Raw genomic sequence first — 128,910 nt, forward strand, 5'->3', positions numbered from 1 at the left:
CATCATGGTTAATTGTTCTTTTGTTTTAAATATTTTATAATAATAATTATTATTTTTAATAATATTTTTAATGCAAATTTAATTGATCACTAAATTGTAATGCTTTGCGTTAGGCTTAAGTTGTTCGATATAATTTTAATGCGATGATAATTCAAATTTTTTATTGTATGTAGGTTAACATTAACATTTTTTTTTTGTATAATTTTGAAACAAATATAACTTAGAAGTTTTTGGCCAAACATTGTATATTTATATTTTGCTCTTTTATGATAATAATATATTTTGTCAATAATTACGAACGATAAGAAATATTAAAGTGGCGCAGTCGGTAGAATGCGTCTTTTTCATATCGTTCCACTTCGCATCTTATTAAAATATAACTTTATGCCAACATTATCATCCGATCTCACAAATCTTTTAATTGTAGAGATCAAAAATGTTCGTAATTATCGACAAAATCAAAAATCATCATTAAAGAGCAAAAAAATAAATTTTGTAAAAATAAAATTTTAAACATCCAACTTGTAACAAAAGTAATAGAAATTTTTCGAGCATTATTAATTCATTCGTTCAAAAAAAAATTGATAGATTCATTAAATTGAGTATTTTAAGTTGTTTTAGAACAAGAGTCTGTTACATGTAAAATTAAATAAATTTCGAGTAAATAATTGTTCGATGTTTGTTCCTACTTTTCTTATTTTGTTCAAGTTCATTCAGCTTTGAATTGACAAGGTCCCTTACATTGATAATAATAATTAATAATAATAGTTAATAATTAAATTTAATATTTTTTTTTTGTAAAATACTAAGTTATTAATATTACTTCTTTTTAAAATGTATTGTAAATAGTTTCTCGTGTGTGTCAATTTTTAACTTGTTTTTTTTTAATAATAATAATTACAATTAATTGCGAATACCTTTTTTTCTCCTTACATTTCTAAAAATTCTTAAAACTTTTAATTGTTATTTTTTGTCCATTATTAATAAAATTTAATAATGTTGGTGTAATTTTAATTGTTTGTAAGTTTTTTGTTAGGATTTGTTTGAATATTAATTGTAATTATTTTTTTGTTTTAATATTAATAATATTTATAATTAAAAAAAGCTATTTAAAGTTAAATATTTATATACTGGTAAATGGTTTATTTGCAATGGTTTAAAATTTTCAAGCAATCTTTTTTGTTATTTTTTATTTGTTTTTTTTCGATACTGTACTTAATAATTTCTAACAAGATTTTTAATTTTATTATATTTAATAGCCTTTTAAAATCACAATTCAATTTGACAGAAAATAGTTTTTCTGTTTGTTTTCTATTTATTTTTAAAAGATTATATTTGTATTTTTTATTTTTATCTAGACTATCAAGAGTTGCCTCATGAAATTTTTTTGATAAAAGTTTTAAGTCAAATTTAAGTTTTTTTTATGGACTGGAAAGACTTGTGTGTGAAATATATTAAGTAAGATTTTTTTTTGTATTTAAGTTTTAATTTTTGAATCAAATGCATAAGTATTCGAATAATTTGTGGTAATTTTTGTAAGGCAAGATTTTTTTTTCATATTAAAAAATTAAGGAAAAGCGACTGAAAAAAATATTTAAGTGAAAATTTATTCCAGTGAATAAAAATAAATATTGCTTGGATGAAATTCAGTCGCGTTGCGTGTAGTAATAATGATGATAAAAGATAACAAAATTGCTTTTTTTGTTCCGTTTTGCGACATCTCGTGTGTCAATCAATTCAAATTGCTTCAAGTTTTCTTCTTTTTAAGTATTTTTTTCGTTAAATCAAGTTTCTGGCCTATTTATGTGTGTGTGTGTTGCAAACTAAGTAACTAATGAAAAAAAAAGTTAACGTTGTGGCGATTCAGCACCCAATTGAGTAGCAACCAAGTTTAGGGGTAAATTGCATGAATCAATGTCATTTTCTGCTCCGCTATCGTCGTCGGCGGCATCTGCACTGCCTGTCTCGTCGAGATCTTTGTCGCTTCCGGCGCTACCTGCTTTGTGGTTTGTCTCAATTTGTGTGCCCATTTGGAAGTTTTGGGACCGAATGAAGTCGGAGTATTGCTAAAAATTCAAGAAATTATTAAATTTTTTATATTTTTTGGGAGAAATAAAAATTTACCTGCATCGAAAAAGCTGGAGGCGCTCCGCCACGAGCCCCGAGAGCAATTAAGAGATTGTGATTCGCAAGTGTTTGAAAGTTGTCGTTAGCACCACGTTCCGTCGAGTCAGCTGATTCTTGTTCTTGGATGTCTTGATTCTTGGATTCTGTGAAAAAAAAATAATTTTTTAATATTTTTCTTTAAATTTTCAAATTTTTCACTTACTTCTTCTTCCAGATTTGTCGCCCTTTGGTCGCCGTCTGCGTGTGTGGATCGTATCTCGTCGCATCGTGTGAGGCCGATTGACGCCATGCAATTTAAAGTACAATCCGCATGCATTGCAAACCATCTCGCCCTTGACATTTCGACGCCAAATCGTCGTCGTGGTAGTTCCGCAATTCGTGCACGACATATCCTTCGAGGACTGAGTATTATTTTGGTTTTTGTTGTTATTCGTTGCCACAACGGGCGATTGTTGCTTTCCTCCAGCTGCTGCTGCTGCCGCAATTTCATCGTAATTAATCCAAGGTTGCGCCGCGGCATTCGAATCTTGCTCCGTCGACGTATCGAGTTCACTCCGTTCTGCGAGTTCAGCTCCAGCTGCTGCCAATTTGTCCAAAGCGGAGGCACGTGAGGGACACGATTGTTTCCGACGGCCCGAAGACGTCTTTTGATGGTGCGAACGATGATCGTCGCCCTTCAGCAACGGCAATGGTTGGTCTGGCGACAAGGCACCAGTAATACTGAGCGCCGCCGAGAACGGAAGTCCCAATGAACGGCAATTAATCATTTTGCGCAAAAGTTGCGTTGCTTCGTTGCCACCTCCTGAAACAAAAAAAAATCATAAAAAATCAAATTTTAACAAAAAAAAAAATAATAAATACATACCATTAGGATACTGAGCAAGTGCTTGCCACAATTGAGTCGTTGCGGGATCAGTTCCTTCGGCATTGTGTTCGTCGGATGCCAAACTGTCGGGAGTTTCGCGTCCCACGAAAATTTGCTTGTTTCGATGATTGTGACGACCTTTGATTTGCGTGACTTGCAATTCGCCCACATTTTCGTCGGAAATGTCCATTTGCAAGCGATCCGAGTCACTGCTGTCATTCGAGTCGGAATTGTGATTTTCGATCTTGATGTGACTCGTTTTCGTTGCGGGATCGATGCCAGCGTTTTTGATGATCAAGTGATTCGAGGGCTTGGAAATTTTGAGATTCGAGTTCAACGAGGGATGTTCCAACTTGATGCGCTTGACACTGAGGTCCATTTCTTCCGTGCTCGGTGAACGTTTGATGGAGGCGTTGTTGGTAAAATCCTGATTCTGCAAAAAAAAAATTAATTTATTTTTATTTGTTTAATTTTTTTTCTTTAAATTTTTAATTTTAATTTAATTTAGACTAAATTATTTATTTTTTTTTTTTTTTTATCATAAAATTATTTGAAATAATTTTTCATTTAAAAATTTCTTTTGAGATTTTTTAAACTAAAATTTAATTCATAAATATAAAAAATTATTAAAAATAATTATAAAAAATATTTAATTAAATTCAGTCTTTATGTAAAAAATATTTTTATTTAGGAGTCGATTTTTTTTTTATTTTTTTTTTTTTTTGTTAAAATTTAAATTTTTTTTTTTTTTAATAATTTTTAATTTTTTTATTATTTGGTTTTTTTTTATTAAAAAAAAAAAAAAAAATTAGAAAAAAAATTATAATAAATTTTAGCAACCATAAGTATAATTTTCTTTTATTATTTTTTTTAGATTAAAAAATTTTTTTTTTTAATTAAAGTTTGAATTTTTTAGTTAATTTTAGGATATTTTAACACTCACCTTTATCACATTCGTGGTAATACTTTGCGGATTCTTGTTTTGCGTGCTCGCATCTCCCACACTCGGCGATTGCGGATTCGAGCTGGGCGGCGAAATAATGACCTTCTTGCTAATATCCATGAGAACTGCCGCAGTTTCCAATTGTTGCTGCAAATGAGACAATTTCTGTTGGTGCAATGCCGCTGCATTTACTGGCAAAAGTTGCGGAGGAGGCGGTGGTGAAGTTTTTTGGTGAAATGTTGCATTTATCACGGATGAATTGTTAGTTTGCTGCTGCTGTTGCTGTTGTTGCTTCGATAACGTATCAATTGGGATCACAGATACTGAATTGGCTTCCAAATTTTGGAGATGTGTTTTACTAAGTACTGAGGTAACTGTTTTTGTTGTATGATTATTATTATTGTTATTACGTAATGCTGTGAGTGCGGCAACGGCCGTTTGTTCGGCAGCCGACTTTGAGTCGAACGACTGGAGCATGTCGTCGAGCGCTTCGGTTGCCTGTGACAATTGTTCCTGGAACGATACGAGAGAAATTATTAGTAAATCACGTTTCACGAGAAGCAAATTTGTTGATTTTTTATTTTATCGAGAAATTGTCTCAAATTTCACAAGTACGCTTCTCATGTGAGCAGCGTATCAACTTGAGTCACGATGACCCACAAGAAGACGGTCAAATGACAACACATGCTAGGCGTAAATTTGGATCGAGCAATTTTTTTTTATCCGAAATTTTATCATTTCGTGTGTGTGTGATGAAGTTTAACATTTGACCCAAGTCACGATTAATCACGAGAAACACCTTGTGCAATTATTCTTTTATCAACCATATGGTGTCTGCATGTCTTTTTTGCACTTCGTACAACAATTTTTTACTTTTTCATGCAAAAATGGATAAAAATGAACTTTTACATATAAAAAAGTTAAAAATTGGTGGTTTTTTTTGTCAATTTTAATCAATTCAAGTGTCTTAAATGGCAAATTTATTTAACAAAATTTAATTTTTATTATTCTTTAAGAATTTTAGAGTCAAAAATTAATTATTAATTAATTCAAATTAGGTATATTTATTGTATTCATTTTTTTAAAAATTAAAGTAATATGTTATTATTTGAAAATAAATAAAATTTCTTTTAATTTTTATTTATTTTAAATAATTTTATATTTTTTATATATTAAAAAAATATTATATTACCTAAAATATAATTTAAATTATTTTAAAAAAATTTTTGAAAATTTAAAATAATTTTTAGTTTTTTGAATTAATTTTTAAAATTCAAATTAATTATTTTTTTAAATTAAATTTAACATTTGTAACATTTCTATTAATTTTTTAACTTAAATTTAAAAAAAATTATTTTAAAATATTTTTTTATTAATTATTTTTTCATTATAATTTTATTTATATGTATTTTTTTTAAAAAAAGAAATTTTATTAAGAAAACCTTCATGTAAAAAAATTTGTCATTTGCCAGACGAACAAATTATGAAAAATTATGACGGTTCTTATCAAATTTTAATACACTGTCTGCCTAATTTGCCGGCATATACTCGAGAAATTGCAGCTGCCTCTCTTTTTATTATTTCATTTTTTCCTTTCTCATACTTTTTATAAATAAATTTTTTAAATACGAGCACGACCCATATAAATTTCTTCAAAGACGTATCTTGTTACATGTGTTTGTGCAAAGGAAATGGTCTTTGTTTTATTATTTTTATTTATTCTCTTTCTTATTTTTTTTTCGCCTTTTATCATCTGTTGCTTAAAACTTGCTCATTTTGCAAAAAATAAAAAAAATGCTTGTGTCAGTCAAAAATCTAGCGAAAAATTTGTTTACATTAGTTTTAATTGTTATGCATCTCGCTTATTAATGGAATCACTTTATGCATGCCTATCATTTTCTATCAAAACAGAATTATTCGTCTCTCTCCCCCACTCACAATTCACTCGGTCTTTTGTTACAATTTTATTTTTATTTAGTTTTTTTCGTTATATTAAACAAATGCAGATTGAATTGTGTTTTATGCTAATGTAAACAACGTTTGTGTGTGTCTCGGCAAATCAATTAAGGATAAATTAAATATAATAATGTTGCTCTCTTTCTATTTTTATTCGGAATTAATAATAAAAATAATAGAAATAATAAAGAAACATTTACTTCTTGTGTGTACAATAAAAAATAATAATAATAATAGCAATAATATAATGGAAAATGTGATTTGATTTGAAATTTTGCAATGTTTCAATATTAATGATCGTCGGCAAAGGCAATTTTTATACTTATATTACTTTTGCCATTAACATGAGACATGATCTGATTTGCTTGATTTTCCTTTTGTTGTCGCTCGCTATTCAATCAACTACCGTTGAAAGGCTCTGTGGCAACAATTAATGCATCATGCAACATTAACAAGTTAGTCGTCGCGCTCATGTCATGATCGTCGATGTTTCGGGCTGACTTCAAAATTAATTCATTTTGTCTCATGTCTCACATGTTTTGTGCAAAAAGAACTTACTGGGAGGGATTTTCAGCATAAAATTTTATATATATTTACATGATACAAAAAAGTTAATGGATCAACATATTTCTAATAAATGAAGTTTTAATAAATAAATTGATTTTATGATTTTTTTTTTCAAACAAACAATTACCAAGTTTTTTTTTTTATTTTTTTTTCAATATTAACTTGTTTATTTGTTGTAATTGATTTGGTCGAACACAATTGATTTTTTTCTATTTACATGATTTTTAATGTTTTTTTGTTGCTCCAGTATAGTGAAAGTTTTGCTCGCGAATAGACAAACAAAACAGACATGAGAGACATAAAGAATGTTGGCAAAAATATTACATAATTTTTCGAAATCTGTGGCTGCTGTTATTTTTGCAGCACGATCGTCTAGTCTTGTCTAAGGGGATAACGGCTAATATTTATATTATTTTATTTTATTATATTTATTTTTTTTTTCAGTAAAAAATAAAATAAAAAACGGAGCACAATACACATCAAAAGCACACACAACAAATTTATATTATTATTTTTATTTTTTTATGTTTATTATTATTATTAACTCGACCATGTTTAGTCACACTATCACAATATAATAATAAAGGCAATAATAATAAAAGAGTAACAGCAGCCATAATGGGGGATCATAGTAAATTTTAGTAGTTTTGTGTTTACATTTATTTAACTAACAACAACAAAACAGCAATCGTCGTACGGAGAAAAAACCAGAGTTGAGTTAAAATGTTCTCACGATGGATGTAGCGTAAGGTAAACACTAAACTCGTCAGATATCGGATTATGTGTGGAAAAAAGTAGACAACTTGCAGTGATATTTATCGTGAGCTTTATTTGTTTGTTCGGTTTGTCATTCGATGGAAAATGCATTAGTTACGTTTGAATATTGGCGGAATTTGAATGCAGAAAGTGAGATTGACAACTGTCAAAGTGATGTTTGTTGGAGCAGTTTTTCATTGTTTTTGAGTGTATTTAAGGCTCTTTACTTTGTTTCAAAAAAAATATTAATAAATAAATAATTTTATTTAATTTTGAAATTATTTTAACTTATGTAGACAAAATATTATTTTATTTGTTAATTTTATTCCTTTGTCAAAATAAGGTATTTTATTAAATTTTAAATAATTTTTCTTATTTTATTTTAATTATTTAAATTATTAAATAATTATTTTTTTCAACTAAAAAAATAAAAAAATTAAGTAATTTGATTACTTGAAAAAAATAAAAAAATTTAAAATTAAAAATTCATTTGTTTTATATTTTTTTTAAAATTTGTATAATGAGGATTTATTTTTTATTTCTTTAAATTATTTATTTTTCCAAACTTAAAAATGTTATTTGAATTCAAAAAAAATATATTTATTAATCTATATTTTTTTAGAATTAAGAAAATGAAATTGAATTGAACCCTACAAATTTAAAATAATATATAAAAAAAAATATTTTTGATTTTAAATAATTCTGAATGTTATATTCCATGATTTAATTTAGAAGTAAAAAAATCAAAATAAAAAAATATTTAAAATATTTTTTTAATGTAAATTAATATGAAATGTAAAAATTGATTAATTTAAATATTTTTTTATTTTTATTTTAATTAATTAAAGTTTTTAAAAATAATTTAACTGATTTTTTTTTATTTTTTTTTAAATTATTTTTTTAGATTAAAAAATTTTTATTAATTTAAATTTTATTTTTTTTTTTTTTTTTTTTTTTTTTGAAAAATTATTTTCTAACACTTCTCAATTTCAAAAACTTATCAACATCTCATCAATACAAAAATAATCATTTTGTCACTGCGCTGTATCAAGTTTCTATCTTTTCTCTCAATCTCTCATTCAAACATGTTCAATTCATGTCCAACTAGCTACTTTGTTGCAATCTTAACACAAAATGGTGTAATTTTATCCATTAAGCCGTTGCGTCACTTGCGACATTGTTCAACATAAAATAAAATTTCCACGATAATTCCCGACATTTTCGATTTCACAAAAATTTTTTTGGTCATCTTATTTTTTTTTTTGTGTGTGGCTCTAATTCGACCTAATTTTTTTTCTCGTTTTCTTCAAAGCTCTTATTGTTTATCATTATTACGCCTTAACTTCCATTGTCTTTCTTCATTCGGTCTATTTTTCAGTCAAAAGGTGAAATATAAAAAAAAATAATAGTCGATAAGTAGATCCGCGGCGTGTTGTGTGAGTGTTCATGTTTTGTTTTGTGTAATCAAGAAAAATAAACAAAACATGGTCAATTTAATTGTGTGTTCATTGCTTTTGTTTTCGAGTACCTCGCGTCGGTCGGTAAAAAGACAGATATAAAAAATGCGTCCATGATCACTTTTTTATACGATTCGTTAAAAAAAATGTATATCGTGAACTCTTCCGTCGTCATCGTTCGTCGTTGAATACATAAACAATAAAAAAAAATAGTTATTGCTCTCTCGCTTGTTAGTTATCGAGTCAGTACGACTTTTGTTATTACAAAAACTAATCACGTACTATTTTTCTTTATCATCGTCTTACAAAAGTGCGCATGGAGACCCACGTTGTGTACAGTAATGACTCCAATGTCCGTTAATTGTTACAAAATGCCTCGCTCGGAATCGAATCACGGCACATAAGTGCCTCAAATCTTAAACAAATTGAACATTCACTCCACTCCAGTCCAGTTTGTAATAATAATTAAGGGGATTGTAATATCGTGCGGACAATTAGTGCACTCATTATATATCAAATCAAACGTATTATTATTACTATTTATCATTAACCTTCGGATTTTTACATTTTTTTCCGCGACATGACAAAATTTTACTGAATTACGATGACCTGAATGCGACAACACTTAACATTTGACACCTTCTCAATAGACTTTCGGTCATAAAATGCGGCGGCGCGCGGAGAAACTCTTATATCATAAATGATTATTATCTTAGTAATCACGTTAGTTATTTACTATTTTTTGCATCACACTCTATCTCTCTTTTGATATTTTTTTTTATCGTAAAAAATACATTTTTTATTTAGTTTTATATATGGACATATACAGACCATTATTATTAATAATAACCATTTTTAACAATAATGAGTGTATTAAAATGTAATATTTATGTTCGATATATTTGTTGTTTAGATCGTGTATTTGATGCAACAAAGTAATAAATGTATATCGTATATCGGCACGGTTCGTATTATAATAATGTAAATGTTGGGCAATATTCAGGTGAAAAACATTTTGTTATTATACTACTGCAGCGAAAGATTGTTAATGCGTGTCGAATGGTTGCTAACTTATCAACAGGAGTCCTCGTGGGAAGGTAATTATTTTGCAGCTCTTTAATTTATCGTAAATTAATATGTTTGAAAATGTTAAAAATGGCAAGCTGGTTATTGAAAAATTTATACATTTAAAAAAAATATTTTTAAAAAAATTAAAAATATATATTTTAATTAAATTATATTTTTTTGTATCAAAATTTGATAATAATAATAAATAAATTATAATAATTTATCATATTTTTTTTTTTTTTTTGATAATTATGATTATGTCAAATTTTTAATGGCAAAAAATTTATTTATTAAAATAAATACTTTTTTAAATTGGAATTCATTTTTTAATATTTTTTTTTGTTTTCATTAATTATTATTATTTATAATAATTAGTTAAAACGTATAATTAACAAAAATTATTAATATTAATTGAATTTAATTAATTAATTTTCAATATTGAACTACATAATTTTTATTAATTATAATAAATATCAAAATAAAAAAGGTAATGATTAAAATAAATAAAAAGTTTTTAACAAAAACCTACAATTTTTTTATATTATCAACTTATTTATTATTTTTTATTTAAATTATTATATAAATTTAAAAAAATACTTAACATTTTTTTAAAAATACTAAAGTTATGCCAAATATTGTTAATAATAATTTTTAATTGATTAAAAATAGTATACCGAAAATAATATTTCTAGAATTTTAAAAACAATTTTATATTTTTTAAAATAAAATATTAAAATTATTAGTCATTAATGTTTTAATATAAAAGTTGAAAAAAAATAAATAAATTCTAAAAATATTGAACATACATAAAATTTATTTAAATTAAATTTTTTAACTAATTTATATTTTATTTTTTTATTTATATTTTAAATATTTAATCTTTAAAATTAAATTTGCAAAAAAAATATATTTTATATGAATAATTGTAAATTTCAACGTTAATGCAATAAATATTAAATAAGCCAAAATAATAATTTAACTCATTAACCATTTATTAACACATAAATTAAAAATTACCAATATTTCTGCATTAACAGTTCATTTACAAGTTCCGTGACCCTTTGCACACAATATATGCATACAATGAAAAAAATCAAGTCTTTCAACATTCCTTAACTAAAAAAAAAACTCAAAATATAATTCCATATAGTATTTCTATTGATTCCGTTTTCATTTATTTATATTTTTTATGAGTGTGTGGCAACATTGATTCTCTGAATCCGATTACTTATAATGATAATTTGATTAATATACATGTACGCAATTCACGTCATACAGCCGCAAAATCAATCAAAAAAGTTGGAATGTTGTTTGATTGGTTCATTTTTGATTTGATTTCGGCCAAAGCTAAGCAAATTATTATTTTTATTTATTTATCATTATTGACAGACAAAAGTGACTAAAATATTTATTAACGTTTGTCGGGTGAACCAAAAAAGGCTGCACGAACCCAACAAACATGATAAAGATACAATTTACAAATTACCGGGTAATTCAACATCGCAAAAAAAAAATAACAAAACAAAACAAAGTGTAAGTGCGACAAACGAAAAAAAAAATAAAATAAAACGATTTGCATTAAAAAATTGCGTGTTGCATGCATTTTGCATCTATCGACGACGAGTTAAGCATGCTCAACACTTTTGTCTAATACCGTAATGTAGATAATGCTCAGAGAAAAAAACCGAAAATTCAAATGAAACAAAAAAAATGTAGATAAATTAAGAGGGAGCTAATTTTGAAGTTGAGAAAATTTTTCTTAATTTTTTAATAATTTTTTTAACAAATTTTAGTTGTATTTTTTATTTATTTTTGACAAATGATATTTTTGAATTATTTTTTAATTAATTTTAAACTTTTTTAATTAATTAATAATTTTTAAATTAAATGATATTTGAAAGCGATGGGGGATTTAAAGATGGATGTAATTGTAGAATAATTTTAGATTTTTAGTTTTAAGTCAAAAAATTCGTCAATTCCTCACCTAATTTCAGAGAAAGAAACAGAAATACGTCTTTTAACATCTAATATCTCTCTCAAAGTGAGGAGCAAATATCGAATTTGTGACTTTTACATTTAAAAAATTTCTTAAATTGTTACTCGGGTTAAATTTCTGAACGTTTTTTTCTTGTTCAATATTTAAAAAAAAAAAAATATATAAAAATACAAAATTTGTAAAAATTTCTAAATTTTTGGTCAAAAAAGACTTTGAAACAAAAATTACAAAAAAAATCAAATTTTTATTTTTGACTAGAAATTTTAACTAATTTTGTATTTTAATTTTATTTCGTTAAAAAAATCAATTCTTTCTCAAAATTATGTACTTTACGGTAATGTAGGTTTAAATGTGTATAAAGTGCAACACGAGATGAACAAAGCAAAGCTCTTTATCTCGCCAGGCAAAAATATGTTGCATTCATGTAAACAATTAATGTTAATCGTGTCGTTAATGGAATTTCGTGCCTAAGAAAATTTGAATAAAATAAAATATTCTAACAGGAGAGCGCTTGATCTATTTTCGGGCTGCATCGAGTGTAACATAAACAACTGCTGATTAATTGCGGTCCAGATGTTTTTAATCCATTAAGATCACACCGAACAAACATAACGCGCGCGGGGTGCAATTGCTTTTGGCATACACATGACACAAATTTTTGCATACAGATTTAAATTTAAGAGACACGATGCAAAAAAAAAATTTTTAACGTGTGTGTGAGTTTGTGTGATAAAATTTTAATAACATCCGTGATTCTACGACACGATTCAATTTATTTATTTTTAGGTGTCTCTCATATGAGTTTTTTTTTGTATGAAAAATTAATAATAATAATAATATTTTTCTTTTCAGCACAAAAAAAAATTCATTATTGACTGGCTGACTGACGGATATTAATGATAGACAAAATTGGCCGAGATTAGGAGATCAATTCACTTTCAAGGACACCAGAAGCGGCATGCGTTACAAAAACATGATTTTGAAAGTGAAAAATCAACGATGCCTTCCTTAATGCTTTTTGCAAAAAAAAAAAAATATTGCGTGACTCATGCGAAATGCATTTCAATACAACATATATAAAAAAGTTACTTATTGCATACATTTTTATACATCATACATGGCAAAAAAAAAAAAAGTAACAGCAGTCTCGCCTCTCTTTTCTAGTGTGTTTATCGGTCATATATTCACCTACTTCTGCATTACATACGTTTATAGCATATGTATGGCGCAGCGATGCAGTCATCATATATAACTAAGTAGTAAGTAATGTAGGAACGTTACATTAATTACTAACAACTTCACACTCGATTTACCCAAGTTTACGTAATAAATATATCATATCGTATCATATCACATGGAAAAACTGGGTAAGTGCATGTCTCTATGTGTCGAGTGTCGACGGAGTATAACATAATAATAATAATCATAATAGCAAAATATACAAACATGACGGAATGGCAGAAATTCATTAATTTTTTTTTACTTTTACTCTCGATTTGAGTCGACCGGAGTCGACGAAATCGGTTTAAGATGTTGTTCGTTCATTTAAAAAAAAATATACATTAAGAAATGTAAGTTAATGGACTGTTTATGAGTTGATTTTTTGCATGTTTCTTTAAAAACAAATAAAATCGGATTATTTTTAGTTATTTTTTTTAGTATAAGTAATAAAATATATATTTTACTAATAACTAAAACAAACATATGAATAAATTTAAATATCATATAGATAATGATATAATAATAATTATTATGTATCAACATTAATTTAGCATGTGTACGTTTAACATAATAATTATCATTAGTTATCATTATCAATATTATTAGCATAAAATTATACTAGCATCGATTTGTAAAGTAAGTGTAACTTATTATTATTTTTAATTATTTATTTAAAAAAAATCTTTAAACGCCAACAAAATAATAATAAATTTCAATTGAAAACGACGCACCTTAAGAACGTTATTTTATTATACATTATTAATAATTGTTAAAACTCCTACAGTAGCCCACAAGTTTTGTTTGATAAAATATCAATCGCGGTTTATATGATCGACTAATTGTGGGAAAATTTATTGGAGATGCAATTTTTATGTGTGTGTAATGTATCTGTGTCGTCTGTCCAGTATTGTATAATGTAATATAATTTATGATTATTATTCATATTATATTTACTTATTATCGATACGCATTATATTTATCATATATATGTATATGATATACAATAAATGTGTATGGTATATGAAGGAGATAAAAGAAAAACTGGTAAATGTGTGATGGAATGCAATTGAATTGAATGGAATTAAATTGATTAAATATTTTATTACACATTTTTTTTTCTTAATGATTTTTTTTTTTATTTTTTTTTTGCTTTGGAATATTATGATGAATGTGTAATGTTTCATTATTATTAATATTATTGTTGTAAATGAATGAAAGATAATTTGAATGCAAAGCATTTGTTATTATTTTTTTATATTTTTTCTTATCATCAAATATCATGCGAAGTTATCAATTTTTTATATTTTATTATTCTTTGCGTAAATAAAAAAGATATCAGAGAATAATTTATCATTGACAACGATCATAATGTTACCTTGAGTGTCTAAAACTCTTTTTTTCCTATAAAATAATAGCAAAATTACGCATTCAAATGTTGTCTTGATCTGCTAGAATTCTACATATATTATTTATTATTTTTATTATCGGGTCGTCGACGTTGTCAGAGCAAGACATATCATTGTCTCACCCATAAAATATGAAAATATATATAATAATAAATGAACATATACATTTTTTTATTATTATTATTTAAAAGAAGGCATCCATGCGAAATACAAAAAAAAAATGTTAGATAAGACATCAATTTTGTGCAATAAAACTGCACACACATATTTTAATGTGAAACACAAAGCAATCCATTTTTCAGCAATAAAAGTGCATTTTATGGGTTATGTGTGCGCGATTTGTTTGTAAGTTAGTAAGTGCAGCAGAAATTGCATCAAAGCAAGTGCATTTTTTTTTTGTTTGATACGAATCGTTTATTTTATTATCATCGTGAGTGCATCAGAAATGTATAAATAAAATAACAATAAAAAATTTCAATTAAATTTTGTTGTGCAAATCATAAAGTTACATTTTTACAAAAAAAAAAAAAAATATCTAAAATAATTTTTAAAGCCTTTCTTGTTAGTAGGTCAATTGGGCGCCACGTTAACTTCATCACCTTTTTTCTTTTCTTTTTTTTTTTTTTTGAACATCTGGCCAGGTCAAGTTAATAACAATAATTTTCCATTTCGGAATCATAATCACTCGCATAGCAATGCCCATTTATGATACAATTAACTTTCAATTTTATTCGTATGATTTTGACACAACCGTGAAATAAAAGCACCGCATATATACGGTAAAATTGCGATAATGATGATGTTCATGCGTTTTTTTATTATTTTATGTAATTTATTTTTATGTGTTATAATAACCCGTGATTTTGATTCATTCATTCAGTGGCTTCTGTATGTTGCGTTAAACTTAATAAATAATTTCTTTTTGTAATTCAGTGAAAATAAAAAAATGGACTTTTTTGTAATTTTTTATTACTTTACTAATTTATATTTTTTCTTTTTATTTTTCAGAAGAAATCCGAACATTTAAAAAACATTAGTTTTACATAATTTTTCCGTAGTTTATTAGTGTAAAAATAAAGTAAAGTCTGTCTGCTACATGGGGCATGTAACACGCATATTATTTACGGAACACACTAAAAAAAGATCAGATATCGCTTTTTATCTGGCTTTGGTTTTATTGTTATTGTTGTGTTGTTTGTGGCCTCTTGCATTGCGTTGCTTCGCATACAGACGAGACGAACAACAAACGAACGTTTGTCGTAATTAAAACTTTCTAATTTTTATCATGGATTAAAATCATTTATTCAGATCTATTACAACAAAAAGCTTCGCACTATCGCCGTGGATCTACGCGAGTGTCTATGAAGCAATTGAAATTTGAATTGAATTGATGTTTGTTTGTGTTTGTTGTTAGTACATTTTTTTTTATTATTTTATTATTGGATTTAAGTTGTTTTCCTTGTTTGTTTCGACGATGCATTGATTCGAGTCGGATGGAGAAGATGCGTAATGGTTGTTGTGGTATTGTGAGAAAAGTCGTTTAGCGGAGGTAATGAGGAATTAATTGATGATCAATGGTGAGATTTTTATCATTAAATGTTGATTTTGTACGCAATTTTATATTAAAATTGGAACAAAGAGTTATTTAGAAAAAAAATCAAAACTGTTCATTTAATTAGGTATCTTTAAAAATTTTCTTAAAAGTATCTGGTCTTAAAAATAAAAATTATTTAAATTAAATCATATATATTTTTTAGTTAATTGATAAATATTGAAAAAATTGAATTTTTTCAAAAATTTTAATTTTTAGTTTTAAAAAATAATAAGTTTTATAATTATATTTTTTATGATTATTTATTAATAATAATTTAATAATATGGTTTTTTAAAAAATTATTCTCTAAATGATTTTTAGTATTTTTTTTAAATAAAATTTTAATTTTAAGTTTATAATAATAATTATAATAAATTTGTTTTAATTTTATTACATCAATAATTAAAATAATTATTATGTTATATTTAATTATTAATTTTTTTAAATAATTTTTTATTTTTTTTATTAATAATTTTAAAACAATTATTTATATCGTAATTTTCTATATTAAGCAATTTATTTATATTATTTTTAAATTATTTTTAGTTATTTTTTTATATTTAATATATTTTGAGCTATTTATATCGAAGTTAAAAAATAATAAATATTTTATTTCAAAAATAAAAATAAATTTTTACCATTTTTTTTTATTTTTATACATTTTTTAAAGTAACTTTTTAAATTAATTTATTTTTAGATAATTTCTTATAACGATGAAATTTCTGACCTCTTCCCCCAACAAAAAAGGTTAAGAATTATAACTTATTGACTTTTTAATATCCAATAGGTTCATAACTCAATAACATGTCAACTCGTCAACCTTCTTTTTTCTGCACATTCAGCACAAATATATCAAATTACTTAATTTTTCTTTTTTTTTCATTAATACAAGTCTCATAAACGAGTAGTAACAGAGAGCAACAGTCAAGTAATCAACAGTCGTATATAAATTACACTATTTTCATTTATACATTTTATATATCATTATAGATATTATCAGTTAAAAATGTATTTCTTCATCATTTTTTGTTGTTGTAACTCTATAATGACACGATTATTTTTTATTTTCAGCTGAATGAAAGGCACAGCTCTCTCGTAGCCCACAACTCTTTATGCAATTTGAATAATGCTGTATAAAAGTAAATTTGATAACATCACTCTTTTACATATTTTTTTTCGAAATTTTATTTTATGGAAAGATAACACACGTTCGTTGGTATTTTTTTTTGTATGAAATCATTCCTGATATAGTATAGTGAGCAAAAACAATGCGAGGTATTAATTGATGCATTAAGGCTGTTGTATCACCACTGCTATTATTTTATTATTACCTACATAGACACTCGGCGATGATAAAAAATAGTCATATCATGCGGTTGTAATTAATATCTCTTGTTTGTTCCATTTCGCAGTAAAACGTTGCCCCGATGATGATGATGATGATACAGATGTTGATTGAATTAAAAACAGTTACAAAGAATCGTTTTGATAAGAACAACTCACGACCGGACTGTCGATACATTTCAGTTGAATGCCTTCCATTTTATTATCTTCAATCATTGAACTAACTTTTGCCATACAAATTTCAGCTTAGACAAAGGCATCGTTTGTGACGCTTTGAATGATGTGATTTAAAACGCTAGTCGTAGAGACATTGTCGACCTAATTATTTTCTCCAAAGATTTATATTCGCTCCTTTTTTGCGCGCGATTTCAAATGCAGTAATTGAAATTGTAGGCAATTACGACGCGATCGATGACAACGACACAATTTGAATTGAATCACCTTTGTCTTTAATTTATTGGGAAAAAAAGGAGATTTTTTTTATGGGCATCGATAACACAATTTTATTGATCTCTATTTAATGCTTATTCATCCAATATCCATGCCAAGCCAATTGCTGGCGATCACAATTATTATTATTTTATTGAAATTTACAACTCTTTAGTGCTTTTGTGAGTGAGTGTGCGAGATGTACAATGATCGATGGAGATGCCACAATGAGAAGAATTGTCCTATGAGGTTCAAGTGAAATTTAATAAATATTTTCATATTGAAAAATTTTTTAAAACATAATTTTAATTTTAAAAAAATCATTTTTTAAGACATTTTTTAAAATAAAATTTAAAATTTTTACTATTTTTAGCTCGAAAACTTTATATTTCGATTAAAAATTTATTTGATTTTTTTTTATTTTAATATTTTGATTTTGGTGAGAATTATTAATTAATTGATAAATAAATAATTTAATATAAATACATATATTTTATATAATTAGTATTTTATAAAAAATAAAATAATTAAAAATTATTACAAAAAAATATTAATTTTTAGTAACTAACTAATTTTGAATCAATTATTTATTTTCATAAATTCTTTATTAAATTATTATTATTTTATTTTTATTTTATTATTTAAATATTTTTAAAAATTAATTATTTAAATTGTTATTTTTGTACTCCAAAATTAAGAAAAAAAATATTTTTAATTTAAATAAAGAAAATTCAATGTAATTTTTTATATTTTTGATAAAAATTTTTATTTTTTATGTTTATGAAAATACTTTTTATATTATTTTTTTTTAAATTTTCATGCAAAAATACCTCTAGCCTCCCGTTTTCTTAAATTTTCTACTAATTGTGTCGTACAATCCGAATCACAATTATCCAAAGAGAGAAAATTGCTTTGCTAATCAATGCATTTGACGTCGTACCCATACGCCGTATACATAAATTATTGCAATCTCGCATCTGAATAGATGAGTGACTAATACGCTTCGCGCAGTGTAAACACTGCAAAAGAGGTCAACGATTCGCCATACACACAACCGCATGAATTTTGATTCCTGATTGATGATAAAAAAAAACGGCAGAAAATTGACAGCTTGCCGTGTCAAACTTTTGGTCAAAGTCCTTCAGTCACACGAAAGTTCAAGTATTTCTTTAAAAAGACATTTGACGACGTTCGTTCGGCGCGCTGTGTAGGAAGTATCAATAAAATAATATCTCATGCAGGCAAAGCAATCCATAAAGTAAACAATATAAGACCTCAATTTAATTTCTCGCGCAGATTTTGCAATAATAAGTCGCCCTGCTAACAAACACACACAGACACACTCTTTTTCCTCTGTGGCATGACAGAGACAGACGACGACGTGTACATTCGTTGGAGGATATCAAAAGAGTCAAAATAAATAAATTTATCTTATTTTTGTGTACTTCACTGTTTTTTGTACAGACTAACATAATATATTAACGTTAAATGAGTGAACGATATGTTATTATTATTATTAAATTTATTAATAAAAAAAAATGACGCAATAATTTATTTTTACAATAAATAATAAACAAATGCCAACAACATTGTGATATGTTGCGATATGCGAATTTTTTTCGCACTCTCTTTTCGAATTGCTCAAAAATAATCAAATGTACCCAATTTCCAAGCGAAAATTAATCATGATAATTGTCTGTAACATGCATAAAAACGATTTTGTTTGCCTTTCAGTCGTCGTCGTCGTATATTGTGAATGTATTTTAAAAATAAACAAATTTCCGAGTGGAGATATTGATTGCAACCACACATTCGGACCATATCTGGATATCTTTACCTTTTTATAAATATTTTTCACTTTGGCACTGAATCGCACTAATTGACGTGCCAAAGTGCAATTTCGTCATTTTGTAGCGATTTTTATGCTCGTTGCTGGAGGTCTCGTTATCAAAAGGCAAGAATATCGATTGACGACCGGTTTAATCATTCACTTATCCTGTCTTTATTAAACTCAAGATCACGTCATCATCAGATCGAACATAAATCATTTTTGTTGTTTTTTCTGTTCTCCTTTACTCGGCTTGTTATGAGAACAAAAATAAATATTGCAAAAAGAACGGGATCGACAATGTAATTTCAATAAAAATGAGTCATTAATGGACGTCCCACTCTTTTTTTTATTTGCAGAATTGAATTGAATTACAAAGGAATTATCGCTCGTTCTGAAAAAGGAGTTTCAAGTCCTTTTAATTTTATGAAAAATTATTTAAAATAAAATTTAATAATTTTAAATTTAAAAACAAAAATATTTTTTTATAGGAAATGTAAATTTTAAAAAATAAATTCATAAAAAAAATATTATAATTTTTTTTACATTAAATTTAAAAAATTATCATTTGAAAAATGTTATAAATTATTTGTTTTTAATTTTTATTGCATTAATTTCAAAAAATTATTTAATTAAAAAATATTTCAAAATGCATTAAATTTAATTATTGTATAATTTATAAATTGAATAATTCAAATCAAAAAATGAAAATAATTAAATTAATTAAAAAATAATTATTAAATAATTTAAAAAATATTTTTTTTTGAATTAAAATAAAAATATTTTTAAAATTATTCAAAATATTCAATAAAAATTTTAGAAAAAATAAATCGAAAATGTCAATTCAAAAAAGTGACCGTTAAAAATTTGAAAATCGCATTTTTGCTAATTCAAACTAAAAATACCAAAAACTGAAGTAATTTGAAATAATTTTTCTTATTGCTTCACCCTTAAAATTTGCTTAAAGAAACTAACTTCGCAATTAAGCCATTTCTCACGCCACATGTTGTGATAAGAGACACGTAACTCGAGAAAAAATCACGCAATTGATAAGGAAAAAAAACGTAAATAAATAAACACTTACCTGTGGACTTCCATTCAACTTTTCCGTGTACTCGACAAAATTCCGCAGTGATTTCTGTGATTTTCGTGCCATTCTCCGAAATCGATAACACGAGTCTAATTGGTCCCTACATTCCTCACAAACAACATTTGGCAATTTATCATTTGGTAACACCTGTAACGAAAGAAAAAAACAAAAAAAAAATCAGAATTTATTGATTAATTTTAAATATTATGTGCATTTATTTTATTTAGCGTTATTGTTATTATTATTACTACCGCGTCAATTTTATCATCATCATCATTATTGCAGCTCAATCACAAAAATCCGATCAAAAGGGAGCGTTTCGAATGTAATTACTACCATGATCGCCGAGTCTCTTCTTTTTTTTCTTGTTCATCATTATTTTATCGACATCATCGTCTTTCTTCCAGAAATTGAGGCAAAAATATACGCGGCGGAATAATGATTATGACTCAATCACTCAATAAATTGATGTAAGTATCGAGTAATTACATTCATTTTCAATTTTTTACTTCTCTTTCTTGTTTGTTTTTTTTTTGCGGTTGTTTTACGCGCAGACGAGTGCGTTTGACAAAGTCGCGCAACTTTAATGAGAAACAAGACAAAAATACATGAAGAGTTTTTTAATGAACAAAAACGACGGCAATAACTTTACAAGAATTTAAAATTATTTGGAGGAAAGATAAGATGATGAGATGGTGTGATGAGAAGTGTGCCGCGACGAAAATGAAGTGATGAAGTGAGAATTTAATTTTAATAAAATAAAAATAAACTTTAGGCTTTTTGAGCCCACCAACGATTTTTATTTTTATTTTTTTTTATTTTTTATTTTAATTTATTTAATTTTTAAATTTAATATTTAATTTAAATTAAATTTTTAAAATTAATAATTAAATTATTTTTTTTTAACTTTTGGTTAAATATAAATTTTAGAATTTTTATAGAATTATTTTAAAATTATTTAAATTATAAATTTTATAATTCATTAAAAAATTAATGATTTTTTTTTATTTTTGAATTTAAAATATTTATTCGATTTTTTTTTTCTGTAAAAATTCGTAAAAAATAATTAATATCATTTAAAAAATACAAAAATCAATTTTTAACGAAATTAATTTTTAAAAGCAAAATACGAAATAATTTTCAATAAAAAATTGTTCAAAAAAAAAAAACCAAAAAATTAAATTCATTAAAAAAGTAAAATTTTCAAGCAATTTAAAAAAATAATCAAAAAAAAAAATGTTGGGAAACAAAAAAAACCTAATTTGAATAGAAAATTGTGTTAATTGTATGTAAAAATGCGTCTCAGCTAAAAAAAAAATTGAAACATTGAAAAACATTGTTTCCAACAATGAAATGACGTGCGTTCACAATCGCAAAAAAACGATACATCTTCGTTGATAATAATGACTTCGCTCGTTCAAATTTTCAAAAGACAAAAAAAAATCCCATCATCAAAAAAAAACTTATAATAATTACGATAAGTGTCTGCAGCAAAGTTGTACATGGTCGACTAGCTTTTCGCCGAAATTATTCATTATTTCATTTTATTGTTAAAAGAAGTTTTTTTACACACACATTTTTTTAATGATAGCATTTTTCCTTCACTTTATTTGATTATGACGACGACGACGACTGTCTTTCGGTCTCAAATTATTTTTATAACAATTTTTTGTTGTATTTCGTGCCAGCAGCGGTTATCAGCTTGAAACGATGTTTTTATCATTAAAAATCTCATCATACTTTGTCTTTTTTATTTGTTCGTTTTTAAATAGAAATTTATATAAAACAAAGAAAAATACGAATGAATTGAAAAGAGTGACAAAAAATTTTTTAAATGTCTTTTTGTTGCCCTATTTCCGGTAGCTGTCTGTCATGTTAGTCCGTGTCTGATACAAGAAAAAAAATTTTTTTCTTTAATTTTTCGTGATTTGACATCAATTTTTGTCACGATAATCTGTTATTATTATTTATTTCGACGTCAACGACGAAAATTACAATCAGATGTAAGTAAAGTCGAAACAATTTTCGGTAGGTGTCTAAAAAAACCCAAAAATTTCTTGGCACTAATCGCGACTTTTTTTCGCTATCAACGTCGTGTCACACTTTTTGCTTTAACGTAAATATTTGTCAACTCGCGAGATAAGCTGCTGAGCTTAATTTATTTATAAATAAAACGATCCAGCATTACTTTGGCCCGACAAAAAAAGAGCAATAAATGTGTCGTATTGATTATCGTATCAACTTTGATCCATAAATAAATATTATGAGCTCTCGCTCTCATTTTCGTGGCGCACAGCATCGTTTAATATTTATGAAGAGATCATGAATCACGGAGCGACAGACATTTATTTTGGCAAAATCGGCTGACAACACACATGTTCTTGTGAAATCTCGTTTTTTTTTATATATTTATATATATTCCACTTTTCTTCGACCGTATTGTACTACTAAATATTTTGTACAGAAAAAAATAAGAGCATTTTACTTTAACTTTGTGTTGTGGTGCCATCATGAAAAACTGTATCACATTTATTATCATGATCAACGATTTTTTCGGTATGTGTGTCGCTTGATGCTGCTGCTGCTGTTCGGTGTAAAGATTATATGCATTGATGCAAATCAAGAATTTTTTGTCGTTTTCTGTGTGGTTTTTTCCCTCACTTACTTGAAATGTGCAGAAGCGACCTTAGAAGTGAATTAGATTTATAAAAGTGACGTGGATATTTTTACTTAAGATGCACTGTGAGGTGATTTTTGACACAAAATTAAAAATTCTTCTAAAAAAATAATCTTAGATTAAAATTTTCTCAAAATTAAAAAAAAGAAAATTAAAAACTTCTTATCGGAATTTTAATTTTTAATTAATTTTAAAATTTTATTTAAAAAAAATATAATAATTTAAATTTTATTTAATTTTAATTATTTTTTTTTAATTTTATTTTGATTAATTTTTTTCGTTAAAAAATATTTTCTTTATTATTCGTCAATAAATTTTCTTGAAAAAATATAAAATTTTTTATAATAATTTTGTTGAAATTTATTTAATTGATAATTTTTATATTTTTAATTGATATTTTTAAATTGATAATTTTTTTAGTTTCAATATATTTTTTTTTCATGTAAAAATTAATTTTTAAATTTAAAATTAATTAAAAAATCATTTTTTTCGAAGATAAAATAAGAAATTAATTTTTTAATTTAAGATTAATTTAAAATTCTTTTTTTTTTTTTGAATATTTAGAATTTTTTCTTTTTATTAATCTTCAATAAATTTTATTTAAAAAAATATTAAAATTTTAAATTTTCTCAAATTTTTAATATTTCTTAAATAATTTTGATGAAATTTAATTTTAATTTTTTTTAAATTTAAAATTATTAAATTTAATTTATTTTTTTAAAAAAATTATCAAAATTAAAAAAAAACATTTTTGACAAAAATTCTAAATAAAATATTTTTTCATGGAAATTTCGTTCAAAAATCATCCCACAGTGCCCCTAAAACTCAAAGAAAAACAAGTGATTTTTCACATGAAAAGTACATGTATTTAAAAGCTGTTTTCGTTTCAGAGCGCGTTCATGAGATCCACATGACAACATCATCCGCACACACACAGAGACTCGTTGTCATGTTCGAAAGTCGTACAAATGGCAAAAATTACACAAGAGACATCCGATACGATGTGCTGCGTCTACGAGAAAAATGATAAAATATTTTGGCACGATTCCACGCGCACATTCAAAGATCACTTTTTTGTGTGCTGTGAGTGTTCTATATTTCCTAGAATACGGCGAAAAGACGATGAAAACGAAGATGAAGTAAAAAAACGTTCAAATTTTCCTCAGATTTAACGATGTTTTCTAAGTTTAGTGCATCTCTACTATCACGAAAGATTATAATCACTGACGACATTCTGTTCTCTGTTTTAAGTGTGTGTGTGTGAGAGTGTTTTTCGTCGTCGCTTGCCAAAGTGCCTTTTTATATTCGGGGAAAAAAATCTGTAAACCTTGAACAAGTAAATTTGACACATAAAATATTCGTCATGAACGATGTTTTGACGAAAAAAAAAATATTTTAATTTTTTTTTCGCAAGATTTTTATGAATGAACGTCAAGAACTGTCCAAACACGAAGGAATATGCAGTTGATTCATTCATAAAAAAAAATTAAATTAAAATAAAAAATTGAATTCCATCGTGTGTTCCTAACAAGATGTAAATTGCGTACAAAATGATGACAGGCGAGATAAAAAAAAATGTTGATGTCTCCTTTTTTGCTTGCCTGCCCAAGTGCATCGCGTTCACTCGAAAGGGGGTACAAAGTAACAAACATATTTATTTATTTAATTTTTTTTTGCGTTTTTACATGATCTGCTTGAAGACTTTGATGTTTCTATATAAATTTCGTCCTACACGATTCGTGTGTGGTGCGTGGAAGAGCAATTGAATGCAATTCCGTGAAAAAAAATAAAATTGAATGCAAAATGCACCCACCTCTTTTAATCCTTTTTATTATTTTTTTAATGCGACGCATGCTGGACGACAATTATTATGACGCCGCTCAGCGTGTTTCTTGAATTTATTGAAAAAGAGCCATGAATGAATGATTAAGTGAAATAAATGCTTTTAAAAGACGAGATAATTGATTTCTTTGTAAAAAAAGATAAAATTTTTATCTCGTCAATTAAATTTCTCCTTGAACTTTAATTATTTTTTTTAAATTCTTATCTAAAATATTACGCAACATGCGATAAGAATTCGTTATCAGTGCACTTTCCGCGAAAATTGACACCAACAGACAATGTAAACAATTCGTTATCTTCTTTTGCGGTAAGTTCTTATCAAATTTCATCCGGAAGTCGGTTATTGATTTAAATAAAGTGTTTGTAAATATTTTAAATTTATTTATTTATCATTAGCAGATAAGGAAATTCCACTTAAATTTTTTTTTCGTGAATTGTTTTTTTTTATTTTGATGAAAAAGACATGTCTCTATATCTCATCATCATTAAATATTTTTTTAAAAAATGAAATCTCTATTGTTTCAAGCAAAAAAAAAACTTAAAAGTTGTTTCACGAAATTAACCAAAAAAATAAAATAAAAAAAAATGTTGTTATCATTATTATTAAAAATACATTAATTACCATATGCTCCACTTTTTCACCTCTCATCGCCCGATCTCATCATGCAATGACCTCGTACAAGAATACAATACATACGAAGTGTATGCGGAACAAAAGAACAATGGAAATCGTAGCCTAATTTAAATTTTTGTGGCTTTTTCGGTTATCGTGAGTATCTTTCCATATACGAAATTATTTTAAATTGTGTACATAAGCTAGATGGATGACTTTTAACCATTTTTTTTCGTTGGCCAAAAAATACTTCTTTTTACATAATTTTATGATTATAATTAAGTCTAGTATCTGTCCAGCAACTACAACAAGCCAGCCAGGAAAAACACAATTCAAGCAAGTAATAACGTTTCTCTCTCCTTTGTCTTTGTTTTCATTCATGCGTCGGATGCGCTTCTTCTTCTTCTTTTGTCTGTCGTACAGCACTTGATGATCAATGTGCGTGGCGAAGAGTTTCTTTTATCAAATAAAGAAATTACCATATAATTATATACTTAATTTTTGTGTATTTCTTAAGTAGTGGTCGATGTTACTTCTTCTTTTTTTTCTCTCTGCTGTTCGTGTTTTTGTGAATTTTATATAACCCGTTTCCCCCCGTATTTTTTTTTGTCGTTGTTGAAGTTGCCATGGTGCGATGGATGAGGATTACATTTGAATAAGTGAGCATATGAAATTGCGTTTTGTAATTAGTTAAAATTGACGGGAAATGAATTTAATTTTTGAATTATTATTCATTTTTTTGTTGTGTGATGTTGCGATGTTGTGTTGATGGTGCTTGATGCGTGTGGTGATAACTAAATTATAGCGTTATGACATCAGATACGGTTTGGTGTGAGACACGCAAAGATGATTTTTGGCGTGGAGACGGGCTAATGAAGAAAGTTTGCCCTTAATGAGACTTTAAATTTGCCAAAAAATTAGCAAAAAGTCTTAATTTTTTGTTTTTATTCCCATATTGTCTAGTGGATAGGATATCCAGTTATTTTTTTTTTTTTTTTAAATAAATATTCAGGGCTGCAAAAAATTTTAAATTTAAATAAATTAATTTTTCACTTTTGAGCTTTTAAGTAAAAGTCAATTATAGTTAAAATTTAATAATTAAATTATTAGAAAAATTTAAAAAATAAAAAAAAATAAATTAAATTAATTAAAATTAATTCAAATAATATAAATTAAACTTTTAATTAAAATTTAATAAATTAATTTAAAAAAAATTAAATTAAAATAATTTAAACAAATTTATAAAAAAAAATCCGTTATACGCTTTTAATACAAAAAATAATATTTTAGCTGAAGTAAAAGTAATTTAAGCCAAATTACAAATTTAAGTTTTTTTTTAAATAAAAATAAAATAAAAAAATCTCGAAATTTGGTTAAAATGCAAAAAAAATATTTTAAAGAAAAGTTAAATAATAAAATTTAGGTAGTTTATATTTTTTTTAATAATTTAAAAAAAAAAAAAAAAAATTAATAAAAAATTTAATACTAAATTAAATTTTGTAAATAATCAAATATAAAAAAATTTTTTTTTAAACGAAATAATATTTTTTAATATTTTAAAAGTTTAAATCATAATTTTTGGCAGCCCTGAAAAATTAAAATAAAAATTTCACACATTTCTCTCACATATTAATTCATAAAAATTCTAATAAAAATTATTTACATCACGCCGCGAGTCTCCGACGACGAATCAACTTTTATAATCACGCTAAAAAAACGAAAAATACATGCTTTAATACCGATTCATTAGTCACTGTATATAACAATTTTCTTGTCTTGTCTTGTTTGTTATTTTATGATTACACGATATTTTTAACTTTATAACCATATTTGCGTAAAGCGGGACGTTCCATGTGAGTGTGAGTAAAATTCTCGTAAATTCAACTTAACATTTGACTTGCTCGTGTTTCGTCACATTGTTAAATTCTCTCGGTTCTCTCTCTACGTTCCGTGTGATTGTTATTATCCGTGCTTTGAATGAGCAAATAAATGAGTGATTCGCGAGTTTCTACGATTTTTTTTTATTTACATGATGGACAAGGTGTGAAAGCTTTCCTCACAGGATATCACTTTTTAGTGTTAACACACGAAAAATTTTTACAGGATCATCGTTGTTTAGTTTGACGGTGTTTGTTGAAATGGATAGTCGTGAAAGTTATAATTATTTCCATAAAATAAATTTTGGCTAAATTTACCTCAAAAATCCTATTTTTTCCCTTAAAATCAAGGAAAATCCATAAAATGATCGCTACTATTATCAAAGCAGTGATCACAAGAATCATTTTTGCAGCCCACAGTGCAACAGCAATTTGGCAAGTTGTTCATTCACGCGACTCGAACTATTGGCTCCTTGCGATTCCACTGGGATTTTTATTTTTTGAAGGAATTTTTACACTCACAATCAAGCAAAATCAAGAATGGCGCTGGTAAGTTACGTTCGAGGAGAATTAAATATATTTAACCACAACACACAGGAAATTGTTGTAAAATTTGTTTTTGTGCCTGGTTTTTGTGCAACGTCATGTCCTGTAAGCACTATATGGAACATGACGAAAAGCAAACGGGAAAAATATTTTTTGAATTGAATAGATAAAAATCGATGTTGGAGTGTTGAATGTTGTTGGTCTTTCCCAAAAAAAATCGTTCTATTAACCCATTTTTTTTAATTTTTTTTTTCAGGTTCTGTCCATCAGTATTTTTTTACTTGCTTGGAGTGGTTCCCGCAATATGGCTTCTCGAACTGGACAAGATGCGCAAGCGAGAAAATATGACAATCGCCTCCGTTGGAAAAGATTTCAAAAATTTAGATAAATTTTTGGGGGTCAATATTAAGTTGCCGAACATTGAAGTCGATGCCGAGACGTGGGTGACGTTAATTGAACAATTTTTGATGTTGATATTAATTGTGGGTCGTTGGCTGTTACCGAAGGGCGATTTAACGAGAGACCAGTTGAGTCAATTGTTGTTGGTTTATATCGGTAAGAAATTAAATTTGATAATTTTTTTTTAATTTTTGAAAAAAAAAACTTTTTTTTTTGTAGGAACCGCTGCCGATATAATTGAATTTTTCGACTCATTCAAAGACGAAAAGATCGCAGGAGATTATTTACTCGCATTTTTAACACTTGGCATCTGGTCTTGGTCTCTCATGCAATTCACGATCGTTTTATCAGCTACTCGAAGTCGAAAGCCGCGCGGAACAGGCCCCGCTCATGAAGAAGAGGACGACGAATGTTGCGGAAAATACTGTTGCGGGATCGATGCATGGGGTATCGTGTTGAATATTTTACTGCAAGATGCACCTTTTTTGACATTTCGACTTTTGATCATCATTCATTACAAAATTATCTCTTACATGAATGTTTTTTTCACTTGTAAGTCTAAAAATTTTTATTTTTTTTTATAAAATATAATTTTTTATCAAAATTTCAGGCAAAAATACTCTCGTGATATTACTGCAACTTTACCGCTTGTACGTCGTTTACTCGGAAAATCACAAACATAAAAGAAGATCACAGAAATTTGTCCGAAATCGTCATCCACCTTACGGATGGGACGTTCGCAGCTTCGATTCTGGCGAAGTTTTCATGATTAGCAACGGAAAATATGAACGCCCTCGACGAATTCGCAGGATGAACGATGATTTCACGGAAATATCTGAACGTCGTTCGAATCGTTCTCGTAAAGACACGGGATATTCAACAGGATCCTCGAACGAAAATCGTCACAGAATTAAAAGTCGTAAAAGTGAATCTGAAAGCAATTATCGGCATCACAATCGAAGTCGAAAGAAACATTCATCACCGCCAAGTGATACCGTCGAAAGAGAAAGAAAATCCAAAAATCGTGACAAAAAACGGAAAGTTCATCCGGAATCTGATGATGAGAGGTAAAAAACCGCAATTTTTAACCAAAAAAATTTTTTAATATTTTTTTTTTGTTCAAAAGATACGAGAAAAAATCATCGCGACAACAAAAACGTCTTGTGGAAGTGACTGAAGAATCAGATCGCAGTCCCGAAAGTGATCGCAAGACAAAACGACATCCGAAGAAAAAGAAACATTTATCAACCGAAAGTGACACAACTGAATCAGATTAAATTTTAGAAGCTGCTATTTTACAAAAATTTTTGCTGTTTAGTGCTTAGATCGTGTAATAAACTGTTCCACAGAGCAACATTTCGTCATATTTCTCTAGCATCGCGCGCCGCGCGTAGGTAATAAAGATATGAGTTGATGAATGATTCATAACCGAGTTACAAATACAACGACACACACATCGAGACACGTCCGTTGTTTATAAATAGATAATGTAATCATATACGTTGCTCCGGACATGCCTAGCAGAACTGACACATGGGATTTTTTTATCAATGTGTAATTTTTGTGTGTCAATTATTTTTACTGCGAAGCCGGTTTTATCATATCAGATGTTAAAAATAAAAAAAAAATATTGTGATTTCCTGTGTACCAAATCCCTCTTCTCGAATCGTTGTTGTGATACGTTCACTTTACGGAACACGCAACAAGACAAAAAAATGATCAGAGTAGTGGTGAGTTAAACAATACAGATTTTTATCTGCTGAATGACCGAAAATTGCGCAAAAAACCCTTTTTGTGGCGTGTCTTTTAAAGAGATGATGAAGGTTAGTTTTGGTTTTCTCGTCTAAAAAAATATTTAAAACTTAATTTATTTATTTATAAAATTTAATTTGATTAAAATTAAATTAAAAATAAATCAATCTGAATATGACAAATAAAAAAAATAATAATTAATGATAAAAAATAATTAATTAAATTAATTAATTTTTTTTTATTTTTATTTAATTAATTTAATTTATTTTCTAAATTTAATTTAAATAAATTTAAAAAAAAAATAAATTAAATTAAAATATTTATAAAATAAATAAAAAAAAATAATAATTTAAAAAATGAAAATTAAATAATAAAAATTATTAGGTAATTAAATAGTCATTAAATTATAATTTTTAATTATTTATTTAATATAATTTTATTTTTTTGAAATATATTTTTTTTCCAATAATTAAGTCGAAAAGCCCAAACTCTTGGAATTTTAATCTATCCTTAAACTTGAACATTTTTAAGTATTTTTTTTTTCATCAATAGAGCTCAAATTTTAATCAAATATTATTTTACTTTAAGTTTAAATCTTTAAATTAAAATTTAATTCCTTTAAGCTTAACTTTAAGTCAAAATTTACATCCTTGAAGAGCAACTTTTTTTAAAATCAGAACTTTGATTCAACTCCCAATTCCAGACACCAAAAAAGATAAAGGAAATGATGATAATCAACGAAGACATTTGCGTTGCACGGGTCTATATTTATCTCTCTTGTAGTTTTTTTTCGCTGTATATGCAAAAAAAAAATATTTAAATGGCAACTTTTTTTTGTGTTTATATCTTGACTTGTCCCTGACTGCTCGCTGCTGCTTGTTCAAGTATGGATTGTTGGACTGATAAATCAAAAACGATTTAAAAGTGACTGAGAAACGCAAATTTATCGTGGGATGCGATGGAATGTCTGTCTCTCGCTTTCTTGCTCAAGCATGTTTGTAAAAAAAAAATTGAAAGGTGAAAATTTTGTCAATCGCGATAATGAATGTTGACTTTTTATGTAAAAAAGAAAAAAAAAGAAAGAAAAGGGTCAAAATATGGACTTCCTGACAGTTTTGCAGTCAATCAATGTGTCGTAAATTTTCGAAAAAAATAATATTCGACGTGATAAGACACGCAAACCAAAGATGACGTGTCCCGTAATCCAGTCTTCAATGATAAAAAAACGTGTATCGCACTAACGTGACAAATAAGGAGCGAATGAGTGGGAGATGCAAGCAAAAAAAAAACAATTTTATTTGCATTTGTTGATGTTTATTCGTCGGTCGTCGTGTAAAGTTACAACAACGCGACGCGACTGCATGCGAGTTAAGCACATAAAGCAATAAATAATAATATTGTTCTTTTTTATGTGACTCTTGGACCGAGAGTGTGTGCGCGCGAACATTTACACAACCTAGATAAGTTATGTTAAACTGCACTTTTAATGGCGCCTATTTTGCAGCGACGACGTACGAAAAAGGTACGACGGAACAATTTTACGAGTTATAAGGTACTTGTTGAATATTAGCGAGCGTGTTAATAATAAATTTTTGATTCCAGCAACTTGTAAACACCAACGACCAACAACTTATGAGATAATTTTGGCAGGAGTGTAATGTTGAGAGGGCGAAAATTTGGTAAGAAAACAGCTGTTCTAAAGCAATTTTATTTAATAGAGCTCAAGAAAATTCGGTTTTGAAAGAAAATATTTAAATTTAAACATTTGGCTTCAATTTTCTGAAGAAATTTAAATTTTTAAAAGAAATTCGAACAATTTCAAGTTTTAAAAAATCGATTTTAAATGAAAATTTTAAGGAGTTTGAGCTCAATAAAACAACTTCTTCTTAAAATTTTTATTTTTTCTTAAAAAGTTCAAAATTTTTAATAATTAATTTTATTAAATTAGGTAGGTAGGTATAAAACTAAATAATTTTTTTAACTTTTAAACTTAAGGTTTTTATTTTTTTTAATTAATTTTTAACTTTTATTATTATTATTCAATAATTTATTATTTTTTCAGATTTAATGAATTTTTAAAAAAATATTAAAATTTAATCAAATTAATTAATTTTATTGAAATTTTAAGCTAAATAAAAAAATTTTAAAAATGTGAGTCTCAAAAATTATATTTTTCAGAAAAAATATTTTTTATTTTAAATTCTAAGTTTTTTGAGATTTTGAAGATTTTCAACAATTTTTTTTTATTAAATTCCGATTTTGAACTTAAATTATCTCAATTTCAAATTAAAAATATTTTTTCCTAATCTAATATCCAACAAATTTCGATTTTCACAGAAAATTTTTCAAAGTTATCAAAAAACAAGATTTTTGCACACTTCTTTTTATTGCTGCCATGCCGAACACTGCTTAGAAGTGTCAATGAGCAACATTGACGTCATTATCACTTACGTGTTGCGCTCGGAATCTGAGTGCTGATAATAAATATTGGTTTAAAAAAAGGCGTCACATGCCGGATGTTGCTCAAATTCTCTCAAATACTTAATTACAAGACGTCTCCATGGAACACTTATCACCGCAACGCGCGTAATACCAAGAACCACCATGACCAATGACGATAAACAATAATAAATATAATAATGATGACCGTAATTTTTATATACGAATGCGAACCAAATTGATTACAGTAACTCTAATTTTTTTTCCGTACAACATTCGGTTTGAGGCATATAATTATATATCAAAATGAATGTCTTGTCTTGTTTTGTCTTGCGTTCGAAGGCCATGCAACGCACCTAAACTCAATTATCTGAAGCGATTCGGTTTCGGCTCATATGTGCGCGCGCAAGAGAGGCAAATAAACAAACAAACAACAACTAATCACCGATAAACACAAAAATTTTACCTTCACATGGTAATGGACTCGTAATATGGCGGCAGCAGCAGCAACAGTCGATTGGGTTCGTTAATGACGAAGGCAAAAAAAAAAATAAATTAATTCGATAATTTTTGTATGATAAGAGGCGGTTTACGTCGTGTGTGCTTCGAACAAAATATTGAACAATAATTTCCATTCATGATCTTTGAACGCTTTTTATCTAGTAATTTTGTTGTTGTCTAAAACAAGAAAAAAAAAACTGCTTGAGAAAAACTTATAACTTGAGCACGACCGACTTAACTTAATTGTATCTCTTGCATTATTTTAATCATCATTCATACCATATGGTTTTTTCTTGTGGTTTTCATTCGTGATAACCTTTATCGTTTTTTGAAAAATTCCGTATTTTGAGCGATGACTGATAGACACAACAAAAGTGCACGTTCATTTTCATCTTTTTCGAAAAATGAAAAAAAAAATTGTATCTCGACACTCGTTTCGTAACACTTGATAGAGTTCAAGCGAGTTTATTTGAATATAATGAATAAAGTACACACGGGTTGCTGCTCTGGCTATAAAAGTACATGATGATGATTAACAATAAATGATGTCTGTCTTTGTATAGAGCTGAAAATGAAGAGGCACGGTGATGCATGAATTGAAAAAAGTACAGAAAATTTTTGAGATAACACGTTTTCTTACGTTAAATTTGGAGTTGCTTGATGGTTTCATATTGTTGTTAAGAGCATTAGAGTGGAATAAGTCCGGATTGGGGGTTTTGGTTGATTAAAAATTTTATTTAATGAAGAACATTTACTTAATTTACATAAAAATTAATAAATAAATATTAAACAACAAAAAATTATAAAAATTTTTAAAATTATTTTTTTTATCAAAATTAAAAATAAATAAAAATTAAGTTATTTTTAATTGTTCAAGCTTACATTTTTTAAATTAATATTTTTTCCACAAAAAATATGAGATAATTTTTTTTTATTTTATTTGATAATATTTTAATCGATATTTAATAAAAAAAAAATAAATTTCAATTTAAAAATTTTAATTTTAATAAAAAAAATGTTTAAATTTGTAAAGTTTTTGTAAAATAATTTTAATAAAATAATGATAATTTTAATAAAAAAAAATTAAAATAAATTAATATTTTGAATAATTTAAGTATTAATTTTTTATATTAAAAAAAAGTATTATTTTTTTTTAATTTATAAAATGTTAAAATCTAAAAGTAATTTTAATTTTTGGTTAAACTTTATTATAATTAATAATAATTCATAATTTTATAAAAAAAAATAATTTTCTATGGATTAAAAAATTTCAATTATTTTTTTAAAATATTTTTTTTTTTTAAATAATAAAAAATTAAAATAAATAATTGTTAATTTTAATAAACTAAAAATTTAATAAATTATTTTTTTTATATTTTAAATAAATTAAAGTAAACATTTTATTATTATTTAAAATTTAAATAAATTAAACAAAAATAAATAATTAATTATTTAAATTTTAAACCAATTTAATTAAGAAAAATTATTATCAATGCTTATTCAAATTTTTTTTAGAAGCCTAAAAAAATTCCTACCTACACTTCACCTCAAAACAACAAAAACCTCATCAATCCTCAAGAAACGTAACTCAAACAACAATCACCATTATCAAAAAACGAGCGCAAGAAAAAAATCTTAATGGTCGGAATGTGAATCACTTCATGCACACACACACACACACAGTCATCATTTAAACAAAACAAAAAATTTACCTCCATATGTGTCTAAATTAAAGCACTAACAAAATAATAACAACACATCAAGAACGAAGATGAAGAAGAAATAAGCGAGTCGAGTTGAAAATATTATAATTTATGATATCATGGACGGATTTGAATACAATTCGTCTTTATTTCTGTAGATACGTTGTGTGAATGTACTCGTAAAATGAAGTACGTGAACGCACATATTTATCATCATATCAAAGAAGAATTCGTTTTTGATTTGGAATAAATAACATTTTTTTGTTGAGATGTTGTTTGATGATGATGAATAACTTTTGACCAAATCCGAGTGTGAGATAAAACGAAGCAAACGAACGAAGGATAAACATGATTATTATAAATCGATTAAACCATTCGGCGGTGTACCGTACATGGCATCATGGCATGGCAAGGCATGAACAAGCCTAAATAAGTCATTGCACGAAATTCTCACATATTTTTAATAAAAAAAAAAAAATAAAAGTCTCTCTATGAACAAGATTATTATTACAATTATTATATTACATGCAGTAATAGCATAATGGACCGAAAAGTAAGCAAAAACGTTCATATTATGCAACCAGAAAATAATATTGCAGAGAAAAAAATAAACGAAGTGATATTGTTTGTATTTATAGTAAAATTGTTATAATAAAATCATGATCTCCGTTGCCCGTTGCTTGCTTGCTCGCTTTCGACATTGCCATGACACTATGTTTATCACCTCGTTTTTTATTACGACGAACGATATTTTTTTTTTTTTGAAACGCTTTACCGACATACAATAGAGACGTATTTATGCAAAAACGTTCAAAAAGTACTTAATCGTGATTTAATTTAAAACTTTATACTTCACACAGTCATGAAATAAACGAAATGTCGAAATCACAATTTTTTCCTTTTCAAAAATTCATGATAAAGGAAACGAATTCGTCACTTTCTAGCTGCTCTACGGACCAAAAACGGATGAAATTGATCCTTTTGGAAACAAATTGATCCCTTAAAAGGAATTTTCTGATGTCTTAATGGATCAATTTGAACCCTCAACGAATCAATCTGACCCCTTAAGTCTTGAGAGTTGGTTATCCACAGACCCCTAAGAGAAAAGAGATGAATTTGATCCCTTAAAGAGGTTAATTTGACTTCTTGTTAAGTAATTAAATTAACCTCTTTTAAGGGATCAAATTGACCTTGAAATGACCTTTCAAGAGTAGCATTAGTTTTTGGGGTCTGTGGATGCTCAATTCCAAAAGGAGATAAGTTACCCTTTTAATAGGTTAGATTGATTGGTTGAGGGTTAAATTGATCCCTTAGGAGTTCAGATAATTCATTTCAGGGGTCAATTTGTCTCCAAAGAGATCAATCTCACCCATTTTTCGACCATTAGGTATGCAGTTCAGTTCATGGCTGAAATTTATCCTTCTCCTCTATCTAATCAACTGAATAGATGACCTTCCTCTTGTTTTCGTCTATTATATTATTCATTATTTTTTTGTCAGTTCCTTTCCAACCACTCACTCACAATTTAAAAAAAAATAAATTTTTGTTGTCCGGGTTTCATGAGGTGATATTTTGATAAATGGAGTAAAATAGTGACCAAACACTCACACACAACTCTTGAACAAAATAAAGTTGAATTGTTATTATTTTTTGGACGTCATTCATGATTTCTTTTGATAAATTTAATTGTTAAAGCTGAAATTACATTCGATGAAGGTTGTTACGTTTACCACCTTTACCAGCAACAATAATAGCAGCATAACACCTCGAACACTACAAATTACTTTAGATTCTTTAGTAATAAATAATACTTTTAAATAAAAAATGTGTATCAACAAAAATACTTTCAATAAAATTTAAATTACTCGAAAATTTAAAAAATGTGGGAATCAAATCTATTTTTTTTATTTTTCGTTTTCTGCAAATTCATTGTTCCAAATTATCATATCACACACAAAACGAAAACGAAAAACGAGAAAACATAAAAAAAAAGTGTTACTGTGTGTTGTGTGGGTGATGCTTGACTAACGTTGATGGCTTTTTGTATTTCTTTTTTTTTTTTTTTTGTTGTTTAAATAAATACGAGAACAAAGGTTGTCCTCCTTTTGAGAGCAAAGAGACACGAGAAACATTTTCGGTTACGAACCTTTTTCTTTTTTATTTTTAATTTGATCAATCACTGGAAATCTCGTAATTTACGTAAAAGTAAAGTTTCAACGGTAGTCCGCTGGCCAGAGACAATACCGCTGATAAATGCATGAAAAAAGACGAAATATATACAACAACAAAAAAAAAATTAATCACTTCCTGAAATATACATGACACACACTCGAAAATCTCTTTCTTTTTTGGTTTTTTGTGTGTATGGCTTGGGATGTCTTATGATTATTACTTCACGCTACTTTGGGTTGAATTGAAAAGAAATTCAATTGTTCTGTGTTTGTGCGTGTGTTTCTTGCGCGGCTGTGTTAAATATCAAAAAAATATAATCTTATTCACAGCTTTTAGAGAAGTAATGAGAGTACAGGGGGGTCAATTTTACTGAACATTTAAAAGAAAAATCTGACATTTGTCAAAATTTTAAGAAAATCTGTTTTCAATCAATTAATTTTTGAATATTATGATAGGTTTCGATTCATTTTTTCTTTAATTTATCTCGAACTATGGGAAAATCAAAAAATTTTGAGTTTTAGTACAGTTTGAAATTTGACAGTTGACAGATGTCAAAGTGACAGATTTAATTTTTTAAAGAATTTTTAGATATTTTTTTGAAAGAAAATATTTTGAGAAATAATTTGTCTTAAAATCTTTGAGACAATCCAAAAATTTTTATTTTTAGTGCAGTTTGAAATTTGACAGTTGACAGATGTCAAAGTGACAGAACTCATTTTTTTGAAAATTTAAAGATTTTTTTTTGATAATTTGACGAGATAATGCTTTAAGAAATAATTTGGGGTAAAATTTTTAAGATAACCTCAAATTTTTATTTTGTAAGTCAAGTTGAAGGTTGACACTTGACATCTGTCAAAATGACAGAAAATATTTTTAAAGCATTTTTTGACAGTTTTAAGGTCTTAAATTATTCAAATAGGAAAAAAATAACAAAAAATTAGAAATTCTTTGAAATTTTTCAAAAATTAAAAAAAAATGTCAAATAAAAAATAATCTGCCCTGTACTTGATAAACTCTCTACACGCTTCATTACCGTGATTACGATAATTGTGTGATGCCGTTACATTATAACTCATTGAGCCTCATCCATTCCATTTCATTCCCATATTCCAGTACATTATTTTTATTTGTACATTAAAAAAAATATGTTACCTTGCCTTTTATCACATCATTTATTCAAAAAAGTAAAAAGTTTCACATAATTTACAATTACATTAACCATTCAAATTATTTTTTCCAAAAATAGTAAAATGTACCTTAATCTTGATTTTGTCACTCGTACGTTTTTTCGTTAATTTCATTAAAAATTAAGAATTGGACACAACAACGGCATTCAATTAAAAAGCTCACACAAAGAATTGAATTGAAAAAATATGTCAATTTAGACAAAATGACACAAAAAAAATGGTCGTCGTCGTCGTGTGAAACGTGCATGAAATTGTGTGTGAGGTCGCTCGACTCGATTAAATCACTTATTTCACAGTTTTGTATGTTTCTATCCCCCATTATATTTAAATAAATTATTTATTCGTAACGTGAAAAAAAAATCAATTGAATGATTGGTTTTCGGGTGAAAATAATCAAATCGCTAAATGCGTTTCTAACTGCCAGCTATTATTAGGTAAGGTTATGTAAAGTAAGTAACTTTGTGTGAGAAATGACAATTTTTATTTTTTTTCTTAATGGCCATGCTTCTCACTTATTTACTCACTCGTGTAGTTACTTTGTCAGGATCTGTTTGTTCGCTACTGACTGACCGCCAGCCAGCTATCGAAATATCGCCAATAATAAATTGCATAGATTGCCATTCATTCATTTTATTGCATTTCAGGCTCGTTTTGTTGAAAAAGTGTCTTGAATGACTAAAAAGCATTGAATTTGGTTCACATAAAATTGCCTTCGCGCACAAAATATATATTATTATCAGAGAAATCAATCAGAATGACTAAGGGAATTGCATTGAATTCATCTTATGTGTTGTTACTCGGTTTTCTAGTTGTTAGTTTTATTACATAAATTTTTATTTTTTTATAATGTACATACAATGGCATTTAACTCTTTTTTTTTCATTTCATTTCAACTTCGTTGCTGCTGCTGCGCCGCGCTGCTGCCTGGATGCGACGACAACGACGACGACGACGAGGCAACCGAAGGAAAAACGTGAACAGAGTTTTATGTTTCTCGTGTAGGAAAGATATTTATTTATGTACGCAAAATAGCTTATCTCTCGTTAATTTATGTATGTAGTTTGCTTGTTTATTTTGTTTGATTTTATTTTTGGTCATGGATTATAGCACAAAAAGGGTTTTTAATGGCGTCGACTTTTTCGTTTTGTGCCACGACGTGTTTGGAGCGAAGGTACCTAATGGGGAAAGTTGGTGAGAAAATTATTGTTTGGGAAAAAATTATTAAATTTTCTCTAAAAGGATCGAGAAGATTTTTTTATTTTTTTTTCGGCTTAAATTTTAATGAGGAAAAACTATTTTTAAATTAATTTATAAAAAATATTAAAATTTTAAATAAATATTATTTGTTAAATATTTTTTTTAAAATAATTTTTTAAAAATTGTTTTAAATTTTTTTAATTAAGACAATTTTGAAAATTTTTAAGTAAATATTTAAATCTTATTGTTATAATTGATATTTTAATGAATAATAAAAAAATATTTAATTTATAATTCAATTTATTGCATAATTAAAATAAATAAATTGAATTATAAATATTTAATTAGAGTATATTTAGAAATTTTATTATTTGTTTGAAAATATTTTTAGTATTTTATTTAATATTTTTTAGTAACTTAAATAATCGATTTCAATCATCTCAACCAAACAATTTTCATTTAATTTAATTTTTTTTTATTTTAAAAATTAAATTATTAAAAATTAAAAAAAAAATATTCAAATAAATTTAAATTTATTTAATTTAAGAATAAAATTAATATTTTTAAATTATATTTTAAATTTTTTTTTTCATTTAAAAATATTAAAAAAAATAAATTAATGTACAATAATTTTTTCTTTTAATATTTTTAATTAAAAAAAATTATTTTGCTAAAAATATTAATAATAATTTTAATGTTAAATTTATATAAAAAATATTTATTAATATTTTTAATAATTGATAAATTGAATTAAATTTTTATTATAAATATTAATATGATATAAATGTTTTAAAAAATGGTCCAAATACATTAAAATAAAATCAATTTCAGTCAAGGTTTCAATAAAAAATTCCCAATTATATCGCAAGTCATTGCATTAGTAATCTACTAAACTAAACTCATTCATGACGTCACATATTGCGGTTTTATCCGCCGAAAAATTCACCTTATTTAGCATATCGAACCGTGTTTATCATCAACTCTAATTTATATTCTGCGACGACGCTGATCAATGTCGTTAAATCCATCAAAAAGTTTTATCGAGCGTGTGTGAGTCACCGCACGTAATCTCCAAGCACAATAATTTCTCCTCTACGGATAAATATTTACCATCTCTCTCTCGCTAGCTGAATGGCGATTAGGAATTTACGTTTACACAACAAATAATTTAATAATATAATTATCAAACATTTCCAGTTTAAATTGGTCAAGAGATCGGGTAATGAGGGACTGAGAAAAACCAGTTTTTTCTCTCTTTCTCGCTGTTATCGCACGAAACAATCGTGACTTTATCGCATCAAACAACCGGTCGATAAACAAGACAGCAAAAAATTGATTACAATTGAGTGTCTAATATGAAAGCCACGGACAATGCGATGCATCGAAACAACGAAAAAATCCATGATTTGTTTATTATTATTATCTATTAAATATTACACGAACTCAAATATTTATCATTCCACGAAAAAAAAAACCCGAACAAAGCACGAGAGCACGTCATAAACGCCATGCCACTGCAAAAAAAAATGTCGCCCCGTTGTGTGTAGGCGGCGATTATTATCACTTTTATTGATTATTTCGAATATAATATGACAGTTTTGTTATTTGTCATACTCCACTCTCCAACTAGCTTCGTTATTTATAATAATAAAAAAGATTATTTTATTAATAACTGGCCTTGCGAAAGCTTACTGATTACAATTTCAACTTTTCTCGACGGTGTGTGTTGTGTCATGAATAAAAGTGAGATAAAATTTATAATATTATATTGTGAATAAAATACATATTTGTGTGTAAAAAAAAAGGTTGTCTATCATGTTATCGGCAAAGTGTCACTTTTTGAGTGACTCAGTCGCATTTTTTTTTTATTTTTGTACGTGAACGAGTTGAGTTGTTTATCGAAAATTGCTCGACAAATTTTTATTTATTTTTTTCTGTGGGAAGGTGATTAAAATTGAAATTATTTACTCACAAAATATTAATTTTCACATCTAGGGAAGTAAAAAAAAAGATGATTGATGATTTTTGGCTTACCTAAAAAGAGAAAAAAATAAAATTTATTATTAATATTTTTTTGTTAAAAAAAATTATCAGTTTTATCGAAAAATTGACCCATTTTCAAAAAAAAAATTTTTTTCTAGTCGCAACAAATAAATAAAATTAATAACAAAACTAAAAAATAATCTTTTAAGGCTTCAATTAAGCTTTCCATTAACGGCAGTCTTTATCTTCCTACAACACATATATTTTTCACTTTAATACTTTGAACATTATCGATTTGTAATACCGAAATAATCTCACTTATATCATCGCATCGGCCTGCAATAACATATTTTATGTCCATTATAATTGTGAAAGTATCAAGAAAAAAAAAATAATAAAGAGTGTAAGTAACAAAATCCGAAGTTGCTCTCTAATATCATGGTCACGCATCTTTTCACGACAACAACGCACGACGACTAGTACGAAAAAAATTAGTTAAAAATTACGACACAATATTATTACATTTTTTTTTGCGTTTATGGCGCTTATCTCTGTGAGAACTGTCAATATTATTTCACACATTTGTGAATTTTTTTCGCCTGTATTTTTGTGAGATATCACAGAAAATGATAAAAAATAAATTTGAAACGTCTAAAATTTAAATTATTTTTATCTATCTAATAAGTCACACGAAATGCAAGCAAAAATACAACAAAAAAAAAGTTACATGAAAAAATGTACAAGGCAAAAAATATCTATTTTCGTTCGGATTTTTTTTTTCATGTGTGTCTATGGCAGCAAAAGACACGAGCAGATTATATATCAGAGTGCGCAAAGTTATTTGCCAACAACAACGAGCTATATACACACAAAAAATTATTTCGAAATAATCATTTCTAAGTTAATTATCAAATTTTATAGTTTATCGTTGGTGATGTTGTTGTCGCGTCGCTCGTTCACACACACGTTATATCGTAAATAAATAAAATAAAATTTAGGGCGATAATACCTTCGTACGTAAAGTCGACGACGACGACGATGCGCGCGCTAAAAAAGACATAAGAAATTATCTTACAGATGAAAATTATTTTTAGGTTTTTTGTGCAATAATATTTATTTATCTTTCACCATTATTTTAGATATACGGCCCCAAAAAATTTTTCTCGATGACGAGAAACAAAAAAAAAACAGATTACAGAAAAATAATGATGATAAAAAAAATGCATTGTTGGGACATGGTGCCAAGAGTATGCCAAGGAAATGCATGTTTTATCGCGACCGCAGTGAATTTATGTTTTTTCGTATTTTTTTTTTTATAATTATTTTTTTTTAAAGAAAAGTTTCCTGCGAAAAAGTGAACGAGTGTGACTTTATCGCTGCTTAGACAATAAATTACGAATGCATCCACCTACTCTTTTTTTTCGCATATTTATTTATAAATAAAATGATTTTATAATAATATTGTACATTTTATTGCATAAATATTCAGGATTTGTTTTAACCTATGACGCGCGCCTATGACTCAATCTAGTTTATTTTGTGCTTTAATTGCATGTCTTTGAGGCATTTTTCATCATTTTGGGAGTCAATTTTGCTTGAAATGTATTTTTTTTTTAAATTTAATGATTTTTGCCTTTAAAAAATTATTTCTATGTGCAAAAAAGCCATAAAAAAATAAGAAAGAGAAAAAACAGGAAAATGCACTAATATTACATTATTTATCTATACTTTACATTTATATATTTAATAAACACTCACAGTTTATGTAAATCGTTTTTGATAATTCATTTAAATATTTTTTGTTATTATTGCAATGCATTTAGTAAACGTACCTGTGTACGAGACAAATGTCGGTCGATCGTCATGTAAGTCTTTAAGTGCCTCGCCACAGAGATATTCAACGGCATACACACAATTTATTAAGTAAAAGTAAATAAATGTGCACATTATTGCTCTCTGACAACAACAAACATTTTAATAAATCGCGTAGGTAGTTGATCCAGTCAGTCGCAGATAAATCCAGGCAAGGCATGGCAAGGCGAAAAGGCAACAACCAACACAATCAAACACAGAAAAAAGTTTGCTTTTGTTTAGTTTTGCATTGCAGTGAGGTACATAAGTATGGAATTGTAGAGAGAAGTTGAGATTTCTTTATTTATTTGTTCGTCTTGCTTTGTTTTGAGATTTTTACGTCGCGGTGTTATCGGTAAATCGACTTGCGAATTTATTTTAGAAAAAGTTTTAGTCTGTCCGTTATTGGAAAAAATTTCATATTTAAAAAAAAAATTAAATAAATATTAAAATATTTATAAAAAATAATAATAAAATTTAAAAAAATATCAAAATTTTTATAAAAAAAAAATTTTTTAAATATATTGACAACTTGAATTTTTATTTATTAAAATATTAATTTTTAAATTATAAAATTTCCCTATTTTTATATACATTTTCCTACAACTCACTACCGTATTTTATTTTTTATTATATTAAAATGTATTATCATTATTTTTTAAAATTTAATTATTATTTAAGTTTCAATTTTATTTTATTTAAAAAAAAATATTTAATTATTCATTTTGTCAAAGTCTTATTTTCTATTTTTATTTTTTTTTATTTATTTTATACGTTGGCAATTTTGATATTTTTTTTTGTTAAAAATCTTGAAATAAAATAAAATTAATTCTTAAATTTGATTTAATTTATAATTTTTTAAATAATTAATTTATACATTTGATTTATTTATTTTATTTATTCATAAAATATTTTAAAAAATTATTTCAATTTAAATTAAAAAAATAATATTATTTAAATATTTTTTATTTCGAAATTTAATTTATTAAATAAAAAAAATTAAATAATACCTAAACATTTAAATTTATATTTTTTAGAAAATTTTATTTAATTTTTAAATTAATATTTTAATAATAATTTTTAATTAATTTTATTTAATTTTTTTCAATCCAGAAATACGCTCAAGACAATTATCCACAAATATTATAATCACCACTAAAGCGTTTCATGTTAATAACTTGCGACACAATGATATGCATAAGAAGATAAAGCAACAAAAACTTGTAAGAGACGCAGAAAAAAGAACAGCGAAGAACAACAAAAACAACGTCGTCAACGACTCCAATTGTGATAGAGGTGAATGATAAGATTGCTGAACTTAACACAACAAAAGCCAGCAAGTCATTCAAGTAAATCATTTTTCTTTTTGCAGCTCATCAACGACAACATTGTCCACGTTCGTTGCAAAAAAAAAATCGCACAAAACGTGCAAAAAATGAAGATTTTCGACCCCTTTTGCGAATAAAAATCCAATTTACGGCTCATTTCCTTCACTTCCCAAACTATCGATACACAGGACTCCATTGTCTTGTCGCTTTTTGCGTCTCAAGCCGTGCAATGTACAACGCAAAACAGTAACAAATCCCCATCAACTTTGTACGTAAATCCACGAGAAAAGACTCGCAAAGACTGATTGATTGTGAAATAAATATCTGCATCAAAAAGTGACGTGAACGTTGTTCGTTGCTGTTGTTGTCGAAGATGATGATGATGAAATTTTATAGTCAAGTCAAGTCAAACCAATTACTGCATTAGAAAGACAAATACAAGAAAAATCCACGACGACGACGGCGAAACTCGTAAAGTCATGATTTTCAGTCCAAACAGAGTGCATTAAACAGACAATAATCATAATAAAAAAAAAGAAAATTAGCTAATACATTCTAACTAATAAGTTCCCGCGAGGAATGTTTATTTATTATTATTAGCTCGATACCAATTTCTGCTGAGGCATAAAGGAACGACGACGAAAAAACGATGAAAAGTTGCAACAATATGTCGACATTTGATTTGATAAAGCAAGAAAAAAACTATTACATCGACTTTACATTGTAAGAAATCTTTTGTTCGGTCCATCAATTGTGTGTCTTCATCTGATGTGATGATGAGTGACGACACACAGATTGCAGTTCAAGAAGAAAAAATCGTAAAAAACACGTAAAAACGAGAGAGAACGGTTAAATTAATTGGATTCTCATCCGGAAATGAATTAATTTTGTCAGAATTTTGTTAATTTTCTCGTCTCTTCGTCTTTTTTTATTTTTGTAAAAAAAATGTAAAAAAAGGTGAGTATCATCCCGTTGTTGGATGGCTCATCAAACACATGACTAATGTAGGTGCATGTTTTCTTCTTGATATATGTTTGGTATGGAATTGTGAAAAATTTGTGTCTCGCAATATTTTAATTTTTTTTTTCTTAAAAACAAATATAAAGTTTTTATCAAATTTTATCAAGAAAAAAAAATTAAATTAATTCAAAACTTTATTTTAATTAAAAATTAATGTAAAATTAATTATTAAAGTTTATTTTTCTAACATTTTTAGCAAAAAATTTATTTAATTTTAAATTTTATTATTTATTAAAATTATTTAAATTATTTTAAATTTTAAAATAACTAATATTTATAATAATCTTATTTAAATTTTAATTAAATAATTTAAACTAAAGGAATACGTTTTTTTTATAAAAATTTTTAAAAATAGTTTTTAATATTTAAATGGCAATTTTTAATAAATATGATACCAATAATTTCTAAAGCAGATAAAAAATTAAAATAATTCTTTCGTAAAAAAAATATTGTGAATTTTAAATTCATGACTTAAATTAATATTTTTTTATCAAATAATTTTTTTAGCTTTAAATTTAAAAAAATATATTTATTTTATTTTTTTAATAAATTTATTCTAAACAAATACATTTATTTATTAATAAAAAATATTTTTTTTTTGAATTAAAACTATTTTATTTAAAGAACATTTATTTACTTTTGTTAGTATTAAGTTAAGTTAGTATTATTATAAAAATTAATTTAATTTTAATTTTTTTATTTTAAATTTTAAATTAAGAAAAAATTAGTTTTTTTTATTTTTAAATAAAAATATTAATAAGAAATTTTTTTTAAATTTAAATAAATTCTCGCAATAACCTTATATTCTAATAAATAAATTCGAAAGACACATTTTTCACAGCGTAGCTCGGTAGAAAATGATATACGATTTACATACGACGCCAACGAGATAAAAACAGGCAAAAAAAAACGACCGGAAATTTCGTTAATAAATAAATGGAGAGTGAAAATTAAATTTAGTTCCTTTTTCGAATAATTTTATCAGACCAACCGGACCTTCCCTCATCACTCATCACATAAATAATTTGATATTTGAATAAATAACCGACCTCCAATCGATATTTTATTCATTTTTTATTATTTTTATTTTATTAATATTTCTCATAACGCACGAATGCACTTCTTTTTTTTTTGCAGAGAACGATACCGATCATTGTCGCAAAATCATTAAGAGAAGAAAAGAGACGCGTAGTGCAATGGCTTCTGTTTATCGTTTTGGTATCTTGTCGGGATGTTATTCACACATCATGTCATACATTTACACACACACCCAATGTGCGAGCAGTGCAGTTTGCGTTATCTTTTTATATATTTATATTTATTTTTTTTTTTAGTTTTATTTTATATTTTCATATCCACACCACGAAGAAGAGGAGCCGACAACAAACACACACTCGTAAACTTTTTAACACGTATTAGAGGAGGTAGATGTACCATAAAAAAGGTTGTAAAAAGTATGCATCCGCTCTTTGGAGGTTTTTTCTTCATCTACTTCAAATACACACAGACACACACAAAAAGGCACGAAAATCTGATTAAATGTAAACTTAAACTTATAAAGCGAACGAAAATGGATAACAAACAGATTCTACGACGGAGGAAGCGATGCAACACAGCAAGAAATGATAATATTTGATTTCACGTCGTCAGTCCCGAAAAAGTCTACCTGCAATATTAATGTGGATTTAAATGGGATGCCGTATGAAAATTTCATTTCATCATAACTCGGTCCGCAGAGACTCGTCGTTTCGAATATTTTTAGATGCAGATTCCATAATTTCACGTTGGTGTGTGTGAATTTTCCATGAAATGTGTGTAGAAAATCTAAGGCAAGCAGCAAATGTGTGTACAATAATCATAAAATAAAGTAAATTTTTAAGTATATATGTTCAAAATGGAGCAGCAGCGGCACAGAGACGATGACGACGACGAAAGACATGACTGTTTACTTAGAAAAGCTATTTTTAAACGACTTATTTGGAAGATATCTTCTCTGCACGTCTTTATCGTTGCTGTTTTGATCTCATCTGTGCTTCAATGTGTTTGTGAGTAGTTAAAATTTTTGAAAAAAAATAAGAAATTTTACTCTCATTATCTATTTTACACAAAGAATTCACAAAATTCGGTCGTTTCAATCATCAGTCGTGACACAGTTCAATAGGTCCCTTATTTATTTTTAATAGAGACGTCATCTGGTTAACACTCGTCTCGTTCTTAGTTATTTTTTGTTTCCATCCAGAGCCGTTTACAGACAGTTAAGCAGCGAGAAAATGGGAGATGTGATAAAAATTGAAAGAGACGGTAATCGAATACTTTTTCGTAAATACATAAAAGAAGAAGCACAAGAGGAGAAAAAAAAACTTTTTTTTTTTTAAATAAACACACATTTTACACATATAGAAATTTGATAATTTGATAGGAGATGTTGAACAGTTTTTTTTTTATTATTATTTGTTATTTTTACGAGAAATGTTTTAATTTTTGTGGAAGAGACATGAAGAGAGCACTTCCTTTCCTTTATTGATGTTTGTTTGTGTTGCAGTACAAACAAAGTAAAATATGAGTTCGGTTCATAATTGATAAAAATTGTGATGAAAGCGCCAGTTTTTTGTGTTTAGAACTACTGGAGAAGCTTTGTGCGTGTTTGAAATTTGATCATTTTATGAAAAGTAATTTCAAAATGGTTCATTTTTGTTCTTATGAGATCTTTAAATGTGTATTGTAAATAATTTTCTTTATTAGTTTAATGAAGTGAAGTATATCAAAGGGGATTACAATACAATTTGTTTGCATTAAAAGCTTAAAAATACATTTAAATTTATTTTTTATTTATTTATTTTTTTTTAATAAATGATAAAATTATTTTAAAAAAATATTTAAATAAATTCTAATAATTTTAATAATAATTTCATAATTAATTTTAATAATAATAATAATTAATTTAATATTTTTTAAAATATATTTTTATTCATGCTTTTATAAACAAATAAATTTTATTTTTAATTAAATAATAATAATTAATAATAAATATTTAATTTTTAAAATATTATTTAATTTAAAACAAATTTCATTCATTTTATTTTATTTCTTGTTCGTTTTTATTTAATTTTTGTATTATTTTTTTATTTATTTATTTTTAATATTTTTTTTTTGTATTCCCAAATTTATTTTTTTTTTTAATTTAATTTTTTTAATTCATATCTAATATTAATTTAGCATTTTTATTTAATTTAAATAAAATATTAATTAAATTAAATTTAATTAATTTTAATTATAATCAATTAATTAATTATTTTTTATTTATTAAAAAAAATGAAAAAATAAAAATTTCATGATTTTTGAGATAAAAACCAAAAATTAATAATTTTCCAACGGAAACTCATCAAAAAGTGCAATCCATCATCGCTCCATTGAAAATAGATCGACCCATTAACGTGTATAAAACGAACGGTTTTCAACCTTTTTTTATCGTCGATCATCCAAAAATAGACTAATCTCTAACCTTTTATCATTAACGACTCGCGCATACATCGTCGAGCTGCTTGGTAATAAAAACTTGGGCACAAAAAATCACTCTTCAAAAGATATTTAATCGAGCGCTCGTTTAATGTATTTATGGAGGAAGGTGATAAATTAGTGTTATTAATTACGAATCCACTTACTTACTGCTCTTTTATTGTGTTCTAATATTAAAGACGCGCATTATAAAATGTGTGTATGAAATGTAAGCAGATTAATCACCACGCACTTTGTTCGTATTTTAATACTTTTTTTTCGGGGGGATAATTAAATTTTAGTAGCGTGCGATCATTAAAAAACTTTTTTTTTTTTTTGAAATTAATAATTTTATTTTTTTTATCTCAGCTCAGAAGCAGTAAATTTTCGATACAAAGAGTTCCATTCAAGCGGACATAATCGGTCATTGAACATCAACACACCGTTGAAGACAATTCTAATCTGCTATCAGCAATACGCGATGCGGATAACATTGAATGGCGTTGTTGTTACCACTGAATGCTAAATGCTCGATGCATCGGATGGTCTCAACTGACATTAATGTGCTAATTGAATAAATTAACAACAGCCGTGTCTGTCGATACAAATTGCTGCGGTTATTGCATTCATTCGTGTTTATTTTATCAGTTTCTTGAACTCGCGATGCGATGATGACGATTGCGATGATGGGAGAAAAATCTCACGACCCAACAAAGTTTTTTTTTTTTTTTTTTTTGAAAGAAAAAAAGAACGAAATCGACTTAAAAATGATGAATCATCAACACGACAACGAATCGTCATGAGAGCAGCGTCATTTATCGCGAACGACTTGCAGAGATATTGCATAAAAAATAAATATTTAACGCTCCCATTTTTTATTCACCTTTGTTGTGTGTTTGCTGCTCGCGTACTTAGAGAGCAGAAACATTGATTAAATTGAGATTGTTCACAATGACAATAAGAAATGAATGGAGGAATGGAATATCGAAGTGATTGTGAAATCACTGAAAATGTGTAAAAAAGATATTAAAGTTAGATACACACACACAGTTGAACAGGGCAAACGTGAACATCTGCGAAATAATTTTTAAAATGTGACCTGGGCAATTTTTTTTTAATTTCTTAATATTTTAAAATTAATTAAATAATTAATTTTATTTAAAATACTTAATAATTATTTTACTAAAAATTACATGTTAATTAATTAAATATTATTTTTTTTACATAATTAAATTAATTAATTTTATTTTTAAAATACATGAAATTCGGACTGGGTTAAATTTTCAAACAATTTTTTATACAAAGAATATTTATTTTTATTTAATTAAAAAATTGTTAAATTAATATAATAATATTAGGTATAATTAATAAATTATAATAAATTATAATTTATTATTAATTTTTTAAAAATAAAAATTAATTAAAAAAAATAATAATAATTAAATTATTTTATTAATTTAATTTAGAAATCATTTAATTAAATTTTTAAAAAATTATAAAAAAAATTACTTTTTAAAATTTGACCCAGTGCAAATTTTATATATTTTTATAAAAAATCACACGTTCACCCTGTACCATTCACGGGAATATCACATGGAAATTTTATAGATTATCGCATTGTTATTTCCTAGTTGCTTGCTCGTTTACTTGCCTGCCTGTGTGCTAGAAACATGATTATAATATTAATAATATTACAATTACAATTTGGTTATGTTCAAAATATTAAGTACGCTTCTTTCTGCGACGAGTCGGCTTTGTAGTTTTTTTTTTATTATTATTATTGTTATAATAATATAGTGCAATGTTTATTTTTCTAAATATTTTATAAGGGACGTATAATGAGAATTGCATTTCCAGCATTTCTCTGTGTTGCTACCCGAGCGTCGTGTGCAAATCACACAAGATACAAAATAAATTGCTAATGCTTGCACAAATTGTGTTTTTGTTCACAGCATCAAAATACATTGATTACAGGCAATAATATGCCTGTTGTGTCTCTTCTGCTGAACATGAGTGAGATTCGCAAAAACAAACGAACGAACGAGCGAAAGAAAAAAAATATAATATCGTTTTTCCAAATAAATAGACATCACATTTGTATTGTTTTCCCATATAAGACGATTTGGCGAGCAAAAACAAATATACAGCATTAGCATACGACGACGACGAGAGATTCATAAGACACGGATAAAACATTAGTCTTAGTACATATTTAGACATCATTTATATTGTTTTGATTACAGTCAATTTGTTTATCTCACACATTTCATTTCGTTTCGTTTCATATATATAAAAGTTTTAAAACAATAATAATAATTTTTTTCATCCACCTCCTTAAAAACTTTTAAAGTAACGTTTCTTGGGCCTTTGTTAAAACTCGATCGTTGTCGTGATATTGTTTTATTATTATTATTTTCATTCAAAACAAAACTTTTTTTTAATAAACAGTGGTTGTTGTCATGTTGAGTCTCTCGCTGCTTGCTTGTTTTGGTCTTTTTCCTTTGATTGGAACATGTACTTTCACGTGAGATGACTTATTATTGTAACAAAAGGCTTGGCAAATACATTTGTTAGAGAGTAAATAGGAAGTTATATAATATTAGAATTTCGTAAGAAAAGTTATGTTTAAAATTGTATAATACTTAACTAATGATAAGAAATTAATTTTTGCATAAAAATAATAATTATTGATTTATTACAAAAATTAATATTTATTAATAATAAAATTTTTATGTCCTTATAATTAAAAATATTAATTTATACATAAAATATATATCATATATGTTATAGAAAAAAAGTAGTAGTAGTAAAAAATTTACATAAAACAATAAAACTTAAAACTCATAAAAATCCTTAAGACATTCAGTATAATAATAATTTATTATTAAATAACAATAATTATCCAAGAAAAAAAATAAACATGCACAAATCATTATGAATGTTACTTTTTTATATAAATAAATTATATATAATATAATATGTACACACCATGTAATTTAATTATCTCGTTTATTATATGGAATTTTTATTGAATTTGGACACACAAAGCACTTGACTACTTTACGTTGCTCGAAAAATACTTGGCTTGTGCAATAATAACCACCATTAAACATTAACAGAAGTCATTTCAATATAGTACCTACAACATATATACATATAATAATTGTAATTATTGTTAAAAATATATATATCTAACTTTTGTAGGCAACATGACGAAGTAAAAAACCGCGTAACATATATAATATATATAAAATATTGTACAAAATACATGGTTGGATTACTTTTTTTTGCATATAGACATTATCGTGCCTGGCGTATCATATCAAGGCTTCTAATGAATTTTTATGTTGAATATCTCTTTTTTACTCAAATATTTCGTTATACTTTAATTTTGTTTAATTTCAAATTATAATAATGAAACTTTTTGTATAACATTGTTATGTTATATATGTTGCGGAATGTTTGTAAAAAAAAATGTATTAAAATTGCATTTCGTGTCCTTTTTGTTGCATTGTTCACGTTCTTATCAGATTTTAGATCTTTCATTAAATTAATGTTATTATTAAGTTGTTGTCAATATTTAAATATATATGTTGCGCTTATTATTATTATTAAATAAAATGTAATGTTTTGTATAACATATATTGTTAATAATGATGTTTTTGTGTATGTTTAATTGTTTTATTAAACAAAAAATGTGGCAAGTATGTTAAATTAATATACAGAACAAACAATTAATGATTTTTGACAGATTACTCGTTTTAATTATTATTAATAAAGTAAAATAAAATGTTGTGTAGCAATTAAAAAATATTTTGTACGAATACAAAAGGGCAACTATTAAATTAAATTGAGTAAAAAATGCCCCCATTTCTTAAAAAAAATTGTCTCCTGTATTAGATTACGTAAAATCCGATCTTTATCTGTTCAATAGACAGTTTTCGAACAATCGACCGCCATGTCAACATCATTGAACAAGAGAGGTACAAAAACTCACTTATCAAGTTATAGTTACCCATGACGAAACGATCGGTCGAATAACCACAAGAAACATATTTTTTGATGCTTTTCCCCTTTTTTTATTATCATTCGCGCGGCTTTTGTGCGCGACATCCATCAAATCCTTCCAAGAAGTCGACTCATTTTATTTTCATACGAATTTCAAGCGGGTTTTATGACTAAATTTCTTCCTTGTGTGCGTTTATTTCGTCTTGTCTGCGCTGCGATGACCGTTTTGAATGTTAATGGCCCGTACAAGTGGTATTATCATGATGATGACGATGATTATGAAAGAATTTTTCAGAATGCTTTGTAGTTATAATCAAAAATTCATCCCACAATCCACACATCAAAAAAAAAAAGTTGTTAATAGAGACGAAGAAAAAAATACTTTTATCACTTAGTTGAGCTCATACGACGAAGAAAAAAAAAGTAAATACAATGTATGGGTACAAATCAAACGAAAGACGAAAAGAAAGACAAGCATAACATCATTTTATCATTTCTCAAAAGTCATTGCCTGAATTTGTTTTAATAAATGATTGACGAGCACTCCCATAATAAATTATTATTATTTTGTATTGAATTTTATACATTTGTGAGTGTTTCGTGTGTGTTTGTGTGAGTTGGAGTTGTTAAAAAAATGTTAAGAAATCATTTGGATTGTACGCGCCGGCTAGTACTACAAAAAAATAAAAGTATAATAATAATCATGGAAGAGATGGAAAAAAATGTAATCATTTATATTTATTCATCCGCCATCCATCCATCCATGCACAGACGATTTTTACACAATAAAAGATAAAAACAAGGTTTGTATATCTCTCTCGTTTTCTTCGCATCTCGTTTGTTGCGATATTGTCGTAATCGTAACTTAACTTGACTCGATGATGGATGAAAAAAGCGTCAAGAACGAGTGGGCATCATTGTTCAGCAAGCCTTGTAGGCAGAGATGGATTTAACCAAAGGCTAAAAAGGCAAAGTTCTTAGATCTCTAAAAATTTTCAAAAAAAGGCTCTATTTAAACAGAGCAAATTATTTACTAATTTCAAATAAAATAATTGTTTTTCAAAAAAAAAAAAAAAATAAATAAATAAATTAAAAAAAATTTTAAATTATTTTTTTATGATTATTAAAATTATTTTTAAAAAATTATAAAAAAAAATAATTATTATATTATTATTATAAATAATTATAAAATAATAAATAATTTATAATAAAATTATTTTTTATTATTTTAAATAATAATTATTATTATAATAATATAAAATATAAATATATTAAAACATATATATTTAAAAATATGAGGTATGCAAAAAACCTTATATGCCATATTTGGGATGTTCTTTAATTTTTCATGCATTTTTCCAACACATATCTTAATTTTTCTGTTTCAAATTTTTTTTTAGATAAACCTCTATAAAGTAACCCGATAAAATTTGTTAAGTAGAATTTGAGTTATTGCACTACAAAATCCATATATTTTTATTTTAAGGTTTTAAGTTATATATTAATTATATTATGTTATATTACTTTATATAATATCATATAATAATAATATAAACTAAAAAACCAATTAAATAATTAAATATTGTATACATTATAATATATTATATTAAACTTATGATTTAAACTAAAAAAGTAAATAAAAAAAAGTTCATAAGAATCAAAACCCTAAAAACTTAAACTCTTTATAAACTTTTAAAATAAACAAAAAATAAATTAGTTTGTCATTTTCTAACCTTATTTTGAGAATTAAGTTTTTTAAATTAAATTACCTAACTTTTAAATTAAGCTTAAGTCGTAAAGTTAATAATTTTAACTTAAAAAATTTTCCATCCTTGAAGCTAACTACTTTTTACAAACTTCAATGAGTCACTATTTACCCTCTAAAAGATCTTCGTTCATTTCCCCCCTTATCTCGATCCTCGTTTTCATATATTTTTGGAGTTCAAAAATGCTTTCCTGGAACTGTGATGATACATTTTTTATAACACAATTTTTTTTATTTAAGACTTGAGACATTTAACACGAACAAATACACAATATCACGTTCGTTTATCGTGTCTGTATCAGTGATACGTGTTTGTATGGCTCTCTATAGGCCAGCTAGAAGATATTATATTTTTGTTTAAGAAGACCATGAAAAGGAATTTTATTTTATTATTTTGAAGTTGAACTAAAAAAGGCATTCAGCTTACTACACAATACATACAAATTCTGTACGAGGTTCGTTTTGTGTATGAAAGATTTTCAAAGCAAGCAGAAAATTGTACGTACGCTTTTGTAATCAGTCATGATGATAATGTATCTTTAAAAAAAATGTGTTTTTTTTCATATTCTTCTTTCTTTGTTCGTGTTTTTCTCTCTCTCGAGTCGACTTGAATTGGATTGGATTGGATTTTTTTTTGTTGTTTTGCTCGTTCTAACCTTCGTACGTAGGTTACGTGATTATCAGATTATAATGAATTTCCTTTAGTTTTTACATGAATTCAGGTTTTTTATTATCCAAAGCGTTTTTTTCTTTTAAATTTTATCTCAGATGACTTGACGAGTTGTAAGTGCCAGGAGGAGGAGGAAGGAGGAACATATGGCAACTGAAGTTATATTTTTTTTTGCACAAATTTTTATTTATTTTACGAAAATGATAAGAAATCACCTTTTTTTTCGTTCATCATCAACTTGATACTTTATCCATGGTGCAAAAGGATACCCTACTGAACTACCTGGCTTCCTTTTATGTTTGAATTATTATTGTTTATCTTGCACCTTTTGCCGTCTTTTTATGTACTTTGTGCAATAAAATGAAATAAGTTGACTATAACAACAAAAGGCTTATCTCCGTACGTAAGTTCTTCTGTATGACGAAAGAAAACGAAGAAAAAAATGAAAAAAAAACGAGGCATATGCATGAAACATGCAAGAAGGTATTTATATACAACAAAAAAATAATACCTTGATCCATATCACTTTAGATCTATTTAATGTTTGTTTGTTATATTCCTGCTTGGACAACATTTAAAATATTTTTTTTTTATTTTTTGCCTGATTGCCATATGTAGATTTTTTTATCCACACATTTTTCGGGCATGCAAGGCGTGAACTTTGCAAAATTTTAAGAATTTGATTGTCTCTCATTCCTACATATGACCCGAATTCAATTTGCACAAACGAAAAATCTGAGATTACTTTCATTATAATATTCATGAGCACTCGAGAGACGCGTTTTGATGCAAGAACGGAAAAAATGAAACAAAATAACCCATAAAACTTATAATTTTATGAGTTTGAAATGTAATAAAAAAAAATTGTGTTGTGTTTGTATGGAAAATGAGTTCACGTGTGTGAAGTGATGAGTGAAAGAAGCGAAGGAAGGGCAGGAATCGCGGTTTTTATTAATTTATGAACAAATTCATTGGTCCCTTTAAGATTTGCAAAGAAAAAATTAAAAAAATTTAAACAAAAAAAGTCGTAAAATAAGATTTTTGTTAAAAAAAAACTATAAAATGTTCAAAATACTAAAAAAATGATAAATTTGCAAAGGTCGTGTCTGATAATGCAGTAAAAAAACCTTTACAAGAGGCCATTTATAATTTTAAACAAAGAAGAACGAAAATTTGCAACCCAATCGTGCGAAATAAAGGGGAAATATTTTGCATATACGAAGAGTCTCGTAATCATTCGATGTTATAAGACAAAATGATATGGTTGAGAGCTGCTTTTGAATTGAATTGATATCGTTTTATATTATATTTAAAACACCGTTTCATACACACGAACGAAACACATTAAATATTTCCCTTTATTTCCTTTCCCATATCCATTCGTTTTAACACAGAGACCTGTACAACTTTTTTTTTTGGACTGTACTAACAACATTCATACACAGAACAGCCCATAGTTCATATTGATCACTAAAAGATTTATATTTAAAATACTTTGCGTATACACGAGAGATTCATTCTTAGAACGAAGCAAAAGAAAAGAAAAAAAAAACAGATTTACTCCATTTCATATTACGAGTCTTGGTACACGTACGAGATATTAAACAAGAAGAGACGATGAGATGATGAAAAAAAGAAGAAGATTTAGGTTGATATTGAATGGAGATGAGATGAGATGCGATGCGAGAGAATTTGTGTTCCAAAAATACACAATACGCGTTCAATGTTTGATAATACAGCTACGGCTTGTTTATACACACAAATAAATAGTAATCCATCATTTTGTTAAAAAATGCATAGCATATGGCTCAGGCAGTATCAGCAGTGTACGAGATTCGTTTTTTTATTATTATTATTATTGTCTATGTATTTCTACGAGCAAGACGAGAAGATATTTACTGAGAAAAAAGTCGTGTTTCATTTATTTAACAAACGCTTGTGGAATGATTTTTAAAAATGTTTATCTTTTATCTCTTCAAGACATGACGTTAAAGTGAATTTCTCGAAAACCATCCTTTGAGCGATCAGCGTCGAGTGATGATGATGACTTTTTTCTTAATAACATTCCTGGGTGTTTAAATTAATTTATGTACACTATTTTTTATTTTATAATTGAATGAAGTTTTGTTCATGAAATATTTTAAAAAATAATTTTAAACAAAAAAAAAATAATAAAGTTTATTTAAATATTAAAATGTATTAAAATATAATTAAATTAATTAAATTTATTAATTAAAGAAAAAATAAAAAAACTATTTTATTTTATTTTGTTTTTTTTTTTTAATTTTATTAATACTGAAATATATTTTTTTTAATTTTATAGTTTTAATAAATTTTTTAAATAACATTTTGATTTTTAAATTCTATTTTTTATTAATTTTAATTTTTATTAATAACAAATGATTTTTATTTATTTTTTTTTTTAATTCATTATTTTTTAAAAAATTTTCAATAATTTTTAATTCTAAAAAAATAATTTAATTTTGATTTATTTTATTTTTAGTTTTAATTTTTTTTTAAATTAATTAAAAAATAAATTTTAATTTTTAAATTTACTTAATTTTTTTTAAATCACATTCTAAATATTTTTATTAATTCTAAAAATATTAAATTTTTATTTATTATTTTTTTATGTTTTTATAATAATTCGTATCATTTAATTTGAAAAAAAAAAATTAATTTTTAAATAATTTCAGCAAAGCAAAAAAAAAATACAATAAATTAAAAACGAAACAGTTAATTTAATAAATAAAACAAAAATCACTTTCTATCTTTTTTTTCACGCGTCTATAACACCGAAAATAAAATTTAAAAAAAACTATAACAAACCTCTTTATTTCAATTTAATTTAATTTATTTCAGCATTATGCAATAAAAATAATAATAATTACAAATATTTACCACTACACAAAAATTTATCTCTCTCCTTTTGTTATTTATTTTACTTTTCTATCAATTTTTACAATATTGTCGAATAATTAAACCAACCAGCCAAAAAGCAAACCAGCAACAAAAGCTCTTTTTTATGATAAAAAAAAATGTATAATTATTTATTTTTTTATTTTTATTACACAACTAAGATAAATTTTCGGTGAAATGAAAAGTTTTTAACAAGACGTGAAAATTGAATTTGATACATAATGAAAGATATAAAAAAATGAATTAAATATAATAAATAAACGATTAACTGAGAAGTTGAAAGCCACAGACGCAAGAGAGCAAAAGAGACAGAAAACATCAAATTAATCATTTTTTTGTTACTTTACTTTTGATTTCGAAACTTCTCTGTGTCATTTTTGTTTTTTTTTTGTGTTACAACAACGACGATAACTTGATGAAATTTTTGCTATTTTATTTCTTTATTTATTATTCGTGAAATAAAATTGAGTGATGAATCATGATCCGAATCGTATCATAACATTGGTTAACGAGGCTTGTCTCGACACAGCGAGTTAACAGTGTTAACACGACGAAGAAAAATCAAAGTTAGCATAATCTACGCGTTCCGATGATTCATTTTATTAGTATAACATAATTTCGATGCGCATTTGTTTGGGTGACACAAAGAAAGTTCGACGAAACACGTGTGGCCAATAGAGTCACACACACACACATATCGAAAGACGCACATTCCCTCAGTACAACACTATTCATTATGGGGACATAAAAGAATCGTAAAGGATAAAAGACGCATATCCTGTTCTAATATTCTTTCATTTGTATTGCGTCGTAAGTTTTTTTTTATTTACCAACACAAACGCATGAAACGCACATCAAGTGTCGTTTTCGTTCACGTGCTTGATGTTCCGAGTGCTTCGGTAGCAGCAAAGTGAATGATTTACTGTTTAGAATGAGATAATTTCTTTTGGACGACGAGTTCCCCCCAAAAATTCAATGATGTCGTTGCGTCGTGCGTTTTAACCGATATTAACCCCATAAAAGTCGTCAATGATGATGTTATGGTGTAATAGTTTAGAAAACGCATGACTCTTTAATGTTCAATCATCATCATCAACATTCAGACATGATGCGATATTGCGTCAAGTTTTGAAATTACCACGCTCTTGTGTGTATTTGTGTGGCGTTGATGGTTGATTAAAAGAAATATAATTATTATTAAATTGTAAAATTTCGTATTATTTTATAGTGTTTTATATGGATTATCGCACGAAAGTCATAAAGTTGCGTACAAATGCGGAGAGGTAGAGGAAAAAAAGGTAAATCTAGACATCATCAACATCGCATTGAGAGTATATCACAAAAGTTTTGCGTACAGAAATTGCCTTTAATATATGAGCTAGAGGAAAAAACAACAACCTACGCAACTAAATTTAGAGTGTAGGTTAAACAAGGTACGTTAACGCGTGCCCTGGAAAAAAAATTTTGTGGATTTTAAGGGATTTTAAATTTTTTAGTACTAAAAAATTGAAATTTGTACTAAAAAGATTTTTTTATCTTTAAAGATTACTGTCGTTTTTTTACAAAATTTATTTATTTCTTTAACTTGTGTTTCAAAAACCAATTTTTGTACATTTTTTACACTAATTATTATTTTAAAAAAAATTAGTACTAAAATTTGTACTAAAAAAATTTGGAAAAATTTAAAACCCAAGTTTATTAACTGTAGATATAAAAATTTTCAATTTTAAACATTTTCAGTAGTAATAATTTTAAAAAAACGACTAAATTAATTTAGAACTTATCAGTTTTAATTATTTTAACTTAAATAAAAAATTTTTAGTACAAAAATTCTAATTATATTTTTTGTAAATTTTTAGTACTAAATTAACAACCAAAAAAATATTAAAGTAAAAATTTTTAAGATAAAAATTTATTTTTTTTCTTGAAACGTTGAAACTAAAAAGAGCAATTTTTCGTCAAAAAATTTCCCCTACCAAAACTTTTCTACCAGGGCATTAATTGGAAACTTATTGCAATATCATTGTGTACGATTACAGCGAGAAACTCAAAAAAGGTAATTAGGGTGACTAATTGAGGCGTACGAGATTAATCATTCCCTTTAGCTCACCGCGCAAACCAACGATAATTTTCATACAAAATTTAACTAAACAAAACAAAGCAAAAAAAAAAACTTGTAAATTTATTCACTTACCTCAATGGAAAGACATGATAATATCCGATTGGTAATATCTAAATCTGAGTCATCGTCATAGCAGCAATTATCGATATTGCTCGGAGATGCTTGTCGCTGGTCTTTCGACGAGTCAAAATCATCGGCAGCTTGCTGTTGCTTTTGCTTGTTCGTTAACTTGATGATGGACGATTGCAGGGAACGCAAGTTACTATTTTTGCTGCCATGCGAGCCCAACACATAGTTGCCAGTGGATGTGCTGCTCGAGTCGCTAAACAAGCGATTTGATTCACTATCACTGCACAAGGCGAGACATAGGCGACAAATTTGATAGAATTTTGGCGGTATAATTGGATTTTTCGCCGTGTTTGTTGTTGTTGTTGTATTATTATTATTTGTCATGGTGGTACTCATTTTTTTTGAATTTTTCGCGTTATTCTTACTTGTATATCATTAACAAAGCATTAATTTACTTTAATTAAAACTGAAATTCACACACATAAATTTTTGTTGCTGATGCTGCTGCTGCTTCTTCTTAATTCAATTTTATTTTTTGAATCAATCAAAAAAATATAGATTTTTATATATAATTATTTTTTTCATGTATATCTTTATATTTATAAGAATCACTTAATGGTGTTGTACCTTATCAATTATATGTATTACTTTTTTTTAAGTATCATTTATTTACACTGCAATGTGCAAAAATCATAGAGTTGCTTATCCAAGTGGTAGAGGAGCATTGATCGCAGAGAAATAAAGAAGAGATTATAATCCAATAAATCCACTTATTGACAGTCAATGCCAAGTAAATGTACACTGGAAACAAAAATAAATTGATTTTTCTTAACTACACACAACTATAATATAATAATTATAATGATTAAGTGATCTAACGACGAAACGAAGAAATGAAACAATTCTTGATGAGTAAGTTGATAAATTGTTCACTTTAAAAGTTTTTTAATTTTACACATTATTTTGTGTAACTTTTTTAATTTTTGTTCATTTATGAGAGTTTATTTTATTTTTCTTATATTTTTTGCGCTTACAACACACGAGAATTATAACAAAAATATAGAAGCACGACTATGTTCAATGGAAGCCAAACTATATACTACGTCAATGAATATGATAAAAGCACAATAATGCTGTGCTCTGCTGCTGTTATTATCCAATTTTACAATACAGACGCAATTTGAAGTGCGGTGAGTATGTGTGTGGCACCAATACTAAAACAACGGAAAGTACGAACGGGGGAAATGTGTGCATGTATGAGACTCTCTTTCTATCTGTTGATGCTCTCTCTCGCGGATTTTGATACACACGAGAAGAAGTAGGGTGACACAGAAATTGATCTTAAGAATTTTGGTCAAAATTTTTAATTTAAGAAATTTTTAATTTCTAATTTCAGGGAAAGTTTAAATCAATCAACTTATGGTCAAAATGGCTCATACCAAAAATTACACAACAAGAAGGAGAAATCATTGAAGAAGTACCAACTTTATATAATTACAAATAATTCAAGAAGGTTCAAAGTATTCGACTATCGACCTGATGACTTATGTAAACTACATACAATCAACATTTCATAAAATTGAAAATACAAACAGCTAAGTTAAAGGTCTTGAACACAGTTCTTTTCACAAATGATTTATTCTATAAGAATGAATGATACACTGCTACACTGCTTGATCCGATTTTCCAAAAATGTAACTTTGTTGGCAAACTTTGTGAGGACTTGCCTTTGTAAACTTATACCAATCATCAACCTGCCTCAAACCCGCCATAATTCATCATGATTCTTCTCGGAAGATTCGTTCATATGAGCAACTTTTAATATTTCAATTTTTAACATGACATATATTAAGATATCGACCGATTGAAATATATTTTTTTCTAAGAAAGTCAATTGATTTGGATAAGAAATAACATGAACTAAGTAGAAAAATTTTAAAAAAATTTACAAAGGTTCAATAGAAAATTTCAAAGCACTTTAAAATATTTTAAAGTTTAGAATTTACGCTTTTTATCAAAATCATTTATATTTAAAATGTTTGCTCAATTAAAATTTTTATTAAGATTTTTTTTTTAATTTAAATTAATTATTTTTGACTTTTTTTTAATCTTAAATTCTACCTGAAATAATATTTTGAACTTAAAATTGCTAAATTCCTGTTCACCCTAATCCATCGTCATATTCTCTCTTTCTTTCTTAACACCGACAACATTGTATAGGAATTGCATAGAATAATTTCTTTTGTATTTGTGCACTCACAAATACCGTCAAACATTCGTCTTATATACCTAGCAATAGTTTACTTATCCGCACCACACAACCCGTGTAGGTACAGTTAATTTTTTGTTTGTCGAAATAAAAAGAGCTTAACACTAACCATCCACACGGCATAGAGTATATCTGAGACATCTGCTTGAATAAATTTCTTTGTTCAGTCACATACCTCCATATACCTACTTACACTTTGAGCTCCGACTTGCATACACGATTATACGACCAACACGTGAAACGTACAAATACCATTAAACACATATTAGATGAAGCAATCGCTTCTCTGTTCCGTATCATTTCAATTATTATTTTATTTTATACTATTGTCTATATCTCCTCTTTTGTTTTTTTCTTTTTCTTCTTCTGTCTTGATGTATTTCTTACATAGCCGAAAAATCATTAAATACATAAATATCGTAATCGCGCGCGCTAAGCGTTTTTTGATACACGACACTCATTCGCATAAATGTACATTTATCACATAATCATTAATAGTTTAAGAGTCGCATTCGTTGTCTGTCTCGATTCGCTCTGTGTGTAGAATTTTTATCATTTTCACGCAACATACACATTACATGAGAGACGCACATGTTCTATATATAATGAGTAATATTCCATTTCATTTCACATTTTTTTTTTTTTAGTTACTCAAATTAATACATAGACAATTTTTTTTTGAGGTTCGGACAAAAACTTCTTAGGTAGATAACAGACTTTTTTGTTCGTCTTCTTAATTTTTGTAATTTTTTTTTTGTGGTATCTGCTATTATTATCGTCTGTATATACCGCAAAGTCTGTATCGTTACACAACGAAAAAATTGTTAAAGACATTCGGTTCATGCTTTATCTACACAATACGCAATTTTGTTTGTCCTCCACGAAAAAGGTTTAATAAAATATAATAATCTACCTACTACGGCGACTCATGCTTTTTTCGTGTGTGAGTGTTGCGCGTATACGAAACCAATTAAATGGGAGAGTCTTAACACTTTGATTATTATTGTTACATTAGATTAGGTATCTTGAATAGTTAGTTGTGCGTTGTCGTATACCGCAATTTATGATGAAATTAAATAAAAAGGCATTTGCTGCTGTTGTAATGCGTGTACTGCTTTTCCAATGAGGCACAATTGTGCGTTTACAATGATTTTGATAGAGGAGTTCTTTCTGTTTGATAGAAGCCAGCACGGTAAAGTCGAGTCGACGTAGAAAGGAAAGGAGGAAGTGATGTTCAATTGTGTGGTTTGTCAGTTAACTGGGTTTCTGTAGCAACGCACAATGATGCAGGCACAGTCATGTCATGTGTAGCCTTGGAATAAAGTGATTTGTGATTGATCTCGCGCGATAGGTTAAGAGTTGAGGCATTTTTACGAGGCGCGTTTAATGTGATATTGTGAGAGAAAGAGAGACAACTTTCAAAGTAAATGAACATTTTTATGATTAAAAGTTTAAAAAGTTAATGAAAGTTGCTAGATTTTAATTTATTTTTTTCCTTTTTTAATTAAATCAGGGCTAAAAAATATTACTTAAAATTTACAAAAGTCAAAAAAATCAATTTACGATTTTGAATAATTTTCAATATATATATATATATTTCACTATTTTTGAAATATAAAAAAAAAAGTTACAACTTTTGACTTTTAACTTTTTCACTTTTTTCAGGTTTTGACTTTCAAGTTTTTCGGTGATGATAAAAATACTTTCCAATGTTTTTTATAAAAATATTAACTTTTTAATTGTAAAAGTGTAAAATGTATTTTCGGTCAAAATTTTAATGTTTGTTTAAAAATTTTTTTTCAAAATTTTCATATAAATATCATAATTTCAAAATTCAGTTTAATTTTAAAATACTTGAATTTCTTTGAAAATTTCAAATGTAATTGTATAAGAGACATTCAAATTTTTTTAAAAATATGAAAGAAAAATTATTAAAATTTTAATTTAATTTCAACTCAAGTAAATAATTTTTATATGAATATTTTAATTTTTAATTAAAATCGCTCACAAATTTACTTTGTATATGAAAATTTTAATTTATTTAAAAAAAGTTATTCAATTTAAAAATTAAATATTTTTAAAAATAACAAAAAAATAAATTAAAATAAAAATTTAATAGTTTTACAACTCAAGCTCAAATCTTGCAAATGATTTTTTTTATTTTTATTTAAAATATTCATAAATTTACTTCTAATTTTAATATATAAAAAACATTAAATTTCTTTCAAAAATCTTTAAAAAAAACTTTCATTAAAATTAAAAATTTGAAAGTTTTTTACAACTCAAGTTCAATATCCCTGTCTCCCACTCCAATTTCCAACACTCAAATCCATCACATTTACGCCGAAAAAGAAAATTGCTTGATTTTTTTGTTATATTGCGTCATTTTATTACGATTTATAATAACTCTCCAACATCAACCATGTACACAACTGCTACACTAATCTACGTTGATATGAGCCACACAGCGCATTAATTTTAATTCGTAGTTTTTTGTTTCTTCGTACAATATTCGCATAAGGCACACATATTTCTTTCATTCATGATTATTATAACGAAAAAATTACACACAAAATGTTGACGGACTGATGAAATCTCATTTTTTTTGCCATTGCTTTTCAAAATCAGATTAACACGCTCGTTGTTGACGAAATCTTCACCGCGCTCCATGATAATGTGTGTGTGTGTGTAGAAAACGTAACAGTTGATCATTTCAATTTTAATCATGATAAATTTATTATTTTTGTGAGTACTTGAGGCAACACAACGACGATTTCTCATTCATTTCATATATTGGAATAACTTACTTCTTCTTTGATACGAAATGGCAGCTGTTACACGATTTATGGATATCAGTCCCGTTCCATGTCGAATGAATATTTAAGGAAGCAAGGTGGTAGATATGTAATGTCTTTTATTTGTTGAAGACAGGTTTTTTCGGGTAAATACTGCGTTGCGGAAGACATTGAACTCCCTCGGTCCCCGAGTAAATCGAAAAAAGGTTCCGCGTAAATGTTCCCCAGACCATTGGCGTGATGTGCGTTAAACCGCAATTTCGTCGGGTTGTTAATAGTTGACCTGTTTAAGACCATGAGAAATCCCAAACAATCACCGAAAGAGCGAAAATTGATAAAAAAAAAAGGCACAAAGCAATGACATCATATATTTTTCTTTCCCATCCACTTTTGGCATAACAGCAACAAAAGCAGTCTGTGAAAAAGAGAACTGCGCTCAAACAACTAGCAAACAGAATGATTATTTATTTTATTATATTTAATATTATTACCTGAGCTCTCTTACTGCTGCCTTTCATTCACATATATGCATGCGATAATACCGATAAGGTTGCCTCTTTTTTTATTTTCCTGCCTTCGTGTCGTATTTGCTCAAAAAATATACCTTTATTTTTTAACAACAACAAATATTTCGGTTTAAATTGCTTATCGTTCGTTCATCTACTTATTATTTATTTTTTTTTCTTCATTCCAAAAGCGATTCCGAACACTCGTTGTCGTCTTCGTTGTCGTTGCGATGTTTTGTTATTATTACCTTCCTCGCTTCGCACATATGGTTGATTTGTGTCTTCGAAGACGACGATCAGTTTTGCATTTGTTCGCACATTCAAGCGGGACGTGAGTTGTATTATTGTTGAGATAACACAAAAAATAACACAACGACGCTGATATCATTCATACTTTGGTTGCTTGCCTTGTCATGAATTTTTTGAATTTTAGAAATGGTTGACCAACCTGACTCTGTTTTAGGGGTTTCGGAAAATATTGAGATGGGATTTTTAACCTAAATAAACAATCATCAAGAGAGGCATCTATTCGGGATCGATCGATTTCCTTCCTATTACTGTGTTTCTTTTTGAGGCAAGTGCAATAAGGGAAGTTGTTTCATATTTTCTTCAGTTCAGATAAAAATTTATGACATTTTTATAAATAATATAAAAAAAAAATTAAAATTGTTTTAGAAAATTGATAAATCTGAGATTTTAAATATTTTTTTATAATGAATAAATTTTAAAATTAATTTCTAACTTAAAAAAATGAGAATATTTTGGAACAATAAATGACAATAAATTAAAAAAATTACTTAAATTAATTTAAAATTGTATCGAATTAATTATTTTAATTGAATTATTTTTTTTTGTCAATTTTTTTTTTTGAAAATTATTTTTTTTTTTTAATTTAATCTTCTAATTTTTATTTTATTTTATTTAATAATAATAAATTCTTAAATAATTTATTATTATGTAGTTATTTTAACTATTAAAAATTATATAAAAAAAAATTGAAAAAATGTTAAAATTTAGAAATTTTTTTGCAAATTTTTATTATTTTTAATAATTTTCCTATTGTTTAATTCTTAATTTTTATTTAATTCTTAAATAAACTAAAAAATTAGAAAATTATTTCTACTATTAATTTTTTCTGATTATCAAGAAATTCTAAAAATAATTTTTATTTTTTAATAATTTTATTATATTTAATTTAATTTTTTAATTTAATTAATTTTAAACAAATTTTATTTTTTTTTTATTTATTTTTTTAATATTTTTTATTATTATTATTTTATTTATTTTTTAAATATTCAATCATAAAATCTATTTAAATAAAAATATTTTTTATTTTTCAGATCTTTTTTGTGAAGTGAAAAATTTTTCCTTATTACATTAGCCTAAAAATATCTAGTTATTGGATGCAGAAAAGATATCACGAAAAATCGACTCACATAAAATAAAATCTATATTTGTAATAAAATAATACGGATTTTCTGCATGTTTCATATTCGAGTATGAGAGATTGCTCAGTCACACAGTAGATTGGAGCATGTTACACAGAATTTGGTAATTAATTTATCGCTTTGCCCTTGTTTCTACGAGCAACGAGAGTCGGATGTGTGTTGGTCCACCTCGTTATTTTCTCGGGTTTTACAGGCGAATATATTGCATATTTTACAGAAAATGGATTAAATATAGATTATATACGACGACGACGATGACATACGAAGACAGCATATCAAGCTGGCAGTAACGATGCGCAATATTTCTCGTAGATGTAAAGTATTTCGGTTGAAAATGCCAAAAATATTCGCACGCCATTCGCATTCGCTGTTCACTGTTCACCAGAAAGTCTAAAAAGTATCGCAGACGAGCGCGGACAACAACAGAGCAGTGAGAGATGACGATGATAGCAGCAGCAGCAGCAGCGACATGTAAAAGGGAAACAAATACGACGAATCATCCAGACAGAACATGGAGACGTTGTTATATGTTATATTTTATTATCATTTACTTTTATCCTCCTAGTTTGAACAACGCACAACGCATGTAACATTGTACTTCCAAACAAAAATACGTCACAGTCACATACATGCATTCCTCGCTTGTTTCGGTGTTCTTTTATTGCTACTACACGTCGTGCTACAGACAAAACGGACACGGACGACGGAGATATTTTTGTGCCTCTTTTACTACGAAAATACTCAGAGTTCTTAGCATTTTCTGTGGGTACGACGACGACGTCTGTACATTTCCTCTTTTTATTTCATTATATTTTATGTCTTTCCCCTGTTTGCTGCAGTTTTTGTGTGTGCCTACCTACCTACAAGTGAAGTGAAGAAAGATAAACGACAAGAAGTATATAACGAACGAATAATAAAATAGATATCAGACTCGAATTCTGCTGCCTTTTGTTTAAAAATACATAATATATGGATTGCGCTCCGAAACGATGATAAATGATAAAAAAGAATTTGGAGAGGAAGAGCGTGAGAGGTGATAATCGTGAGATAGACCAAAGACGATCGTTGTGTGGTCCGAGTCATAAAATATCTTGATTTCGTTGAAAGTCTTAATTAAAAAGGTAACTTTAATGATCTGCTCCAGAAATTGAAACGGAACAAAAAGATTAAGAAATCATAATTTGGGAATTTAAAACAAAAATATTTAAATTTCTTTGAAAAGCCAATTCAGCAGATATTCAGCAAATTTTGAATAAAAGTCAATTGAAAATCGACTCAAATAACTCGACTTGAAATAAAAAAAAATTTATGAAATGTCTTTTGAGTTTGCTGAATACATGCTGAATATCTTTGTGGTGTAACAGTTAGCTTAAAAAAAGTTGCTGAATATAATTTGAATTTAACTTTTAAATATTTTGCATTAAAATTTACTTTAAAACAATTGTTCAATAACGTAAAACAAATTTGCTGAGTATGTGCTGAATTGAAAATTTTAAGAGTATTTTTTCAATCAAATTTTTTAAAACAAAAATTTGCTGAAGTTAATTTATTATATAAATTAAAAAATTTGCTGAATATCTGCTGAATTTAAAATTTTAAGAATTTTAATTGATTTTTCAATTATTTTCAGCAAAATAAAAAAAATTCTGAATTAATTTCTTTACAAATCAAAAAAATGCTGAATTAAAAATTTTAAGAATTCTAAGTTATTTTCCAATTATTTTCAGCAAAATAAAAGACATAAATACAAACTTTTAAAAATAATTTATTTTGCAAATTAAAAAAATTAGCTGAATATCCGCTGAATATAGTTTTTTTAAATTTAAAAATTTCGTTGAATTTTATAATTCTATTTAAATTGAATAATTTTTAAATCCCAAATTTTGCTGAAAAAAATTATGAAGTTATCTAAATTTAAAATCTTGCTAAAAATCATTTCAAAGTTGCTGAATTCTCATAAATTTAAAAATATTTTAATAAAAATCAAGTTAGACAATTTTTTATGCTGATAATTTAATATTGCTGAATATCATAATTTTTTGGCCCAAAATTCGATTTGTAATTAAAACAAAAACACTCAATAATAAGTAACGTCTAATCTCTTTACTCAACAAAAAAAAATATTCTTCTGATTAAATCACTGTAATAAATCAATTCAGCACAAAAAATGCTAAATCAACCATTTCCTCGAACGTACAGCAGCTATCTATCCATTTATCGCAAGACTCATCAATAACTTTTTTTTTTCCTCCGTGTTCGTACATTGATTGCCCCACGTACTCTCTCACCCAGTTCATATGACATCACAACAGCACTCCCTCATATGCATCGGCAGCGTACAATGGAGAGAGAGCTTCGAACAATATTCAGTTGTAATGATAATGCAACAAAAGTCAGGCATTGCGTCTGTGCACTATTATGCAGTAGTAGGCTTTTGTTTTCTTTATCATTTTATCATTAATGTTATATACCGAGGCACACTACCACACCTACACACGGAAGAAGGCACGCTACGCGGAAAAGCTTGTACGGAGCTATGCAGGTATTGTTGTTTGCACGACGACACATGAAAAAAATTATTATTGTATTCTTATCAGCATTTCGATATTATAATCATTATTATTTTTTTTTCTGTGCCTTTTTTCTATTTATAGTTGTAGCAGCTATCAGATAATCAAATAATAATACGAAATGAGCTCGGCGCGGTGTGAAGTGCTCGTTGTTTGGCTTCAATTTCAATCGATATTATTTTATTTTTTCGATATAATCAATTTTTTTGTTGTTTGTTTCATTTCGTTCGTTTCTGGTGACATTATAACCCTTTAACTCAGCGAGCCTCAACGAGGAAGTTTATCACTGAGGGCAATCTCGCGAAAATAATTGACTTACCTTTAAATATTTTTTTTGCTTTGCTTTTGCTTTCAGGTTTCAAGGTTCGTTGTACGTCACGATAACAAAAAAAGGTTTTTTTGGTGTGTTTTATTTATTCAAGACGAAAATTGATGCAACACATGCAGAGTGCTTGGATCTCTCCTCGCTGTGTGTCTGTGTCAGTGTGTGTGTGTTATTATTAATTTATGATATTTATTTTGTTTCTTTATTATTCACACTTTCGCAATTCCTATTTTCGGATGATAAAGACTGTGGGGCATCTCGGCAAACACATAAATGATTCATCGGAAATCAAAACGAGAAGAAAAGTGGAGGTGAACAAAACACTTTGGAATTTCGTGTCGCTACAAAATTCTTTTATCACTATTTTGCCATTCGATGATTTTTTTTTCTGAGTCATCTGGCGGAGTGGGAAGTATTTTTCTTTTTTTTTTTTGTTTTTTTTTTGCTACAAGTGGTACAGTTGAGAGAGACACGTACAACACAAACACCACATTTATTACATTTAATTACAATTATTTAATTATTTATAATTTTTTATATCATAATTTTATTTTATTTTATATTAAATATTTATTAATACAAGGGGGAGATAACACAAGACAGCATTTTTATCGAGAGGTTGTGTTGAAACTGACTTTTGTCTGTCTCTCTTCCGTACACTGCTGTACGTGGTATACATGTGTCTGATATGCGCACGATAAAACACACGGGTTTTATATAAAATTTATTCACATATCAGTGTTTGATTGCAAAGTTGTCGTTGGCACACCAAAAAATCGTCTTTTTTGTTAATTCAGCTCAGAAAATACTCAAATACCAAATATTTTATCACTTTCGAACGTCTCAATTTATTAAAAACAAACAAAAAATGTCTTATTTACAGAAATCCAAGGAAATAATGGAAAAATTAAAGAAAGAAAAAGAAGAAAAGATGAGGAGGAAAAATGATCCAAAAGTTTATCACGAAAGAAAAAAGTTGGAAGAGATGAAAGACGAGAAAATTACTGAAAGAGTGGCAAAAAATGACTTGAACGAAGTTGATAGATTCAAAATCATGAGGAATCTGAGGGAGGCTTATCAAGACAAGAAATTCGTAAAGAAAGAAATTAAATTGAAACGACAGAAAAGGAAGGAAAAGCAGGAAAATCTTCAAGAAACAAAGGATGGAGGAGTTACTAAAAAGAAAAACAAGAAAAAGAAGAAGAAAAATTCTGAACAAAAAGACGTTTCGAGTAATTCATGAGTTTTTGGATCATTTTTGTATTGTAAATAAATGTTAAATTTATAAAAAAATTTAAAAAATGGCTTTTTACTAAAAATTTCATTAAATTTTTTTCAAGAAATGAAATTTTTCCGTATTTTCAATTAAATTATTTACTTCAATAAAAAAAAAAAATATAAAACTTTATGTTCAAATTCATGAAAATTTTCAATAATTCTACCTTCTGGTGCATTGGAATAAAAAAAAAATATTAAATATTATCAAAATTTTCTTTAAATAAATATTTAATTTGTTTTTTAATTTTTATCTTTAGTTTTCTGTATTTTTATTTTAATAAAGTCTATTGTAACAAAGTCAAGGAAAAAAATTATTTCGAAATTCAAACATTTTCTGACGTAATTTAAGTTGGCCATGAAATCATAAAAATGGCGCCAAAATAAACTTTTTACGAATTTTCAGCAAAATAATAAAAAAAAACATTTTTTTTGTTTGTTTGTTATTTCAATCAAGTTTATTCAATTTATTCTCTCTTCAGGTAAAATTTATTTTTCTTATCAAAAATCCATTTCTTCTTCAGTTTCCTTCCCAATTTGTAAAACATTTCCTACTTAACTCTACTTTGTCAGTAATTTTCTTGCGTTATCAAAATCAGAACTTTTTTAACATCTTCTATTCAGTCGCTTGTCTTTCAGAATTGAAATGAAAATGTCTTAGCATTTTTTTTTATTTGTTACACGAATATTATTTAAATATGAGTTTAAGATCAATTTGTTTATTTTTTTGTACATTTTGATACTTTATTAATATAATTATTTTTTTTATTATTAAATATTTACTACTATTAATACATTTATTAATAATAAGACTTTTTGACGGGTTTTGCTTTGTTTTTAATTAAAAAATAAATAATTTATTTAGCGATCTTATTGGTTGGAAAATATGGAACTGAGGCATAATTGTCTCTTTTTTATGATTATTATTTTTCTTTTGTGGTTGTGTTAAATAAATATATTAAAAAATACAATCAAATCGATCACAATTTTTATTATTTGGAGACTTTTGATGTTTTTTGTCTCTGACATTTTTTGAATTTGAGTCATTTTTGGCGTTTGGCTCCTGCCCTTCTATTAATTTAGTCTTTGTAAATTGTTTATCTCTGGTATGCTATAAAAATTTCTTATACTTTTCCTAATTTTTGTCTGTTCCTTACGTCGTTAGTTCCCTCGTTAGACCTTTGAAGCGATTTTCTTAGCGATAATTCCCATGCGCCATTTGCACTTTAGCACAACAACGGCTCCAACGACGACAAAAACAGCTGCGCTCGTCGTTGCATGTCACTAGATTCGGATCTTTTGCGTTTGTGCCTGCAGTTCATCCATGCTTTTGCGCGCCGAATCTGTCGTGTCGTCGATAAGTCGACGTGTCTGTGTGAAAAGTTCGCCTGTGCTCTTCGCTGCCGACGTCGCCAAGTCATTCACTTCGGTATTTATCCTGTTAATCACCCATTCGAGGCCCTGTCGTCCCTTGCTGGCGTTGAAACTGATACTTTTTGTGAGCATATCTTCCATGTAGTGATTGAGGGGCACGCCGTCAACCTTCACGGTCGCTTCTTGACGCAACAACGTCTTCGATGGGTCCGTGGGATGCGGACTGTACGACAGCACTTCGTCCACTGACACGAATTTTCCGAAGGTAATGTTGTTCGTTTGCAGTGTCATGGTCTTCTCTTTCGGACAAACTGTCGATCTTTCACTCGCATAACACACTTTTGCCGTTCCAATTATCTGAAAGCAAAAAAAAATAATCAAAGTTTTAGATAACAAAGTTCATTGACCGGAAGTAACGAAGAGACAAAAATCGCATTGAAACACATTCCTTGACCTACAATTTTGTTAAATTTTATCATCATCGAGAGATATCCCGAGAATTTAACAATGTGACAACGCGAGCAGAGATATTTGGCAGCGACAGTAATGACGCTAATTATTTTATAATTATCATATCATGCAGCAAGTGACTGATAATCCGAGACAATGCGATGAGACAAGATAGAAGGTGAGCACGTGCAATGATAAAAAGCCAACTTTACATAAGAAATGTCGCTTGCTCGCATGAATGAATGACTTAAAATAGAAAAATTAGTCGCAAATCCAATAAATTGTATTATTATCCGTAAGTGTGCTTCATGTCATTAGATAAAAAGTTGCCAGAACATGCTTTGAGAGCACATTTTAGTTGCCGGATACTGAATTTTTATTTTTATTGAATTTTAGTTAAAAACTTATTTTATATGGTTTTAGAAAGTTTTTCACCTTTTTAGATTTCTTTGTGTAAAAATTTATGTTTTGATTGAATAATTTGATAAGAAAATTAAAACAAATTTATCGAAAACTATTAAAATTTTGATTTGCTTGATCTTTAGTTGACATTGGTAAGCCAAAAAGGTTGGAATTTTTATCACATGCATCTAATTTTATCCGTTTTTGGTCATTTGAAGGTAATTTAATTTTTTTTTCATTAAATTTAAAGCATTTTTATTTAATTATCGTTTAAAATCGTTTAAAAAATTAATTTTTGAGCATTTTAATTTAATTTTTCATTAAATTTTGAAATTTTTGATAATTTTTAGAGCAGAAACAGTTTTTTAATTTTATTTTTTTTTTATAAAAATTTTGAATTTTTTTCTGTTTTTAAAATATTTAACAATTTTTAAAGTAAAAAAAGCTAAAAGTTTATTTTTTTTATGAAAAAGTTTCTAAAAATCTTAATTTTTTTTTATTTTTGATAATTTTAAAAGCATTTAATACTAATAGCTTAAAATTATATTTTTTAATCAAAGTTTAATTAAAATTTTATTTTTTTTTAAATTTTAAAAGCATAATTAGCTTAAATTTTAATTATTTTTAATTAAAAATTTTATAAAAATGATATTTTCTATTTTTTAAATTTTTAACAATTTTTAAAGCTTAAATTTAATTTTTTTAATGAAAATTGAATTTTTTTTTTCTATTTTTAGCGAAACTTCTATCTGTTATCTACAAAATTTGAACTCCCGACTCGTGTCTGACATTTTCTACGTTAAATTTCAGTGATAAGAGGAATCTCCCGTAAAGCATTTGATTGTTTCCTTACGTAATTACACAATTCTTGTCTCTCATTCACAAAAATCGCACAATATTTCACTTAAAAAGCACTTAGTAACAGCTGTTTCGTTAATTTCACACCCGAGACGAGTTCATTCATTCGTTTCAATGTCATGGCAAAAGAAAAACTTACCGCTTGTGCCCATTTTGGAAAGTACCACTGTGAACTGACGACTCTGTGTGTATGCAAAACTCCATTATCATCGACTCGTCGCTCCACAACGTCTGTTCCTATCACAGCTGTATTCATGGGATTTGGGTATTTGCGCCATGCAGCTTGTGCCACTGTCTCCCATGGATGACTAAAATGCGAAAAAAAATTAAAATTTTTGATCGAAAATGACAGGAAAATTTTAAAAATGCATGACGTCATGCCAATCAAAGAAATTTTCAAGGCCAAAAATGCATTTTCCCGTCTTTCCTGTCTCACCGCCGTCATTTAACGCGCACATGAATACATAGTTATCGCTACATGACACACGTTTTTCTTCGACGATGAGTTTCTTATCTACACTTATGTCGAAATTTTGGAGTTTGCCCTTTTTACATCGCTCGAAATAACTTGTTTCACAGTTTTGCCTATGCGATTCATTCAAAATACGAGTTTTAGTGCACTTTACGGTGTTTCTATGCCCTATCTATGCATAAATGGCCCACATATGAATCTTCTGGATGGATTTTTTCCACATTTTACGCAGCATTTCGCGACGTTTTGGCCTTTTCGGAGCGATTGCGACACCGATACTCACTTAAATACGTGTTCAGACGTCCAAATTTTCATCTTTTGTTGTGGGTTGTGTGAAAAATTCAACCGAAAGAAGGGAATTTATTTTTAAAACACACAATTGTAGCTGAAAATTATGTAATTGAATGACTTGTTTGCTGAGAATTTTCCTATATGCTTGGCTAAAGCACAGCAAACCACACCGTTCAATCGTCTGCGAATGACTGACGACGAGTGGTGATACTGTTTACAGCGTTTGTTCTCGGACGAAAGCATTACGCCCCCGCGCTTAAATTCGTTTGAAAACAGTACTGTCATACAGTGAGGCGAATGCAAATGATAACACAATTCCAGTCACTATCCTGCAATACACACTAATTTTTCGAAAAATCCAAGTTACTCGCCTCCTCGAACACACTAATTTTTTTTCAAAATCCAAGTTACTCGCCTCCTCGAACACACTAATTTTTTTAAAAATCCAGTTACTCGCCTGCAGTGCACACTAATTTTTTTTCAAATTCCAGCCACGAGCCTCAATTATAACGCATATAACAGTTTCAATTTCAGCCGACTCACTCAGAACATGTGCTGAAAAAAAATAAACAAAAGAATTTTTTGGGATTTAATATTGAAATTTAACATTTTAGAAGCAATTTATAAAAATTAAAAGTAGCAAAATATGGTAAGAAGCCTTTAAATTTTAAAATTTCATCAAAGTTTATTAATTTTTTGTTGAAACATTCACAGGACGTTCTAAAAAGACCGGCTGAAGAGTTCGAGAACGATGAAATGGTTGAAGAGCTATGGGCCATAAAGGCATTTGATCATGCTGAAGTCTTCTTTAATGTGAGTTTTTTTTTCAATTTTTAATAATTTTTTTCAAAATTTTTATTTTTAGTTAATTTCATCATGCAATCCACGCGAAATTCATCTTAGCCCGTTCGATGATCAAATTTATACGACTTTCAGACAAGACTTTCCCACAATGAATATTGAACACTTGAACGAATCCGAGATGAAAAGTCCTTCGGGCAAAGAACAATGGCGTAAATTTATCGAAAAATTCAACAAATTAGAAGATTTTGGTTACGGATCGCTGATACGAGTGAATGCCAATGAGGATTTTGGTCCCGATAACTCGATGCTTGTGGTGCGGATACAATTTTTAGCCATTGAAATTGCGAGAAATAGAGAAGGGTATAACGATAAAATTTATAAAAAATACGCCAAAGCTCGAGCGGAAGAGAAACAAGGTTAAAAAAAAGCAAAAAATGTGAAATAAAAGAAACTTTTTTAATTTTTATTGATAATTTTTTAAAAAAATGAGAACCCTTCCGCACTGTATCTTGGTTAAATGCTCAGTCGATAAAAAAAATATAGAAAATTATTCTGTAAGAAGTTTGAATTGAACTCCGGTGCCTCCGATCATCGTTTTCTTCCACGAAAAGTGATTTTTGGTCAAGTCGTCGCACAAGTTTGCGTAATTATTTAGCTCCAAATAGTCATTTGGTAGCAAGATAATTGCGCATCCGCCGCCTCCAGCACCCGTCAACTTTGCCTTGAACCCGTGATTATCGGAAATGGCGAAAATTTTCTCCAATGCTGGATGGGAGACTTCAATCGCACGCAACAAATTGTTGTTGATCGAGAACAAATTGGCCAGTTTTTCGTATTCGTCGTCTTCCTCGGCTGCCAAAACTTTGACGGCATCCTCGACACAATTTCCCATCGCATCGAAAATCGAGTTGAGGGTAGCGGGAAAAGTTTCTTGCAATTGTGCGACGTGAGCGACCAAACGCGAAGTGCTGCGACTAATTGCCGTATCGACGATCATTATGTGAACAGGACGCTTCAAATGGATTTTCTCGGGTTCCTGTCCTTTGCAGAATTTGATGATGTCGCCGTAAGTAGCGATGGTGTTATCGATACCTGAGGGCTTTTCGTGCATGATTACTTCGGAATCGAATGCCCATTTGCTGATTTTGGTCAAGAGAGCGTCGTTGAAGGCGAATTCGTTCATTGAGGCGGCATCGAGTTGACCTTTCAAGAGTCTGTGAAGAAAAAAAAAATATTGAAAATAAATAAATTCAATAAAATTAAAAATTAATTAAATTTTGAATTTAATATTTTAGAAAATTATTTGTATAAAAACTAAAATTTTGGCTTAAATATTTCATCACTCATTAATTATTTAATTTTTTAATCAAAAGATTTTTTAAAAAAATAAAAAAAATAATAATAAATAAAAGTAAATATTTTGATTAAAATAAATTTTAAATAATTATAACTATTAATACCTAATTTTAAAAAAATTATTATTCTATTCAAAAAAATACTAAAAATATTTTTTATTTTGATTTAAAAAATTATTTTATGAAAATAATAAAATATTTAATTTTTTTTTAAATATTCAATTAGTATTTTAACCAAAATAATTAAATATTTATTAAAAAAAAGTTCTGCTTTCATTTACGTTTTTTTAAAATTTTAATAATGTATTTTTTTAAATTTTAAAATATTCTTATTACTTATTTTTTCTATTTAATTATTTTATTTGAATATTTAATTTATTTTTTATAAAAAATTAGAAAAATTAAAAAAAAAATCAACTTACTGCGTGATAACGTAACATCCTCCGGAGATACAAACCCCATAACTGGCTGAACTGCCCAATCCTGCTCCAATGGAAATCTCAGAATTGATGTCAATCTTACATCCCTTCGTTACTTCCTCGATTCCCTCACTTTTGAGAATCCGATTCAACAAGTACATCGTGACACCGACTGCCATTTCGATGCTCGAAGAAATTTTCTCGTCCTTTTGCGTGACATACTTGTAGATAAAATCCCGTTTTTCCCTGAGTTTGTACAAAAACATTGGCGGCTCTAAGTCATTGAAGCAATTTACTTCCTTCAAAAACAAATTTAAATTATCCAACGTAATGACACACGAGTACTCCAAGTTTTCATAGCGAATTTCGAAACGAGGCTCATCGATTGCTTGACAGTAAAAATAAGTGCGAAGATTTATGGGACCAGCTAATGCAGGTTTACCATAAACTACGGAATGCTCGCCGTGCAAAATGACTTTGCCGGGAGCGGAAACACGGAATTTGAGAGCGCGATCTAACATTTTATTGATTTTTTTGGGCTTCCCACTGTTCGGGCGTGAAAGTTTTCTGCGAAAAGGCGTGAATTGTCTTCAGTTCTTCAGCAAGAGCGGCGTTCACGAGACGATGTCTTTGTAACAATGCTTTTCCTTGAAATTCGGGAGACACAATTACAGCTGAAAATTTTCCTCCGCAACCGTCACTTTCGTCAACTACTTCCTAAAGTTGCAAAAAAAAAAATTTTTTTTTAAGAAAAACAACAAAATTTCAAGTCTTTCACTCTATTTTTTTAATTTTTAATGCAAAAAAGTTGTTTGTACGAAAAGTATGCAAAAAATGCCAAAAAGTGCACGCAACTGAAGGCGGAAATCATGAGAGGAAACAAAAATGGCAAATTCTTTGGTGGTTCGGCAAACAGTTGTAACGCGACAAGCACGATGGCAAAATAGACAGAAAGATAGAAGAAAACGCGTTTCATGTTGCTGTTGCTGGATTTTGTCGCACTCAAGTCGATTATTTGACTGACGTTGAAGAGATCGACTTTTAAAAAGTCCTTTCCATCCGATGAAAGTCCTACAACGAGTTTCATTCCGAGGAAATAGATCAATTGTGATGCGAGATAAGCCACTAAAAGTCCATCTTTCAACAAAAGCGGAAACATGCTGAACGTCGCAATCTGCAAAAACCAAAAAACAGCAAATGGCTCCAAGGGAAAAACGATCATCGCAGGTAACGTTGCCAATAAAATTGATTTTTCATGCACCTAAAATGATTTTTTTACAGAAATTAATTGAAAAATTGTTAAAAATCAATTTCTTACTTGAAATGAGAACAAAAAGAAGGCAAGTGATGAGTTTAGCAAGGCATACAAGAAAACTTTCTTCTTGGGATTCATCAAAAGATGCAAGCAAATTGGAATTACGGCAGCTACAGTGCACGTCAAACAGACCATTGCCATTTGTTCGTTAGTGAAGTGCTCTCTAAAATGAAAAAAATTAACATTTTGAGACATTATAAGCAATTTCAGGACTTACTTTATCTTGTAAAGTACATTGACGATGCACCAAACGTTCGAAACTTTGTCTTCAAAGACCCCTCTGTATATCGGGAATAGACGAGAAAGCACTTGAACTGTGTCGTTGTATCCCAAAATGAGCCATGGAGACCAAATTAGAGCAAAACTGGTAATTACTGTCGCTCCAATTTTGATTAAATTCACAAAACCGGTCGAAAAATTGAATCTAAAATAATTTTTTAATTAATTTTTTATATTTTTTAGAAAAATTTAAGACACTTACTTATCATTTGTGTCTCGAAAACTCTTCCCAAGCAAGTAAAAGAAGAACGGAAGTGCGTGATAAAGTTCCATTTGTTTGTAATTCAAAGCCAGAACGAACATAAGTGATCCCAGAACATTTTTATCTCGCAACAAACAAGCAACAGCCAATGCTGCGAACCCTAAGGACACATTATTGTACTGAAAATGCCCGTTATCGATCAAAATTTGTCCTGGATATGCGATACAAAGGATCATTTGAACGTAAGAAACCACCCGTCTTTGTCGCATTTCATTCCGGAAATTCTCATAAACTGCCACGCAAACAATTATCAAAGCTGGAATGTAAATCAGGAGATCCGCAACCAACACAGTCGTCCTCATGAAAAGTTTGTGGTTCTCCGTTGCGATTCCGCGTGACTTGTAGAGCTGCACAAATGACGAATCCATGGCTTTAGCTGCGAGTCCCATTGCATAACTGTGATATGCGGTAAGCGGCGGATAATCCAATCCCCAATAATTCAAGTCGTTTTTCGTGGTATTTTTGTACCAATTTTTCAGTTTTAGATTCACGGTGATTTCCTGCCAGTGACGCTGCGCCTCGTAATCGCCAAACATTGGGGGTGAATTTTGGCCGGAATGTGGATAAAGCGATATCGAGGCACGTAGAAAGATGCCGATGCATACGAGAAAAGCGTAAATTACGAGTTTTTCCATTGTTCCGTGTGACACAGCTTCACCTTTTTGTGCTATTTTTAAAGATTTTACGATTTAAAATGCATTCAAAACAATGGCCATTCACGAAATTTCGGAAGAAGCGAAGCGCTACGTGCCGGCTGTCGATTGTGCGCAGCACTTTTGACATTTATTTGCATACTTTTCATCTCGTGGGCTACCGACGACCCGTTTTCTGAATGATTTTTGATTGGAAGTAAAGGAAAACGAGCGAAAGGATACTTACCACATGTACTGCTTTGAGTTTTTCAGTCAACTTCTCTTTGAGGTATTGCTCGGTATAAGAAGTCATTAGAATGTTCAGGATCAAAATAAAAGATGGGCACGAATTTTTGTGTTTTTAACTGCTTTCATGGTAAGCAATAAGAAAGCGCTTACAAAAAATTCACCGTTGTGAGGCGCTATCGGTGCCGGAAATGAAAAAATCGGTGCCGGAAATGAAAAAATCGGTGCCGGAAATGGAAAAAATCGGTGCCGGAAATGGAGTTTTTGGACACCCTATTTTCGATTTTAATTTTGATTTTGATTTTGATTTTGATTTTGATTTTTACAGCAGACCTCTACTACCACACACACACAAGCACCCCAAAATCATCTGTACTCTCATGAACCATGTGATTTTTCTCGGCAATTTCCGCCGAATGGAAAATGAAACCGAACTTTCCGAGCAGTGCAGACAAATAGGACAATGTATTCCGTGTTTTCCTACAAATATTGCTTCTTTTCCCCCGTACACAGCTACACAACAACACATACAACAAGGACGATGATTCTGCGTTTCTCCCGTTCAAAACATTTTCTGAATGAAACATACACAAACGTTGCTCGGAAAAGCACCTCAAAATAAAATGTTAAGGACGAAACTACCCGAAGTGCGAAAATTACGGCTGATGCTGATGTTCTGCAGCAAGATTGTGTTGTGAAAAATTTCTTAGTTTCAGTGAGTTTTGTGATGCGGATTGCACTGAATTACCACAACCAATACACACATTTAATATCGCGCGCGCACAAAAATTATCCTTTTTTTATAGCACTTTAATAGTATAAAAAAAATTAAAAATAATAAAAAAGAAACGAAAATCACACAAAAATTCATACATCAAAAAAATAATAAAAAAAATATTTTCTCCTCTTAAGTGTTCATAGAATAAATATTTTTAGTGAGCAATTTTTTTAGCACAGAATTTTTTTTTTTAATAACAAAAATATTGATTGGTGTCGAAATCCGTAAAAGCAGAAAATCCGAGCAAAAGTGCAGTTTATTATTATGATTATTATAAATATATTGCAGAAAAAAGTAGTCTAGCTGCGAGTAGACTGTAATGTTTTGTGATATTATCTGTTTTATTACATCGTAACCAGCAACGATCGAGCTATTCAAGGCACTACTTGTACGGACCGCGCACATACACACACACACAAAAGGATAAAATCAATTTTCTGGGATTATGGTTATAAATTATATTATCAAACTCTTTGCCACCTACTTTTATGCCATTTGATACTGAACTCCTTCTGCCTACTTCTCCATCAACTTACTCGTTGTTACGCCCGACATTTCGTCTCTGCTCCTGTCTGCTGAGAAATAAAAAAAAAAATAAAAATATAAGAAAAAAAAACGAAACAGAGTGAAATCTATCAACCAGCATCAATTTTGCGTGTCTAGCTATTTTTGAAGAAGAACGAACTTAACAACGACGAAAAGGAAGAAAGAGAAGAAGAAGTAGGAGGTATGTCATAAAAAAATCCTTGTGCATTTAAAAAAAAATTTTTTTTTTCAATTTTGGTATAAAACGTACAAAAGTGAAAGCTCTATTCGTGTATTTGTGGAAAAAGTGGCATAACAGAAAAGTTTGTGTTTGTTTATCTTTTTCTTATTATTAAAAATATGTTCTACTATCGTACTCTTGAAAAAACATGAGTTTGCCTAGAGAAAGAAGGAAAACACACACAAACACATAAAAAAAACCCGAGAAAAAGAAGGATAAGTGTAAATAAATACGTTTAAAGAAGAAAACAAACCCACATTAGACCTTAGACACTACTTTCGTCCGTAGGCTCGTAAAGAGAAGGGATTTAACGACATTAGTTGCCTTGGACTCTTTCGTGTTTACTAAACTTTTTTCTCTCTCTCTCTTATTTAATAAAGCTTAAATGAGATTTAAATCCCCCGCATTCTTACTCGTGTTAGTTTTCCTGCAACAACAAAAAAAAATCTAAAAAGCAATATATTTTTGTTAAATTTAAATGAAAAAGTTCGCTTTGAACATATTTGTTATTTTTGTATACCTCGCACTAAACTGAGACTGAGAAGCAATTTTACACACTTTCAATTTTAATCTGTTTTTATGTGTGGCATGTGGCACGTGTGTGCTTAAAAGGTTTGTGTATCTTACCTTCCTCTCTCTGTGTATTGACTTGAGTGACTTTCCTTTGATAGATGGTTTGTTAAGTTTGTTTTGCACTTCTTTTTATATATTTTGCTGTTTTCGCAGAAGAAGTAATGAAAATCTTTTAATTAAAAAAATATACTTTTAAGAAAAGTTCTTCGTTAAAATAGGAAATTTTTCAATCTTCACGTCGTTCGCTTTGAAGATGGATCATGTGAGAAATTAGTAATCGTTTTTGAGGATGAAAAGAAAAGAAATTTGATCCTTTTGAAGGTTTTGTAGTTTAAGTTTCATTGACAAGAAAATTGAAGCAAAGTAAACAAAAATTTTGAGTTCTTGGGTAAAATTGATGACCTACTGTGAACTTTAGGAATTTTTCTTTTATTAATCGATTGTTGACCTTAAATTAATGAAAATAAGGAAACAATATGAGATTTCTTATTAAAGCCTTAAAACTGAAAGAAAATTTTGAACTGAGATACATTCAAAATGATAGAGAAAATATTTAATATTTAAAATTTTGAAAAAGAAAATTTTATAATTTTATGAAAAATATTTTTAAAAAAAAAAAATTTAAAAAAAATATTAAAAAAATATTTAAAAAAAATATTAAAAAAAAATATATATAAAAAAAATTAAAAAAAAAATATTAAAAAAATATATATTTAAAAAAAAATATTATAAAAAATATATTAAAAAAATAGATAAAAAAAAGTGTTAAAAAACACTAAAAATAAAACATTTTAAAAAACGATTAGGGATTTTGATTTGAATTCAAATTAAAAAATTTCATAGAAAATTATTGTTAATTTAATTTTAAGTAATTTTTCATTTAAAAGCGTTTTACGTTGAAAAAAAAATATTTTCAAAAAATTAATAAAATTTCAGAATAACAAAATATTTGTTAGAAGTTTAATTTTTTATAAAGAATCAGTTTTTTGAAAAAAAATCTTTTGAAATAAAATTGATTTTTTGAATTTGAGAACAAATTTTTCACACTAAAAGTTTTTTTTTGTTTTCAAAAATTTTAGACCTTTTAATTTAAAGTTTTTTGAGAAAAAATTATCCTCAAATTCATGAAATTTGATTTTTTTTAAAATAAAGCCGCTCCAAATGAAAATCAAAAATAAAGTCCAAAATTTTTTAAAATAAAATAGGGGGAGCAAAATAAAAAAAAGTTCTGAAATACTTTTTTCATACCAAATTACAAAATTTTATCAATTTTTAAGCGTTAAATAATATTTTTGATGTTTTTTTACTATTCACTTTAAAATTTGCTTATTCAAAATAAATTTCAGAATATTTAATATTTAAAATTTTGAAAAAGAAAATTTTATAATTTTATGAAAAATATTTTTAAAAAAGAAAATTTATGATAAAATATGATTTCCAAAACTAAAAATTAGAATAAATTGAAAATTTTATGGAAATTTTCTTGAAAAATTATGAAAATATACTCATAAACGGTCATTTTTGGTTAAATTTTTAACTTTTTTTTTCTTTTGTCCCATTGGATTTTCGACTTTTAAAATGGGGCATCGGACTTTATTTTTGGTTTTCACTTGAAACGGCCTAATATAAATTTTGTCTTTTTAATCAATTTTCTGTTACAAGATTTTTTTAATTCTCTAAAAATTGATTCTTTATAAAAAAAATTTTCCTTTAAACCAATTCCCTCATGTTTTGTTATTCGCAATCAGGACTCACAAAATTTGTCTCAATATGCGGGCGTATTTATTTTTTTTTTTTGCTTTTTTTCGTATCCAGAGAGACAACTAATGAACCTAAACTTTTCCATAACCTCTCGCATGTGATTTATTCAAAACAACGCAAAATAATTAGCAAAGTACCAAAAATCCACTCAAAACAAAAAAAAATCTTTAAAAAGGTACATCAAACTCTGCGGGCGGCACGGATTAACGAAAAGTCCCTTTTTCTCTTTCTTTACCAAAAATTTATCGTGGCAACGTCGTCGTCGTCGATACGAAACAACAAAAGACGAGACAATCTCAATCTCAATTTAGTCCTAATTTTTAATATGAAATGATAACCGCAACCGCTCAAAAGCACGTCTCCCGCCGGATATGATAACATTTTCCATTTCTTTCCCTTCGCTCTCTCTACGACGAGCAACGACGGCGGCGGCAAGAGCGATGAAAGAAAAGCACATATTCAGAGGAAAAAAAATCCGATTCTAATCTCATCCTCTTGTAAGCAGGTTTTTCATATTTTCCTTTCATACATTCACCATCATCATTTTGCAAAATAAATGGCGCTATAGACAAATTTAATAATATTTGGAAGAAGATACAGAGCGAGAAAGAAAGAAAGAGAGACTTAAGGAATAAATTTATAAATATTGCATGAAAAAATATCAAGAAGCTATTTGGATGACAAGCAGATAAAGCAGGAATCGCTATTACATTATAATAATAATAATAACACATAAATGCAGAGAATCACACAGAAATGCACGAGAACGAAGAGGTCATAAAATCTCGAGTGTTTGTCTTCTTTTATTATTATTTTGAATACATTTACTGAATTTTTTTTTCTCGCTGAACGAAGAAAAAAGTCGCTTTTGCCCTTTACGCTCATTATTCAACTGGATTTTTCGTCCCAGTGCATATTTTAGGCATTTAAAACTTGAAATTTGTCCCAATTGACAATTTCTCATATTTCAAGTTTTTTTGACCCAATATACATTTTAAAAATTTGACCCAATGCACATTTAAAAACTTTTATCTGTTTAAATTGACTGTTTAATTTTGCCCCAGATGACATTTTCAAATATTTGCCTCAATGCACATTCAAGTTTTTTTAACCCAATGTGCATTTAAAAACTGTTATCTAATGCCCCAGTTGGCTTTTTAATATGATTTACCCAATGCACATTTTTAAAAGTTGACCAAAAAACATTTAAAAATTTTGCCCCAGATGACATTTTGATTTTTTTTACCCAATTTACAATTTAGACTTTCATCCCAATGCACATTTCTAGTTTTTTACCCTGCTCATATTTTTTCAAATCTTTGAATTTAATATATAGCAGTTTCGTTAAAAGGGAAGTCGAACGTCCAGAAAAAAATGATGACAACTTTTGGGCTTCTTTTTAATATTAATTCTATTTATAGCTCAAGTCATTTCGGTCTGATGAACATTTTTATGGGACATCTAAGCCATAAAGGATGATAAAAGAAGAAGCTTTTTGTTTCATGACTGATGGTTTTGGCAGGCAGAGAAGACACACCTGTCGCCATCATCACATTAAAAACGCCTAAAAAGATCGTTAAATCGGGCATTTAAATTTGAATAAATAACTCAAGCCATCAAAATTTATTTTTTTTTCGCAAATGGAGCGAACGCCTGGTGTTTCCTAATTTATGTTCAAAAAAAGTTTTTTTCCCACATTCCACGATGACGACGAGGAAAGGAGGAAAAATTTTTATGTTGTTCATTTCTCGGTAATGATTTCCTTTTACACAGAGCAGAAAAAAAATTCATTCAACTTTTTTCTGCCCTATCATAACATCAAATTGATGACGTCTCAAGCGAAAATGATTTATATCCTTCAATTAATTTTTCGTGTTACTCCTCTGTGTGTTTGTGTGACCTAAATGAGACCCGAGAACAAAACGATCGAGTCAACAAAATTTTTTAGAAGCTCTTCAGCCGTGAAATTTCTCGTCTCGTTCCCCAATCGACCTATTTTATCGCACAGCTGACCTCATTTAATCAAACACTACGTGAATGAAAATTATCGATCCTCACGAAAAAAATAAAAAAAAAATGAAAAGTACAACAACATGGCAAAACATAATGAAAAAGGAGGAAAGTGAAGAAGAACGAAATAAAATGAAGAGGCACACATAATGGAACATCCTCCCTATATAAAATAATTTATCGCATTCATTATTTATCATATTATTAAAGGAGATAGTCGATTCTAGTCTACTATACAAAAAAAAAATCGATTAAGAACAATATACTAAACGAGAAAAGACAAGAGAAGTGAAGTTTCTTGTTGAAATAAATTATGCGGATCGAATATGATTATTGTGCGAACAGAAATTAGGAAGATGCCACACAGAAAAAAAACAGACGAAATAAAACATTTCTCTTTCATTTAACATTGGAATTTGTCTCTTTTTCGTTTGCGTGTCCTTGAGAAATATTTGGAAGTGCGGAGCGATGCTTGCCAAAGTTGCAAAAGAGAAAAAAAGTAAGAAGTAGGAAAAGAAAAGCAAACAAAAAAAAACATGAAGTGGGAAAAAATGTAAATTGTGAATGAAAAATTGTTATATTTCGCTGATCCCTCAAATTAATTTTCGTGTTGATAATTTTTCGGAGCGTTTTCGTTCAAGAATTTCATTCAATGTTTCGTATTATTTTATGGGATTTTTACGAGTTTGATGTTTCGTGACGACTGTCTTTTTGAAAGGAATGCGAAATAAATATGTTTTTTGAGGAACGAGTTCAAAGTCGTTAAATTTGTCAACGAAATTTTTCGAGATAAAATAAAATTTTATTTCGTTTTTATTTGTTCAACCAGGTAGCTCCATATTTTCATAGAAAAAAAAAGTTAAAAGAAGAAAATTTTTCCATTTTAAATAAAAATTGGCAAAATATATAAAATTTAAATTAAAATAAAAAAAAAAGTTATAAATTAAAAGTCTAGTCTTTAAAAAAAATAGTTTAAATTTTTCTTAATTTTACTAAAATTATATTCAATTGTTCGACCAAATAATAAAGAAATAATTTTATTTTTTTATAAATTAAATTTGAATTTAATCTGTTTTTAATAAAATTAAATTTAGTTGTAATTTTTATTTTAAATTAATTTTAATTATTAATTAATTTAAATTTTATTATTTAATTATTTTAATTTAAATATTTATTTATTTTCAATTAAATTCAATTTAGTAATTAAATTAATTATAAATTTAATCAAATTTTAATTTTATTTTTTTTTTTCATTTAAATTTTTTATTTATTTTTTTTTATTGAATTAAATTTATTTTTAATTTCATTTAATTTGAAGTTAAAAAAATTCTTATCAATTTAAAAACTATTTTTAAACCTTCTACTTTAACAAGAAAATTCTTTTTTTAAATCTGCCTTCAAATCTATTTTCTAAGGACACTAATAAAACAACAATAACGGCATTCCATTGTTTCGCAAAATTCCTTTAAACAGAAAATAAATTAAGCAAGGGTGTTCGACCTGTTTCACACAAAAGAAATGGCGAAAAAAAAAAAGAAAAAAGGGAAAGATAACCTCCACTTTAAAATTCTTTCGCCATTCAACTGCAAATTAATCCACATTTTTCCACGCGTCGGTTGGTTGGTCGTGCACTAGAAATTTCATTGTTTTTTTTCCTTTCTATTTTTTTCTCATTTTTTTTTTTTTTTTTTTTTTGTAAGGCAACTTATCTTCTTTCCATGCATTGCACACTTTTATTCATCATGCCATGTAACAACTCTTGCCTCGGCTTATTTACTCGTTGGGGTCTCACGTTCTGCCATCACTTTGACATGTACGTCGTCGTCATCGTCGCGCTTTCTCGTGTTATTATTATGATTTTATTTCTACAAGTTGTACGCCAGAGGGAAGTTTTCCGTCTCTGTGTCTTTGAAATTCCTTCGTAACAATACATGCGGGAGGGAAAAAGCGAAGAAAAAACTTGTGTTTTGTTTTGTGTCTCTTGAAAAAGTTTGAAAAAAAATTTTTTTTGAAAAGAAAAGGTGTTTTTATTGTCTCGTGAAATGTTCTTCTTTTTGATTCCAATCATTATTCTTTTCAATTTTCTCGTTTTGTTCGTTAGATGACACTATATGAAAAATAATCAAATTTAATTTTTTTTTTTCTTTTTTTTTTGCAGAAAACAGACAAAAAAGTCCATTAAATTGATTACTTTGGTCCCAACTCATGCAGTTTAATTCCCTCGTTGTTGTTGCTGCTGCAGACAAAAAAGAACGAAAAAAAATCAAGAGCGAGCATTTTTATCAAAATATATAGTGCTTATGATAATCGACAGCATCCTGATTGCTTTATAACAAAAAATTGTTTTTAAACGCTTGCCAAAAAGTTTTTTATTTTCGCCCTCTCACTCTCGTGTTCACTCCCAACAACTTTCGTGTCATACACAGTCAAGTGTTGTTAATAAAAATAAAATAAAAGTGTAACTTTTTTTGAAACAAAAATTTAAAAAAAAGCTTCTTGCTTAAATCCTTAGCTAAAAAAATAAAAAAAACGAAAAATCCTTTGTTCATAGAAAAAATTTAGTCATCATCAGGAAAGTAGCAGCAGAAGCAGCAGCAACAACATGTACATGGACGACGGTACAATGACTGCCTCAAGAGGATATTTGGTAAGTAGCAAAAATTTATTATTAACAATTTAAGAACTGACGATCATCATCAATCAATATTGAGAGATTGTGGATTGCGAAAGGATTGCGGTGATTTTTTTTTTCGTATTTGAAAAGGGTCGATGAGAGAGTGAGAGAGAATTATTGTCAACCGTTGTTGTATCCTATTTCCGCAGAAGAGCTCATTACTCATTCATTCATCCTCGTTGCGCATAGCACAAGGTCATTGCTTCGATTTGATTATGAACTTTTGGCACCTGGTGTTACGTAATAAATTTTAAAGGTCGAGAAAAAAAAGATAGATTTCCGGAAATCAATTCGAATTTTCGTTTTAAAAATAGCTTTTTGATAGCAGGGATGGGAGAAGCAAATCTTTATTAGGTGACAGATGTGATAAAAATTAAGTTAAATTTACCTTTTCTTTCCTTTTTTGGGTCGTGTGCTGTTCTTATCTCTCGACTATCATTTCAATAATCATAAATATCAGAATACGATAAAAAAAAAGAAATGGGTTCGAGAAGGAATTAATTTTTGTGAGTTGGGTGAGACTTTTGATTTTTTGACTGTTTCGTTATAAATTTATTATTTTTTTTTATTTAAAAAAAATATTTCGCAGTTTTTTTTTAAATTTCATGAAAAATATGAAGCAACAAAAAAATTCTTCAGTTTAATTATTTTAATTAATTAAATTAATTATTTTTTTAAAAAATATTTCCACAAAAAATCTTACCACAATATTTTAATACAATTAATTAAAAAATGAACAAAAAATTTTAAAGGTCATGGAAATTTTTTTTTTATGTTTTTGCTACATAAAAAAATTTCCATAACCTTAAAATTTTTTGTTCAATTTTAAATTAATTGTATTAAAATATTGAGGTTAGATTTTTTTGCTTGTTAAAATGATCAGTAACTGTAAAAAATTTGATAAAATGAAAAGAAATTAAACTTTTTCCCTCATTAACTCTGCATATAAATTTAAAATTTCCATGAATTTAAAAAAAAAATCTTGTAAAAAATATGAAACATGAGTTCCTTAGCAATAATTTCCAAGACGATGCCTTCAATTGATAAGAAAAAATCTCCTAAAAGGTGTGTCATAAATAATTTTCAGGATTTTCCGGTACAAAAGCTGCGCCTCGTGAAAAAAAAACAAATATAAGGTTAACCGATTTTATCGTTTTCACCTTTTTGTCGACAAAAAACATTTCCCTGAAAGCATTTTCATGTGAAATATTTAATGAAATGTGTTTTCCTCTCCCGTGACATTGCGCAATCTTTAAAGAAGATCACAGGAGACGAAAATTACTTCCACATGCATAGGCAAAAAGAGATAAATCATCATTTTATTTCAATTGTTCCATAACTCGCATACAATTAAAAGAGTTCTTTTGTTTCCAGTAAAAAAAAAGTAAAATGATAAGTAAGTGCTTCTTGTCTTATCTTCTGCACTTCTCCTTCGTGTCGTTCCTTTGTCGCGTTGTCATCATATAAACATCAGAAACACACACAATTATAGTTGGCGCAAAAAAGATGGAATAATATTGTAAAAAAAATGAGATAAGTGTGATTATCTGGTTGAAGTAAGTGTTCCTTTTGTTCAGAAAATTGTCATTTATTTACTTAATTCAATCTTAATTCTTTCAAATTATTTTTTCTTTCCTCATCAAGAGCGGTGTCTTTCTTACACACCTGACTAACTTGCTGCACGACCGACGATTCGCTGCCGAGAAAATGTAATTTCCATTATCTGAAAATTATCATAAAGCTATGTCATTTATTAACACAATATGATCCGGAAAAATCGATATCGTCGTCATTGTACGTTAAAGCTCGTGTTTTTCCCTTTTGCTCCATTTTGAAAGGGAAGAGATCGTCATGCCAGGGTGAATGTCTCTCGACGAGACGAAAGGCACGAGCGAGTTGATGCAACGTGGCAAAAAAATAACAATAATAATAACAATACATCACTCGCACACACACGGAAAACAGACGATGAACGGAATCGAGAGACCCAGATATTACACATGTTCTTTTCTATGTCGCATAGTCCTTGCGGATTGAAAAGGGGTGATATTAGCTCCATCAAGAGTTAACTTAAAACTTCATTTTGGAAAAGGGATTAATTAATTTCTTAAGTTTCTTAACTGAATCCCTTCAGACGTTATTATAGCCATTTGTGATGCTTCTAACGAAAGAATTTCAGATTTTCAGCTTGTATCACTCAAACACAGTTATTCTGATGGTCCATCTGTTATATTACGACGTTGGGCTTTAAGACCGGATAAATGCTTTAGTTCAATTGTTCTTTGTTAATTTAATAATTACAGAATTCATAGAAGCAAAGAAGCAGGCAATATTAAACGATGAGAACGACATCCAAGAAGTGGCTAATACATTAAATTTACTAAGAATTTGTCCTTATTGCAATTATCTCATATGAGTTAAAGTATTTTTTCGATTGAAATTTCATAAGAAGGTTATGTTTCATTAATAAAACCTGTAATGTCCTGAAATAGCCTAACTCACAAATATTATCAGTAAATAGTGTCTTCAAAGAGAGCATATCGTACTAAAATCAGTTTTCTAGCCGCCTTTCGTCAATTCACTACACAAATCGAACGAACAAGACGTGTTTTATTTCTCTCAGTATTCTCCGACATAACATTTTGGCGACGAGGATGAGATAAAACACGACATAACAAAACCCTTATGAGCTTCAGCAGTAAATAGATTCATATCAAAGAGGAGCAGATCGTACTAAAATCATGAGCCGCCTTTCGTCAATTCCTGACAAAGAGGCAAACAATATAAAATCCAATTAAATAAGAAACAAGAAATTATTTCGTAAAATTCATTATTAAATTACATTTCGTAATAAATGCTTTCTAAAATTTAAAATAAAAGAAATTTGATAAATTATGAACATTTAGAAATTATAAATGTGATAATTAATGTAACACTTACTTTTCATATTTTTTTTTTATTTATTTATTTTCCATAATCTTTGAATATAACTGTAAAGGTTTAAAATCATACCTCATTAATCCGCAGGGCACGATATGCGGGTGAGTGTTCGCTCTCTTTCTCTGTTCATGTCACATGACATAATTTTTGATCATTTATCCAAACAACACTGATTTTCAACGTACCGACACGCGTGTACCCCCAAAAATTTTCGAACAATTTGTAGCAACGGCACGTCCCTTTTACGGAATATTTAATGTGAAAAGTAAGCGATCGATAGCATATTATTATTGTTAGTTATTGTGCGCCATTTATTTTATAATGCCACAACTCGACAAAAATTAAACTGTCAGGACATTAACAACAACGTTGTCGTCGCAAGTAACAACACCTACTTTCCATGTTGTTGTTGTATAATGATGACAAAACATGTTTTCTTTGTAACTCAATAATATGATCATTACAAGCCTACCTCGAAACGTTGTTTTTGTTTCCTCCAGTTTGAGAGCCTTCTTTTCGCAGGAGTTGAGCGCTTTTTGCACAGAAAGTAACTGATGATCTCATTTTGTGTCTTGAAATGCAAAGTAAATGATACTTTTATAGCGTGGCTCTATCAAGTAACATTTAAAAACGTGGTGCGCTGCATTTAATGCAAGTTGTAATAATAATAAAAATTGAATATATGGAGAACATTACCGTCACTTATTCTCCTATTTTCTAGTTGTGGTGAATTTATGTGTCATTTATATCAGAAGTTTAATGGCTTTATTATATTAACTGGTCACAATTTAATGTTGCAGTTAATTCATGAGATAATATTTTATTGTTATTTGTGATTTTTCACTATTTTGTAACTAAAGTTTTTTAAACGAAATACGTCATTTTGTAATGAAAATTATTTTTCTTGAGTTTTTTTAAAAATATTTTTTTCGTATTTAAAGGAAAAATATTACAAATTATAAATAAAAAATTTAAAATTAAATTAATAAATTAATAAAAAATATTTTTTTTTATTTATAAGAAATTTTATTTAAAATTTTCATTTATTAGGTAAATATTAAAATATAAATAATTTAAAATTTATTATTTACACCTATTAAAATATAAAAATAAAAATCCATAAATTAGGTAAAAATATATAAATTAGGCAAATAAAAAATGCTATTTTTTTTATAATAATTTTTTAGTTTTCCATTCTTAAAAATTCAACTTTTTATGAATTTAACAAAAATTGCATTATTTGTTTTAATTTTTCTCTTCATATAGATTTTTTTTCAAACTAAACCCGTATCAATGTCAAAGTTTCTTCCATTCTTATTTGAATTTTATCATTTTTTTATAATCGAGATGGACTTTAAATTCACATATACAAAGAATGAAATTACGTCAAAGTATAAAGAAACGCTTGCTGAAAAAAAATGATACAAGCATCAGCCATCATCAAAGTCATTCATCATCTGATCCCTCATTTAATTTTTGGCACTAATCCAACTTTTTGTCTCGAGAAATTATATTTGCACAACTAATTTTTGCTCCGAACATATTGGACATGTGAGTGAGCGACGCCTCGAATGACTGACCAAGAATAAGGTTTCATCATGATTTTTCTTCGTATAAATATTTGAATATTTTAAAATGATTTTATTAATTAAAACGAATTCCAAATTGACCAATTTAGACAACTGGCGCACTACTAGAATAAATTTATTTATAGTTAAGTCATTATTAAATGCACATAAAAATACAATTAAACTGCATCTGGTTCTAATTGACGTTGCTTGTGTGTTTTGTAATAAAGCGCCGTCTTTTTTAATTGAAACAATTGAGATTTTTTTTGTCTGTTTTTATTATTTTTTTTATTTAAATAAACATTAAATCTTGATTGGTTTTTATCCGGATGACGGATTTTACTTAGAATTTTCCAATGACTCAATATTTATTTAATTTTAAGACTTTTTGAATCGTTTTATTGATAAAATTATTTTTTCCCTTAACTTAGACAAAGGCAACTCGCAGGATCGGTTCTAATGAATATGCAATTAGCCTCCGTAACGATAAACTTTTGCTTAATTGAGTGCCATAAATTATGTGCTTATAGGGTTAGCAACAACGATCGACCGCATTTTAATAAATAAAAACAGCTTCCTTTGGTGTGACATCAGGTAAAGTTACGATCGCGAAAAGATATTAAAAGTAATTTTATTGTTTTAAGCGTCGTCGTTGTGCGCTGCGTGAACAGTGATTTCTAATATTTATTAAACTCCTTAGTCAAATTAATTTTTCTCGCGCTGTGTTTTGCCGTTTTATTTATGAAATTAATTTTATTTTAATTTTAAGCATTGAGGAAATTTATTGATGGAGTTAATTGCTCGAGTTTACACCTGATCGTGCATTTGATAATTAAAGCAGCAGAAGTTGTTTGTCACAAGTGTCGAGATTAATGAGGCGGTGCTCGGATTTCAACATGAGCAACGAGATAATTTAAAGTGCTGGCAAGATAAAGTGACAACGGAGCTGTAATGAATTGAACTTAGAAATTCTCATATATTAACTTGAACAGAATTAAATTAAATTTTATTATTTTTTTAAAATATATTTTTATATTTTTTATTTTATGCAAGATTTTCGGAAATAAAAGGTGGAATTTAAAAAAAAAAATTTTTTTTGTTCTAATGATCAAAAACATACGAAATTTGATTTTTGAATATTTAAAATTTTAAAAAGAATAAATTTTCTTTATATTGTCTTATTTACATTTGACACAAAAAATTTTAAAATTTATAAAAATTATTTCTTTTCTTAAAAATTTTCTTAAAAAAAATAAATTACTTTTTAATAATTATTATAATTTAAAAAAATAATAATAAATTAATATTTTTTTTTTATTAAATTTTTCATGATTATTTTTTTTTTTAAAGTACAAAAACTGTCAAAAAATAATTTAATTTAATGAATTAAAGAAAAAAAAGCAATATAAATAAAAATAATAAAGTACCTAATAAAATAGCAACTTTTTTATAGAAAAAAAAATTAAAAATTTAATGATAGGAGTTTATATACTTTGCTAAAACTTTATATATTAAATTTATTTTATTCATTTTTTTATTTAATTTTATTTATATATATTTTTTGTACTTTAATATTATGAAAAATGCTCAAAATTTATACAGTTAACATTTTTTTTTGTAACCAAAACTTTTGAATTATTATAATTTACAAAGCTCTTTATCTCGATTTTCCACAAAAACCACCCAAAATAACTGTATTAAAAATAATGTTGGTCATCAACTCATACAAAAAAATGTTAAAATTCCGTCCTCTTCAAATACAAAAAAAAAATTTTTTTCATTCATAATGCGCACACTGTTCATTCACACAAGTAATGCTCAAACTTTCATTCATATTTTTTCTCTTCTTATTTTATTCTAAACATTTAATTTGTTGTCTTCCGTTCCTATTCTGCCAACAAAAAAGGTTCTTCTTCACTAACCGCACAAAGTAAATTTGGTTAACTACGAAAAAAAAGCATCAGTGAAAAAAAATTTTTTTTCGTTACTTTTTTAATCATACAAAATCCTAAATTTTTCTGATGAAAATGGAACAGTGATGATGTTATGATGGATGTTTGTGATTAACTAAAGAAAGAGCCAAAAAAAAATGTAGAATGGGGGATTTTAAATCCAGTCACGTCTCTGTTTAATTTGCGAGCGAACGACAAAAAAAAAGATAATAAAAAAGGACTCAAGCCTAAATATTTGTTTGTTCGCTGAGCTCGTTCGTTGCACGAACACACGAAATTGTGGTTGGAACACACAACAAGTTCTTTATGAGAGGGAGACATTCATATCATAAAAATTCTCGCTGAGCTTTTACCAAATTGACCAAAATGATATAAATTTTGGCAATTATTTATTTGAGTTTTAAAAATAGGATTAAAATGAGCAATGAAAAGTTTTAAGAGCTGAACCATTTTTTGTGTCGTTACTGCGTTTTTTTATGTTTTTCGTTACTGTGTAATATTTTAGAGAGAGATTTTTTCGGTTTAATATTATTTTTTTTACGTAACACGAGAGAAAATTGCAATAATAGAAAATGACTTTTATTTTATTTTATTTATTTTTGTTCGACTTGTTCATTTCATGTAAATTTCAATACAATGTGAGACAGAGAGACAAACGGATCGATAACAGAATGATAACAAAAGACTTACCTGGGCATGTCATTACTCGTACGATGAACCTCGCATATATGACATTGTGCACTACTACATTGTTGGGGGCATATGAATGTAAAATAAAGAAGAAAATGTATAAATTTGACAAAAATATTGGTTTTTTCGTTGTTTTTGTGCTGCTTGTAAGGTATTTGTCGTTCATATTGTTTGCTTGACAACATCTGGACAATCAATTGTGTATAAACTCTTTATTGGGTTCAGACTTTGGCAAAACATGTATACTTGAGAGGCATTTTGGACATTTTATTTTACATCTTTATTATTGAAAATTTTTGCCGATCTTGGAATTTTTATTAAAATTTATCGATTTTTTACTTGGCGCATTCAAGTTTAAAGGTGAACTGAGGCATAAAATATATTGAAAGAAGATTATTTTGTGATTTTTATTATTTTTTTGCAAAGACATGAAATAAATTTAAAAAAAAATAAAATAAAATAGAAAATTTAAATTTATTTTTAAATTTTTATTTTTTTTTAAATTCTAAAAATAATTTTTAACAATTTATTTTTTTTAACAATTTTTATAATAAAAAAGTTATAACAAAAAAAAAAAAACAAAATAATTAGAAAAAAAAGATTATTTAATTATTTAATTTAATTTAAAATTAATATTTTTATAAAAAAAAAATACATATACCCAATAAGTAATTAATAAAAAATTAATTATTTATTAAATAAATAAAAAAATATTTATTTTTATAGAATAAAAAAAAATAGTTTATTTTTATTAAAAATTAAAATTAAAAATAAAAATAAAATTTTAATTAATTATTAAAAAAATTTAAAAAAAAAATATTAATTTATTATTTAAAATTAAAAAATAAAATAAAATTTTAAATAATTATTAAATAAAATTTCCTAATTATTTAAAAATTTAAAAAAATATTAATTTAGTATTTAAAATGAATTAAATGAATAAAAATTTAAATTATTTTTAAAAATTCCAATAATTTAATTGAAACAAAATCAACTTTCCTCACAAATTAAAAGAAAATTTCTCTTCAAACTTGCTCATTTTCTCCATCATTTAACCAAATTTATGTGTAAAAGCTCGTTTGCGACTCGTTTGTGACTGTGAAAAATGGTCAAAATTTCCAATTTAACCACAATAAATCGTTTTTCCTTAGAATCCACAAAATATTTCACTTCTCATTCTCGTTTTTTTTTTTCGAATTCTCCAACTGCCTGACTCATGTACATGCCAAACATTTCTCCAAACAAACCAAAAAACTTTCCCATACACAAAATATATTCAAATGATATTTTATTCATTTACAAATAAATTTCACACAATCGTCCAAAACTGTACATTTAACAACAGAGGCAACCTATTATATATATTTTGAACTCAGTTTTTGGTCAGAATAGTTTAAAATTGTTATAAATTGAACAATAAACACAGAAAAAAAACATGTATACAAAATTTCACATAATTTTCTATAGAAATGCAAATTAAAACGAACGTTCGACCCCCCAAGTGGACCGAAGACGGTGAAACACATCATCTGGCATGTCCGTTTATTTATTTTGTTGAACGTTACTTTAACCAGAAGGCGCTAAGAATTTACTTTGCATCTACCGATTTTTTATCTGATCGCATATCGATCGCGAGATTTCAAAGAAGGAAGTTGATAAAAAATAAAAATCGCTCGCAGCAATAAAAAATTATTCATGATAGGGACTGTAGATAATTTTACGCTAATTTACGATCATTAAATTATTGCTACTACTTTTTTTTATTTCTCAAAGTCAAGTCTAGAATTTATTTCGAGAAGCAGAAACTTTTATTTATATTTTTTTTTCTATAAAACTCCACCCGATTCTGTGTTTCGAGCATGCACAGGAGCAAGATTTAATTTAAATGCTCGTATAATTAACGCAAATATGGTAACAGAAGTAACTTTATAATATTTTATACTACATGATATTAATAAAGTTTAAATTTATTCGAGAGCATGTCTTGGTTTTATTGTGTCATATTTTTTTCAGAGTCTCTCTCTGTGCATGAGAATAAATTTTTGTTACGAAGACATTCGTCTTTTTTATCCTTATTTCGTTGAAGGAGTGAGAGCGACACATTTTAGCGCACATAATTTCATGCTTCTGAGAAAATCAAGGGAAAAAATCCATTCTCTCTCTCGGCGTAAAAACTGACCTCCATAATTTGTAAGCGCCATACTGTTAAAATGTTTTTAATCGCCACGATATGCATAAATCATGCTTACAGAGAAACAAATAATTATTATTTTTTATTATTTATAATGTTCGCCACAAGACTGACAACTGACTCGATTGATGCCAATTCACCAGCAATAAATTTCAATATATTATTATTTGTTTAATCGGATTAATTTTTTTTGTAGTCTCGTAAAATAATTGCTCCACATAAGTTTTTGCATTCACTTGTGACAAAAACAAAAAATCATAAAATAGAATGAGAGACAGACGAGACATGAAAACAAAAAAAAATCTTATCAGCAGTTTTTTTTTTGTATAAGATGACATGAGAAGGACACTTTTTGTAAATATTTTACTTTCCTTTTTTTGTTCGGAATATTTCTTCTCATTTAAATTAAGCGCCATGCCTCGCACTTTGCAAAAAAAAAATTGATTAATAACAAGAGGTAATAACCATCTTCATCATGTTGCTACATACAAAGTAAAGAAGGGAAATAATAATAATTTAATGATAAAAGATCTGTTATAAGAAGATATTTATAACGTTTATCGCCTGTAAGCAACGCTTCTTAAGTAAAAGATGAAAAAAAAAACATAAACGATAAAAAAATGTAAATTTAATCGAATTTTAAGGATGTTGTTGAAAATAAATTGCCGATAACAATTAATAAATAAAATAAATAATATCTGCATCGTGATCGTGTCTTGTGGGCAAAATGTCACGAAATCTTGCTCAATTCATAAACATGAAAAGTAATCAAAATGCGTTTTAATTATTGCTTTTATGTACCTTTCTTATCCATTCCGGATCCGAAAGAGTGCTTTTAATTCAATAAATAAATGATAAAATAAATAAAATAATAATTGAAGAGTAACGAAGGAAACTTTTGAAAGGCGTATAATTAAATTATCGGTAATCCGGGATGAAATTTGTTCGTTTTTATGTTGCGTGTTGAAATAAAATGCGGATTTCTTTGTGAAATTACTTTTTTATTATTGATGAAGATATCAATTAAAATTAATTTATTTTAAAAGTTTTTTGGTGCATTTTGGTATGAAATTTTGTTCTGAAATGGATTTGACGTCTTTCAGAATAAATTTTTGAATTAATTTTTAAAAAATAAGAAAAAATTTTAATTTTAATTTATTTTATTAATATTGTTTTTATTTTTTGATTTTTTTTTTTTTAATTTTTTTAAAAATAAAATACATTTTTATTTTTGTCATTTTATAAAATATAATTTAAATAATAATATATTGGTAATACTATATAATAATTTTATTAAACTTATATATTTAATTTATTTTTTTATTCAAAATTTATGTAATAATTTAATATTTTTAATATTATTTTAAATAAAAAAAATTTATTTTTTAAAAATAAATAAATGTATTAATAAATAATATATTTTTTATAATAATAATTTAAAAATAATAATAAAATACTAATTTATTTTAGTAATATTATTATTTATATTATTAATTTATTAATAATTGCATATAATTTGTATAAAAGCTATATTAAAATTATTAATAAAATATTTTTAATTAAATTATTAATAATTATATATTTTTTGATATTACGAATATTTATCTTTTAAATACAAATAAATTTTATTAAAAAATAAAATGATTTAATATATTTTGATTTAAATCATTGGCGCCATCGAATGAATCTCTAAATTACCTTTATCTGTCCACCTAACGTGCGTGTGCTAATTATTATTGCTTTTTTTTTGTTTATTCGAACTCATCAATCGTGCCAATTAAAATTTTAATTAATTAGATGTCAAATTCCAACCCCATAAGCATAAATTTATTTATATAATATTATTGCGCGCTGCACTCGGATCATGTTTAATCATTGAAAGGCAGGCATCTCGAAATGCCAATAAAAACAATAATTCATTTATTATGTGAGAAAAGCAGCAGCAGCTTGCCTGTTGTGCCTGCAACAACATCGACAATGTGGGTTAATTTAAATTATGCAGCGATAAGAGTTACAATATTTTTAATTAAAAGAGACACCATGTCGATGTCGAAGTGAGAAGAACCTTTTTTTAATGAGCTACCATACATATCTAGTTACAAGTAGCGACAACAACTACAAAAAAAAAAATAATAAAGCAAGACGAATAAATTTTCATAAATGATTTTTTTGTCTTGTGGCGTATTTAAATAAATATATTTTAATTATTATTTTATATATTATTACACTGTGGACTATTTTATGCATGATTTTATGCAAATTTATAAGCTTTTATACATTTTTAAACAATTTACTACCTGCTGACAGTCTATAGCGCTGTATGAATTTCAAACATGCCTAGAAGAGAAAAAATTATCGTCTTAAAATGGCGAAAAAAAATTGTATAAAGAGCTAAGACTTTAATGTCTTATTTTTTTATTTTGCAAAATGGATTGGCGCCAAAATAATTTTACACTTCATTTACTCGGCATTAAACGAAACAACTCGAAACATTGTCGAAGGCGCTTATTTAAGAAGAGCATATATTTGTTTTTATTATTAAAATATTATTATATCGTATCATTTTTTAACGATTGCTTAAAAGCCTAATGAATAATTCATCAAATTTGTGTATAAATAATTCGCAGTGGCGGACAAAAAGTATCTTCATTCCGATTTCTCGAAGACCACGATGACCGGCGCTGATGATATAACAATAATAAAAATGAAAAAAAAAACACGTAAGAAACTTTTTAATCCGCAATAATTTTTAAATGCATGTTAAATGTGTGTAAAAATATGTATCAAAGACGCCCACGAACGCAGCGAATGTGGTTTCTTTACACACATTTTTTAATGTCTATGTCAATGCCTATTATTTATACTTAATTGCGAATGTGTGGACATTCAAGCCTGAGGAAGGTAATCTTTTATGTTTTCGGTTTCCGTATTTCCTACGTAAAAAATGAAATAAGAAAAAAATGTGTCTTTCAGGAATTAACATTAAAACGGAAGATTTTTATAGACGGAACATCCTTCGTTATTACACGAACAATTTTAATGTGTTTTGAAGGAGATTTTAGTTGATTTATTATTTTTTATAAAAAAAAACATTTTTTTCGATGATATAACTTTTAAATAATTTTTTATATGATTAATAAAAATATTAAATTAAAAAAAAAAATAAATTTGATTAGTTAAATAACAAGTAACAAAATAATTTTTAAAAACTATTTAAAATTTATATTTTTAAAATTAATGAAAATAAATTAAATTAAAATTAAAAAACTTTAAAATTAAAATTAATTAAAAAAATCTATTTTTCATACATTTGAATTTGATCTAATAAAAATTTAATTGATTTTTATGATATTAATTTTTCTAAAAATTTTAAATTTTATCTTTTTTAATTATTTAAAATTTATTTTTTTTTTAATTTTATATTTTTTAATTGTTTTATTAATTAACTAATTTAATATCTAAATTAATTTAAAAATTTTATTTTTTAATAAAAAAATGAGTTTTAAAGAGAAAAGACCTTAATTTAAAATTATTTTTTTAATACTTAAAAAAAGCTTGTTTAAACCAAAAAATTAAATAATTAGAAAAAAAAAGAATTTTTCTATAAAATTTAAAAAAATAACTTTTTTATGCTAATTTCGCCAAAATCACGTCCAATAATTGCTTCAAACTTTAAAATTAAATCGCAAAATTTCCATCTCCGCATAAAATTTTAAACAAATCACGTCTTGGGGAAACCATAAAAATATTTTATTGTCACTGAAAGCAACTGAAAATGAGAAAATTCTTTTGGGAACTTTGATGGTTCATGGTCTCTCTCTTTCTTTGTACAAAAAACAAACAAACACGAGAAAAAAATCCATAAAATATAAAGAGAACTGTTTTGGAAAAGGCACGTGCGTCTCCAATAATAAATATTTTCAAGACATTTCCCATCCAATATGTTGTTGTTGTTGTTGCCATGCTTCACTCTACAAATACTACTTAACTCTTGTGTTTTTTTTTTCGTTTACGAAAAATAACATCTGACCTGCTGCAATGCAGTATGTGTTATGTTGTGCCATCGAGAAAATATTTACATAGCCTCCAAAAAATGTGTCGAAAAATAAAGAGATTCGTTGACTTGTCGTTTTTGCGCGCTTAAATTTATGATACATTCGGCGGGTAATTAATCACTTGATAAAACTCTTTTGTGCGTTCTTTAATAATAATTTTACGTACGAACGACAGAAAAAAATCGTAATAATAGAAAATAAGCCACATGCCACCCATAGAGGGGCCCGTCACGTATTATATCCACGCCCAGTATAATGCCAAAACTAATCAATTTGCTAATAAATTTATTATTATATTGAGTTTAACTCATTCTATTGTCATGACGCGCAGCTTTTTATTGATTACGACAAGAAAAAAAATCTTTTATGTTAATGCAAAGTTGGTGTGCTGACAACAATTTATCTCTAAATCCCGCATTTAACGTTTATTTTTTGTGTGTAATTGCGTTTTTAATGCATTCACGGACCATAAATTGTCACAATCGCGCAATGACAGGTGTGGAAAATTCTCTAATAGTTTTGTAAAAGTTTGCTTCTGATGTCGCACGGTGACTCACAGCCAACTAATTTCGTGACTAGTTTGTCGAACAAACAAGAAAAAAGCTTTTAATTCTCATTCCGGTGCTTGATGTTGATCGACGAATGTAACGAGAACCACATTAATTTATGTCAACACATGTTCTTCTGCGAGGCAATTTTCGATATTGATTTTATTTTTTTTTTCTATCGTTCTATTGAAAATTACTATAATAATAATTTATTTTCTTCAGAGCTCGCTATTCATGATCAAAATAGCGGTAATAATGATAAATCTTGATAATATCGCAGCCTTACCTTTGGCAGTGTCGATGGAACGGTTTTTATGCTACGCGATGTAAAAAAGGCAGTTTTTGTTGGGTTTTTGGGCATAATGGAAGCGAAGAATGGTAGAAAAATGCCAATCAACAAATCAATTATATGGAGGGTAACCGCAGAAAAATGACATTTCAGAGGAATGCGCGTGCATAGAGAAATAGTTTTTTTGAATGTCCTTGAGAGAAGTTGGCACATTTAAATTTTTAAAGGATTTTTACAGGCATTTTGAAATAATTTCCATTTTTAAACAAAAAAAATCTTTCAAAGTTGCTCCTTTAACCACTAATTGCTCTGAAAAGTATTCAATAAATAAATAAAAAATTATTAAATTAAATTAGATAAAATATAAAAATTTAACTTTTCGTATAGTAAAAATAAAAAATAATTTGGGGTACTAAGTAGTTAAAAAAATTATTAAAAAAAATAAAATTAATTTCTTGTTGAAAAAAAAATTAAAAATAATTAAAATTTTTAAGAGCTAAAAAAATTATAGTTTTTGTTTTAATTCAAAAAAAAAAAAAAAAAAAAAAAAATTGTGAAAAAAATTAATTAAAAAATAATTTAAAAAATTTATTTTTTTTAATTTTTAAATTCAATAAATTAAAAAAAATAATTAACTTTTAACTTAAGCTTAAGTTAAAATTAGGGTAAAAAAATATTTTTAAATATTTCTCAAATTAATTTTTAAAAAATTATAAATTCTCAAAAAATTGGTTGAAAAGCCAAAAACTAGCTTTTGACTTATTTTAAAGCTTAATTCATTTTTTTTAATTTTAATTCAAGTTTTATTCGGTAAAGTTGAAGCTTAAGTTTAAGTCAAAAGCTTTTACAAAAAAAAAAATTTTTCCTGTAATATTTATAAAAGCCTTTCAAAAAATCACGAGCCATGCGTCATAAAACCACCAATCGGTACCTCGCACTTCCTCTTCCACGACATCACTCAAATCAATTTCAACAAAATCGTTCGTTCCGTTGATTACATCAAACAAAGAAATGTCACCGAAATTGATATTGATGTGACATCTTTTCCTTATATTTCTTTTTTTTTCGTGCCATTCATCGCTCAATTTTGCTCTCAATATTTTTTTTTGCTGTGTGTTCGTTATAGTTGTTCCAAATTTTAATTAAATTATTGCTTTTGTCCAAGTTTTGCCCATGAAATTTATGAATGTGCGACCCAAAAATAGCAATCAATAAATAACTTTATTTGTCGCACACGCACAAACGTCTCTTGTTCGAAGGAGTAACGGAACAAAACCGCAAAAACACTTCCAGGGCACTAAATTTAATTAATAAATTGGGGGTTTTGTGCCATTGAACGAGAAACAGAGAATTTTTAATGAAAACGAGAGACAAGTGACGACGGCGTTAAGCCATTTGTTGTTGTTACATCACACTTTGAACAAGCGCTGGATGTCATCAAAATAAATGAAAAAACACACAAAATACTTGTCTTTATTAGAATTAATGAAGACACGCATTAGAACACACATCACACACGTCTCATCTATGTACTAAACTTCCATCATTCACTTTGTTATTATTTTACTTATAATGTTTTTCATTTATCTTTTATTTTTGTTTTTATGAAAATAAAAGAAGACGAAGAAGAAACTTCCAACGACACGAAAAATAAGGTTCACACATTGCATTGGCATAAAGACAAACATCATAGACAATGTTGTTATTATGTCGAGTAGTAAAGAGAAAGAGACAAAAATATAAGAAGATGTCAAGGAAAATATAGATAATATATGGTAACATATGTAGGTTCTTGTTAAATATTTGATGAATGAAGAAAAATTTCTCGTACATTTTTCTTTGAGAGAAAAAAAAATTGGGTAATTTGACATTTTAAGAGGAAAAATCAGAACTGAGGTCACTTTAGTTGTTTAAGTGATTTTGAATTTAAAACTATTTTGAATTATTCAAATAAAAAATTATTTTGAAATATTAAGAACTAGATTGTATTCATTAGTTTTTTGTAAATTTTTAACTAAAATTTAGAAAATTTTTCTGATATATTTTTATTTAATTTTTTTATAGTATATAAGAATAAAATTTTCTTATAATTTAATATTTCATAGAATAAAAATGCATTGATAAATAAATTTTTTTAACGTAAAACATACGGAAAATTTTTTATTTTTATTAAAAATAAAAAAAAAATAAATAAAATTTTACGTTATTATTTTTTTTTTAATTTACTTATTGTTTTTTTTAAATTTTTGTGAAATTTTTTTTTTTTTTTTTTTTTGTTAAAAAAAATACCTAAAAAATATTAAATTTTACAAAAATTAAAAAAAATATTTTGTATAAATAAAAATTAATTTTAATTTAAAAAAAAATTTACTTCTTAATTATAATTAAAAGAAATCCTAAATTAAAAGATATAGAAACCTCAATAAGAGTCAACCAAAAAATTAGAATTTTTCTCGTCAAAATCTAACAAATATTATTTTTTTATGGGAAAGTCCATTCTCATAAATGAACTTCCAAAACACAAAAAATCCAATAACAAGATGACGTGTTAATGCCTTTTCCAATAATCCAGAAATAATTATCTCTCTAATAATCGCTCCAATACTCAACTTAAATCTCTTGATCGTTATTTCCTTCAATTCACTAATTCCAACATGACGAGCAATTCTTGTCCAAAAAGCAACCAAATCTCTTTGTTGTTACTTTGGTTCAGTCGTTGGATATCGTTGCAGAGTTAAAAAAAAAGTAAAAAAGAAAAATTTCCTGTAGAAAATTCATACGAATACTTTATAAGAGCATTCCTATGTATTTTTCCACATGACTTGCCAGAGTTTTTCACGAAACTTTTTTTTTCTTTCTCTCTCTGTGTTGGTCTGTGTCCAAAATCCACTGGATTGTCGAACAAACATGCTTGGATGAACGTTCTTTCGCCTCGCTTGACCATCATCGGTCATCATGATGCGATGCTTTTTCTGTGTGTATTTAATTTTACAGTAAATTCGTTTAGTGTAAACAATGTACGGACCAAAAAAAATAAATAAACGAATGTGGGTCACAGGCAGAGTTCACTCAGGATTTTTTTTTTCGTTTTAAGGTAACAGTGACAGACGAACAAGGATAAGTGAACAAACAAACAAAAAAAAAGCGAGGAAAGAATTTAATAAGCCAAATTTTTAATTTTGACATTTCAATTCAGTCCCGCTCAGTCACAACTGCTAACTGGAGTGACGCAGAAAAAAAAGAGAAATTGTATAAATTTTTGTGACATATTTTAATCCTTGTACAATTTTGGCCATCTGAAAATATATTCATTAAAAACGGACTAAAAATGTTGTCATAGGCAACCTTTTATTATTATTTCAGTGATATTTGCCATATTATTTTCTGTGAAATGGACAGATTTGTGTCTCTATCGTTCTGTGTGTGCCATTAATGTCTGTGAGAGAGTTTGACAAGTCAGTCGTTACTTTGTTTGAATTTGTCGAACGTAATTCGAAACTTTGTCTGTGACTGACTGTGTTTGTGCTATTTTTCTGATAAAGTCATAAAAATATTTGACGCCACTTAAAAAAAAACTTTTTTGTCTCATTTTAGTAGACTTTGCACTTTACGAATTTTTATCTCACTTTCTTTCGAAATCTAGTTTTATGTTTGAACAGTCGTCGACGACGTCCTGCAATAAATCAGTTCCCATGATGGACAAATTAACGCACATTGTTGTCTTATGTAACGAAAAGATAAAAGATGGAAAAAAATAACGAAGGAGGAACAGAGATTACTCAATCAATTATCATGTTTATCGGCTCCGGCACGTCAGATCAGCAGAGAACGAGCAACGTTTATTAATTAGCGAGTAAAATGTTTCCCATGACAAGACAAACAGTCTGCTTTGTTAATGTCAGTCGAATGAGAGCAAGGGAGAAAATTCTTTGGTTTTTTTTTTATGTTGTTTCAATAACTTATTAGCATCCACCGGATCGGAGTGATGCATGCAAAGAACAGCTACTAATTGACTTTTATGTCTATCATTAAATAGGTATCATCATCACCGTCATTATAATTTTCTCTGTCACTCCATTATTTTATTATCATCAACGCAACGCAACGGGGGAGGTTGTTTTCATTCTTTGATTACTTGCACATAAAAATTATCAGAAGAGGCATTAATGACGAGTAAAGACATAAAAAAAATTACGGAATGAAGGAAATTATTGATCTAGCGACGAGAATTTTGCTCTACTTGCCGCAGCGTGGTAGTTAAATTTATTGCTTGGTTTGGATTAAATTATAGAGATCTAAGGCTTAAAAAAGTCTCAGTAAGATCGAAATCTGGTTTTCACAAATTCGCGCGCGGCTTTTTTGAAATTCACATAGTTCACTTCGATATTGAATCCGTCACGCATCATGTCATTCAACAAATTTACTCCTTTGTAAAATAAACAATTCTGTGCGAATGCTGATCTCATTGGGGGCAATCTCAGTTCGTTTCCGCTTCTCAGCAAATATGGTTGAACGTCTCTCACATATTTATTTCAGGTTTCTTGACAGATAATTCGGCAACATTTGATTCTTCATTTTATACAAAAAGCCCAGAACATCATAATAAATTCTTTGTTTCACATCTAAGGGTTGGGGTTGGGTTTACTACACCTAGTCTAGTATGGCTCATACCGCGGTCTCTAAAGAGTCCTATTGTACTTCATACTGTAAAATCGTAAGCTTTCTCAGTAAACGCCGAGGAATGGGTCTTAGCTTTTTACTTGTCATCCCAAGCAGGCACCCTCAAAATTCACTCAGCTCTCCCAGAAGGTCCCAAAGGGTTTCTAAAAGATCTCAGTAAATTTTGAGCACGATTGGAGTCAGAAAAGTTTTTCATGATTTTGAGTCTCGAACCGACGACCTTACGCTCATCAGTCAGATACGCTAACCACTGTACTAAGCTGACTCCCTTAAACATATTAGATATCTTCAAAGCTATTTAGAGGTTGAATAAATTCCTTCTTCGTCAATTATTACAATGAACGTTTTCCTAAAAAAAAAAAATCAAATGCGTTCAAAGATCTAGAAGTGTCTTCTTTGACACAAAACACTCCAATCACGCATATTCTAAAATAAATATGTACTTACCCATCTAGTACTGTTATCTCTCCAATACCCTCCAGCCACTCGACATCTCGTTCGCCTCGAGGTAAATATATCAAATTACTGATAAACATAATCACCCGTCGCCATCACTTTACCGTTAATGAGCAAAGAGATCGAAGTGTGTGTTCTTCATTAATCAGTCCACTCTGCAACTTTTCCTTAATTAACACACATTCCTTTTCCGTGTTCTTGTCAGGCTTCGTGTCGCTACAGCTGACGACGTCGTCTCCGAGAAGTTAAACGATTTGTCGCAGCTTTAAAGTGACACGCACAGACACACTGAACTATGATTGATTGCTTGTCCTTGTCCCATTAATTAATTATTTATGTTTTAAAGTTTGTGGTTTTAATTTAAAACTTAATTTGTAATAAATTTGTATGATGATGAATGACTTTTTTATTTTACTTTCCTCCTCCGGATTCTGGCTCCTGTCACGTCGTCACAATGACATGCAGCAACAACAACTTCTTCTTCTTCTATCCAATCTGATAGCATCAGTTTTCAAATGAAATCGCATTAAGACGCCTCTTCATTGTCTGCCTTGCGGATGATGATGATCGTCTTGTTGAATGGTGTCCCATTACATCTTGTTGACTTACATTTTTTCGCCTCACTTCTACATAATGCAAGTCATCAAATGTCACAAACAATAATAATATTTGTGTAAGAATGTTTTTTTTTCGTTCGTTAAATGCCTTGTTGTAAATGTTCACATATCACATTCACTTCATTACCTCTCGTGAAGTACCACGAAGAAGTTGTGCGATACTATTTGCAGAATGTTGGCGTCAGGGATGAAAAATCTTTTGAGTTAAAAATCAATAAAATAAATTAATTTATGCTTTTGCTGCTGAATAAGTTAAAAATTGTTAAAGCTGTAAAAACTTATAAAATTTTTTTAAGTTGAACTTAAGTCAAAACTTAAACTTTAATTTAAAAAAATGTTAAAAAAAGATATCAGTCAAAAATTTACTGATATTTTCTTACTTTTTAGCTAAAATCAAAAGTTTCTTGATTTTGAGTCAAACCAACTAATTTTGGGTTTTTGACTTAAATTAAAATTAAGCTCCATTAAGTCAAAAATTAAAATTAATAAAGTTTTATAAACAAATTAATTTATTTTTAAATTAGAGTTTTTTTTAAAGTTGCCTTAAACTAAAGTATCATTTAATTTATTGACTCAGTTTATTTTTTTTTAATTTAAAAAAAAATATTTTTTTCAAAATCTAGTTGAAAATCAAAAATTTTCACTTGACTTCTTTAAACTTTTTCTTAGAAAATCTAAATAGTTTTTTGACTTAAACTTAAGTCATTAGTTTTTGCAGCTTTATTAAGTAAAAGTCAAAAGTTTTTCCAACCCTGTTCGGCGTGCGTGCATTAAATGCAAAATGTATCAGCAAATCGTGGATTTTTCGGTTCATTCCACCGCCAAACAAGGCATGAAAGGAGCGTTTCAGGCAATTCCAATCAAAATTCCTCTCACAGAGTGCACAGAGTGGTTGAAGGAGCATTTAATTGATGTACTACACGATGTAATTTCATATCGCAAAAATAATTTTTCGAAAATGCAACAGACAGGCACTGAGAGGTTTTTTAGCAAGCCAGACACGCAGCATTCCTTCGTGTGTCGTGTGTGCATTCACTTGAAAGTAAATATATGATAAACATTGTCTGTCTAATGCATGCACGATGTCTTCCGAAACTGCACCTATATCTCTCGCTCTATAGAAAAGCACGTTATTTATTACTCATTTAAATTCATTACACGCTTCTGGTATTCATTCCCCAAAAATACACTGACAATGATCTGTCATTATGCAGAACAAATTTTTTGGAAGTGATTTCGAAAACTCCTCTGAATGTGGCGCACATGCGAACGCTGAACGTCGAGAGATTAGAAAACAAAAAGGAGAGATGCGTCACAAGATGATTAATGTTCGCACATAATTGACACAGATTGCTTGGCCAAGCCAACGAGGCACGAACAAACGAACGAATGCTAGACAGAACGAACAAAATAACATGAGAAATCAATAATCATCTTGTCTTATGGGAAGAAATTAGTGAGGAATGAAGATGCGATACGGAGAAAAAGTTAATTTGTTTCATTTTCTGCGTCAATGCATGGGGTCTGTTCTCGGCTGTCAACTTGTTTCTCGGCGAAGTAACTCGCCTCTGAAAAAGAAAGAAAATCCATAAATCACGTTATTTCGCAAATTTTCAAAAAACAATATTTTACCCTTAAAAAATTTTAGACAAAAACAACGAGACGACGAACTAACAAAACATTTTTCTTCACTTTAATTTTTGTTTTTGGGGTGAAGAAAACTTTTTTTGTTTGTTTTTTGAACCTTAGCTATTATTGTTTTATCGATTACCACAAACAACACAACCGCCCTGGAGAAAGAGAGAGAGAACAAATGATGTTCTGCGGATAGAGTTTTAATTTAATTCATTCCATCATTTTTTGTTAAGAGAAAAATGAAATGGCGCTGACTGTTACATTTTTTTTGTTTCTCGAGAATAATAACTGCGCCCAAAGGAACATAAATCAAGTCGCGTGCAAGTAATTGCTTTATTTTTGTCCATTTTTCTTGTAATATTTTATTTTACTTGTTTTAAAAAAGGTGAACCATTCAATTACGGACCGTAATTCCGAAAGTCGGATTGTCAGCAAAAAAAATGGTCCCAAAAAAATTTTTTTTACAAAAATTTGAATATATAATATCACTTCCTGTTCGATCGTAATAAAATAACAATAACAATGATCTTTTCTGTTCTTTATTGCATGGACAATGCTCCTTTCTTATCTCATACAAAATCATAATATCGCATCATTATGTGACAATATTTGAGAAAGAAATCCGTTCATTGTCCAGGTCAAAAAAAAAAAAAGAATCCGAAAATATTTTCCCATTATTATTATAACTAGATGCAAATCACGAACCGGTTATTGAACATTTATGAACATTTTTGCCGTGATTTACGTGCTTCCACACACATTTTTTTACACGTTCTTATCATAACATTCTCAGCTCGTCGCACGGCAAAAGACAATGCAGTTCATGCCAAAACATATGTTCATAAAAGTGATGTCTCAATTGGTTCAGAACGATCGAGAGAGAGAGTGAGAGAGCAGTTCAAAATAAAAAATGAACAAGGCGCTTAAATAAATACTAAATTTGTATGCAAATGACCTGAGTTTTATCACTTTAAATCCAGTAAATTATTATCGAGACAGGAGCCTTCGGACTTTTTTTTTTAAATAAGTTATTAATTTATGAAATTAATTAGTTTTTACATAAGTTTTAATCTGCTAATACTTAATGATGTGACAATGATAAGATACCGGCTTAAGCAAATTTGTGTCTCTCTCTTCATATACATTTGTCGTGTACGTTCGTAGAATGTGTAGTAAGTTAAGTAACGTAGAAATTGTATTTAACTACAGGGCAGTCATTCAAATTTTCGACTCGCTGATATTTGCGAATTATTTATTTTTGGAATATTCGTAAAAGTTTTTTGGAAAAAAATTAAGCTACTTTACTTTAGATTTTTTTAATTGTTTAAACATTTTTAATTCCGAATATTTTTTGATTTTTAATAAAAATATTACATTATGTCAATGTGTTGTCTTAGAAGTCAAAAAAATCTACTTTGCATCCATGAGAATATTATTCTTGATCCAACATTAAAATACAGAAATGTATTGGTATGAAACAAAAAAAAACCTTACCACATTGCCATCTATATTTTGGCCTTTTATGATCGTTATGAAAAACAAAAGTACATATTAGACACGTCTTTGATGATTTGAATGTATTTTCTGCTCCATATAGTAATATGGAATAATTTTCTGCTTAATATAGTTAACAGTTTGGCGAAAGTGCAGATGATCGCGAGCGCTTGTTCTTGCTTGTTCCTTCCTCAGCGGATTTAGACGGCCTTGATGTGCGTTGTACTTCGGGAGCGGAAGTCAGTTCCGTTTCTGTAGGTTTTCCTCCTAATCCTGATAATCCGTCGACTAGTCCTTTTAACAGATGTGTCATACCTGCCGTATTATTAAAGAATGAAGAGGTTGTATTTTTATAAGTTTCAAAGGATATAGAACTATGCGTTTCTTTTTTAAAATGGAAATTTTTAAAATTTGGAAATGAAAATTCGGAAAAAATAACCTCTGGTGGATTTAATTAACTTGTTTTATTTCAAAAAATACTTTAGCTCTTATACATGTACTTTTTCCTTGTCTTTATTATTTCTAAAGTGACAGATATATATTTTAAACTAACACTAATACATAAATATGTGAGAAGCGACATCTATTATGGGAAGTCAGTCGGAACATATGGTACAATAGAATCGATAAAAAATCTCCTGCATCGAGTAAATTAGTACTTTTCTTTCCTACCATTAAATTTTTAAGTCCACTCTTAACACTTTTTTATCTCCTAAGTTCAAAAGTCAAAATTACTTCTCATATAGTAACTAATTGCCGGTCGAGTCCTTATCTGAAAAATAAAAGATTTTTTATAAGAATATTTGTTACTTTGTATGATATTTTCTTACCGAATAAAACAAAACATATTAAATTAAACTTTTCTTTCTTAAAAACAATTTAAAATAAAACAATGAAACAATTGAACACCCTGTACTCAAATTCACTCTCGATCACTTTGTACCGACTCGTACTCAATTGTATGAAACTTTAAAGCACGATCGTACACGATCATACAGCCCATACCCCAACAACACAACAAAAAATGTTTGTATATGAAAAAACCCGAAACGTAAAATGAATGAAATAGGATTAAATCTAGACATTTGCATCATTCATGTTCAGTTTCATTTTGATCGTGTGTCAGTAGAGACCGGCTTAAAGATTTTTTTTTTATTATTCTTAACTTTTGTTTCCGTTTTATCGATCTTTTTACGAGTAAAAATATTATTGGCGCTAACATAAAATTATTAATTAATAATAATTATTTTATTGACCTATAAATATCTTATTGATAAATAATAATCAAATGAATAAAAAGTGAAAATTTTAAGTGCAATTATCAGCAATTAAAATAAATTCCACATCTTAGTGTTTGAATAAAAATAAATTAAAAATTGGCATTTAATATTAAATGCAAAAAAAAAAGTTCAGCGACATTAAACTTGATCAAGAGTTGTCATCGTCAACAAAAAATTAAAAAAAAAACGTTAAATGAAAGTTTGTAGAATGCACAATAATAATTAAATAGCAGTAATAATAATAATTAAATTCTGATGTTAACATTCGTTTGAATGAAAGTGTATCAAAAAATAAAATCAAAGTGCATTGTATTCATATTCATATTATTAATATTATAAAGCAAGTTACATTTTCATACGATTCAGTGAAATTTCTGTATCTGGTTATAAAATTATTTCTATTAGTTGACATGCTGCATCTGTGCCGCATCGTACAAAATTGAATAGAAATTACAGAAGAAAGGTGAATACTTTATTTATTATTAACCATTAGTTTGTTGAGTGTAACACATGTTTATCGGCGAACAAATTTGTGTGTGGTATATGTTACAATTATTATTGTTATATATTAATATAACGGGATTTATTTTTTTTTCTCTCTGCTGGTTTTTTTTTGCCATCAGGGGTGTCTTACCAAATATGCGTTTAACTTTTTGATCGACTTCATGCCATTTAGTTTACAGTTAGGTATTGAATAAACATTCAAAGAAATAGTTTTGGAAAAAAAATATCAAAGATCATCGTCCCTGTGTAAAGTTTCATGTTTCATGCCCTTTAACAATGCCTAATATGTTATACATGCATATTAGAAATTAAATTTCAAAAATTACACTATCATTATAAAACGCGTGGAAAAATAAACATAATAAAATTTGCATATGATTGAATTCGAATGTTATTAACATAAATACACACGTGATTATTTACATTTCAATTCAATTCCTATATGCATTTTTTATTTGAAAAATAAAAAAATAATTTAACAACACATAAAAAATCGGAGATAAAATATAAAAAATTAACAAAACAATGTTATTTATACAAAATAAATAATTTGTAATGATATTAAAATCTTTTTTATATTCTTTTTAATGTTAAAATAAACTCTTTGAACAATAGAAAGAAAGGTGTGTGGCGTGTCTTTGTTATGCGATTTTAAATGATTATTTGTCATTGTTCGTCAAAAATTCGAATTCAAATTAAAATTCACGATAAAGTGAAAATCGGTGCCAATCATGATATTTATGGATTATAGACGAATAAAATATAAAATATTAATGATTATTTTGCAAGAGAAAAAAAATTGTTTATTTTCATAAAGAATTTGTGCAGTTAATGTGTCTGCAACGACTGGAGATTATTATTTTATTTTTTTGCAAAAGAACATAAATAAAATTTTATAATTGACTCCAAGCAATATCAATAATTTTATTTTCGTTTTGAGAATATTTTTCATTAAGAAATCAATAAACAACAATTTTTTTATGAATTAATATTCATTTTTTGTACAATTTTAAGGAGATTATTGATCTGTCAGTTGAAATGTTGTTGAAAATGTTCCCATTGAATAATTTTCAAGTATTTTCAATAAAGCACTCTATTTTCCTATGGCTTGCTAAAATTTGCATGCCTTTCATGTCAAAATTCCCATCACTTGTGCCATAATATATGCGGAAATTTTAATGCACACAAAATATATTATTATCAAAAAGCAGCCAAGAAACAAAAGTTTCAAGCTTAGAAACCACTCAACATGTGAAGAACAAATATTTTCACAAGAATTTGGCAATTTCGATTCCGACAACGTCTCTAAGACACGAGAAAAAAAATATAAACGATACATGCATATAATTTTCGACGATAAATCTTACGCAGATGTTCTATAAGTGTGTGGTATGGTCTCTTCAAATTTGAATTTGATTGATCTCTTGTTCTTTTTTGTCTTCTAAAATTATATTTATTCTTTTTTTCTTCGTCTTCTCGAGTATTATTGAGAAATGTCATGTCATGTCATGCAAATTGTAGCCCTTATTCCACAGAAATGGGCTCAAGGATTTATTTCAAATACAAAAATCGTGAGTCGAATGATAAAAAAAAATAAAAATATATAATTAAAAAAACTTTTAAAGTAAAATTAATCCATTTGGTAAAGTTTGCTGCATCATCATGTATGCACAAAACCTATAATTAACATACAATTGAGCATCAGATTACAAATAAAATGTCGATTACATGTGTGAACTAGACAATGTTGGCGCTGATTTCTGTCTAGTTTACAATTGTTTATTTATTTTTTTTTCTGTATTTTAAAATACATAATCGAACAAATTTAAATATAATTATGTATTTATTTGTTCATTTGCTTATAAAGTTGTTATTAATATGATTGTTTGCTCGTTTTGTTGAGCAAATTGAGCGATTCATGCAAATTTTTTTGGAGGATTTACTCCAATTGTATTGAATGACAATTAAAAATGTCACGCTAAAAAAATTAATGTTGAAGGTTTTTTTTTCAAAAAATTATTTTACAAAAACAACAAGAACAAAAACCACAAAATGCCGCTCAAGTTCAAGAGTTAAACCTACAAAAATCCCTGACAGAACAAAATAAACCGCAAAAAGTACTTTTCTCACAAAATTTTTTATTGAGATAATTTTGTGACCACTTTCTAGGCACTGCATCCTTTGTTTGCTTCCATTCTGCTGGCGATATTGAAGAATAACGGAATAAAATGGATGAAAACTAAAAATTATACAATACAAATGTTTTTTATTGTTTTTTGTGGTATTTGTACTTTTTTTGTCGTAATTTTGCGCCGTAATTTGTTACATCCAGTGACAAAGTTGTAACGAAGCTCTGGAAAAAAAAACAGAGAACATTAATTTTATTATTTATAAAGGCAAATAAGAGTTCCCACAAGTATTCTATCCACAAAAATAATTTTCAATTAGAACCGAACTGCAAACATTAAAATTGCTTGCACACAAAATACAAACATTTACACGCCCAGTAACATCAGCAGCAGCGGTCGACATGTACACCCCACAGCGGGAAAATAAATTGAAATGAGTTGGATTTTATTCCACAGTTATTAATTAAAATGTTTCTTGTTGCGATTGTCATGTTTAGTAATTTAATAAAAAATGTGGAAAATTTTTCAGGGAGAAAGTGGAAGTGATATGAGTGAAAGTAAATAGGAAGCGTAAGATGTTTTTGGTGAAAATATTTTTAAAAATTATTAAAAATATTATTTTACTGATTTTTTTATCAAATTTAACGAAAAAGTAACTTAAACTATATTTTTTAAAAATATGATAATAAAAATTCTAAAACATAATTTAAAAAAAAATAATTAATTTATTTAAATTGATTAATAATAATTTTAAAATAAAAATAAAATAACTTTTTTAAAATAAAATTTAATAAAAAAATACATTTTTCAAAAATATGAAATAATTAAAAAAAATTTATAATTTTTTCAAAAAAAATAATTTTTAAAATGTCAAAAAATAATTAATTAAATTTACGATTAATCAATAATTAAAAATATTAATTAATATTAAATTTTTAAAAAATTTAATTTATTTTTAATGAATAAATTTAAAATATATTTTATTGAATAATAATTTTTTTCAATAAAAAAATAATAGATAAAGCTTTTAAAATTATTAAATAAAAAATTTTCAATAAATTTTTGTAAAATTTTTTTTTTTTAAATTAAAATGTTCTCAATAATTTTTTTACACAAAACAAATATTACAAAAACCCTAAATAAATTTAATAAACAAAAATATTTCAATTTCATCACATCTTTTCTACTTCACTTCACTTCCACACATGTATGACGAATCCACTTTAAATTGACTCGAATTCGTTGTTAATTAATTTGTTTGTGATGCATTCCCATTCTTCGTGTATATTTGACTCTTTTTCTGCCGTTGTCGTCATCTTCAATGAATAGAATATGAATGAAATTGTTTATTTATTTATTTTTATACAATTTTTTGTCTTTTATTCTGTGTCATTCGTCGTCGTCTCCTCCTCTCCTCTGTGCCACGTAAAATCCGTCTCTCTAATAAACACGAACGATCAACTAAAATGTTTTCAATTTGTCAACAACTCAACAGATAAATTAAATGATACGCTCTCGTTCTTGGCAGTGGTAATATGGGATGCAGGACACTTTTTTCAAAAAAAAAAAAAAACACACATCATGGCACAGCACGCATCTACGAACTAATTTGTATTTATTTATGTTGGAGGGAAATGTTTTGCTTTAATCTTATTTAATCCAAAATGAATGTGTGTGTATTTTTTTCATCTCTTTTTATTACACATTCTCTGCTAGATTTGATGATAAATTTATATATTTTTTGAAAAGTACCTTGGAAATTTCAGGGAGTGTGTCATCAAAGTAAATCCCTATAATTTCATGAACACGCATGAATATTTTTGGTCTCTAATGCGAGACATATGGGAAATTTTTTTCATTTATTTTTTTTTTATTTTGTCAGAAAACGAAAAATTAAATAACATCACAGTGCAACACAAAAGATATATTTTTTTATTTAATTTCCTTTGTTCTTCCGCGATCTCTTTCAAAATTTGAAAATAAAATTAACACTTTAAACTTTTATTACTGTTTACTGTAACTTTTTTATGAAGATTTTTTTAGTATCCCTGAAAAATACTAAAATAAATAATAAAAAAAGTAATATTGCGATTTTTATGTGTGAATGATCTTTGTTCCCAGCTAAAAAAAATCGTAAATAATAAATAAAATTTTATAGACTCTCATTGATTTTTTACATTCAAAAAAGTTACGAAAATAAATAAATGAACGCAAACATCGGTAGATAATTAATATTTCAAAAATGTTAACATGTAATTTGTTATCCATCATTTACTCATCATCATACATGTTGTTGAAGCAAATATAAAAAGACGGAAGATGAGTTTTCTTGTAAGTAATTAAAAGAAAACATTTTTTTTCATCGTTTGAAGCAAGTGATGGCAGGCGCGTGTATATTAGAGCGTCAAGTAATAAAAATGTCAGACAAATTAAATGATTATTATTATAAAAAAATATATATAACATAACAAAATATATACAATATACAATGAAATGAATAAAAAATGCTCTCACGAGAGATGTGATGCGAATTAAAAAGTATTTAATAATAATAAAATTGGTTCACTTTTGATGCTTCCGTAATGTTTATAATTATATATTGTCTGAATTTCTCATTATTATTATTTTTTTTAATATAAATTATTTTTTTGTGATCGAAATATGAACGATGTGAAATTAAAAGTTATTTTTAATAACAAAAAAAAAATGTTGATTGAACTTTATTGTTCGACAAAATTTCTCCATAACTTTTCCTCTTCCATTAAAGTGAAAATTTTATCAAGTCAGAAACTTTATGCTATTAGTACATAAAAGTTGATTGCACAAAATTTAAGTAGTTGCTAGACTACTTAAACTTTTCTCTCTGCATCAAATCAAAATGCACATCATCATCATTTTCATATTTTTATTATCATATACTTTATAATAATAATAATAATATATATTATATATGATGTGAAAAGTATACACAAAAGTTGCAGAGAAGTTAGATCATTTTATTTTATTTTATGACAAAAATCGGAAGTGACAAAAGGTAGTTAGTTTGGTGAAAAGATTATTTTTTTTCTTGGAAATTTATATTTTTTAAAAGATTTTTTTAACAATTGTTTTTTTTTATTCTAATGAATAATAAAAATAAATTTATTATTTAATTTTTTTTAAATAAATAAAAAATGCGCTTACGTTATTTCCGACAAAAGAATTAATTTTGTATAAAAAAAAAGTTTTTGTTTTTTTATACATTTCCATATAAATGCAATTTCTACAGAATTTTATTATAATGCGACTTACGTCACTTTCGCTTAACTCAATCTTTTCATCAGATTCTAAAAACTTTTTATAATCTGTTTCCATGTTCGACTTGAACAATGACTTTATTGACGAGTTGATAAGATCAATTGATTTCAATTATTTTTTGCATTCCTTTCGTGGAAGAAGCTGCAAAATCGAACAAAATTAAATTTTATCATCGCTCGGTAGTAAATATTTATTAGAATTACTGAACAATAATAATAAATAAACAAATAAAGTCTTAAACGGGAACACCCATGAAAAGTTTATTTTTAACGAGGTGTTTGCTCTATCTGAGAAAACTTTTAAAACTTACGTTCCGCTTAGTAGAGACATCATCGTTACTCAACCATATAAGGATGTAAATCACTTGGATTTAATATCTTCATTTATTCTTACAACATTCTAAACACTAAACGCTCATTAAATCCATTTTCTTAATACTTTTCGCTTTAATTTAATACACTTGAATTTATTCCGAGCATTTCACGAGAGACGCAATAAATCTCGCAAATACCTTTCCAAACATTTCATTTTCACATGTATTTATGCTTCGCTTCGTACAGACATTTTTTTCCGTCAAATTCTAAAAAAAATAAAGAAAAAAATTTTAAATAATAAATAAATAGAGAAAATTTTTCTGCTCGAGTCCCGAGCGAGACAACGGGCGCAAATAGCATAAATAATCGTCCGGTGTACATAAATATTTATAAGAGATGCACATATTGCCGTAATGTGAAGTCATTTCTGGTATTCTTGTTTTCCGACTCTGCTCTGTGTGAGTATTTATTTGAACAAAACATGAATTACTTTGTAGACCGACCGCGATAAATAATGTCGAGTGTTTGAATTTATAGATATTTCTGTTCATTGAATTCTTTCTCGTTATTTATTTTTGTCTTATATATCTTGTATTATAAGATATATATTTTATTATCTCCGATTTAGATGTTAAATAATGTTAATTTATGTAATCATAATATTGAACATTTATTTGTTGTTCAATTGAAATGCAAGTAATAATTTAATGATGCGTTTTGCGTGTTCATATTAAATATAAATAAATTAATAAAAAGTATATATTTTTACATTTATTTATTAGTTGTATCATATATAAAATTAATTTATTTTCTTAAATTCATGTATTACACAATTTTAAAATTTATTTTTAATTTTTTTTATTGAATTTTATTTATTTGATAAAAATAATAATATTCAAAATAAAAATATTTAATTAAATTAAATTGATTTATTTTATTCATAATATTATTTTTTAATTTTTTTATTTATAATTTTATTATTATAATCTTATTTACATATTATTTTAATTTAAAATTGGTATTGTTAATTATTTTAAATTTAATTTAAATGAAAACTATTAAAAATATGTTTTAATTGATATTTTTGTTGATTTTTATTTTATTTGATTAATTTTTTTTTATTAAAATTATTATATTTTCTTAATGAATATTTTATAAACTTAAAATAATTGAAAAAAAAGTATTTTAATTGTTAATTTTTACTTTCCTTAATTTATTTTACATTTTTTTAAACTTAAAAATATTTTAAATTATTTTTTTATATATTTTTTTTTATTTTTTAATGACTTTTATTTTAAAATTTGAACTTTCAAGGTTTAAACTTAAAATTAATAAAATGACTTCATAACAACTACAAAATTTAATTTAGAAAAATATTTTGATTGATATTTTTTATTAATTTTCATTATCTTTGATTAAATACTTGTTTTTAATTTTTTATTTTTTTTTTAAATAAAATAATAAATTAAATAATAAAAAAAATATTTCAAACGCTAATTCACATTGGTGCTCATGTCACATTTTGTAAATTTTAAAAGATAGTTACAATTTAATTTATTTCACTTTTTTATGTTGTTACTTATAATTTATTACAACGACTCAATATTATCTCTTATTTTTTTTCTCAACGCATTATTTAACAAGATTGATGTCTAACGTTGACAAATAATTCACTTAACATTCAATCACACGCGCGCTGTAACATAAAAACATACTTACAGACGACCTTTGTACGTCCTTTGCATAAAAATCCATTACTGTGCTGCAAAAAAAAAATGCATTTAGTTTGATTAAAATTTTCCACACTACTACACAAAACGTCGCAGCACCGACAAAAAAAAACGTAAATATTTAAAATAATAGAATTATTATAATTTTATGCAGTCTATAATCGGTTCGGCGTCACAAGACAAGTAAAAAAATGTTGTCTCTCGCAGACACATGTCGCGCTGCTGCTGCTGCTTGCTTAGCTAGGAGCCACCGTTGTCTGCGTCGTTTTGTTTAGATTGAAAAAAAAATCTTGACGTCTCTCATATGAAGAAAAAATTATAAAAATTGTAATATCAGCTATCAGCAACCCACTTTTAAATACTTCTTATGCAAATTCGTTGTTGATTCTTTTTATTTTATTATTATTATTTTTGTGTGTTTACACTGCTGTCGCATTTTACGACACATTGACGACGACGAACAAAAAGAGGTATTTTAATTTAACGAAGAATTTTTCAAGCAGACGATTTAAAAATGATTACGAAGCAGTTTTTTTTATGCAAATAATTAAAAGTGCAATTGTTTCAAACTTGAATTTTTGCGATGACAGCGAACATTGTATGCAAGTAAGAAGCAGGTCACACCTGACAAGACATTCCCTGATCGTTAGCTGCTGATCGAACAACTTCAACTCCGCTTAATGTCGCTACAACGATAAAAAAATAGACACATTTATAATTATTACAATCATATATACAAAACACAACGCCCACGTCTTTTTTTAGTGGAACAGAGATCGTTCTGCAAAAATTACAGACAAAAAATATAAACAAGCATGAGAATAAAAATAAAGTTTTGTCTTTATTTAAATAAAACTCACATTAAGATTTTGTGATTTTTTTTTGTTTATAGCGACATTTGTCTTCGCTTCGGATCAAAATCCTGTTTAGTCTCGAAAAAATGCTGCAAGACCAATAAACTTCCATTGTACAACACAAAATTTTAGTCTAATGGCTTTTTAAAGAGCTAAAAACAATAATAAATAACTTCCCTCGGAACGGACAACAACGACAAATAATTCGTCAGCAACCGTTGAACAATTTACATGATTTTAATAAGTCTGTTTTTTATTTATTTGAAAACATGTCTTTAAACACAACAAGCCAATAAATCAAATTGATGTCTTTTATCTCGCAAGACAATATTATTTATTTGATCCAACAAACAGGTCCAAGCCTCTTAATGAATCAGACGACAAAAAAAAAGTTGGCTAGTAATTCACATTCATGACAAAGTTTTTTTTTTGTTGTAATTTTTGCATTAGTTACAATGTTGTAACATGTGATATGAACAACAATGTCAGTTATGTGTATTGGAAAAAATATCGCAAAGTTAGCAATAAATATGTCGAGTTAATCAATCGAAGTTTTTTTTTGCATGTTTCTGTCGAGTTTCCGCTTTTTAGTTAGATTTATATTAAATTCACACACTCATTTGTGTTTTATGAGGGTAAAATTTTGTGAAGGGTCAAGAGTGATGTGAGCGCATTTAGTTAATTTTTCAAATTTTTAATTCATTTTAATTTAATAAATTCAATTTTTATTTAATTTTTTGAAATTTTTAATTAATAAATTCAATAAAAAAATCCAATAAAATTCTAAAATTTAAAAATTATTTAATTTTTTTGCTTCAATTAATTAGTAATCAATTCAATTAATTAGATTTTAAGCTCAAAAGGTCTTTTTTATTTTAATTTTTTTTTTGTAATTTAGAAATTTTAAGGTTTAAATCTAATTTTACGACTCAAAGATAATAAATTAGTTAATTTGTATGCTTGATTTGAATTAATTGAATTAGATTAAAACTGAATAAAATTATTTTGAAGAAAATTTCTGAAACTTTTTTCCGTTTATTTAATTTTCTTGATATTCTTAAAATCAATAAAATAAAATATTTTTAAAATAAATTTAAATTTAATTAAATTAATAATAATTATTTATTTTAATTATTTAATAAATAAAATTTAATAAATTAATAATTTAAATAATTTTTAAATTAATTAGTTTAAATTTTATATTAATTTATTTTTTAATATTAATTTTTTTGTTTATATTTATTTTTTTCTAAATAATTATTTTTAATTCAAAAAAATTTATAAAAATAAATTTTATAAATTATTTTTAAATTTTATTATTTATTTGATAATTTTTCTTACCTCTTTTTTTTAAATAAAAACTCACAAACAGACATCAATCCAATCAAAAGCTATGTTTTTCAACATTTTTAATAAAACTAAAATGTCACTATGTTGCAAAAACACAAAAATAATTATGATGATTACATGTTGAGTCCGATATAAGGGCCAAATAGAGCGCATAATCCGCACTGCTTAGTATCCGTTCCATTTGAAATGACACGCACAACGACGCTGATGACCAAAACCAATAGACTCGACGATGACGACAAACGATGATGATGAGAAAAAAAAACTTTTGTGAAACTAAATGTTGTGTGCCAAAACCAAACCACAGAAAAACATGAGTTATGAGCATAAAATCAATGATGTCTCTTGTAACACACACATCACGCCATGCCATGATAAAAGCACCAATAACCGGACATACATTGGTTTCACATACAAATATAAATTTAGAGACAGGCGACGCTTCACGTTAATGTATTATTTATCGATGCGAGTCTGATGGAACATGAGATGATGATCGGTATTTAATTTAGTTGTAAATGGAAAAGTTTTTGATCAACTAATGTTTCCATTTTTTTTCACAGCAGAATCTGATGATGAGTAGTTTTCATGTCACTTTGTTTATCCGCTTTTTGTGTGTTTTTTTTTCGAGCGATATTTGGAGAGATTACTTGTAAGACGCCCGCTGACTCAGCAAGAAAGCCAAACAACAAAGAAAGTGTGTCAGACATCGAATAAATTACATTTTCCAGCATTGTCATTTTCAGTTATCCTTCGCAATTTTTACCTGAAAAATTTATAATAAAAGGGTGAAGCGATGTGAAAAAATATTTTAAAGTTCAAATATTTATGAATTAATTTTTTAAAAATAATTATATGAAGTTTGAATTAGCAGAAAAGCGATTTTCAAATTTTTACTAAACTGTTTAAATTTTTTTTTAATTAACAAAGTAATTTTCAGTCGTTTTAAGATGTTTTCATTTTCTTCTTATTAACGGTCAATTTTTGAATTGAAATTTACGAATTTTCGATATTGAAAAACATTTTCTTGTTAAAAAATCTGAAAATTATTAAATTTTAACTAAAAAATATTTGAAAATTTAATTATTTTTAAGATTTTTCATTTTTTTACATTTAAAATTTTATTTGTTAAAAACTTAAAATGAATAAAATTTAAATTAACTCCATAAATAAAAATTCTACGAACCAAAAATTTAAAAAAAAATATTAAATAAAATTTTACGTATTATTAAGATTTTTAAATTAAAAATAAAGTTAAAATTTAATTATTTTTAGAATTTTTAACAAATATTTTTCTATTTTGATTTTTAATACTTGAAACAGTAAAAAAATGAAATTTGGAATTTTTTAGCTTATTGCTTCTGCTAATTGAATAAACTAATTCCTAAATTGAATAAACTTCCTAAATTTCTTAAAATTCCTAATTGAATAAACAGAGAGCTTCACTCGCAAAAAGTCATTTTATTATTATAATAATACGGCGGCGCTTATTCAACACAAACACCAACAGAGAAATTTCATAAACAACACTTTTCTTGTTGGCTGTGTCAGAAATTATTTTCCAAACGCGCAAACAGGAAATGAATCACACTCGTCTTACTGCTCGGCACACAAAAGCGAGTGTGAATAAATTCTTCTCATGGACACACAAAAATTTTTATTATTAAAAAATGAATAATATTTCGGATGTGTAAATTAAGGAATGCTTTCGCGAGAAAGTTTTGCTGTGTGCCGCACCGCCTTCAGCATATGAAAAGAATTTTTTTTATATTAGAGAAAGAAATTTTCGTGCGCCATAAAGCGGCGTCAGGTGTTTTCGTTTTAAAAGTACGACAGAAAGTATAATAGAAAAAGTGTGGCAAACAAAATTATTATTATTGCTTAAACAAAAGGTGTTTTTAGACTTTTTTTCTTCTTGCTGTTGTTTGTGAACGAAGGAAATGTCGCTTATTTTCCTTTTTTTGACACGTCTCTGTCTCTTGTGCAAAACGTGATTTTTTGTTTCACAACAATGAGAGAGAGAGAAAAAAATCACGAAAAAAATTAGTTTTTCTTCGGTTTACTTGAGAAAGTTTTGTTTTTGTGACAATTTCTACCAAAATTTTATTTATTGTTTATTATTTTTTTGTTTTGACAACAAAACTTTTTAAATTTTTGAGCCATGTAAGTTACACGTGTGCGAACTCGATAAAAAATTTTTTTTTCTACTAAATGAAATTTTTCTATTCATAAATCTAAACAAAGAAAATCCATTTTCCTATTTTTTTTTTCATTACAAAAAAAATCTAAACCCCCCATAAAAATAATCCTGCTATCTACTGCCAAATTGTCAAATTTCAAGTACCACACTTGACGTCGCGCTAACAATAAAAGTCAATCAATTGATGCTCTTTTAAATGAGAGAAGTACCGATAAACAATTTCATTTAAATTCTGTCAGAATTTCGCTTCTACATGCGAACGATGTTGATTTTTGAACATTTCAAATATTGCTATTCAATCCCTTAATCCGCCGAATTGTCTTTTCAAATGAATTTTCTCCGTCATTCGTTTGGCGTAGGTGTAAAAATGTAAAATTTTTAAAAATGGACAAAGAACGAGATGCCGACGTCTGCACTCTTTCTGTCGATCTGACGATGATGATGATCGATTTGAGCATAAAACAGATCTATTTAACGATCTAGAGTTTATTAATAAACTAATTTATTTACATTTTTTGGTTCTGAACGCGCGAGAGAGAAATTGTTTATAAATTAAAAAGTTGTAATAATAAATATGTAAGAAAGTTATTAAAAATTTAAAGTACACGTAACTCGATAATGTTGATCTCATTCTGGATGACGGCAGTTTTGTTGTATGATCAATGTGGGTTCATTAAATACGAATGGCTTGGCATTAGTTTGGAAGTGACATGAGTTATAAATCAAAATTTTAATGGGATTTAAATGAGATTAGGGAGAAGCAGCACACGCGAGTACGAGTAAAAAAATGAAATATAATTGTAAATAACGTTCTTGGCACAGAACGGTCATTGCCTCGTTAAGTGCAGCAGTTTTTTATTTGCTACATTTTTGTGACAGGAGTGATTTTTTTTATTGAAAAAAAAAGGATTTTTTCTACATTTTTTTTTTTGTCTTTTTAGAAAAAAAAATATTTTTATTCGATTTTTTAATTTTAATTAAGGCCGCTCCAAATTTTTTTTTAACTTTTTGTCCTATGCCCCATTTCAAAAGTCGAAATCCAATGGGGCAAAATAAAAAAAAGTTAAAAATATCATCAAAATTGACCGTTTTTGGTCTATTTTCATAATTTTTCAAGCAATTTTTTAAAAAATTATTTTTTTTATTTTTTTAACTTTTGTATTAAAAATGATATTTTTACAAGAATTTTCTTTTCTAAAAATTTTTTTATGAAATTTTTTTCAATTTTTTAGTTTAATCAATTTTAAATAAGAAATTCTCAATGAATATACCTCTAAAACATCTAAAATTGTTATATTTTGTCATTTTGTATGAAAAAGTATTTCAACACTTTTTTTTATTTTTTTTTTGCCCCTTCCATTTTGAAAAAAAAAATTTTTGGGACAAAAAGTTCGAAAAAAATTTTGAGCGGCCTAATTATTTAAACAACTAATTATTTAAATATTTAAGTAATTTTAATTAATTTTTTTTTATTAAAAATTTCAAAACTTACAATTAATTTGCCTAAATATTTTTGATTCTTTAAAAAAAAAAATTTTTTTTTATTCTTGGATAAAATACAACTTTTAAATAATTTTTTTTTTGTATTTTGACGAATTTCACTTGAAAAATAAATTTGAACAAAAATTTCTCACCAAAAACGATAAATTCCACAAAACTTGGCCAACTACCATTTTACAACCGTCAAAAAACGGCCTTGATTCCCCTTGAAATCATTTGTTTGGTCATTACTTAACGCCTTATCCAGTCGATCTCCACAATATTCCACTTAGAAACGCGCTGATTGTCATCTCTATGATGTCGGCAACACCAATCTATCCATCTAAAAAATTTGAAATATTTTTTTTCATGTCTGATGTCAATTGATTTCAGGTTTTCGGATCATTTCATACTCCATCAACGACGACGAGAAAAATTAATCGAAAAATAAAATTCAGATCACGATGACGAGAAATCATGTCAATTCCATTCAGTCAACAACAAACATTAATTCATGCTGTAGAAACTTATTTCCCAATGACTTGAATGTTGTACATTAACAGAAATTAGACGAAAAAGTAACTTCTATGATGATGATGATGACAAAGTTAATGAAATGAAAGGGAATTGACCAAAAATGCGTAATCCGTAATATTTTAATGTCCGGAATGTATTTCCCTTTTATTTCTATCTCTCATGTGTTTTTGGTTACGTAATTTTGTGATACAATTGTGATGAAAAGGAGATATTTACCGCAATTTTCTTGATGTGCATGTGGGATTTTATTTCATTTGCTCGCAAAATTCTGTTGTTACTTAAATTCAGGGTTGGAATTTAATCAAAAAATTATTCAATTAATTTAATATTTAATTAATATTAATTTTAAATAAAAAAATAATTAATTTAATTTTTCTTTATAAAATAATTAATTAATTAAATTTATTTTTTTTAATTTATCGAATATACTT

At 27.2% G+C, this 128,910-nt stretch overlaps 6 protein-coding genes across 6 annotated transcripts; 2 read left to right on the top strand and 4 right to left on the bottom strand.

Moving 5' to 3' along the window:
• Positions 1 to 1,374: 1,374 nt before the first annotated feature.
• Positions 1,375 to 61,623, bottom strand: LOC134829714 (putative uncharacterized protein DDB_G0277255). Its single transcript, XM_063842934.1, has 7 exons — positions 60,785 to 61,623; positions 20,641 to 20,793; positions 3,936 to 4,448; positions 2,993 to 3,425; positions 2,330 to 2,929; positions 2,125 to 2,270; positions 1,375 to 2,066 (listed from the first exon to the last, which is right to left on the bottom strand). Exons 1-7 carry the CDS (start codon positions 61,175 to 61,177, stop codon positions 1,848 to 1,850), a joined length of 2,457 nt encoding a protein of 818 aa, XP_063699004.1. The 5' UTR covers positions 61,178 to 61,623; the 3' UTR covers positions 1,375 to 1,847.
• Positions 21,091 to 29,877, top strand: LOC134832310 (transmembrane protein 26). Its single transcript, XM_063846295.1, has 6 exons — positions 21,091 to 21,116; positions 28,007 to 28,204; positions 28,458 to 28,756; positions 28,820 to 29,152; positions 29,211 to 29,667; positions 29,727 to 29,877. The coding sequence occupies exons 1-6, from the start codon at positions 21,091 to 21,093 to the stop codon at positions 29,875 to 29,877; spliced, it is 1,464 nt and encodes a 487-aa protein (XP_063702365.1).
• An 11,064-nt stretch (positions 61,624 to 72,687) lies between the features above and the next one.
• Positions 72,688 to 76,002, bottom strand: LOC134830410 (protein slowmo). Its single transcript, XM_063843889.1, has 3 exons — positions 75,809 to 76,002; positions 75,193 to 75,361; positions 72,688 to 73,700 (listed from the first exon to the last, which is right to left on the bottom strand). Exons 1-3 carry the CDS (start codon positions 75,838 to 75,840, stop codon positions 73,254 to 73,256), a joined length of 648 nt encoding a protein of 215 aa, XP_063699959.1. The 5' UTR covers positions 75,841 to 76,002; the 3' UTR covers positions 72,688 to 73,253.
• Positions 76,003 to 76,344: 342 nt separating this feature from the next.
• Positions 76,345 to 77,086, top strand: LOC134832678 (protein PBDC1). The gene is made up of 3 exons (XM_063846786.1): positions 76,345 to 76,465; positions 76,531 to 76,629; positions 76,682 to 77,086. Exons 1-3 carry the CDS (start codon positions 76,463 to 76,465, stop codon positions 77,039 to 77,041), a joined length of 462 nt encoding a protein of 153 aa, XP_063702856.1. The 5' UTR covers positions 76,345 to 76,462; the 3' UTR covers positions 77,042 to 77,086.
• On the bottom strand, positions 77,058 to 79,058 carry LOC134832677 (uncharacterized). The gene is made up of 2 exons (XM_063846785.1): positions 78,398 to 79,058; positions 77,058 to 77,834 (listed from the first exon to the last, which is right to left on the bottom strand). Exons 1-2 carry the CDS (start codon positions 78,913 to 78,915, stop codon positions 77,168 to 77,170), a joined length of 1,185 nt encoding a protein of 394 aa, XP_063702855.1. The 5' UTR covers positions 78,916 to 79,058; the 3' UTR covers positions 77,058 to 77,167.
• A 107-nt stretch (positions 79,059 to 79,165) lies between these two features.
• Positions 79,166 to 81,244, bottom strand: LOC134832675 (probable dolichyl pyrophosphate Man9GlcNAc2 alpha-1,3-glucosyltransferase). Its single transcript, XM_063846784.1, has 5 exons — positions 81,130 to 81,244; positions 80,191 to 80,917; positions 79,927 to 80,133; positions 79,713 to 79,872; positions 79,166 to 79,655 (listed from the first exon to the last, which is right to left on the bottom strand). Exons 2-5 carry the CDS (start codon positions 80,883 to 80,885, stop codon positions 79,182 to 79,184), a joined length of 1,536 nt encoding a protein of 511 aa, XP_063702854.1. The 5' UTR covers positions 80,886 to 80,917; positions 81,130 to 81,244; the 3' UTR covers positions 79,166 to 79,181.
• Positions 81,245 to 128,910: the final 47,666 nt, after the last annotated feature.

Source organism: Culicoides brevitarsis, chromosome 2 (genome assembly GCF_036172545.1).
Source record: "Culicoides brevitarsis isolate CSIRO-B50_1 chromosome 2, AGI_CSIRO_Cbre_v1, whole genome shotgun sequence".
Taxonomy (NCBI): Eukaryota; Metazoa; Arthropoda; class Insecta; order Diptera; family Ceratopogonidae; genus Culicoides; species Culicoides brevitarsis.

Coding starts and splice junctions, on each gene's coding strand:
- LOC134832310 (XM_063846295.1), top strand. CDS start 21,091: ATGACTCAATCACTCAATAAATTGAT. Junction 21,117..28,006: donor CAATCACTCAATAAATTGAT/GTAAGTATCGAG, acceptor CTTAAAATCAAG/GAAAATCCATAAAATGATCG. Junction 29,153..29,210: donor CATGAATGTTTTTTTCACTT/GTAAGTCTAAAA, acceptor TCAAAATTTCAG/GCAAAAATACTCTCGTGATA.
- LOC134829714 (XM_063842934.1), bottom strand. CDS start 61,177: ATGAGTACCACCATGACAAATAATAATAATACAACAACAACAACAAAC. Junction 3,426..3,935: donor TTACCACGAATGTGATAAAG/GTGAGTGTTAAA, acceptor TTTTTTTTGCAG/AATCAGGATTTTACCAACAA. Junction 2,930..2,992: donor ACTTGCTCAGTATCCTAATG/GTATGTATTTAT, acceptor TTTTTGTTTCAG/GAGGTGGCAACGAAGCAACG.
- LOC134830410 (XM_063843889.1), bottom strand. CDS start 75,840: ATGAAAATTTGGACGTCTGAACACGTATTTAA. Junction 75,362..75,808: donor ACGTCTGAACACGTATTTAA/GTGAGTATCGGT, acceptor TTCGCATTTTAG/TCATCCATGGGAGACAGTGG. Junction 73,701..75,192: donor TTCCAAAATGGGCACAAGCG/GTAAGTTTTTCT, acceptor TTTTGCTTTCAG/ATAATTGGAACGGCAAAAGT.
- LOC134832678 (XM_063846786.1), top strand. Junction 76,630..76,681: donor ATGCTGAAGTCTTCTTTAAT/GTGAGTTTTTTT, acceptor TTTTATTTTTAG/TTAATTTCATCATGCAATCC.
- LOC134832677 (XM_063846785.1), bottom strand. CDS start 78,915: ATGTTAGATCGCGCTCTCAAATTCCGTGTTTCCGCTCCCGGCAAAGTC. Junction 77,835..78,397: donor GGATGTTACGTTATCACGCA/GTAAGTTGATTT, acceptor TTTTCTTCACAG/ACTCTTGAAAGGTCAACTCG.
- LOC134832675 (XM_063846784.1), bottom strand. CDS start 80,885: ATGGAAAAACTCGTAATTTACGCTTTTCTCGTATGCATCGGCATCTTT. Junction 79,873..79,926: donor AATGTACTTTACAAGATAAA/GTAAGTCCTGAA, acceptor TTTTCATTTTAG/AGAGCACTTCACTAACGAAC. Junction 79,656..79,712: donor TCTTTTTGTTCTCATTTCAA/GTAAGAAATTGA, acceptor AAATCATTTTAG/GTGCATGAAAAATCAATTTT.